Source organism: Halichoerus grypus, chromosome 3 (assembly GCF_964656455.1).
Source record: "Halichoerus grypus chromosome 3, mHalGry1.hap1.1, whole genome shotgun sequence".
Taxonomy (NCBI): domain Eukaryota; kingdom Metazoa; phylum Chordata; class Mammalia; order Carnivora; family Phocidae; genus Halichoerus; species Halichoerus grypus.
The window spans coordinates 87,995,314-88,132,881 of NC_135714.1; the positions used below are offsets into that span (position 1 = coordinate 87,995,314).

Below are 137,568 nucleotides of genomic sequence, written 5' to 3' on the forward strand. Positions count from 1 at the left end.
TTGGGGTCATGAAGCTAACAGGAGGAAGTCCAAGTCAGAAGCCGTCCACTTGAGATCAATGTCCAACCTGAGAGCAATGAACATCAAGTCTTTCTTCCCTCCTCTCTGGCAATCCCCTATGCAGCTTTGACATTTACCTTCACAAGCCTTCCAACACCCTAACTTCAGGTCTTTAACTGCAGTTATGATAGCAAGCGTCACTCTACACAAAAAGTCCCCTTGGCCAGCAGTGGGTTAAATCGTGTCTCTTGCAACTGTGTCCACTCTGAAATGATAAATTTATAATCTCTTTCTCTCTCTCTCTCTGAAAGCACTGGCCTCAAACCTGCATTCAAGTTCATGGAGACTTTAGCATTTATCCCTTTTCCTAGTCTCAGTCCTGAAGTCCATTCCTTCATTCACTGAACTAAATGTATTAGGTTTTTGCTTTGTTAGATATTGTTTTAGACCAATTGTTCTCATCCTTGCCTGTACACTGAATCATTCAGAGACCTTTAAAAAATACTGTGCCTGGGAGCCAACCAGAGATTCCAATTTAAGTGGTTCCTGGTGCAGTTTAGGCATCAGGGATTTTTTTTTTTTTTTAAGATTTTATTTATTTGACAGAAAGAGACACAGTGAGAGAGGGAACACAAGTAGGGGGAGTGGGAGAGGGAGAAGCAGGCTTCCTGCTGAGCAGGGAGCCCAATGCGGGACTCGATCCCAGAACCCCGGGATCATGACCTGGGCCGGAGGCAGACGCTTAACGACTGAGCCACCCAGGCGCCCCTAGGCATCAGAGATTTCTAACACTCTTCCGGAGATTCTAATCCACAGATAAGGTTAGAGACCACTGCTCCAGGCACCAGAGACCAAGAAAATAAGGCAAAGCAGCTATTCTAAGAAATTCAAATTCTATCCCTCCTCTTAACTACCCGCCGCCTTAATACTCTCACCAGTTTACCCTTCTATTAAGCTTGCTCGTCCAGGTCCTGGTCCTAGATAAAACCACCTAACTACCTCTCCTCAAGCACCCAGGTGTCCTGGCACAGCTGTGTGAAAGATATAATTCTGCTGATTAGCTTCATTATATATTTATGAGCTCCATCCTCAGCTTGGCTCTCAACATTGGCAAATTTTTACTCATCTTTTGCCAGCTTCCTTTCTCATTTCTGAAAGCAGCTATCTCAAATCTTTCTCCCTCTCTGAAAACGCTATATCAAGATCCTGCCTCTCTCACTCTCAGCCGTTAACTCAACCTCTTATTTAACAAAGAAAATAGTACAGTAGTACACTCCAGGTGAGAAGCTCTGCTTTGCTCTGGCAAAGGGCACCAGTGACCTCACTGACAAATGCAATATTTGCTTCCTGGTCCTCATCCGTTCTATAGCAGAGATTATTGATCATGACGATTCTTTATTTAAAATGACCACAGTCTGGTCGAGATAATGTGGAATTGGAGGCCAGGACATAGGTGGAGATGCGAAGAGCAGGCTACTTTCCTTTCACCGGCTCCTTGATGAGAGCCCAGTTGTTTCAGAGAACTCTGCTATCAACAGACAATGCCTGGGAATCCACGGTCAGATTACGTGGCCAAGAAAAGGTCATTTGCTACGGGCAAAAGGCCCTGGAGTCTTAACTGACCGAACAGCTGGCAAATCGTGACACTCAAGAATCATTTTGTGTATCACTGTGCCCTTAGAATATTTCCATGAATTAATTCTCATTAATTAAGATTCTGAGTATGGATTATCTGCAGACTTCTGAGGAAAAGCCATTTAGGGAATCTTCGACTTACAAACCTTAGGATGATTTTTGTTGTATGTGTGGTTTAACTGGGATTGTCCGGGGCATACCTGCATAACTGCTCACCTTATCTTCATGGTGGCTTCTTTTTTTCCTAGTCGGCCCTTATTATAAAGATAAGGTTAAACCTGACCAAAGAGCTTTTTCCCACCATAGTAACAGGGGATATAATGTTAACAACTTGGGCTACATTTAAACTGTATAGTAGTTGGTGTAGGGGAGGGGTTTGGGAGGGTGACTGGTTAAGCTAAACTCTGAGGTCATTGATTTCTTTTTTAAGATTTTATTTATTTGTCAGAGAGAGAGAGAGCACACAAGCAGGGGGAGCAGCAGGCAGAGGGAGAAGAGGCTCCTCCCCGCCAAGTAGGGAGCCCAATGCGGGACTCGATCCCAGGACCCTGGGATCATGACCTGAGCCGAAGGCAGATGCTTAACCGACTGAGCCCCAGGCGTCCTGTCATTGGTCTTTTTTAATTTGCCCTACTATGCCTATTCCCAACTGGGCTCTCCCAGTTGAGGATCTGGATGGAGTTCACCACCTTTAGAAATACCTTATCATAAACGGGCCTGTCATGGACTCCCAGAACTCTGTAGGGAGCTGTGACGGTTATTCTCCATTTGCCCTTCCAGATCCATTGTCACCCTTCTCCGCCGTGTTCCATAACCCTGGACCCTGAACTTTACTGACTGTACCATGTGGCCTTCCTCCCTCCAGGTCAGTCTCCGGCAGGAAATCCGAGGGCAGGGGGAGGGAGAGGTCAGGATCACTGTTCATCTCTCTCTCTGCAGTCTCAATGGCTACATTCCTCCCCTAAGGCCACAGTTTCTGTCTAGCAACCCCTTTTCCCGGTGCTAGCTCTTATGGCACTGGAGACATCTTTCCCTCCCTTCCTCTTCAGGCCCAGAGGTGATACTGACTTCCAGCGTCCCTGGGGGCCTCATCATTTCTTGTTTCCTCTTTGTACTGGCCGCTCTGGCTACATCCTTTATACATAGTCCCTTCATTAAACTCTTTTTAGTTAATCTCTTTGGGTATGCCAACTTTTTCCTGCCAAGACCCTGACTATATTGAGTACATGGATAGCCATACGCCTATGGTGCAGCATTTTGGTGAATATAATTACTACTATTATTCTATGTTTTCCACTTAGCTTATATACAACTTAAATTAACTGGCATGTGGCAAAGGGTGTTATCCTAGAGATGAAGGGGCAGGGGGAAGCCAGAAGCCAGAAGTGGTTGTCACTGGTAGACACAGTTAAAGTGGGGTCTAAGCAGGTTGTCATGCAGTCCATGAGTTGGGGCAAAAACCTTTGAAAACAAATGTGAAATAAATACATGAAGTTTTAAGTTACTTCTGGGTGAAATATCCCATTCTGATAAATGTAATTCTAATGTGTTCATCTTATTTTCCCAACTGTATTGAGAACACTTTGAAGATTTTTTTTTTAAGATTTTATTTATTTTTGACAGAGAGAGAGAGTGTACAAGCAGGGGAAGAAGCAGGCAGAAGGAGAGGGAGAAGCAGGCTCCCTGCCCTCAGCAGGGAGCCCGATGCGGGGCCCGATCCCAGGACCCTGGGATCATGACCCGAGCTGAAGGCAGATGCTTAACCGTCTGAGCCGCCCAGGCACCCCTGAAGATTTATTTAGAGAGACAGCAGACACTCATGGGGTGGGGAGGGGGCAGAGGGAGAGAGAGAATCTCCAGCAGACCAGCAGACTGAGCAAGGGCCCAACGAGGAGCTGATCTCACGACCCTGAGATCATGACCTGAGCTGAAATCAAGAGTCTGACCCTTAACCTACTGAGTCATCTGGATGTCCTGTATTGAGGACACTTTGAAACCAGGGATATATGCTACACCTTTGGTCTCCCTTGTAAAATTCAGCATGTAGTAGGTACTTGATAAATGTTTATGGGATAGAGGGACTCAAAATAGATGAAAAGTACAATTAATCAAATGTATTTATTGAGTAGCAGCAGGTTGCTAAATGGAGAAACCTAGAATACATATAATAAATAAGATAATTTTTTCCTTCAGATTTAATAAATATAATGAATGAAACCAGACCAAGGAATAGATGGTTAAAAGAAGGACAAGATTAATTTGTGAGAACTAGCTAAGGAAGGGCAAGGGCAGGAGAGAATGAAGAATGCCAGGTTAGGGGTGGGGGTGGGTGATACAATGTTAAGAAGTTAAATAGAAAACAACGGATTTTAAAAAGACACCCCCAAAAATAGGAAATGTTTTTAAAAATTATTACAGACAATCACTTTCTTCTGAATCTTAAAGCATTCATATTACATATTGAATGCAGACTAAGGAGCCATCAGAATTTAAGAGGATGTTGTAAAGATATAACGAATGAGTTAATGATATATGAAAGTATTCTGGCTTCCTTTCAGTGACAACATTAGTATAAAAGCAGGTGTTACTTCATGTCAAAATTATAAATTGTACATATGATATAATCTTTAGTGGCCACTGCCTGAAAACATACCAAAGATTAGAAGAGTTGAAAAAACTGAGAAGTCAAAGATTTTCATCTATTATTATTCACCTTCCACGTCTCTTTATTCCTGACTATATTTAGTTACTAGGAAGTTGTATATGATATATACATGATTGGTATAGGATTTATTACATAATTAAGGTCGTTGGCCGGATACTTTCACATAGAAAGCACAACACTACGCAGTTATTACCTCCCTTCATTGTAGAAAGGGCTTGGATAAACAGGTGGACTTTGTACTTTCACGTTAGATGGTTTGGTTTGAACTAACAGCTGGAACATCAGACCAGCATAAAGTTAGTGTGTCCTCCAGCAACATCATCCTCCTTCACGTTTTAAATTAGAAAAAAAAATCCCTTTTAATTTGCAATTCAAGTCCCATTCTTTTTAAGAAGGGCAAGTTGGGGTAAGGTGATATAATCATATGTAGTGCCCTAATGAACTGTGTGGAGGAGGATATATGTGCACATTCTAATTGGAATAGAACTAGGAGCAACAATTGGAGAAGCAGCCAATAGAGAGAGTACTTATGGCCTGGGAGGTGAGCAGGCTGTCCAGATGTGTCCTACAAGGGGTCACTTTCTTGGTGTGGGCACCAGCCTGTGAAGTCTGGTCTTTCGTTTGGTTGGCTTAAAATTCAACTTTGCTAGAACTCAAGGTGACTGGTTTACTAGAGACTGACTCATAAGAATTAGAGTCACAGAACACTCTAAACATTAGAATTTATCTATTAAGCTTGTTAGTAAATTCTCTTCCTGCCAACTAGTCTGGATCTGTGACTCACACAGAGAAGGAGGCTGGCAGAATGATGGAGGATGACCCCCCCTATTGAAAAGGAGCCTCAGTGTCCCTGGGGAAGCTGGTTAAAGTTGAAGTCACCTCCATCCTCCCTTCCCCCCTCCTTCTTCCCTGACTCCAGACTGCCTTGTGATTCTGATAGCCCCTTCCAAGATGGCATGATCCCAGATTGAGAATCATGGCTAGTATTTCTTTAGGAAGAGTGCAGTTTGCTAAACAATATAGGAAAAAAAGGTAGAGAATCATTGCCTTGGGCTGGAATTGTCCAATTTTTTCTTCAACATTAGAATCATCTCAGGCAGGGCGCCTGGGTGGTTCAGTCGGTTAAGCGTCTGCCTTCCACTCAGGTCATGATCCCAGAGCCCTGGGACCGAGTCCCGCATCATTGGGCTCCCTGCTCGGTGGGGAGCCTTCTCCCTCTGCCTCTGCCTCTCCTCCCCCACCCCCACTTGTGCTCTTTCCCTCTCTCTCTCTCTCTCCTCCACTCTCTCTCTCTAATAAATAAATAAAATCTTTAAAAAAAAAAAAGAATCATTTTAGGCACTGACTTAAAATGGTGTCTGGAATCCCTCCTGAAGATGCGTTAAGTCATGGTTGGGCTTCACATGATGATGATTCTTAGGAAACTGGCAAGTTTGGGCAATGCTGCTCCAGGCTAATCTATCTGGGAATTAATCATGGTCATTAATTTTTTTCCTACTGCTGCTGCATTTTCGAAGGCACTTATTCCCACTACCCTCCAAGAGACTCTCAGAACGATCTCTGCCATTTCTTTTTTTTTTTTTTTTTTTAAATTTTAATTTTTTTTAATTTTTTTAAAGATTTTATTTATTTATTTGAGAGAGAGAGGGAAATAGCATGAGAGGGGAGAGGGTCAGAGGGAGAAGCAGGCTCCCCGCTGAGCCGGGAGCCCGACGCGGGACTCGATCCCAGGACTCTGGGATCATGACCTGAGCCGAAGGCAGTCGCTTAACCAACTGAGCCACCCAGGCGCCCGATCTCTGCCATTTCTCATGTGGTCCCAACACTTACCCCTTTATGGTAGAAGTGTCATACAGTAAAAACAAAGCAATCTCCACATTAGCCAGTCAAGCATATGCACAGACCCCAAGGTTAGACCAGCCCTTACTTCTGGTTCAAGTACTATATTTCAACCAGATTCTCCGGAGTAGTACTGGGAAAGGATGCAGTACTGTTTTCTTCAGCCCAATCAATGTATTCCCTTTCCACTCCTGCTCCACCACAGCAGTGCCCTATGCTAATTGACTCCAAGGCATCCTATCTTGATCAGTAAAGCGTGGCCCCCCAACCTCCACCCCCACTGGATCTCTCTCTCTTCCCCAAAAGAGCTGCTCAGAACTTTTAAACCCATTTTCTCCTGTCTATTCCCAAAACATTGTCATGATTTGTCATTCATTGTCAAGTATATCTAAGTGCAGGTGGTTAGGGGCCAGTTAGTGGATTTTGGATCCTAAGGGAGGTAAAGGAGGGGAGCAGGGATCCTCATAGTAGTTTGTCCTCTGAATGGGACAGCCAATATGAAATGAAAACATTTGCATGGAGATTAATCTCGTCTTGATATATCTCCTGAACTCTATTATGCTAAATAGGTATGTCTCCTCTTCAGCTTTTAGTTATATTACACAAGACTACCTTTTACTGCCCTGGCTTTGGGAAAAGGTGAAGCTGTCAGCTCCAGAAAGGGTGGGGGGTGAGTTTAGGGAGAAAACCTCTCCCACCCCACTTACCTGCCTATTCCATCTGCGTGAATATTTCCATATGCTTATTTCTAAAATACTCTGTGATTTATTTCCCCTGATCTCCCCGACTCTACCCATGGCTCCCTAAACCCTTCTCCAATAACCTTTGAAATTCCTACTTTATGATCACAAATTCTCTTATCAGCTCAATTGTGTCTCTAAATATTCCTTGTATTTTTTGGCCTTAACTGCAATCTGGGGACATGCTTTCCCTGCAGCCTGTCAAAGATATCCAATGATCTCCTCACACTCTATGTACCTTGGAGTTGAAAAGTAGGTTCTGTGTCTCTTTGATTTCTAAAGATACTTCTGGACTGAGATTATGCCAGGCTTTCATAAAATGCCCTGCTCCTCTGAGGCATTCACATCTTCTATACTATCTTCTTCCTTTCCTCATTCCAACTCATTATTAATTGTTTGGCACCTGATTTACAGTCATCTTTTCTACCCCTTGTCTGGCCCTCATTCTGTGTAACTTCAGCATGCATGAGAATTGCTCTTCTAGCTCCCTGAACTCTTTCTCTTTTCCTTTCCTTCACCCCATCCATCCACTCAACAGCCACATTTCAGGCCCTGCCATTGCCCAAACTGCTCAGATAAGTAGTTCATAAATCTCACCACCCAATCCCCTGTGCTTCCAAACTCTTCTATCTCTTACCCCTGCTTCACATCTCTGCAATGTCTCCAGGATCTCTAGGTTACTGATCCTTTTACTTTTCCCTTATCCATCAGCCCCCTCCTCTTTTTGCTCCTCTCCCTGACCATCTTTTATTCCCTAACCCATTGCTTCATTGCCACTATCCTAGACTCCCTTCCTCCCTGTCTATCCCATCTACCAGCCCCATTCTCTGTGCCCATGCCCAGGTGTCTGAGCGCTGTTAGAGAAGGACACTCTTTACCTCTATGGGCCTGACTTCAGTCTTCAGTACCATCTGCCAAATTTATGTTTTTCTAGTCAGTTAATGTTCTTACTCTCCAGTGTGCCTACTTCAAACTGTTTTCATTCTTTCTAAAACCACCCACCGCACACACTTCCTTATTCTCAGTTGACGATGTCACCTTGTGGTGGGCAGAATGGGCCCCCAAAGATGTCCACACCCTAATTCTTGGAACCTGTGAATATGTTACATCACATGGCAGAAGGGACTTTGTAGGTGTAATTAAGATTATGGGCTTTACTATAGAAAGAGTATCTTGAATTATCCATGTGGGCCTAATTTAGTTACACAAGTCCTTTAAAAACAGGGAACTTTCTCCAGCTGAGGTGAAGAGATGTGGCAGAAGGAGAAGTCAGGAAGATTCCAAGCGTGAGAAGGGGTCAGGGCTCTGTTGCTGGCTCTGGGACAAATGCCTCTGGCTGCCAAGGGCGGCTCCCAGCTGACAGCCAGCAGGGCACCAGAGACCTTGCTCCTGAACTAGAGGGAACTAGAGTCTGCTAACAGCCTGCGTGAGTTGGGAAGCTCGCCAGAGCCTACTGATAAGAGCCCAGCTTGTCAACGCCTTGATTGCAGTCCTCCGTCAAACCGGGAGCTGAGAAACCAGCAGAGTCTGGAGGACTACTGACCTGCAGAATCGTGAGCTAATCCTTTGTGTTGTTTCAAGCTAGCAAGTCTGTGATTTGTTACAGCAGCAACTGAAAACTAATACACACCTCCGCACTCACAGAAAAATGGAAGCATGGAAGGCAAGGATTTCAACTTCCTAGAAGCAGTCTACAAACATGATTCCCATGCTTCTTTTTTTCCCTTTTCCCTCCTGTAGGAGAGGAGCTGTTCCTTCTCGTCTCCTGAAAGCCAGGTCAGCTTCAACTCCAGCTGGCCCCCTGCCAGCTTCAGCTCTCCCTCACTCCCAATCAGATTCCACTGCAGCTCGGCATAACCCACCCCCTACTCCCCACCCTGCTTAAAGCCAACAGAGACCTCCATGTCACCAACACTATGGACTTTTTCAGTCTTTATTTTACGTGCTCTCTCAGGAGCGTTTAATGTAGATGGCCATTCCATCTTTCTCAAATAGCCTTTTCCTCAGTTTCCTCAACACTACATCTCCTTGTTCTCTTCCTAGTTATTTGTTTTCAGGCCCATCTGCAGTGTTCCCCTTTACCCGCCCTCTAATGTTGGGCCTCTCTTGGACCACTTCTCTTCTTACTCCGGACGCTATTTCCAGGCCATCTCATTTTTTCCTGTGGCTTCCTTATTATCCACATGCTGACTATTCTAAAATTTATATCTCCAGTTCCTGCCTCTTTTCTGAGTTCCAGACTAACATAATCAGCTGCCCACTTGACCTCTCCATGTATACAAACCACATCTCAAACTCCTTTTTTTAAAATTCATTCTCTGCCTTCACAAACCTGTTCCTATCTTGGCATCCCTTGTCTTGGTAAAGGGCACCACCATCCACCCAAGTGCTGAAGCAAACAAAAATCTCAGGAAAATGATAATCTCTCTTATCTTTGGTTACCTACTATGAAGAGGAGGGCATTTTGAGTGCCTCAGATCATTGCTGAAAGGATTAAATGACATAATACAGCTAAAGCAATCTGCATTATCCCTGGCATATAAAAAGTACTCAATAAATGGTAGGTGTTTGGCCCTTGGATGGGCCTGGCACAAAGTGAATATCTAATTTCCAAATCCAGAAGGTGAACAGCCTTATTCTCTAGTAGTTTTGGGTGTTATTGTCTTTCCAATGAGACCATAAACCCTCTATGTCATGGACTTATATCACTGTCTTCTTAAGTTTTAATGTTGCTTGCATTGCTGTTTTTAATTTCAAAAAATAATACAGGTTCTTTGAATAATAGTCCAAAAATACAAGTTTCTCCTTCACACTCTGCCCTTCTATATCTCACTGTTAAGAGGGAATACAGTTTGGTTCTGGATTTTTTCATGGGAGTGGTGTTTGTTTCACAAAAATGGTGTGAGCGTGTGTGTTGTATTTTCCCTCTGCTTCCTTCACTGCTTATATTTGTCACTAACAAGGACAGTTTTCTTTTCTTTCTTCTCTTTTTTTTAAGATTTATTTCAGAGAGCGAGAGAGCAAGAGAGCATGCGCACAAGCGGGAGGGGCAGAGGGAGAGGGAGAGAGAAGCTTAAGCTGACTCTGTGCTGAGCCCAAAGCCCGACTCCAGGCTCGATCTCACAACCCTGAGATCAGACCTGAGCCGAAACCAAGAGTGGAATGCTTAGCCAATTGTGCCACCCAGGTACCCCAACAAGGACAGTTTTCTAAAGTCAGAGACAATGGGACTGTTTTATTATTTTATTGCCTACATAGTATCCCATAACATGGAGTCACTTCACTATTGGTTTGTTCTTAAAGGCTTGTTCATTTGTTCATTTGTTTATTTCACTCATTGAATATTACATGCCAGGCACTATGCTGGATCCTGGAAAAATTACAAATAATGCTGCAATAAACATTCTTATGCCAAAATTTTTAAAGAAAACTTTCCCATTGCTGAGACCGATGTTTAGAAGATGCACATGGTGATGCTTAGATAAACAGCATGGGCACAAAGTAGGAACTCAATTAACATTGTGGGTTGAGTCAATGATTTAGGTTATATCCAGAGTAGGAATTATTATAAGAGGAGATAACAACTACAAATGTTTCCCTAACTTAATCAGTATGTTTTATCATAACAAAGACATATCTATAAAACGGTATTTACAGTATGCACTGGTTTAGAAAAAATTGACAACACACTGGCCAGCCCTTTCCTTCCCTTAGAGCATTCAGCACTATAATTTTTGGAAGCTGACTAAATCAAGTACTTAGGAAACTTTGATACATTGTAAGAACAAAAAGTTAAAAAAAAAACACATCTCTGTGAGGACAAGTCACCATTTTTCAAAACTTAGAAATTAAGATGAATAATTTGCTTTCTCATATGTTAACAAGGAATAAAATGTAAAAACTTCATGCAACTCAATCAGAATTCTATTACATTTACTGGAGGATATTTAAGTGTATAATAAAATGACCTAATTATTTATTTCACAATATTTAAATTGAGCCACAGTAATAATCACAAATCCAGAACTATCCATTCAACTGCCTTCCATACAGACAGTGACCCCCCCTGATGGAGCTGCAGGATTTATATCATGGAGTAAGACAGCAGGATGGCAGGCTTTGTTCTGAGCTTTTTGACCTCATCCTTGTGCATAGTCCTGAAAGCCCACAACATCATTTTTTGAGACCCATAGAAAACCTTATTAATACTTATCTCCATAATGTCCAAATATTTGAACATTATGAAGTAGGGAGTCCGTGGGATATTCACCCAAACTTGCCTATGGCTATGCATTTGAATCTAGTCCCTCTGTGTTACCAGTGGACAGGACATTCAAGCTTCTGATTAGGTCTGTGATTCTTTACAGAAAATGTTGGTTTGAATTTCCATTTACTTTGACTGCATCCCAGCAAACCAATCTATTTGCTATTGTCTTCTGGGCAAAATGCCTGGGCTTTGTAAAATTGAATATGAACTCCTACTGAAAAGGAAAAATAAACCCGAGGAAAATAAACTTCAATTGTTGGTGTTCTCTTCTGGGTCCTTACCTTTCCGTAGCCTTTTTTTTTTTTTTTTAAGATGTATTTATTTATTAGAGAGAGAGAGAGCAGGGGATTGGCAGAGGGAGAGGGAGAGAGAGAATCTCAAGCCGACTTCCTGAGGAGCACAGAGCTGGGGGGGGGGTACTCCATCCCACAACCCCCAGACCATGACCTGAGCTGAAACCAAGAGTTGGAAGCTCAACTGAGTGAGCCACCCAGGTGCCCCTTACCTTCCTGTAGCTTTAAATGAGCGCATTTTTCACAACAGTGATGCTCAACCTTTGATTAATTTCAGGAGCATTTTCATTTGGGGGAAACTTCTGTAGTGGCCTCTTACAGCTGTGTGTTTGGGGGCTGCCCTGCATATATTTTTGTTATAGTAGTTTTTAATTACCATAGATAAATTATTGTTTACCTACATGATTTCTGCAATAGGCACCTAGAGATATCTCTGGATTATTTTTGTTTATTATATGGAATCACCCATAAGCCAGTGCAAATTCTAAAAATCATTACCCTGCCCAGAAGTAGAAATGAACATAAAATTTATCATTTAAATTCAATAAAGTTTTGGCCACATTCTAATTCATCCAAGTTAGAATCTGAGACTGCCATTGTTTACTTTGAAAACTGCCCAGCAGGTGTATGAATAGCAACTCCAAGAAACATAGAGCCTTGACCATTTTTTAGGAAGGCAACACCCTTCTAAAAACATAACTGCTGAGCTCATCAAAGAAACCACAGCCCCGGCGCCTTGTGCTCCAAAAGCTACGGAAGAGCGCAATGTTCACTTGAGCAAAGAACTAGTCTTTCACTGTTTATTTTGGTTACGGTCGCTTGTCCTTAAAGAGAAGCAAATCAATTAGCAGGACGAATGACACGGTAGTTAGTCACCGAAGGGAAAGTATTATTAGCCCATTAACTTGGAGCAGCCTTCCAGCGCACACCTAGAGTTAGCCACCGAGCGGACCTATGACGACCCCTGCCAGGCAACCTTGTGAGGTTTGGAAACCCACCTCTTCGACCTAGGCCTGGGCGACACCCTTTGAATAACCGCTGGTGTCCCCAAGCCCACTCACGCCGACATCAAGAAGCAGTTCCCGAATAAGGCAAGGTACGGGGTGGGGGATCCCTTCCCGGCCCCATCCTTAAAAGTTGCCGTGAGTGGCACCCGAAGAAGTTTCCCAGATTGACCTCGGTCACCGCTCAAGGAGGTCCGCTCTGGGCCCTCAGGCTTTCCGCCGGGAGCCAATCGGCCCTGCCTGCCAAGCCCCTCCTTCCCTGCACCTTTAATGGCTGAGAGAGGGGAGGGTCGGCTGGGGTTTTCTCCTTAAGAAGTCGCACCGGTTTTTCGAGCTCCGCTCTGCGCCTGGACAGCCACGGCAGCGGGAGCGGGCGCTGCCGCCACCGGGCCGCGGGTGAGTCACTGTTTGGAAATGGAGTGGGCGGGCGAGGGTGTGAGAGAATGAATGATGTCAGGAGCGCGCAGGGCGGCGGGCGGGGAGAGCGGGCCGCCGGGCCGCGGTAAACACCGAGCGCCGCGCCGCGCCGCGCCGCGGGCAGAGCGGGCGGGGAGACCCCGCCCTCGGCGCGCACGGAGCCGTCCTCGGCCGCCGAGCCCGGCCGGTGCTGCAGCGCCGCCGGGAGCGGCCTCGCGGGGCGGCGGCCGCGGGAGGGACCCGGAGAGCGGCTTCCCTGGCGGGGCCGCGGCGCACACGGCGAGACCCCGAGCAAACTTTCTAGCGGCTTCGGCCCGGGGGTGGCTGCGGCAGTGGGCTCCGTCCCCTAGCCGGTCCCCGCCCGGGTGCTGGTGCCTTCCGCTGGGAGCGTCGGGAGCCCCGGCCGAGAGCGGGTAAGGAGCGCTCGGAGGGGCCGGGGAGGAGATGGGGCTGAGAAGCCGCGCGTCGCGCGCCGCGCGGGGAGGGGGAAGGTGGCTGGCGACCGCGGACGTGGCTCTAATTCGGCCCCCGCGCGCCCCGCCCCAGGGCATCCTTCGCTGGTGTTGCCTGGTAGGGGGTGGATGTGTGGCTGAGGCTTCTTGCTCTGAGCGTTCGTCTCATTCATTTGCAACCATTTCGGGGAACTCGGTCCTGGCGTTGAAAGGACACAGATTAAACCATACATTGTCCAGAGCCACTCCGGAGGGCAGGACTGAAGTTCAGGAGGTGGAGGAGGGACTGTCTTTTTCTTCTCTGAGAGCCACTTACGATGTGTGAACAGCAATAGTCCAGCCCTGGGCTGCCCACCCTGAAACCTTGAAACGTTTGGCATTCCCCAGCCACTCTGCTTAAGGAAAGGGAGGGTTGGCTTCTCCGGGCAAACGGGTGGGAATGGACCCGTCCACCTCTCCGAGATACGGATAATCGTCAATAACCTGCAGCCACCTCTTGAAACAACTCAGATGTTCTGTCATCTTTTATATCTATTTTCAGTCTTTGCCATTCTTCTGTTTCATCTCGTCTGCTCTGATAGGACCTCAAAACATTTTGACGTGTATGGTAAATTTTGAAGAGATTCCACTGTTCAGTGACTCTAGGTTGGGCGTGGATTTTGAATTTAAACTTAACTTTGCAAATCCTTGGTGTCACTCGTACTCTCATCTATTAACGGTGGGTTCTCAGTCACATTAAACACTCTGACTCGGTAAAATGGGACTGTAACTACAGATGATAGTAACGAGGGTTTTAGAGCGAGAAAGACCTAGCATAATGTCTGGCACAAAGCAGACCCCAACCGATTGTAACTGTTTATGTATAAATCATGGTGTATTCCAGAGCTGGCATGAGTGAGAACCAATTAGTTTCCACAAAATTTGCTGTTATAAATTTGGTGGGCTGGGGTTTCGGGTGGGAAATCCTTTGGCAAGTTCCTTGGGTCTTCAGAAGGAAGTTAAGCGTTTCACTGTGGATACCCGAAAGGGTTTTGATTGCCCCCCCCATTTCAGTGGAACTGCCCTTCACTGTTTTAAACAGATTCAGAGCAACCCCCCAAAGTGAAAAACCTGGGATTTGGAGGAAGACTGGACAGGTGGAAAACTCTAACCTTACCTTTTTTTTTTTTCTTCAAAATAGGCAGTGCAGAATTTCCTTTTTATAGTCCTTTCCTTGGTTTGTTGCTAGTCTTAACTCACTGTAGTCTTCGGTTGAAGTGTTGTTTTACGAGTTAATATTTAATTTGGTTTCTTTAGTTTTCATTTTTAAGTAAAGCGGGTTGACTTAGGAACCTGGAGGGAAATACTGGAAACCATTGGGTTGCTGCCTCCTGGCCTCAGTTTCTCTTCTCCTGGGATTTTATAAAAGCCCAAGGAAATATTTGGAAGGATAGGAAGTATTTGCTCGGGCATTATTGGAAACATTTGTTCTTAACCATATCTACAACAGCTTTAAGGGTCAAAGGTCACTGGGAATTTTTGACACCACATGATGTGGAAAGGTCTTGGGCTTTGGAATCCAGAAGACCTGAGGCTATCTGGATGGTTAACTTACTTGCCATATATGAGCAAGTGACTTAAACTCTTGGGTTTGGGAGGGACTTTAAACAAAATATAGGGCAAAATAGAAATAATCTTACATCTATTAAAATAGACAATGGAATACAAATGGGAACTTTTTTAAAGAAGTGATACTTTGAAGTGAGTTTGGGGGGGCAGTGACAATTACTGAGAATTCTAGACAGTTTTGGACTAGAGTAGCCTACCCACCTTTACCTAGTCTCTTATGGAGTAATTGACTCCTCTAACCTGAACTATCAGACATTTATTCACTTCATTCCATTGTTAAACATTTAGTGAGCAGCTACTATATTCTAGCCACTATGCTAGGTACTGGTGATGCTAACATGAAGGAGATTTTGTAAATGTCCTTGAAGCTTACAGTCCAGTAGAGAGCGCCCCTTGCCTTTGATGATGGGGGGTGGGGGGAAGGAGCCAAAAAGGAGGAGAGGATGGGGAATTGGGAGGAAACCAGAAGTGAGTAGGCTCCCATAGGCTGCCTCCCACTGGTAATGCAAGATCCAGTGGCTTTACAATGAGTCCTGAATTGGGGCTCATAAATTCTTAGGGGGATGAACAATGCAAATATGCCTTGCTTTGTCCAATAAAAATATTAGAGACAAGTTAGGCCGTTAAGTTAAAATAATTTCAAATGAACCCCAGAGCAAACTTGTTTAAATGAAATCTGAAGGGTAAATTCAGCTAAACCAAGATTTATTGACTGTGAGCAAAGCACTATGGTAGCTTTTTAAGAAGATAATACTGTGTGAGAATATTCCAATTTGTTAAATTTTCCCTATATAATAAGTAGTATATTACTTAACAGAAGTTTAGAAGTACAGATTAAACAAACCAGCGATCACCCAGAAAAATCACTTAATGTTATATCCTCAAATTCTTTTTCACCCCTGTGTGGTCATATAACACAAAGAGCTAACGTGTTGAGAACACTGATTTAGAGAAATTAAATAACTTGCCTGAGGTTGCACCTGCTAGAAAGTCATTCTCTACGAAACTGAGTTTATTCCCTACACATGGTTTTCTAATTGCTTTTTTCATCCAAATATGGACATCTTTATCACTAAAATACTCTTATACAGCAGCTTTTATAGTTTTCTATTCTCTGGCTGCATCCCCAGCTGAACCAATCCCCTATTTTGGGACAGTTAGTTTCCAGTTTTACTATTTTAAGCAACTCTGCACTAAGTATCCTTCTAGCTATATCTAAGTGTCTATCCATGATGATTTTGGTCATTTTGCGTTTTAAAAAGGGAATAATAATGTTTAATGTAGCTGCTTTTTTTTTTTTTTTTTTTACCATATTCAGAATTAGAAAACTTTCTCTTTAAAATTTAGGAGTTTGAATTTCTGTGTTCCTTTAGTGTTTCTCATAAGATTTCAGCAATAGGATCAACATTCTCTGTGGAGCTGCACAATAGGTCAGTAGCTCATTACGCAAGGGATTTATCTGATGAAAACAGAACACACAGGCTTTCTTAAAGAGATATTTGGGCTTGTATTTTGTTATTAGCCATAAAGCTAAACTTTTGTGGGCAAATAGAGCAGAATGGAGCAGTGCTAATTTTGCCAGGTAGCTCTCTACAAGAAATTCTACTTCCACAATTTGCCTCCTTAGCACCCAGAAAGATGGACAAGTTAAAAATTTCAGACATTGCCTTTAGCAGATTTATCACTACACTAGGTTTAGACCAAGCTCCATCACTTTTAAATAGGTCACCTTTTTAAAAACCTTCTGCATTTGTTGTTTGATCTCTTGAAAAGCGTATCATTGGTAAGACATTTTAGGGTTGATTTAATGAAAGTGCAATAAATTTCCATTTGCTAATTTTCATTATAGATATAAAGCATTTCTTCATTTAAGCATTCTCAGGTTTTATGATAATATCATACCCTCTTTGCTACCCTGAGTCAGAATTTAAATTTTGCTTTGGGTTTATTTTTACATTTCCAGTGCTAGTTACTTTATCCTCACGGTTTTGATAAAGGATGTTGGATTATGAGTAGTGGTCAATTCAGCTTCTTCATACAGAAACTCAGATCAGTTCTATTTATTAATTTCTAACAACAAGTTGCAATTCAAAGCAGAATGTAAAGAAACAGGTAATAGAATAAAAAGCATAAAAAGGGGGGCGCTTGGGTGGCTCAGTCGGTTAAGCGTCTGCTTTAGGCTCAGGTCCTGATCCCGGGGTCCTGGGATCCAGCCCCTCATCAGGCTCCCTGCTTAGCGGACGCTCTGCTTCTCCCTCTCCTTCAGCCCCTCCCCCTGCTCGTGTTTTCTCTCTCTCTCTCAAATAAATAAAATCTTTAAAAAAAAAAAAGGATAAAAAGGGTAAGCTGTTATTTGCTGATTGGTTTTCTCTGCTACCAAACCTAATTTGATGATTTGCTTACAGTTTAAGATTCAGTTTTACAATTTTGTGTGTTAGTTTGATCATGTCACTTAAAATTTTCAAACCAAACTTGGCACGTTCTTAGATTTTTTTTTTTAAAGCAGCATTAAGTGGATTGATTGTTGTGTATGTACGTCTTTCAATATATCCCTTCGTACTGTTAAAAAAAGAATAAAACCACATATTAAAATTGTTAAAGAGGAGGGGGTGAAAGGAAATAAAGGTATCAAATTCAAAACCGAACTGTCAGAAAAGACAGCCAGCTGCTAAAAGTCAAATCAGGTGAAAGACTCTGGAAGGGCCCCTTCAGGTAAATGTCACTTCTTTGCCTGGTAGTGCCTGTGCCGAGGTTCTTTTATCGTGATACATTTCACCTGTGGGAAGAAAGATGCCCAGTTGTCAGCGCTAGTCTCAGGCAGAATTGGGAAGGAGCTGAGATACCCACCTTCGGGCATCCTTGACTCTTTTAAGTTTGCCTGGCAGTACTCGCTTCACCTAGAAAGTCTCCATGAGTATCTGAATAAAGGCAAATTGCTCCCCAACTGAAACAATGGAACTGGGGGCATCATATTTATGGAGAATTGGGGGGATGCGTGTCTACCCCTGGAACTTAATTACCTCTTTTTATTAGGATGATTAGAAATGCAAAATATGTGATAAGAATTAAACTCTTGAAACGCTTTTCCGTGAATGGGAAGGAACTGAAGGGAGGAGGGGCTCTGGAGGTGGAGAGACCGCTGCAGAAACAAGGATGGGAATGTGCCAGAGGCAATTCTGTGTCCCCTGGGAGGCCTGCTGGGAATTGGCTCCTCCTCTTGGAACTGGGGTCCTGGGGCATCCTGGAGGGGCTGGCCTGGCAGGGGTGCAAACGTATGTCACAGGCCTCCTTGGCCCGTTCCGCTCATGAGACTCATCCTGGGAAGGCACCTCTTAACACCCACTCCACTGAACACTCCACTGGAAGGGGTTAAAAATTACTTTAGGCAATACGATCTAGCATCTAGAGAAAACGTGAAGGAATGAGTTTTCATTTAGGGGTAAGGAAGTGGGTCAAAGAAAGAATACGTGGTTTGGGATCATGGACCACTTAGCTAATTGAGATGCCCTGGAGGCGAACTTTTAGATGGCAGTCCGTCTCCAAAGAGGAGCAGAGATCTCTCAGGAAAATACTTGCGTGGAGGTAGCTGAACGTGAAGCCAAGCCTTTGAAACAGAGCTGGCCCTCCAGGCTTGTCACACCCAGGAGCTGGAGCAAAGCCGGTAAAATAGTAATGGTTAAATAATGGGAGAGACTGGAGATAGCATTTTTAAATCTACATTAGAACCTCTCTTCATCTTCAGACTGACCTGCAAAATAGAAACTGTGCGCTCTCCACTGTGGAGGTAGGGAAACAATTTTTAGAAAGGTTAGCGTACTCAAGGCTGCAGAGCTGGTAGGAAGTAGAGCAAGGGCTTGAAGTGAGGGCCAGCTGATTCTAATGCCCTGCACTGCCCAATATCCCTCAAGGCTTTCTGTAAGCTTTCCACTCGCTTTGGAGATATGGCAGTTTGGGGGGGGGGGTAATATATTTTGATACGGGATTGTGTGTTTACCATGGGATGCTTTTCTGGTCTGTGCTGATTTAAGGTCATGGAGGAATGCCAGGGAGGTGAACACACACAGGCTTAGGCCCACCTGGACAAATGCACATCTCAGAAAACAGGAGCAGCTGTGTGAAATACGAGGTCTCAGGGCCTCCTAAAGAAAGACGCACTCACTGGGGAGGACAGTGGGGTGTTGTGAGACCCAACACCACTGCTCACCACTAGGTGACCTTGGGCACCTTCCTCAGATGAACCTCCATTTCCTGGCTGTAAAAAGGGAATAAAATATTTACTTCAGAAGGTGACCATATGACGTATAAAACTTTGTGAGTAAAGCATTGAGGGTAATGCTTGGTTCATATAAATACTCAGTGGCTTAGCGTCCATTGTTTTTTCGCATGCAAGCTGCATCTCAGACTTTTAAGGACAAAGTGTTCAATCCTATTACCTCAAAAATCAAGTTATCTCTTATTTCTTTTGTAATAGAAGAGCCGTTTGTCACATCCTGCGTGTATTGGTAGGGTCTGGGTCCTGTCGTTCACCCTTCCGCTCGTCCTTCTCGTGGGGGTGAGAATAAAATCATGGCAGTTGTTTGTACAGTGCCATCGAATTCAAGAACTTTCATAAGAAGTAGATCTCATCAGCTGTGAATGCTGCAAAGCTTTCAAAGCAGCAATCACCATATGCCGGGCCTCTCAGCAGATGCCAGGAGGCTTCATGTCGCCTCACAGCCACCACTGTGCCCTACAGAGCTCAGCCTTCTGAGGAGTATTGTACCATGAACCCCACTGTCCCAGAAGATGCCCGGGGCCATTAAGAATCACAGACCCCACTGTCCTCCCCGATGCTGTGCGTCTTTCTTTAGGAGGCCCTGAGACCGTTTATTTCACACAGCTGCTCCTGTTTTCTGAGATTCGCATTTGTTCTGCAAGTTGTTTAACGTCCAGTTATGACCCCGCCCCCAGTAGCTACCAACTTTAATAGCAACAGAGGGCATTGTTTTTGTTAAGTTAAATATATATGGGGGTGTGTGTGTGTGATATATCCTCTATGATGAATTGGTTAGTGCTGAGAAGTACACTCCCTTGGAATACAGTTTGATTGGCAAGTTATAAGCAGTAGGCAGGAACATTTCAAATTGTATTTACCAGATACTGAAAGCACTCACTATTTGTCAGGATTTTTTTCTGAGCACTTAGAACTTATTTACATCTCCCCAAATACTCTGAGGCGCATATTATCATCCCCATTTTAAGGATCCGCATTTGAGACAAAGGTTAAGTCGCTTGCCTAAGGTCACACAGCTGGTAGGCAGAGTTAGGTTTTGAAAGCAGACAGTTTGGCTGCAGAGTTGAACCACCACACTGGTGATTATAGAACCTAGCATGTATCTCACAATTTGGGTCCCCTCTGTGTCCTTGCACATGTAGTTTTACTGAAGGAAACCTCACACCTGTCCAAACATGAGATCCCTGTGACTTACCATGTGGAGGGTTAAACTAGGTCCTATATTTCAGTATCAGTATTGAAAGATGGCAATATTTAATTTTCAATACGGTATTGTCAAACATTTTTTTTTTAAGATTTGTATTTATTTGAGAGAGAGCATGAGCCACGGGAGGGGCAGAGAAGCAGACTGCCCGCTGAGCGGGGAGCCAGACATGGGGCTTGATCCTAGGACTCTGGGATCACTACCTGAGCCGAAGGCAGACGCTTAACTGATGGAGCCACCCAGGTGCCCTGTCAAACATAGTTTTAAAGATTGTATTTGAGAGAGAGAGAGCACGAGTGGGACGGGGGGGCAGAGAGAGAGAGGGAGAAGCAGACTCCCTGCTGAGTCTGCGGGGCTCGATTCCCGGATCCTGGGATCATGACCTGAGCCGAAGGCAGACGCTTAACCAACTGAACTATGCTGGTGCCCCTCAAACATTTTTCTCTAAAAGTTTCTGAGTGTTCAGTCAGGCTTGGTGTTGAGTCTGGGAAAGAAGTACATTCTTCCATTCCCCTGAAGGGTACATTCGACTCAGCAAGAAGATCTGCAATCTTATGCCTGCTACTCTAATGATACTTATTTTTTTAAGTTTTAGGGCTTTCACCTATTATAGTTGAAAGTCCTATTGGAGGAGAGTAGCTTGTGCATGTGAGGTTTCATTGACTGTTTTCTAATTAGTATTGAAGATGGTGGTAGGCAGAGTAATGGCCCCCCCAAAGGTTTCACATCCTGATCCCCAGAATCTGTGTATCCCTTATGTTATATGGTAAGAGGGAATTAAGGTTGCAAATCAGCTGATGTTACCATATGCAGATTAGCCTGGATTATCTGGTTGGACCCAGTGGAAAAGAGAAGGCCAAGAGTCAGAACCAGAGAGTCAGAACTAATAGAGCTTTGAGTTTAAAAAAGTCAAAGGACCATTGCTGGCTTTGAAGATGGAAGGGGGCCACGAGCCAAGGAATGTATGCAGTTTCTAGAAGCTGGAAAAGGCAGGGAACTAGATTCTTCCTTAGGGCCTCCGGAAAGGAATGCGGCCCTGCTGACACTTGGATTCTAGCCCAGTGCAACCCGTTTTGTACTTTGACCTACAGAACTGTAGAAAATAAATGTGTGTTGTTTAAGCCACTGAATTTGCAGTAACTTGTTACAGCAGCAAAGGGAAACTAATAGAGTTACCAGAACAATCTGCGTTTGGTTCTGTTCCTTAGGCCAGCCCCGGGAAAGCTGCTTAATCTCATGATTTATGGTTATGGGCACATCAGGTGTAGCAAGTGTTTGCATTTTGGGGGCTATCCTATTTTACGTGCAAAAATAATGACTTTGGGGGTGGAGGGAATTAACTTGATAATTCTATACATTTTCACACTTAGCAAATGTTTAAAATGCCAGTACCAAGGTTTTAGCAAAAAAAAGTATGGGTTTTGGAGAGTTGCTGGACAGCAATGTGACTGCACCCCACGGAGTGGTGGTCACCACCCTGCATTTGTTTGGGGGTAAGATGATAATCCAAGTGTGGTAGAGCTGATCATTTGAGTTTTGACTCCAGATTCCCTTTAATTTTTTAAAATTTGCTCTTTGCTTATCTAGCAATGTTAATATGCATTCTCTGAGAGCAAGGATACATCTATGCAAGGGCTTCCCAAACTATAACGAATTAAATAAAAGATGGTATAGTTCATTGGATCATCTATAGTAAGTATCCAAAGGGTTATAGGCCCCCTGAGTAGGTGATATCTTGGAATTGAAGCATCAATTATTGATATTAAAAATAACAATTTTAATGGATGGGTTTTTTTTTGAAGGAATCCTCCCATAACTAATCTTACATTGTGATTTGGAAACAACTTCTATTAATTAAGGAATTAATTACTTTGTTACAATGTAGAAATAGCAGTGTAGGGAATAAAATCTTGGGAATTTTCCCGTATAAAAAATGAAATAAGGGCTAATGGAAGATTTTTAAAAACAATTTTAAAGAAGTGTGGGTGGAAAATTAGCTGAATGGCATAAATATATATATATATATACATATATATATATATAACAGTTTCTGGGGGGAGAGACTGCCTTGTATAGAAATATTTTAGGGGCGCCTGGGTGGCTCAGTCATTAAGTGTCTGCCTTCGGCTCAGGTCATGATCCCAGGGTCCTGGGATGGAGCCCTGCATCGGGCTCCCTGCTCGGCAGGAAGCCTGCTTCTCCGTCTCCCACTCCCACTGCTTGTGTTCCCTCTCTCGCTGTTCCTCTCTCTGTCAAATAAATAAATAAAATCTTTAAAAATATATATTTTAAATATTGGAAACTCTTAAAACCAAGAGTTAGGACATTTTCTTATTTGCATTTCCTTTAAATATACCCTTTTTAGATTTGGAGTCACTGTGTTAGTTTAGGGGGGAAATTATAGACGTATAAAAAAAAGTAGGATTGATTTCCTCTTATAAATGTGAAGGTTTGGAAAAAACTCAAAACGATGTGGAGGAAAGAAAGTTTTGGTCTGTGTTCTAAAATGCTTTGGGCGGAGATTTTTCTAGGCTCTCGCTTCTCTAGTCTAGAAACTTCCTGAGCCTCGGCTACGGGGGTGCAGTGACCCTATACGACTCTTGACTCATTTGCTTGCACTTTATCCCCATCAAGTAATTCTTGGTGAATGGTTCGCTTTTCCCTGCCAATAGCTCCATAGCAGAATGAGGATGTCTAGGTTATGTAGGAGGCCTGGTAGCCTTCACTCGTACCAGGAGGTACCTATCCCATCTCCTAGCCTTCATTGATAAGTTAATAGACTGATGTTTTCTGTTGCCTCTTTCATTAGTATGAATCAGCTCCCGAGCTTCTCTCTCCTGGGTGAACTGATGAAAGAGTTTCTGGGCAAAGACGAGACCTGGGACCAATGTGCTGCCCTGTCCTCCCCCCAGGAGGTAACCATCCACTAAGAACCCAGGGTTGTCCAGTAGAAATATATATGAGCCACACATGTTAGTAACATACATAATTTGAGTTTTCTGCCAGCCACATTTTTTTAAATAAAAAGTTAAAAAAGTGAAATTAATTTTAAGAACATATTTTAACTCAATATATCAAAATGTTATTTCCTATTATCCATTATGATCAATCTAAAAATTCTTGACCTGTTTATACATTTTTTTCCTAAATCTTTGAAATCCGGCATGTATTCTGCTCTCACAGCACATCTCTACGTGGATTGACCACGTCCCACGTGCTTAGTCACCACGTGTGGCTAGCAGCTACGCTACTGCGCAGTGCATCTCTGACCAGCTTTATCCTTAAGCAGTAATACCCTCTGTGAATCTGGAGAGAATTCTTTAATAGTTGCCATCCAGTGATTCTGGTAGGTTGTATAAAAACTGAATGATGTCATGGAGTCGCCTTGGTGAGCTCCAGAGAAAGCTGGTTCTGGTGCCTTTTGCTAGAACGAGTGAACAACAGGCTGAACAGTACAGTGGAACATGTCTCTAAGGTTGTCGGTAACGTAAATGTGTGAATTTCAATGTCAGGAGGTGTGCCTGGGCCTAGAAAAGAATTATTTAGATAATTAGGCTCGTGCTTACAGAAAAGATGACTGTTCACATGCATTTGTGAGCTGTGATACCCTGGGATGTGTGCGGCGTCTGGCCTGGCCCCAGCCCCCGGGCTTCAGGGCATTTAACTCCTCTCGTTTCTCACCTCACTGTTCGACCTGTTTATCTGCCACTGTCTTCATCCTGTCCTTGCCCTGTTTATATGTATAATGCTGCTCACTAGTTACACCCTTGCTCAGTTGCTTATTGTAACAATTTGAGAAGCAAGACTCCTGTAAAACCTAGATGACAGAAACCATCGCTTGATATCAAATATCCGTCTGCCAGGAACTTTAAGATTAGAGTATAAGAAGGCCTAGGCATGGAGTGAGAGGGAGAGAAGGAAGGGAAGGGTGCAGGTCTGTGTGGGAAAATAACTAAAAGCAGAGGGTTTCAGAGCAAAAAATTCCCCAGCTCCTGGGCAAGCCACTGTTGTCACGAAATTCCAAGATAGGTTGCTTTGGGTTTCATAAGTGTATTGACTGATGCAAACACTCCACGACACAGACAGTTGAGACATAGTCCCAAGCCCTTCTCAGTTTCTTCTGAAATTGATTAACACGCTAAACACAGTGTTTTGAGCATTTGCTATGTGCTAGACTTTATTCTTGATTCTAGTGAGTCAGTGAACAGGAGTCGAGGTTTCTACCCTCATGGAGATTTTTGGAGTTGATGTGTTGAGAGAAGAAAAGATGCTGCAAAGAAAGGTTGAGCCATGTAAACAAGTAAGACCAATACCTAAACAAGGTCAAGTTCAAGTTGGATCTGTTCTTTAGAGGCAGCATGGTCACCTGGTGACCAGAGTGACTGGGAAAGCCTGCTCCAGCCCGGTCAGGAGAGGCTCTTTGGAAGCCGCGGGACTCGCACTGAGGTATAAAGCATGAAGGGAAGGGCGTGTGCTTGGTCACACAAGAAGCGGGTGGGGGAAGTGGTGAGACTGGCGGGATCCGGCAGGGTGGGGCTTTGCAGACTTGGGCGGGAGGATGAGCCTTCTTGCAAATGCCATGAGAAGGTGTCTCGAAGTGGTCTAAAAGGGAGCAGGCATGATTTACATTGGTGACAGACTCTGGGGGCTGGGCAGAGAAGGAAGCAAGAGGGGCCGAGAGTAGAAGCAGGATCAGTTGTGAGGCCACTGCCCGAGGAGGGATGCGGCCGGCAGCAAGGGGGCAGGGTTGGAGAGGGAGAGCCCTGGACAGATTGCAGAGGGATGGAAGTAGGACTGACAAGATTTATGGGGAGGCTTGGATGAGTGACGCAAGCGAGTAGAAGTCAAGCAGGACTCCGGGGTGAGAGAGTTGCAGGGAATGGAGTTCTCTTCTGGCCACCGGTTAGTTTGAGTTGCCTGTTAGCCCTTCCTAAAGGAGACAGATGTCAGCCAGTCGTGACCAAGGGACCCGCACTTGGGGGTGAAGTCGGGGTCTGAGCTGTTTGGGGAATCTGCCGTCACCTAGGGGGATTTCACAGGCAGAGAAGAGAGCCAGAGATCAGGCTCCAAGCAATGGCAGGAGTTGAGAGATGGAGTAGGAGACCATGGAGGAACCAGTGAGGCAGGAGGAGGACCAGAAGAGATGCCGACAGAATCCGGTGTCTAGAGCAGGATGGGGTAATCAGTGCTGTTGTAAGTTCTTGAGAAGTTGAGTAAGAGAACACAGTATTTGCTGGGTTTACCAATATGGAGGATTCCTTTAGGTGGTGATCTTGTTTTTTAGAGAAGTGATTTAAGGCACAAATGATTTGATCTCCAGCGTCCCCTGCAGTGGACTTTCCTCACTCTCTCCCTTCTCCACATCATCCCTGTGGCCTAGGTGTTCTCTCTTTGTTCCAGAAGTACTGAGGCCTTTCTCTGTCCCTGGACTACCATATCGGAACATGATTTTAGGTTCTTTCGGACTGAGCTCCTTAACAGCAAAATTTATAGGGTGGTTGTTGTTTTGTTTTGTTTTGTTTGTACATCCTAGCATGATGCAGACACTCAATACACGTTTTCTCAATCAATGTGTTGAGTATTTTTGAATACTGTGTTTTTGCTTGTGTTATTTACCCCTGTGTTGTGGCAGGCAGAGGCCAAGGAAGAGCACAGAAGTTTTCAGATTCTCAGTCTGCTGCCCTCTGCCTTCTACAGCCGTGGTCTTGCTGGGCTGAGGTTAGCTTTTGCTCAGGTTTGGCCCCTTCCCCCCTCCCCCCCATCCCCTCTTCCCCCCGCACCACTTACCAGAGGCTGCTTTGGAAGCCTTCCTTAGCTCTGGGCTTCCCTCAGTCCTCTCTTCTTAGCCCTTTCATGCATAACTTGTACCTTCTTGGGAGCCACATGTGAGCAGCTGTGGAGATCACTTCCCTATTTCAGAAACCGCTTCTTGTCCCCACCTTCAAATTCTTTGGGTGAAGTCATCTGCAATTACTCCATACAATTTACCTACCACTTTTACCCCATTGCATACTTAACGCGTCTTAAAGGCCTTGAAGCAACTGATTATAGCAACCTCAAGAGGGTTCTTTTTAGCAAGTTTTTCATTCTTTTCTTCTTCCGTGTGTGTGTGTGTGTGTGTGTGTGTGTGTGTGTCTGTGTGTGTGTGGTTATTTTCCCACCAGGGCTGTGTGGGGAGAATTTTTTTCTTCTACACTATTTCTATCACTTTGTTTTCTACTTCATCATCCTCCCGTTGCAACACCGCAATTATCCTAGTTGCTGTGGAGATATTAAGTGCATTGCTAATAATGGAGGATTATTCCTTTAGGTGGAAGAGTAGAAGCAAGAGGAGAATATAAATCTTTTTGTGCAAATGTTTCCTAGTAACCATAACTAAGTGGTACTAAAGACTGTGGTGCAGAAATGTCTATATGGGGTTGGCTTATGTTTTTAGAAAGGATTGGCTTTCTTAATTAAAGAAAATATTAATTTAAGCTTCTGGTCCTCTTAGAGATTAATTCCCTAGTTTAATACTTTACTATTCATTCTTTAGTTTATATTCTTTGTCTAGTAGGACGTTGTCCCATATAGACCAAATTTTTTGTGGACTTCATCTTTTAAAATTTATTTCTTAAAACCTTTTTTTTAAATAAGAAACCTTTAAAAAAACTTTACTGAAGGATACACATTTTAATATTGTTCATCTGATATTTATCTCATGAGATCTTGCAGTTTTCCGTGGACTTTTTTTTTTTTTAAGATTTATTTATTTTAGGGGCACCTGGGTGGCTCAGTCGGTTAAGCGTCTGCCTACGGCTCAGGTCATGATCTCAGGGTCCTGGGATCAAGTCCCGCATCGGGCTCCCTGCTCAGCAGGGAGCCTGCTTCTCCCTCTGCCCCTTCCCCCTGCTCATGCTCTTGCTTGCTCTCTCTCTCTCTCTCTCTCTCAAATGAATAAATACAAAATCTTTAAAAAAAAAAAAAGATTTATTTATTTTAGAGAGAGAGCACGTGCAAGCGTGGGGAGGGGCATAAGGAGAGGGAGAGAGAAACATTTAGCAGACTCCTTGCTGAGCTGAGCTCTGAGCCTGATGTGGGCTTGATCTGACGACCCTGAGATCATGATCTGAGCAGAAACCAAGAGTTGGATGCTTAACTAACTGTGCCATCCAGGGGCCCCTCCATGGACTTTATTATGATTAAAGTGATCATGTGTCCTGGTTTGCCCTGGACAGCCCCAGTGTATAACTGTTGTCCTGGTGTGATTACTAGTAAGGCTATCTTGCACTCTCAGAACTGGCCTGGTTAGGATGTTGAATTATATGGTCACCCTAATTAAAGACCACATTTATTTTTTTAATTTTTTAATTTTAAAAGATTTATTTGAGAGAGAGAGCAGGGGCGTGGGGCAGAGGAAGAGGGAGAGAATCCTCAAGCAGACTCCTCACTGAGCTCGGAGCCTGACTCAGGGCTCCATCCCAGGACCCTGAGATCATGACCTGAGCTGAAACCGAGAGCCTGACGCTTAACTGACTGAGCCACCCAGGTGCCCCTAAATACCACATTTAATAGAAAACTAAGGGAATGAAGTATTTTATATATTTTTGTTTTAATCCAGATAACGTATGTACATATTTTTAGATATAGATGGATATACATATGTGGATTATATACACCCGTGTATCTATATACATACACACACACACATACATATATGTATATATATTGTTTTCTTTTATTTCCTCCAACTAACGGTTTGGAACTTGCCGAATGTCTTGATGCTAAAAAAATTTTTTTAAAAATGTCTTGATGCTATAGAAAGACACATATATACTTATACAAATATGTATAAACATACACACACACACATGAATTTCTCATCTTCATGATTCCCTTATGTTATATTTTCACTAAAACTCATTTTACTGTAATAATGCCTGACTTGGCTCCTCCTAAATGGACAGGAGCTATATTCAGGGATTAATGTCCAAATAGCTATTCTGATTTGAAATGATTTCTCATATCTCGTTTGATTTCCCTCTGTCCAATACAAATGCTCACCTGCTCACCTGTTGTTCACATTAGATTTTTTCCCCTGCATGTGGTAGAATTGGGTGTATATCCTAGACTATTCCATTGTATTGTCTATTAGCGGCTCAGTTATTGGACAACAGCCCAAAGATAGGACAACAGCCACTAGAATAAGAAAAGAAAGGTCTTTTAAAATCTTGGATATCTTGAAGAGTAAAAAGTACCATTTTGATATTCAAACTTGCATTTAAAAATATGCACATTCCTTCCCTAACCTATCCCCCCTTAGTGTCAAGTTTATTATTGTAAAATCTCTGAAAGTCATATTAAAATTTTTATAATTGATCAAAGATCCTTGGGAAAATTTCTGGGAGTTTATGTTCTGGGGCCAAGGGGATCTTGAAGTGGCTTGAAAAGAAAGTTTTAGTGAATTGCTCTCAGGGTTAATCTCTAGAGAAGGGTGCTGGCACATCCTTCAGTATGTCGGGGGAATACAAGTTGGTTGAAGGAGGGAGGGCTTGGCAAGAAGCAGAGAGCGCCATTTTGTGCCAGGCTGGGTGTGCTGTTGTAAACAGACAGACAAGGTCCCTTCCCTCTTGGAGCCTACCACCTAGTGTGGGAGCCATCCAATTAAAACAAGGAAACAAGTATATAATCACCAATTGTGAAAGTGGATCAGTAGTGCTGAGAGAGAACAAGAGGGGAGACCTTCTCTAGGTCAGGAAGGCACCCCTTGAGGAAAGAAGATTCAAGTTGAGAAGCGAAGGCTGAGGAGTGCTAGCCGTTTGTAGTTGTTAGTGCGAGCAAACAACCTATGATGGTGTTGCTGTATCGAGGTGGGACTCAGGTTAAATAATTTGTTCTGGATCATTTAGTCAGTTCGTAGCAAATAAGGTGCCCTCTGGGTTCCTCTGTCAGTGTTTCTCAACCTTTTTTTTTTTTTCATTATTGCCTTTTTTAGATAGTTTTTTCCTAACTATTCCCTTCCCCCTGTGAAATTTTAATGCCCTTTGGAGGATCACAAACCATTTCTTCCACCCTTAGAGCACCAATTTTCAACAATGAGAATGCACACTCTATGAGTTATTGTCTGTGGGGTGCATTTTAGGGCAGTCAGGAATAGGCTTTTATTGAGTTAACATAGCATCCTTGGATCTCCATCTGGATTTGAATTTCTTGAGGCAGAGACTGTCTCCAGTAGGGACAAGAGTAATAATGGGTGCCACTTACTCTGACTTTTTTTTTTTAATCTTTCATGAGTTTAGGAAGAGTAAAGTAAAAGCATCTGAAGCAGAGTATGAAAAACCCTAAATGGTCTAGTTCATCTAATTTTCTATTTAGATGAAGAAACAAAGATTACTAGGAAGGCTGGGATTAATCAATCTCTTTAATCCACTTCGGCGCCATTTCCAGGACACTCTTGGTAAGGAGCAGATTCAGGAATATGGTAATCGTCAGGAGCAGTCCAGGTTTTATTGTACAGCCTGAAGATTTGCATGTGTGCAAAGTTGCAGTCCCACCTAGGGAGATTAAGTTGGCAGATTCTTCAAATACTTTTCTAAAACATGATAAAGATCATGAGAAGGGTGCTGTGTAGAGGGGTGAAAAGGAAAATCTGATTAGTGATCACTTCTGTGTTTCTAAGGCAGCACATCTGTCGAAAAGGCAGTTCTACAAGAACTTAGGAGAAAAGCGAACTAAAGATATAGGATACCAGTAAGCTTTTTAAGAGAAGGAAATTAAGGGGGTGATGTAACTATTCTTTACCACTCAGATTCTTTTGTCATTAAGGTTGGGATTATACACGTCTATAGGACATGGGTTTATCGAGATACTTCATGTAATATATAAGGTTGGGAGAAATGCAGGGAATATATCTGAAATTAGGTGATGGAACCTCTACTCTGGCTCTTTCTCTGTATCACGTATGTGAGAGAGAGAAATTTAGATCAGGCTTGTTCTAGTTAATCTGGCCAACAGTCGTGGAAACTGGAGAAAGGTGTACCCGTTTTAATGACCGGTCTTGTAATTTCCTCCTGTGCCTCAGTGAATTTTGGAGATAGGCTCAGTGGATGACACAGACTTCTAAATTTTGCAGTGATTACTTCCTTTTACTGTATCTTCATCCACCACCAGTCACATACAGATTTTAATTTTTTTTCAAGATCTCTATTCAGTGGTGTAATCCAAGTCTACTCCTCCCCCCAACCCTTTCTAATCTTGCCTTTTAGTTGTTTTGTTTACCTTCTCGACAAGCCCATCACCTTTAGTAGGTGAGCAAGAAGTAGGAAAATTATGAAACTACAGCCAGATGGATGTAATTTATAAAATCTTTCCAAAGGGTAAAGCGGAAAAGATGAAAAGTAGAGGTAATGTATGGTTTCAGTCCCTAAACCTCGTTTCTGTTCTTTTTACCCCATTTGCACAAGCAGTGGAGTCCTGGCCTTACTCAGCCATCATTAAGAAAATGAAGCTCAATTTGCTTGTTTGTTTTAAATGATGAACTTGCACCGTGCTTCTGAAATGCCATTTGTGAAACAATCAGGGTTGGATACATACTTTTTTATCCAAGTAATTAATTACCTATTTTTGAATTCTAAGAATCCTTTGATTCCTTCCGACATGAAACAAACAAAAGAACTGTTGACAAAATGCCTTTTTTAATCATTTGTCTTCAAAAACATTTTTATTCATTCAAGTGAGATTTGATTATCTTCTACAAAGAATTTGGATTGAGTCTTTAAACCCAGCCAGAATTTAGCAAATATAGCTGTCTGATGAGCCACCTTTATTATTAAATATTTGTTTATAAACCATACATGTTACTAATAGTTTCTAAATATTATGTCTGGAAACGGAAGTAGTGGAAGTGATGTGGTGTCAGCTGTGAATTGCCGTGGACACGGTTGTCAGTGAGAAGCGGAATGAGCTGAGGGTGTGTCAACTACAGGACATTGGAAACGGAAGTCTGAGGCCCGGACTCCTTAGAGTCAGCCTTCATCCCAAGGCTGCTTTCACAGGAAGAGGTTCCAAGGTCCCACACCCTTTGGGTTAGGACTAAAGAGTAAAATCATCGTGCAGTAGGGTTCTACTTTACAAAAGGCATTCAGGGTAACCAGGTTCCATGTGCAGTTGTGAACTGACAATGTAATTCATAGAAGCCTTAAGAAGGCTTGATTGAAATTGACATGTTTAATTTAAGATCACAGTATACAACTTACATGGAATTTTGCAAATGGCAGAAAAATATCTTTTGGACCTGGCCACTATTTCAGTAGTCACATTTCCGTCTTATTGGCAGATATGCTTCATGTCAGCCACATCGTAACTGATGGAAGGTTCTTGGTGGAAGGTTGCTGGAGGCAAACGCAGCTTGGGAATTCTTCCGTTAGGGGGCTCCATTAACATGAGTGTTTGGCTACGAGAATGTTCTTGAGGGATGTCTTAGATGTCCTGTTGGAAGCAAAACAAGTCTTCTCTTAGGTGTGGTTTCATCTGGGAACAGTTTTGCAAGTGACACATTATGGATTTGTGCTAAGCGCCTCCCTCTGTGTGCATAGGCTGCACTGAATGAGGCCTTTAATTTCAGCAGGGATGAGATATGCCCTGCCATTTGGTGTACAGAGCATAGCCTTCGTGTTGGTTGGGATGGATATGTAGGTGGAATATGAAAACCTGTGGGGGCAGTGATGGAGTTACAGATCTAAACATGTTCTACCACAAAATGGAGCGCTGCCCTGACCACAGAGGTTGCTTCGTCAACATTAAGTAGTGTTTAGAACGCTCTCTACATTTAGAAGGCTTAAGGGCTTTTGAATTATAAGGCACATTTAGATCAGCGGTGTGTTTGAGCAAATTGTCTTTGTCCTTGAAGGACATAACCAGGACTGTTTTTGCCATTAATGTTGGAATATTGCTTTGCAGCTTAAATCATAATACTTGGATTTTTTTTATTTTTGAAAAAATTATCCATGTCTTAAATGTGAATGAGTTTATAAGTAAATTTGAGAAGTACTTTTTTTTAATTAATAGGCTTTATTTTTTGGAGCAGTTTTAGGTTTACAGAAAAAGTGAGCAGAAATTGCAGAGTTCCCATATGCTGGGCCCCCTCCCTGCCAGTTTTCCCTATCATTAACATCTTGCTTCAGTGTCATACATTTGTTTTCATTGATGAGCCGATATTGACACGTTATTATTAACTAAAATCCATAGTTTACATTAGAGTTCACTCTTTGTGCTATGTATTCTATGGATTTTGAAAAATGTGTAATGACATGTATCCACCATTACAGTGTCATACAAAATAGTTACACTGCCCTAAAAATTCCCAGTACTTGACCTTTTCATTCCCCTGCCCTAACTCCTGGCACTCACTGAGTTTTTTTTTTTTTAAGACTTATTTATTTTAGAGAAAGGGTGTACAAGCTGTGGGGGGGGGGGAGGAGGGGCAGAGTGAGAGGGGGTGAAGGAATCCCAAGCAGACTCCACGCTGAACACAGAGCCCGACATGGGACTCAATTTCACAACCCTGAGATCATGACCTGAGCAGAAATCAAGAGTCGGATGCTTAACCAACTGAGCCACCCAGGCAACCATTTGTAGATATTCTTTATCAGGTTGAGGAAGTTTCCCTCTATTCTTAACTGAGAGTTTTTATCAGGAATGAATGCTGGATTTTGTCAAATACTCTTTCTGCGTCTATTGATATGATCATGAGATTTTTCTTCTTTAGCCTCTTGACGTGATAGATTACATTATTGATTTTTTAATGCTTAATTAGCTTTGCATGCCTGGTATAAATCATAGTTATGGTGTGTAATTGTCTTTTTACATTGTTGGATTAAATTTGCTAATATTTTGTTGAGGATTCTTTTCATCTTTGTTCGTGATGAGAGATATTGGTGGTCTGTAGTTTTAATGTCTTTGTCTGGTTTTGGTGTTACAGTAATGCTGGCGTCATAGAGTGAGTTACAAAGTACTCCCTTTGCTTCTGTCTTCCAAAAGAGATTGTAGAGGATCGGTATAGTTTCTTCCTTAAATGTTTGGTAGAATTTACCCATGATGCCATCCCGGCCAGGTGCTTTGTATTTTGGAATGTTATTGATTCAATTTCTTTAATAGATATAGGCTTATTCAGATGGTCTGTTTCTTGTGTGAGTTTTCTCAGATTGTATCTTTCAAGTAATTGGTCCAGTTCACTTAGGGTATCAAATTTGAGGGCATAGAATTGTTCATAGTATTACATTATTTTCCCTTTAAAATCTGTAGTGATGTCCTCTTTAATTTCTGATATTAGTAATTTGTGTTGTCCCTTTTTTTGCTTAGCCTGCCTAGGGACTAACTAAGTTTAGTAATCTTTTCAAAGAACCAGCTTTTGGTTCCATTGATTTTTCTCTAGTAATTTCTTCTCAAGTGCATTGATTTATGCTGTCATTTTTATTATTTTCTTTTACTTTGGATTTAATTTGTTCTTCTTTTGCTAGTTTCTTAAGGTATAAGCTTAGCTTATTGATTTATATCTTCTTTTCTAAAATATGTATTTGCTACTATAGATTTCCCTCTAAGTACTGCTTTTGTTGCATCCTGCAAATTTTAACAAGTTGTGATTTTATTTTGATTTAGTTCAAAATATTTTAAAATTTCTCTTCTTCATTGATCCGTGTGTTAATTAGAAGTATGTTGTTTAATCTCCTAACTATTTTGGGATTTTCCAGCTCTTTGTTATTGATTTCTAGTTGAATTCCACTGTGGTCTGAGAAAGGAGACACCGTTTGATTTCTTTTAGATTTATTAAGGTGTGTCTTATGGCCTGATATGGTCTATCTCGGTGAATGTTCATGTGAGCTTGAGAAGAATGTGTATTCTGCTGTTTTTGATGAAGTCCTCTACATATGTCAATTGATCTAGTTGATTGATTTTTTTGTTTTGTTTTGAGAGAGACAGAGCACGCACATGTGTGCGCACATGTGCAGGCAGGAAGAAGGGGGCAGAGGGAGAGAGAGAATCTTGAGGATGATACGGGGCTCGATCTCATGACCCTGAGATCATGATCTGAGCCAAAATCAGGAGTCGGATGCTTAACCAACTGAGTCTCCCAGGTGCCCCCCAGTTGACTGATTTTTATTGTTGGGTTCAACTATGTCCTTACTGATTTTCTGCCTGCTGGACCTGTTAAAGTGACTTTTTAAAGATCACAATTAGCAATATCAGAATCCAGATTAAAGCCAGATCTCCTAATTGTAATGAAATATTTTTTACCCATGATGTTTCCCCTAGGAAGCCCCTTTGCTTCTTATTTTCATCATATTTCCTACTGCTGACAATTAGAGAGTGGCTCACCCACTAATACACTATTACAGTTTAACCAAAGTACTGTGAAAAGTGAATGGGTATATCCTGACTGGAGAGAGTACACATGTGTGCATTTCTTGTATACATTTTGTTTGTTTAGAGATGTGATGGAAAACTTTATTATATGCTATCCGTAAACCTTTCTGCAAGGATAAGTTAAGAATTATTCTTTACTTTTCCCTGTAGCAAGCTTTAGACACTGTAGGGAGATGGGAGCAGGTGAATCTGGAGTTCTTTTTCCATGCGCTGAACCTCATCCTTTTTTGAAGGTGGCATATGCTAAGGTCAAGGTGGCATCCAAGGTGTCCAAGCCCATAGATAGTACTCTGAAAGCAAGAGAGAGAGAAGCATGGTCACTAATGACGACATTCATGTTTACTCCTTCAACTTTTACTTTTTGTACCTGAGGTGTAACCTCTGACCGTGCATGACTTAGAAGCTCAAGGTAAAAGCATGTGGCTGACTTACTTATTTGGTCAGCATCACCATCCCATTTGGTGGCAGCTCATTAGAGCCTGGGTGGTGCCTCAGCTTCCACCACCGGGACTTCTGGTTTACATCTAGATGCTCAGCTCTGGCCGCTACTCCCAAAATGTGTTCATCATCCCAGATCTCTGGGTGATTTGCTTCATCTTCCTTTACCTTGCTCAAGATTCAGTTACAAAAAGTTCTATTAGCCAGCCCCTCATTTCACTTCCTTCTTTCTTCTTCCTCTTTTCCAGTTATTCCTGGTACTTTAGTTGTTCTATTTGGACACAAAATAACTCTTTGGAGTCCTGAGAGTTTATTTTCTTGACTCTCCTTTTGTTCTCTGAACATCATCCTTCATCTGATACTTAAAAGAAGATCTCGGGGCGCCTGGGTGACTCAGTTGGTTAAGTGTCCTTAAGTGTCTGACTCTTGGTTTCAGCTCAGGTCAGGATCCTGGGATGGAGCCCTGCCTCAGGTTCTGAGCTCAGCACGGAGTCAGCTTGCGATTCTCCCTCTCTCCCTGGTCTCCCTGCTCTCTCTCCCTCAAAATAAATAAACGAAGACCTTAAAAGATGTCGGCTGTGTGAAATAAGGCTTATGTAAATATGCCGGTCTGTAATTTGCCCTGGCATTGTTTGGAAGGAATGTTGGAAGCCTGTTGGATGAGACTGAGAGATGGGCAATGATGCACAAAGTAAACCAGGTAAACTCTTTATAAATGAGTTGAAGGAAGTATAAGTTATTCATTTTTTTTTAATTTTTTTTTATTGTTATGTTAATCCCCATACATTACATCATTAGTTTTAGATATAGTGTTCCATGATTCATTGTTTGTGCATAACACCCAGTGCTCCATGCAGAACGTGCCCTCCTCAATACCCATCACCAGGCTAACCCATCCTCCCACCCCCCTCCCCTCTAGAACCCTCAGTTTGTTTTTCAGAGTCCATCGTCTCTCATGGTTCTTCTCCCCCTCCGATTTCCCCCCTTCATTCTTCCCCTCCTGCTACATTCTCCTTCTTCTTTTTTTCTTTCTTAACATATATTGCATTATTTGTTTCAGAGGTACAGATCTGAGATTCAACAGTCTTGCACAATTCCCAGCGCTTACCAGAACACATACCCTCCCCAGTGTCCATCACCCAGTCACCCCATCCCTCCCACCCCACCCCCCACTCCAGCAACCCTCAGTTTGTTTCCTGAGATTAAGAATTCCTCATATCAGTGAGGTCATATGATACATGTCTTTCTCTGTTTGACTTATTTCGCTCAGCATAATACCCTCCAGTTCCATCCACGTCGTTGCAAATGGCAAGATCTCATTCCTTTTGATGGTTGAAAATAGAGCTACCATATGATCCAGCAATTGCACTCCTGGGTATTTACCCCAAAGATACAAAAGTAGGGACCCGAAAGGGTACGTGCACCCCGATGTTTATAGCAGCAATGTCCACAATAGCCAAACTGTGGAAAGAGCCAAGATGTCCATCAACAGATGAATGGATAAAGAAGATGTGGTATAAGTTATTCATTTTTAAAACCAAGTTTCTCACAAGAGAAGCAAACTGCTGATAACTAGTGAGGAAGCTAGAGTGAACCACCTCTTAGAAATCTTAAGAGCAAGGACAACAGGGGCGCCTGGGTGGCTCAGTCATTAAGCTTCTGCCTTCGGCTCAGGTCATGATCCCAGGGTCCTGGGATCGAGCCCCACGTCGGACTCCCTGCTCTGCAGGAAGCCTGCTTCTCCATCTTCCACTCCCCCTGCTTGTGTTCCCTCTCTCGCTGTCTCTCTCTCTGTCAGATAAATAAAATCTTAAAAAAAAAAAAAAGAGCAAGGACAACAAAAGAATAGGAGAGAAAAATAAAAACTGGAGGAAATGGTCCGAGATCCAAGAGACTGGAATGGCTGGGAATCTGAAGGAGATTCCTGAGCAAGAGATGGAGGGTTTACACAGTTTAATGCTGGATAAACGACTCAGGTGTAGCTAGTGGGCTCGTTCTGTTAAGCTACTCAGGTATGTACAGGACACTGTTGGAGCCTGGTGGTTTTGATTATAATACTTACGTGTCTCCTGAGGAGCTACTCTGCCTCCACCAAATGTACTCTCTCCCTGACCAGAGGTGAACTCTCTCTGGCAGCCTCTTACTAATAACAACCCCCTCCCAAATTTGTTTCCATCTTAGTTCATATTTATTCATGTCTCGTTTCATTTTTACTTCTAGCTTCATTTTTATTTTAAAAGACAAGATTTTGAGCCAGAGTAATCATAGTACATTTTGCTTTATGTACTATGTACATATGTACATTTTGCTTTAATTTTATGAACTGTAATTATGCCATATTTAACCCGAGACGCTGACCTCTTTGCTACTGGGTGGTACATTACCACAAATGGCATCTTGCTAAAAAGAAAACTTTTAAGTTTCCAGGACAGAGTGTTTTTATTTGCTTACCACACACAGTGACCAAAATGAAAAATAGGGTTTATTATTTTTATCCTTAGTACATAATGATATTAAACAGACTTTGTGCTTATGGTAAATGTTTTTTTAGAGATTGTTAATATGGTAACTGACATTTGGAAATTTGTGTTGGGATTTTAGCCTCATCTTTTCTCTAACTTTTTAATTATGACAACTCGTGTTTATTTTAGAAACATTTAAACCTGGATAAGAAGGAAAGTTTAAGTCACATATAAATCTGTCACCTGTTACTATTTTGCATTATCTTTCCAGCATTGTGTTTACACATGCAACTTTACAGGATAAATAGGGTCATACACATATTGCTGGTTTGTACTCTTGAATGTATCATGAACCTCTTGTCACTCCCCACTAAACACAGTAAGGAAGTATTTCGTATTCCATTGTGTCCATCCACCACAGTGTATTTAAGCAATCCTCTGTTGTTGGACACTTTGTTATTTCCAGCTTCTTACTATTGTCAACAATGTTAGAGGCTCAGAGCTGAATCTTTGTTCACATTCTTAGGTTGTTTGTAAAATATAAGAAATGTTTTACAGTAGTCCTGGAGAGGAGTTTGATGATTTGGTTTGTTTTTTAGCCAACTTAATATGTGAAAACATGACATCTCACTTTGATTTGGGTTTCTTTGCTTACCAGTAAGGTTAAACACTTTCTCACTTTCAGTATTAAAGTACAAAAGGGTTATTTTCTTTTGTTGCAGAGGATTGGAAAGCATTTTGTAAAGTTAAATAATTAAGTTTCACTGTTGTATCTTGTCATTTCTTATGACTTTTAAGTTGTTGAGGAGTTTGGCTAGAACAGTAATACCTTTGTGTCATGAAGGAAAGGACTAGATTGCCAGATTTGTGGACTAGATTTGTGGAAGACCTGACAGAAAAACTACAGAAAGCAGAGGTTGCAAGACACAGGGCTTTTTAATCCATTGTTCAACCTTTCCCTCTAGCTTTAAAAAAAAAAAAAATTTACTCCTATTTCTGGGATATTTTGAATGCAGTCTGTATTAGGCAGAGGGAAGTACAGAGTGACCTTTCAAGATATTTTAAATTTAAGAGTCTATAATTAGAAAACACTATTTGAGTTCTCATAACATAATTTTACTCTTAAAGTACCCATTTAAACTGGTGGGTCATTCCTATTCCTCCTTTTCTCCTTCCCTCTCTCATTCATATCTGCCATATGTACATACAAAGACTCTGCTTCTGAAAATACTCAAGGCATCAAATTTGTCAGTTTTATAATATTACAATGCTTTCCCTCTCCCCCGCCCTCTATAGGATTACTTCAGTGACTTCCTTATCTGACTTGCAAAGAGCTTACATGGGACTCTTTAGGAACACAGCTGACTGTCTTATAAAGAGGGAGTTAGGCCGTGAACAAATACCCATTGACTTGTGTGCCAGGGAGACAGCAGAAAACCTGACAGATATGGTCCCTTCCCTCATGGAGTGTACAGAAAAGAGACAAGTAAATCTTTCCTAACAATTAACTACATAATTATACTTACCAAACTGTTATGATGGAGAAAGCGGATAATGTGGCTTTGGTGAAGGGGACCCTAATGCAGCCTGGAGGAATGAAGAAAGCCTTCTCTAAGGAAATGATGCCTGTCCAAGCATACCTAGGGATTAGTTAATACATGCTGTCCCTGGCTCTCCCTTGCCGGTGAACTGCACGTGAGTTCATCTATTTCTGCTTTCTTTGGTGGCTTAACAATACCTCACAAGTATTAACGTGAAAATATACTGCTATAGTTGATTAACAATTTGAAGATGAACACTGAAGAAAAATTCTTAAATAATTAGCCTTAAGAACAACATACTTTGCCTGCTGGAATGAAAAAGGTTGACAAATCACGGGGACGCCATCTTCTTCGTAGGACTTGTGGAATAACCATGGAAGTTCAGTGGTACCACGTCTTCTATGTAGAGGACGGGAGTATCTGGAGCAACAAAGGTCCTTTTCTAGCTAAGATTTGCTCTCTAATAAAATAAAAATTCACCTCTTTTCCAACTTATATTCTACATTCCAACTTACAATAAAATGCGTCTTAACCACAGTGGCTTTTGTCATTTGGAAACTCTCCATGTTTTACTGCTAGGTAGAGCCTGAGATGAATATGACAAAAGCAATATTCTTTTAAATTGTTTAATCCCCCAAGACGATTTTATGGCTGTTCTTTGCCAAACAACAACTCTCAAGTCCATTAGACTTAAAAAACAGATGCTTCTGGGGAAAGTTGCTTTCAATGCATCAGGTTACTTAGGTTTTTTTATGTGGCGGCATTTCGTCCATCTCCTGATGTTGGAGAATTTGTTCTACAAATCTGGAGCCGTCTTCTCCTTAGCTCTTATCAGAAGCATGATTGAAGGAAATGCAAGTGCAGGAGGAATTTCTGGTGCAGTTGAATCCCTGAAATGAGCCAGACCGTCAAAGCTGCTTATTTGTATCACGTTGCCTTGGCTTCCTACCAGAGAAACTCGAGAGAGTTATGCTTCGGAATGTATTGAAGGACACCCTGAAAAACCATCGGATGACGTCATACGATGGTCTGCCTGGTCTGGGTTGTTGCTTACGGCCCGCCTCCTGTGTACAGAACCCTTGCGAGCATATTTCTTGAGCTGTGTCCTTGGGGAACAAAACCAAGTTCCCCACTCCTCTTTCTCCCAAATCCGGGTATGGAGATACATACACTTTCTCTCTCTGAGCTTAGGAAATGTTGTTTCTTCTTTTGCTTTACCCTGTACGAAGGAAATGAGCCAACTATGTAGCCAGCTCAGTGCCGGTTTTTGTCACATTGTAAGACTTAGTACATTCTATTACCCTTTGTCTTTCTCTATTTTAGTTACTCAACAATAGTGCACAATATGCCAGGTGCTATTTCTGAACGCATTATAAATATTAATCTCGTCAGTCCTCTTGAGGACCCCGCGGAGTTTGTACTGTTGTTATTCCCATTTATAGATGAGGAACCTGAGGCACAAAGAGATTAAGTACCATTCCTGGAGTCACACAGGTGCTGAATGTGGAGTTAGGTTTTCAGAGCCCTTGTTCATTAACCATCCCCACTTCCCAGCTGTGCTACCTGAGCAGTGATTCCGTACCCGGAGCAGGTGGGACAATCTTCAGTCACAGGTGGGACCCCTCCCTCTTCCACTGTAGCTTGTGACCGAGAACCCCTGGTCTGTATTCACCTGGCTCTGGTTCTACATTACTCTTCTTAGAGTAGCATTTTATTCCATATGTTATATCATTTACTCGATTCCTTTATGAAGTTATGCATGGTACCTATATTTCAAATTAAAATAAATCATGACCTTCTGTGATATTTTTTGAAATGGGTCCTTTCTTACCATGACACGACATTAGGATGTGTACTTAAGAGTTTTTGGCGTAGTAAGCATGAATTTGCATTCTAACCACCCACCCCCTCTTACCCATTCTTTTTGACAAGGGGACACATTCTAAGTTTGACTAGATGAAAGGCACCATGTTAGCCATGTAATTGAAAAAAAAATCTGTAAGCTGAATATATTATTACTATCATTAATACCAAGTTATAAACAGTTAAAGTCTTTTTAAAAAACTCCATGAGAAGATTGCAGCAGCTGTATTTCAGAGAGAATCTTCCAGCATTGTCTTAGGAAGTGACAGAGCGGACACCTCATAGCAGCCTGGGCTTCCGGGATGCTGATCTCTGCTGTGTGTGTGGGCAGTCCATCCACCTGACCTGAAGAGCCCTCAGCATCCGGGCCTTTGCCCCCGGCCCTCACTACTCCTCTGATCACAATCTTCACCAATGCCTGCCTTTCCATTCTTCAAACCTGCCTGGCTCCTTCCTGCCTCAGGGCTTTTGAACCAGCTGCTCCTTTGGCCTAGAGTGCTCTTCTTCCCTGGCTGCCCCCTCCTCCACTCCCCCACCGTTATTGTCCTAAGTAGCCTCCCCTCAGCATCCCTGACCACTTGCCCTGCATGAGCCGCACCAGCCTTGCTCTGATGCTGATTGACCTCTCTCGGTGGCATTTATCGCAGTCTTCTTGTTTATCTACTTGGTGGTTTCCACATTAGAATGTGAGCATCGTGAGGGACGGGAATCCGCCCACCTTCACTGCTCCACCTCCGAATAGGGTCTGGTGTGTATTAAGTCAGTGGCAGCCAAATGAACGGCCAGGTTACTTTTGTCCTCCTCAAATGCCGGTACCTGGTAGAGTTCGTGTTTTCCTCGTGACGCTTCCAAGAGGACAGGATTAGCTCTTCATTTCACCTCCATCTCCAGAAAACCAACAAAACATGTAAGAACAAAACATCTTTCTTATTGAACCTCTCACTTTCTCCATCTTTTAGAGCTGTCATGCTTGGCCCCATACCACTCTTCGCAGAAAGGGTCTGCTACAAGACAGGGGGTGTTGACTGGTAGGAGAACCAAGGTGGGATTCGGTGTGTTCCCATCTGCACCCACAAGGTTCGGTGCTTCCTGCTGCTAGGTCATGAGTGTGATCTGCATCAGCTAAAGGTTGGTCACCTACCAGTTGTCCCGCAACTTCTCTGCTATCTTCCCTTTCCAGTTAAGACATTCCATTAATTCCTTAACTGAGAATTTCCTCAGGAGAGTCTTAGATTTCATGCTGATCCAGGTGAGTGGATGTTTCCTCACTCATTGGATTGTTGCCTTAAATGACAATAAGAGAACTAGAGGTAACACCAAAACCTCCTAACCCCTCTGTGGTACTGACAAAAAACAGCCCTCAGGAACTGACTCACCCATGCCTTAAGAAAAGTTTGTGGCATTAAAATCTTCAAAGAAAGATCTGTCAGCTGTGCACCTATTTGGCCACATTACTAAAATTATTACTAGCAAAGTTATTTGTTTTTTGTAGTTATTTAAAAACCAAGGTTTAAAAGGTATGGTAGTTATACCCATTCTGTGCCCACTGAGGAGGAAGTTTCCTCTTTTAGGATGGACATTGTGCAATTCTTTTCACTATCTAGACTAATTTGAATTTAATTTGAAGGATAATTTTATTCTTAAATAAAAAGAGCAGTTACATTTTTAAAAAATATTTATTCACTTATTTTAGAGAGAGAGAGAGAGCGCGAGTGGGGGGAGGAACAGAGGGAGAGAGAAACTTAAGCAGACTCCGTGCTGAGTGTGGAACCCCATGTGGGGCTCAGTCTCACGATCTTGAGATCAGGACCTGAGCCAAAACTGAGAGTCTGAGACCTAACCGACCTCACCAGCCAGGCGCCCCCGCAGTTACATTTTTAATGCAAAATATTTTCTCTTCTGTACAGCTTATGGGCACCTTATGACTGGGGGCTCATTTGACTCTTCTAAAAGCCATTCTTTTTTGATCATTACTAATTAGTGTGGTGTTCCCCTAAAAAGATTTAAGCCCTAAGATGGACTCCAGGGTCTTGTAATCCGAAGTTAATTAAAAATAAATGTTTATGAATATTTAAGAGTCATTGTTCAGCACAGCATTCTATAGGCTTATTTGTTTGTCTTCTGTAAAATTCAAAATAATTCTAGGAATGTTGCTCGGATTAGAACGCCTATATAGAGCCGATACTAGGAATGACAGCAATTTCTGAATATTTGACCCAAATGATATCTCCCTCTTTGTCTGGTAGTGTCTGTACCATTGAAGCTGGATGAAGAAAAGAACTCATTTATTCAACAAATACTTACTGAGCAATTTCTGTGTGCCAGGCGCTCTGTTCAGTGTTGCGAATAAGGCAGTGAACAAAACAAAATCCCTGCTTTCAGAAATGGAGCTTTTAAGGATCTCCCAAATTTCCCCAGCAGGCAAATGGGCAAAGGGAGGCACAGAGAACTTTATTCACTGTCAGGTGTCCTGGGGAAACCCCCTTCCAGCTGACAGGCAGACTCGTGGAAAAGGAAGAGAGTGGAAACCCGATCTGGAAAGTAAGATAAAGTGATCTTATGCTCTCGTTTAACCACGCAGAAATACAGAAGCCTAGTAAAATGATCCACACATCAAAAAGGTGCCGGCTTAATATAACCTGGCCTTAGAAAAGAAAGAAGCATCACCTGTCCAGTATGTCCTTTTAATATATTTTTTTAGGTTCACAGATAATGCCCAAATTCTGCCTCCACTACCCTCTCCCAGCCTCTCTTATCTGTGTCTGATGCATCCTTCCAGAGTTTCTCTATACACAATTTATATTCACATTTGCTCTTTTCATAAGGTAAAAGATAGTAAACTGTACTTCTGTGCCATGTATGTTTTTCTCTGAATATATGTAGGACGGTTTAACAAATCAGTACTAAGAGAGCTTCCTCATTCCTTTTTTTTTTTTTCCTCAACAGTTACAGAGTAGTCCATTGTATGGATGTACCACAATTTAAATAGTGACCTATTGATGGACATTTGGGTTGTGGCCAGTCCTTTGCTCTTAAACAATGCCACAATAAATAACTTTGTACATAGGTTATTCTGCATGTACACAATTATATGTGTATACGTTTGCAGAGCAGAATTGCAGGTCATAAGGTATATGTATAATTTTGATAAGATACCTTGTCAAATTGCTTCCCAGAAGGAGTTTTTCTTATTCCATTCCTGCTAGAAACTTGTGAGGGTAGCTGTTATCTGGGCCTGAATTTTATCGCCAATCTGGCTAAATGGTTTCTGAGAGTAGTTTCAGTTTAGGAACACTGTTTGTTCAGAATTTTCAGTGGTATTTTATAAAAGAAGATGCTCAGAAAAGTAAATAGGACTAGAAGGCAGCTTTTTTTTTTTTTTACTGTACAAAAAAAATCTTAAATCTTCTATTATGTAATTTAAGACCGTGGTTGTCCACATTAAAAATGCTACATTTTAAATACTGAAAATATATAGGATAAGAGTGCTTCTTAGGCTCATGATGTACCTGGGTGACCTGCTAAAAGTAAGACTTTTCTCTTTAATTTGGTCTTATATTGCTAATTGAAATAGGACAGTATGCAAATATGAGTTAACACAGCGGGTCTGAGACTGCTCTTTTTGAAAGGCCTGCTTGCAGCCTTGGCTGGTGGCTGGCATCTGGGAACTTAGGTTTGGGGACGGTTCCCTCGTTAGTGTGGCTCACTGTGCCTCCGCTGTGCAAACAAGACAGTTTCTGTTGAATACCTGCTTGCATTCCAGGAGTATGGAATTTGGGTACATGCCCAATGGCAGGTTTCTGTGTGACCAGCCCCAAAGAAACCCCAGATGCTGAGTCACTAATGAGCTTCCCGGGAAGACCGTATTTCACAGGTACTGTCACAACTCAGTGCTGGGAAATTAAGCACAACCTGTGTGATTCCCCTGGGACAGGACCCTTGGAAGCTTGCTCCTGATTGCCTCTGGACTTTATCCCATGGGGGGCCTTTTCCCCTTGCTGATTTGTATCCTCTTGCTGTAACAAATCCTAGCCATGAGTAGGACTATAGGCAGGGTCCTGGGAGTTCTCCTCGTGAATCATTGAACTGGGAGTGGTCTTGGAACCCCGACTCAATCAGCTCTGCAAAGATTTTAATATCCTGTCTGTCTGCAGTATTAGTGGTGAGTGACACAAATATTTTTAGTTAATTTTTTTTTTTAAGATTTTATTTATTTATTTGACAGAGAGAGACACAGCGAGAGAGGGAACACAAGCAGGGGGAGTGGGAGACGGAGAAGCAGGCTTCCTGCTGAGCAGGGAGCCCGATGCGGGGCTCGATCTCAGGACCCTGGGATCATGACCTGAGCCGAAGGCAGACGCTTAATGACTGAGCCACCCAGGTGCCCCTTTTTAGTTAATTTTAATTAATCTTTGGCATTATATCTTGACTTGTAGTCTGCGTTCTCTTGTAAAATGTATAATTCCTCAGATTTCTGGACAGGGACTTAGCATTTACATCTAACAAATAGAGCAGCAAGGAGGCTGCTGAATAGAGGAGGGTTTTACATTTCATGGTGAATCCACGACTGGTTCTTTGGTCCTCTCCATGTCTGTATTTAGGCCTAAATGCTTTTTGTTTGAATTTTCTATAATCTGATTATTAGATACATGGATTTATTCAAATTCCTTTAGACTCATGGCCATAGAAGTTTAGTTAGGCAGTCTTGATTTCTAACTACGCTCTGATTCTGAAGCTTACCTGCAAATAGTCCTAGAAACTTCACTTAGGACAGCAGATCTTTGTCTGAATAGGACATAAGGCCCCAAGATTGAAATAAAGCTTATTTTTAAATACTTGTATTATCTTAACATCCCATTTTCAATGTTAAAATATTCAAATGGACAACTGGTAAGTGTTAAAGACAAAGATTTATTTGTGTAAGCTACTTTTCCTAAAGAAATTAGATGGCTTCTAAAGAAAAAGTGTTTATATGGCTTGAAAACATTAAATGTAGTCCAGAGCAGTGGTTCTTAATGCTTGCGGTGGGCTGACTGGCATACTTGGGATGATAATGACTAAGACTGAATAGCATCATGGTAGCTGCCGTCTCACTGGCTCACATAGAGGGCTTCATTTGTGCAGCAGCCTTACGAGGTAACTACTGTTATGTCCACTTTGAGATGTAGAGGGTTTCGGGACTTGCCCAAAGTTAAAAGTGTTGGGTAGAACACGATAGAGCTAGAGTTTGAATTTGAGTCATCTGTCTTCTTTGCAGGCTGAGCGCGTAGCCCCTCTGCTTTCCTGGGTCACATGGTAACATCTCACTGGTGCTACAGGAAATAGGTTGCATGAAGAACCTTGTACCTTTACCCTTGGGTATAGAGGTGACCTGATCATTTTCTGCTGAGTGTAAGAAATGCTCATTTCCTTGGTCTCTAAGTGTCAGGAATCCTCAGTGGGATCCTTACAAAATACAAAACTGAGCCCGGCACTTCCTGATCCCATTATCCTGGGGGCAAAATCCAAATATCATAAAAAGGCCTTATCAGGTTCTTCAAGAGCCTACCTCGCCATTTCAGCCAAGCTGACTTTCCTTCTGCTCCTATGCATACAGACCACATTCTTCTTTGTTGCTTAAGGCCTCTGCGGGCACATACTATTTCTCTGCCTTAAGTAACCCCACCCCACCTTGCCGGACTCCTTCACTTTTCAGATCTGACTTGAGAGGCCCTTTCTCCTAGGAAGCCTTACCTGACCTTCCCGAACTAAGGGGTATGCCTTTGCAGTGTGTTCCTAGAATCTTGATTTTAATTCTCCAAACCTTTATCTGCCGGTATTATAGTTATTTGTTTCCCCAACTAGACCGCAGGCTCTGTGAGGACAGGGACAAAGGTCTGTCTTGTTCTCCTGACAATAACGAATGTTCTTTTGTGACTGAAAGTTGCACGAAGCAGATGGTCAGCAACAAATTCATGAACTTAAATCCTAAGCTTTCTGCTGCCAGTTTCATTCCCAATAATAACTCTATTTTGGGAATCTGAGGAACAGAGCTTACTATCCCAGTTATATGCACAAGCCCAAACATGTTATAGTGCTCAGCAGGTTCATTTATCAACTATGAACCCCGAATTGGGAGAACCTACTTCGGGCAGGGTTACGGACTTAAAAAATGCTTTGGAGAGCAGTTCACCCCCATATTGCTTGCCAGTAGTAATTGTAACCAGTTATCCAGTGCCAGATAATGAGAGCACCTTTTTCTTAAGAAGTCTGCTGTGGAGTTTGTCTGGCAGACTTCAAGAAGTTTTTAGACTTGGAAAGATTTTTTTCCCCCTAAAATATGCCCTTCAAAAAAAAAAAAATGTTGGAGAAAATTAAGTTTTAACATATGTTTAAGATGAAAATCTTTGCTAAGTATACTTACATACTCCTTTTATAGCTGTCAAGAACAAAGTAAAATTTATATCATGTATTAGACTTTTAATAGTACTTATAGATAACAGGCATACTGGAACCCATCTGTAAGGATGAATTTTATTTGATGTAGGGAAGAAAAAAGACAACTTCCTAGATTACATTTGTATCCTTCAGTCCATAAGCATTAAATAAATTTAGGATTCAGGATTTTCTCACCAAGATTAGGGGTACCATTTAGGCACATTCTTGGGCCTTACTTTCTGTGTCTTGAGCAGGCATGACTGAAAAGGACAAAAAAAAACCCCAAAAACAAAAAACCCCACTCTCTGGTATGTGTGTATTTCTGTGCCTGTTTCAAAATCACTTTTTCTCCTTTGAATATTTAAAGAATAGACATCACTAGGAAAAATGGTGGGTCTCTAAAATATTAGGGGAATAATAATAACTGTTGGAGATTTACATGAAGTACAAGTCCAGAGTGTTTTATTCTAGAATGTTTTGGCTTCTGGAGTGACATAGGCACACATGCTAACTTAAATTTGAAGACAGAAATCAGTGAGGTGACCTCAGGCCCACTCTGACATCTCTCTCTAGTCATGTTGGTATTTGAGAATGAATCCCTACTATTCTGAATCCATTTATATTTGGTCATCAATTCTTTCAGGTAAAAAGCCGGGTATGTGTGTAGGTGTAAAGGTTTTCTGGCCAAGGGTATGGCCCGCCAAATGAGTCAACCCTGTTTGCCTGAAGAAAATTCTTAAGTATGAGGTCCAAATAAGTGACTCAGTGCTGTTTAGGAATATGTTATATTCACGGAAATCATGAGCTAATTCTCAGAGGGATGGAAAGTAACTTCCATGACAGCCTATAATTTCAATTCACTTTTATATGTAAGAATTTTGTAATTACTTTTGTCTTGAAGTTTTTCTTCAGAACTCAGTAGGGAATAATGTAGCCTGTATTTCAGCCATGGGGGATTTGTTGATGCTCTGCACAGCGTACTGTATTTTGAATTCCCTGACTTGGAAAGAACTGAAGGAGCCTCTACTAACAGTGACATGTGGAAGAACAGTGTCACGGTTAAACATGAAATCCACAGCCTAGCTGGGAGGAGGTCGTGCTTACTAAATATCTGCCCTGTGTCTGAGTGTACCTGTGTCTGAGTCACCGTCCTCCTGCCAAACACAAACCGGTTGCTAGGCAACAGGAGTGATTCAGACGCTCTGAACACCTCACCACAGTGACATGTCCATCCACAATATTTCCAGGAAATGTCCCTCTCATAAGTCACTGGGGAGGGGGATAAACATTCACGGAAGCACTGAAGGCATCAGATGACCCAGGGCAAGTAACTGTGTGTTAGAAGGTGGGGCTGGCTAATATTTGCAAGGAAGTCACCTCATAGGGCAAACAGACTGCCACCTGCATGGTAACTGGGAAGGGAGGGTGGAGGAGGGAAAGATGAACTCTCTCCCCAGAAGGATTCATGAGGAAGGAAATCCAGTTCTCTTTGGGAAAAAATAGCGCATTCCTAATTGTAAAAATAGACCAAGATCTCAGAGAATCACAACATAGCATAGTGGCTAAGAGCATGAACCCTGGAGCCGATTGCCTGGGTTCATAGCCTCTGCCCACTTGCTAGATTTCTAGGTTTCACTTCCTCATGCCTCAGACGGAGGTGATCATGGTACCTCCCCCACAAAGTGGTTGTGCATATTAACATGTTAATATTTGGGGAGCGCCAATGTCTATTATCACAAGCTCTGGGGAATAGTACCATGCCTCCTGCCTTCCAGACATCTCCCTAAGTGGTAGGGGCAGAAATGGGAAGGAATGAAGGAAAACCGAAAGAGGAGAACTTTTAAGGATTCGTTGATTCTTTTATCATCTTGAGAACTGCAGTTAATAGAAATTATAATTATAGCATCCTTAAGAAACTTCTCCTAGGGTTTTCAGCATTATGTACTTTTGAAAGTTATTTATATATTGAGAAATGACATTAGGATTATGTAGAGGGAGGGGGATATAATCACAGAGGTTGCTTGTGGGCTTCTGAGGCATCCATAATGTTCTGAAGCAACATACGCGTTTTTGCTTTACTTTCGTATGCCTTATGCTACATCCCCCTTCTTAAATAAGATACATTATAATAAAGAATGCAGTCACACTAAGTAAAGCATCCTAAATCGGGTAAAATTTGGGGGGCTTTGTAGCACATCTGCAAATCCTAATTATGCAGCTACGTTATTGACTCCTTTTGACAAGGAAAGGTACCTGAGGTTCTTTGGAGAAGGATGAGGTAGATCTGGTATCTTTGAGTGTGTGAGCTGACACATTCATTCAGGGCCACCCCAGTGCTCTAGAAGCCAGGCGCTTGGCTGGCGGCCAGCAACATTGACCCGAGTCCTATGCGGACTGCCCTTGCACCTCCCACCCCAGCAGAGGAGATAGCCCACATAGGCTGCAAACTGCACACCCTCCGAGCTGGACTGAAGAAATGGGAGGAGCTTAGGTAAGGGGGGGAAGCCATAGCACTAATTCCAATTTGATCTTTTAAGACTTCTAACTTCCCTTGAATTTATTTCTTGAAGGAAAAGCAGAATGTTACCGGACTGCGTTGAGAGTACGTTACTGCCCTTTTGGGCTAGTGGGACAGCCGTGCCTGGATGGTGTTCGATGTTCTGTAGTGATTCAGCAGTGCTGTGAGATTAGGAACCTTTCTTCTCCCTGAACTTGGAGAGAGTCTCTCTCTGGTTCTATCAGGTGGGAGTGTTTCCCAAGGAAGGATCTGCTATAAAATCAACAGGAAGAAAGGGATTAGGGGAGTGGCTCTCAAGATTATCTCAAAAGCTAACAACATTCGTTCATGCAAAATTATTTAGAAAAGTAAATAAATGGGGCACCTGGGTGGCTCAGTCGTTGGGCATCTGCCTTCGGCTCAGGTCATGATCCCAGGGTCCTGGGGTCGAGCCCCGCATCGCATCGGGCTCCCTGCTCCGCGGGAAGCCTGCTTCTCCCTCTCCTGCTCCCCTTGCTTGTGTTCCCTCTCTCGCTGTGTCTCTCTCTGTCAAATAAATAAATAAAATCTTTAAAAAAAAAAAAAAAGAAAAGTAAAGTAAATAAATAAAATAAAATAATTTGGAAGCCTGGGTTAGTGGCAAAATCTAAGCAACTGACACCATTTTATTCAGCTGCCATAAGGTTGTATTACCAAAATAATAGCCTAGTGACTCAGGTTAACTTTTGGATCTCTATAAAATATAAGGAGAAAGCTTATTTAACTCTAAAATTTTCTGACTTTTCTTGAAGCCACAGTAGTGCTCACTGAATTTCGCATTGAAGGTAGAATCCCTGTTTTATATGCAGTCTCATACCTTGAATAATTTTGAGAGTAGAATGTTGATTTGAGGAAATGCTTTTAAGCTTGGCTTTATAAAGAACCTAGAGTCTTTCTATTAATTTAGATTTTCAGTCTTTCATCAGAAATCTTTGTTACTTGATGGAAAACTGTGTTAATCATTCCTAAAAGGTTACTGAACGTAATAGAACTTATTTTCAAAAACAGAAGAAGCCATAAATAATACTTCAGATGGTTCAAATAAACTTTGATGGAGTTCACTTAGCTCTGTTTATTCTAAAAATTTGAGGGAGAAATTGGTTATTTTAATTAACAAGCTTTAATACTTGATCCTCTGCTTTTCCAAAGTTATTTGGCTGTGTGTGTGTGTGTGTGTGTGTGTGTGTGTGTATGTGCGCCCATGCACACGACTGTGTTTCTGTCTGTGTCTGTGTGTATGAAGGTTGGGGTGGTGGTATGATGTCCAAGGTTAAAACTGGAATAGTCTGCTACCCAGAAGAAAAAAAAAATCGAATCTAGGGTTGCTGATCCATTACCAGAGAAATCTAATCTTTTTTGATACTGTAAATTGTCTGCCTTTAAACATTAATGCTAATAGAATAGAAGTTACGCTCTTGAAATCAAGTTATACGATTTCAAGTTACTTGGGATATTTTTGCTTCTTACTTTTAAGTGTTTTAGAAAAGTCCTTTTTTTGTGGGCGCCTGGGTGGCTCAGTCGTTAAGCGTCTGCCTTCGGCTCAGGTCGTGATCCCAGAGTCCTGGGATCGAGCCCCGCATCGGGCTCCCTGCTCTGCGGGAAGCCTGCTTCTCCCTCCCCCACTCCCTCTGCTTGTGTTCCCTCTCTCGCTGTGTCTCTCTCTGTCAAATAAATAAATAAAATCTTAAAAAAAAAAAAAAGAAAAGTCCTTTTTTTAAACACTACTTTAAATATAGTTTATACTGACTTATATTACATTATTTCTTAATTTTGGATCTGCATCCATTTAATGGTCAATTAGTATAATAAAGCATAATATTTGATTCTTTGTATCTTTTGGTATTGGCCTCTGAGCTCACCCAATAGTTTTTTGTTGTTTACCTTGCATCTAAATTAACCATCACTGTTCTAGGTGATGTGACCTTTCACTTCAACCTTATAAAATTATTTTCTTTAGTTCTAATGTCTTATTTATTCTTTAATTAGACTGAGATCAGCAGCTCTTTGTTAGCCTCTTATTTAATTGGCTTCAGTCCTGGTATGGAAAGGGTTCTGCATTAGCCGCCCGCCCCCCGTAGTCTCCCTACTCCATTTAGACGGCTGAATAGTGACTAGAACCTAATGGATGATTCTTCCATGAATTTATTTCCCTTTTCATGTGGCATATTTTGACAAATGTGATTTCTGACCGTAAGAAACAAAGATATAAGGTAAACCCTATTTTTTATTGTACTGTGCTAGTGGCTGATCGTCTGACATAGTCCCTTATTTGAGAATGTGAGAGAGAGAGAGGTGAGGCCAAAGGATCTGCGGACCAAAGAGATGGCTTCACTTCTTATCAAGGGGTGGTTTTAAATTTCTAAGATACTATCATGTAGGTTCAAGGACATGTAGGGGCTGTGGTTGCTGAGTAAACTTTTGTCATTTGTGATCTTAATAAACCCCTATCGACCTGTTACCCATAAATTATCTACATCAAGCTAAATTAAAATACCAGACACTTTTATATCTTTGACAGAATCAATTTCTCACCCATAGGACCAAACTCACGGGGGTTCTGACCTCTAAGAGGAAATACCTAGAGCATGGGTGGTTAATTCATTCTTCAGTAATAAGTTACCTTACCCTCTTTCTCAATGTGAGAAATGGGATTTTTGTTTGCCTTTTTTAGCTGTCTTGGTTGAGATCACTAATGCATCTTTACTTTCTTTTTATAGGATGATTTTTTTTTTTAAAGATTTTATTTATTTGATAGAGAGAGACACAGCTAGAGAAGAAACACAAGCAGGGGCAGAGGGAGAAGGAGAAGCAGGCTTCCTGCTGAGCAGGGAGCCCGATGCGGGGCTCGATCCCAGGACCCTGGGAACATGACCTGAGCCGAAGGCAGACGCTTAACGTCTGAGCCACCCAGGCGCCCCAGGATGATATATTTTTTAAATATGGCAAAGGGTCTTAGAAATAAAATAATGGGGTTGTAGTAAATGAAACTGAAGCCCAAGGTTCGTAAATTATGTACCCAGGATTAGTCATGGCTTATTTGTGGCCAAATACAGAGATAAAGATTCTGGTCCAGGGGCACCTGGGTGGCTCAGTCGTTAAGCGTCTGCCTTCGGCTCAGGTCATGATCCCAGGGTCCTGGGATCGAGCCCCACATCGGGCTCCCTGCTCGACGGGAAGCCTGCTTCTCCCTCTCCCACTCCCCCTGCTTGTGTTCCTGCTGTCCCTATCTCTCTGTGAAATAAATAAATAAAATCTTTAAAAAAAAAGAAAAAAGAATTCTGGTCTGTTCTGATCCAGGGCCTTGGCATGTCACCATTACATTACTGTCTAAACTTTTAGCCACGGAACCCAGATTTTAGATGAGGTTTTGGGTAACCCATTCAAAACAGAAAGAAAAGCAGAGCTCCATTAGTTTAAGATGGGGGCCTGGAGACACGTCTGCATAGTCTCCCTGAGACTCTGTCCTGGAATGTACTTCTTTCTTCTCAGTATGGTTCACAGCACAGATAGAACGCATGGCCCCTCTCTCGTTCCCAAGCACGTCCTTAGCACAACAAACTAAACCTGGTCTGGTTCTACTTTCCTGGAGCATTTCCATCCCCTGTATCAGAAAGAGGATATAAATGGAAAAGTTAGGGGAGGCGAGTTGACCCAGCCAGGGAGTCACAGCCATAAAGGAAATGTCAGGTTTTCCCTGTCGACTCTGGAACATTCTCACTCTGTGTCAGGAGGAAGCAGCACAGGAGATCTGCCTATGAGAATCTCCTGAGCTCCTGAGGTTGGCTCCTCAGATGCAGGAGTGAGGGATGGGTGCCATCACATTTCCTTTAATTTGCTGCAAGAATTCATCCTGAAGCTGCGTGCTCATTTGTAGATGTTTTTTTCCTCAAAAAGTGGCAAAATGACATACTGAATTAGAACTACCAAAGTACCAAATGCTGGCTCCTCTACTTAGTAGCTGGGAACTTTGGGCAATTCACTTCACTTCTCTGTGCTCATTTGTAAAATATGGGTAATAAAAATATCTGTCTCATAGTTGTGAAGATTAAATAAGTAAAGCATTTAGAATAGTGTTTGGGCGGTAGTAAATACTTGTATGAGTGTTAGTTACAGCTCTTATTCTTAAGTCTAGGTCATATAAATTTAAATCATTAATGGGATACAAATTCAAAAAATTTTAAACACTTAAATATTCCAACGTAGTGTTAGCTAAAATATTAATTAATTAATTGTATTGGCACAGAGAATCAAGCACAATAGTGGTAAATCCCAGCTAGCTTTGCATGATCGTAATGTTGTTAACATAGTTTAAAGTGTGTATTTGTAAAACTTTTCCCAAAAAAAGCTTTCTTATTTTGTTTTTTTTATTATTTTTTTAAAGCTTCTTAAAATAATACAAAGCCATAAACATAAGGTGAATTAGATTTGCTAAGACCCTAGAGAAATATTCACTTTTACCTAGTCATTATGTATGATCTTATTTTCATAGGGAAGAAAAGCTGCACAAAGTGGTCAACCAACATTTCCTAGAAAACTCTTTAACAATCGATAATCAAATACAGTTTTCTGCTTGCACTTTGGTGAAAATCTCCGCAGAGAAAGTCTGTTTACTTAGGCAGTTATCTGCTGAAGAACAGTAATGTCCTTGATAAGTACATTTTTGTTTTTAGGAGTTGGTGCCACTTTCAGAATAAAGTGGAGCAGTTTTCAGCTCCTGTAATAGTTCAGAGCCTTTTCTTTAGAGTTAGGGTGTTCTTTTTCCACTAGCACTTTTGTCCCTGTCTTTATTACACCCAGGTATTTGCTAAATATGTAATTCACATTTGAAAGGCTTTATGATTATTAAATATAATGTTTAATTAAAATGCTGTGGATTTTCTTACCATTGACAAACTTTGAACTAAAATCTGATTTGCAACTATAGAACACCATTTATAAGAGGTTTGCATAATAATTGTGCATGAATACATAGGTCAGAAGCCCTATGTGAAGAATGCTGGGCATACCATGAAAATGTTGGACACAAAGGACCCCCAGAGAGGTTAATTTCTAACAAGCCAGAAGTTATAAATTGGCAATTTTTTTTTTTTTTTTTGGCATTTGTTTTTAAATAGGGACTTGGCCGGGGGGGGGGGGGGCGCCTGGGTGGCTCAGTCGGTTAAGCGTCTGCCTTCCACTCAGGTCATGATCTGCTCAGGTCATGATCTCTGTGTCCTGGGATCGAGCCCTGTGTCGGGCTCCCTGCTCAGCGGGGAGTCTGCTTCTTCCTCTCCCTCTGCCGCTTGCCCTGCCTCTGCTCTCTCTGTCTCTCTGTGGCAAATAAATAAATTTTAAAAAACCGTAAAAAAAAAAAAAACTGGGGACTTGGGGAGAGGGGAGACTGGGCTTGGTAACCTCACTGGGCCAGGAGTGCTGTCTGACAGTTCATTTCTGGGTCCAGGAATTGTAGCAGGAGAGGTTTCTTGGACGAAATGACATTGGCATGTGAGAGGCAGGTATGTAAGCAAGGGGGTAGAAGTGAGAGGAGGATTAGACAGCTAAAAAAAAAAAAAAAAACTATATGTAAAGGCCTGATGAGAGGGAATATTGCATGTGAAGGGAACAGAAGTTAAGTAAATGTCACTGGAAGCACAAGATTTAGGGACAGGAAAAAAACTCATCTCAAAAACTGAGCCTGTAAAGGAAGGCAGAGGCCAGATTATAAAGGTCCTTGCAAGCACTGGCAAATGTCAGGAGGAGGCAACACTCTGAGAATAGTCTGGAGAAAAAAAATAAGACGACTGGGGAAAGGTCACCTGACTGGGTATTTATCATTATGGTAATTTTGTTTAGCGGAAACAATGGCAGTAAGGTGTTTTGTTGGTTTGTTTTAAAGAGAAGCTTTATCTTAAAGAGGCAGACTGAAATATGTACGGATGAGATGAAGAGATATCTGGGATTGCTTCAAAAAAATCCTGGGCGGGGGATGATGAAAAAGATTTCCTGTGACAGTTGTTGTGGCCGATAAGGTTCGCTACACTGTTCTCTCCACTTTCGGTAGAACATGTTTGAAAGGTTCTGTTGTCAGTTTGTTTTTAAAGTCAAAATAAGCAATGGATTTGGGCCATGGAGAGCCATTTAAGGGCTTGAAAGAAGCCAGGAAAGTAGGAAATGGACCGGGAACCAAACCAGAGAGGGACGGAGGAAGGGAGGGCTGCCCCAAAAGCCGGTATGGTCAGTCCTTCCCCTACAGATACAGTGGCCCTTCGCTTTCTCCTTGGGCGGGATTGTTCATGACTTTCCATCTTCTTAGCGAGCTGCTCTCGCGCTATTTTCGCTTCGTGCTCTCATGGTACAAAACACTAGTGGTGCTTGATACTCCTAGAACTATATCGGCTTTCTTTTTATTTAAAAAATGATTTTTTATGTATCTTTTTTGGTGGATGGATTTAATCCATTTAAAATTTGTTGTGGCTATGGATATCCTGCCCTCTGTAAGGAAGGATGTTTGGGACCTGAACTAAGCTGGAGAGAGCAGTTAAGTAGATCGATGGAGGATTAAAATGCATAGGACCTGGAGTGATTGTCAGCGAGCAGAGGAGGGAGTTGGAAGCTGAGATGATAGCTGAGATTTTATTTATCCGGTAAACCCCCCCAGATGGAATTCAGTCTTCCTTCAAATGTTCCTCATCAACCTGTAATCCTTTTTGACATTCTTAAAATGTGCCTCTGAAGTATAGATACATATTAACCAGAATGTAATTTTTGGTCTCGTTCAGTATAAGCTTCGGAAGTGGGCTCCTAATCGCCTAAGATTGCTGCAGATTATGCTACAGGAGATGTTAGAAGCAAAGAAAAAAAAGGCCAAAGTGGGGGGGGAACCACTTTTCTAGCCTGTTACTTTGTTTCAGTTTTTTTTAAAAAAAGGTTTTTGATAGCATAAGTATATTTTTTAAAAAAAGAATTTCAGGTAATTATTTATAGTCAAATACTTTTATTTATGTAGGGTCATCACTGAAAATTAGATTCAGTGGAAATAAGATTAAGTATGGAATTACATCTTTCAGCTTCCCGATGCTAGATGCTAATTGAACGTTGAGTTTATAGTGTTTCCTGGCTACCTCGTGGCATCATGTTCAGGTTTAGAGACAGTGCTTTTGATCATCCTGTGTTTTTCTAAATCTGCTTCACTCTCTAGAAAATAATTCTGACCATAGTTTACTTCCAATGATAGACCAGTGCTAAACTGAGTAGGATAACTACTTCACTGATTTTCTATTCACTACTGATTTGTAGAGCTTGGCATTTTTATTTTTTAGAAATATTTAAATTCCAGTTAGTTAACATACAGTGTAATATTAGTTTCAGGTGTACAATATAATGATTCAACACTTCCATACAACACCCAGTAGAGCTTGGCATTTTTAGAGGCTACTAAAAAAATTTTTTTTTTACTTTTTAAAAACTTTCTCAGTTTTTATCTATTTATCTAGACTTTTAAAATTCCTGTTACATTATATTTTAATATTCGTCTATATCTATCTCTCCAGTCTTTCCCTCCTCCCCCATTTTATGTTTATTATTTGAATTTTCTTTTCATTTTTACTTGTCTGGTGTATGGTTTTACAAAACTTCAAATGTTATTTCAGGCTCTAATCTAATTTATAAAAGTTGTTTTTATTGCTCTTTGGTCTTTTTTAAGTCACTTCTGGTTGGAGAGATTGGGGGGAGTTACTTAACCAAAAAATCCCGTGAGAATAGGAGCCAGCCTTCTCTTCTACCTTCCTTTGCATTTCGAGCCAAATTCTGCACAGAACGGAAGGCCAGAAATAATTCTGTCTTCTGTGTTAGCCATCCATGTGTTTGCCTTACCTTCCAGGCTTTCAACAGTGAGTGTAGCAGTTACTACATATTTAACCCTTGAGGATTGCTTATCTTGAGTTTGGTCACTCTGTGTCATTAACCTTGGGGTACGGTTTTTGAAATTTTCTACATCCGTAGTTTCTATCCTACCTATTAGGATTCAATGATAAAATTTCTGCACTGTAAGTCTAATTGAATTCTAAATCTTCATTAGGTATTTGCTACCTTCAACCTTTCTGTTCCCACATAATGCCTTTGTTTTTATTCTTCCTGTGATTATAAAATTGCATCTTTAACCTTTCCTTCAAAGTCTCATGTGGGTTAAACATTTCTTAGAAGACAGCACTGGGGTGAGCAGTTAAAAGTCCATTATGATGATGAATATAATTAGAATATTAAACACGTATTATTTTGGTCTGTTAAAAATGGAAAAGAACTCAAAGGCAAAAATCCATAATTGAGTAATTATTGGAGCATTTCCAGTGGAATCCCTTTTTAAAAGTTTTAAAAATTTGTACTTGTATAGGTTTATAGAAGCTATTTACATGAATTGGGTTTCAGCAGGTTGGAACATAGATACACTTTTTTTTTAAAGATTTTATTTATTTATTTGACAGAGAGAGACACAGCGAGAGGGAACACAAGCAGGGGGAGTGGGACAGGGAGAAGCAGGCTTCCCGCTGAGGAGGGAGCCCGATGCGGGGCTCAATCCCAGGACCCTGGGATCATGACCTGAGCTGAAGGCAGACGCCCAACGACTGAGCCACCCAGGCGCCCCGGAACATAGATATTCTTGATATACCTTTGACTGGATGATATACTGTTTTGTTTTGTTTTTTTAAGATTTTATTTATTTATTTGACACAAAGAGATAGCAAGAGAGAGACAGAGAGAGAGAGTGTACAAGCAGGGGGAGCAGAGAGGGAGAGGGAGAAGTAGGCTTCCTGTATGAGCAGGGAGCCCAACGCGGGGCTCGATTCCAGGACTCTGGAATCATGACCTGAGCTAAAGGCAGCGGTTTAACCGACTGAGCCACCCAGGCGCCTCTTGTTTTGTTTTGTTTTTTTTCTGATGAAGAGTATTCATGTAAAATGTTTAAATGGACTGTTACCTCATTAGCCCAAAGATCCAGTTTGAATATCCCTCCTGTTACTCTCTTTCCCCATCCTGTTTTATTTTTTTCACAATAATTTAAATCTTTTTGTTGTTGTTGTTGTTGTACATAGTTAGCAGAATGGAAGCTCTGAGAGGGAAGTGACTTTTTTTAAACTGTGGTAGCCCTACAGTATTTCCTAGAATAGACGCTGACTACCCTTGAGTGAGTAATTATCTTTGTCTTTTTAGGCAGTAAAATCAAAACATGCTGCTTATTTATTTTGTCAGTACAAAAAGGTAAAGTGTTCCATGTAATATCACCTTTCCAGTAACCAGGTTATTTATGTACACATAGTTTATTTACGTATGCAGCACAGTTTTTCCCCCACAATAAAGAATCATGCTGTATATGTACACCATTTTGCAACTTACTTTCTTCACCTAACATGGTATGATGGTATGATAGTATTTTATTGTACAAATAAAACATATTTACAATGTAACTAGCCCCATCTTTTTTTTTTCAAAGATTTTATTTATTTATTTGACAGAGTGAGAGAGACACACAGCAAGAGAAGGAACACAAGCCGGGGGAGTGGGAGAGGGAGAAGCAGGCTTCCCGCCGAGCAGGGAGCCCGATGAGGGGCTTGATCCCAGGATCCTGGGACCATGACCTGAGCCGAAGGCAGATGCCCAACGACTGAGCCACCCAGGCGCCCCAACTAGTCCCATCTTGATGGACAGTGTGGTTTCAGTCTTACAGGTCCAGAATCACTTATCTATTAAATTTCCAAAAACTAAAGGTCCTCCCCTCTTGTCTGTTCCTCCTCCCCTCCTCCCCCTCTCCTATTTCCTCTACCTCCCCTCCTTCCCTCAGTAACCCTTGGGGTCTGAACACTTCTTGAACTCACCAAAAGCTCTTCATAGTCTTTATTTACCCAGCTTGGTGTGAATATTTTCATATGTCTCATTCAGATGTATCAAGGTTTGAGTATCTGGTGTTTCCCAGGTCCAGCAAGGGGGTAGTGGTGAGCTGTGAGACCTAATATATGCTGTAACTACATACGGTTTTTCTGAAAGTCAAAGCTCTGAATTTTAAAATGCATCTGTTGCCCCAAAATTCTGATGAGTAGATTTGGAAAACCGTTCTTCTCATTTATCTTCAGACAAATTCCTAGAAGTGATTCCAAAGTGTGTAATATATGGCTTTTGGAATTAGGGGAGAAAGCACTAATATAATTAAAAAAAAAAAAAAAAAGATATGAAATTAGAATTTTGTAGTACTTGGGATTGTTAGTAATATTTATGGATTTTTACAAACTGGTTTAAGTGACTATTCCCAATCATTCTTTTAATTTTTATTTTTTTAAATTTTTTTAAAGATTTATCTATTTATTTTAGTGGGGTGGGGGAGGGTCTGAGGGAGAGGGAGAGAGAAACCCAAGCAGACTCTGCACTGAGCATGGAGCCTGTCACGGGTCTCAGTCTCACGACCCTGAGATCAGATCTGAGCCAAAATCAACTTCACCAACTGCGCCACCCAGGCGCCCCCAATCATTCTTTCAATTTTTAAAAATAACTTTTTTATATGGAATAGAGACTGCTTTGAAAACCACAATTTATTTAACTGATCATCAGGCAATTTCAGGTTATTTCTGAAGTTTTACTGCCACATAGAACAGAGGACAAAAACTATGAATTGATAATGAGTACAATAAAGCAAAAATCCACCAAATATCAGGAAAAAAGGTTTTTAAAATGCTTAAGGGGTGCCTGGGTGGCTCAGTCGTTAAGCGTCTGCCTTCGGCTCAGGTCGTGGTCCCAGGGTCCTGGGATCGAGCCCCGCATCGGGCTCCCTGCTCCGCGGGAAGCCTGCTTCTCCCTCTCCCACTCCCCCTGCTTGTGTTCCCTCTCTCACTGTGTCTCTGTCAAATAAATAAAATCTTTAAAAAATAAATAAATAAAATAAAATGCTTAAGTACACAAGCTTATAAAGCATCCACAGTGCACGAAAACTACCAATATTTGAAAAGAGGGCTTGGGGATTTGCATTTTTGACTGAATTGTCTCCTATCAAATCTGGTTTGACTTGATTCTCCGCTATTCGGCCCCTGGTTTTATTCAGGGGAAACAATACAGAATTAGTGACTGGTTTTGCTTTGTGAAATATTGAGTGACATCCATTATATGGAAATGTATAAGGCAGCCCTCACCCCTTTATTGCAAATAAACCCTGCAGAAGATACCACACTGCGGTACAGTTAAGTCTCTTTTTGAAAGCTGATCCTAAGACTAATTTAATTGTATGTGTATGTCACGTTGGGGCTGTAACACTTCAAACAGCTGTTAGTTTACGGGCTCTCCCCAGCAGCAGCAACAATGCCGATGCTTCTAAAAATGCAACATTGTGGACTTGTATTTTTTATTGCACTTAATTGAGGCTGAGGGAAGCCAGGAAATAAAGAGATTTCCGTTGATAAGTACCTCCCTGAAAGCAACAGCAACAGCTATGCATGGTTTGAGATACTTTTAGCTATAGAATAATACATTTATAATGAAAACATTTTTAAATGTGGACTGTACACAAATGTAGGAAGGAAAAAAATCTCATACTCCTACCACTTGCAACCATTAATATTTTAGCGTTTGTGCTGACTCTTCTATACATGCATTTTTTGCATACTTGAAATTGTACAACACAAAATACCTTTTTAAAAACTAGCACATTCTCCCTTTTAACTCTGTCAGTACTATTGTAGTTAAAAATAGCCATCAGCATTTCCTTGATTATAATAAGAATGATTAATGTGGAAAATTAGAAAATATAACGTGGAGTAAGGACAAAATTAAAATCATCTTAAATTCATCAAGCAGTATTAATATTTGGTCTATTTTCTTCAGATTTTTTTCTATATCTATGTAATGTACATCTTTACATTGCTGAAATCATACTGCATTTCCTCATCATTAAAATCATAAGCATAATCTTCAGAGAACTCTTTGAAAATAGTTTTTCAAATATGTGGGTGACTACTTTTATCACAGAAGATTTGGAGAAAATAAGAAAGTACAGAAGAAAATAAAAATAATTGGTAAATCTCACCACCAGCATTTACAGCTGACATTCTTTTGGTGTATTTATTATCTTGGTTTTTAAAAATTCATACATTTACATTTTTATGAAAATAATATGGTGCTTTTTTTAAAATTTATTTATTTTAGGAAGAGAGAGAAAGAGTGCAGGGGGAGGGGCAGAGGGAGAGAATCTCAAGCAGACTCCCTGTTGAGTGCAGAGGTTGACCTGGGGCTCCGGCTCACGACCCCAAGATCATGACCTGAGCCAAAACAAGAGTCGGAGGCTTAACTGACTGAGCCATCCAGGTGCCCCAGGTGCTGTTTTTTAAACAATAAATTGAATCTATTTCGTGGATGCTTCAAAATGTCTACTACAGATATTTAGATGTATTTAATGTATTATATATGTTTTAATGTACTTCACAGATGCTTCTAAATGTCTCCTGTAGACATTTAGATTGTTGTTTCACTGAATATATTTTTGGATACTGTTTTTTCTGAATTCTTTAAGACATGTTCTAAAATAAATTCTCAGTAGTAGAGTTACTATGTCAAAAGGTATCAGCATTTCTAGAGTTCTTGTCATGTTTAAAAAGAGACAGAATTTCAAAAGAATTATACCAATTTCTGATCCTACCAGCAATTCATTGCAGGTTCTTTGTTTTTGTTTTGTTTTTAGAGAGAGAGCATGTGAGAGGCAGGGTGGGGGGGTCGGGGTGGAGAGAATCCAAGTAGGCTCCTTGCTCAGTGCGGGGCCCTACACAGGGCTCAATCCCACGACCCTGAGATCATGACCCAAGGCCAAAATCAAGAGTTGGACGCCTGACTGAGCCACCCAGGCGCCCCCCCATTGCAGTTTTTATGCTCCTTTTCAATTATAGCTTAAATTATAATTTACTGGACTTTGTTTCAAGGTCACTTTCTAGTGTTCTTATCCAGCCATGACAATAGGGTAGAAGTTGGTGTGTTAATCTGTCAATGAGACATTCTGTAGGAAGTTTTTGTTATTAGTAATTGGGAGATACTTGGTCACAGGAACTCTTTTGCCTAGGATATGTCAGAGGAGGTGTGGGGGAAATCAGCTCCAAATAGGAAGTAAGGAAATGAGTTCTGGCTATGAGACAGGCCGTAGCAATTTTATCCCTTCCTTGTGTTTCCTTTCCGGCCCATTTTCCACTTGCCCTGTGGATAGCCCAGCCAAAGTGATTCTCTGTTCCCAAACTGTCTCTTTCCATGCTCTCCCTGTTGCATTTAAGGGTGGACTTTCCCGGTGGGGGTCCTGAAATCACCTGGCTTTAACGTAAAGAATGTGAGAATGAAAAGCTGACTTCATGCACAAAGAAAGTGGAGAGCCAAGGCCCCATGTGGAAGCCTGGATTAAAGAATCATAATTATATTTTCTATATTCTTTATATAGAATTTGTGTATATTTATGTGATAATTATATATTTGTTTACATGTAATAGTTTGAGCTAAATGAATATCTGACCTTTTTCACATGCTAAGTTTTCGTTGTGATTATGTTTCTGTTGTTATGGTAGAAATGTTCCAGCCTAGGTAGTCCCCAGACTTCCAGCACTGGGTTGCTGGGTCACCACGCCTACCCCCAGTGCCTACAGTTTGGTTCCCCATCCAAATACTCAGGGCTGTCCTGCTTTTGATAACAAGGATCAGTGCTCCCCTCCAGTGCCTCTTTGCACTCCCCAAGCTATAAACTGCCCTTACACAGATCAAAATTTACTTTGGGTCCCTAAGAGCCATTTAAGTGCAGCCCTGATGTCTATGCTTTTCCATATTTTTTTTTTCTCTTTTAAGGCTTCATTGTAAAAACTCTTACTCTTTTTCTTTTTTTTTTTTAAAGATTTTATTTATTTGTCAGAGAGAGAGAAAGAACAAGCAGGGGAAGCAGTAGGCAGAGGGAGAATCAGGCTCCCCGCTGAGCAGGGAGTCCGACGCGGGGTTCGATCCCAAGACCCTGGGATCATGACCTGAGCCGAACGAAGGCAGATGCTTAACAGACTGAGCCACCCAGGCATCCCTCTTACTCTTTTTCTGCTATCACTTTTTTCCACCCCCCCAAACTCTTCCCTCTTTTTCTAATTATCTCCTGGAGGGACAGCTTAGGTATGTTGGAACTAAGTGTCTCATGTTATGGTATACGTAAAAGAAATACAAAATAAGAGCTGTGTATCCTGTTCTAGATTTTTGCTGAAGGGAAACAGGCAATTGGCTAAGGATCACTACGTAATCAGTGGTGTATATACATCCACTCCACGATCCTTACTATACCAGCAACCCCTAGGCTTTGTGGTGGAGTGCTCAAGCTCCATTCAGGGGGTCTTTAGCAGAGTAGACAAAAGTCTGGAGTGAGCTGTGTCCTGTTTTGAGAGAGAAGTGTGTCCATCTGTGTAAGGGCAGTTTATAGCTTGGGGAGTGCAAAGAGGCACTGGAGGGGAGCACTAAACCTTGTGATCACAACGTTTTGATGCAGCTGAAGATTGCTTGATCATTTGCTCTTGCTGAACACGTTGGATTTAGTTCTAAAGAACCTCCTTTTCCCTAGCAGACCATGTCCGGTGGCAGTCATTTTGAGTATTCAGATACTTAGCCACTAGTATTTACTAAGACAATATTTAAATCTAATGGTGTATAAACCAGATTTCTTTATTTCCTCCCAATGAAAAATTTTTAATATGCCAGCTTTCTGGTAATAATTATGGAAATGTACACTTTGTGACAGTTTCTTTTTCATTCATTAGGATAAATGAAAATTCAATAGGTAGATATTTTATAGATATATTTCAGGCACCAATATAACACTGAAATTGTTGCATTCCTTGAAATTGTTAAAATGGCATTGTTAGACTCGGGTTTTTAATCTTTTAAGTTACTTTTTTTGCTGCCTTTCCCCCAAAGTGTGCTAATCCTTGTGTTGGATTGGGTTTGGAAATCTGGGTCCCTCTTCAAGGACCCAAAATTGGGAAACATGAATCATCATTATTAGGTTTTTTGCAGGAATAAAATCCTAGATTAGGAGCATTGGTCAAGTAAGTGCTTTTGAGAAACAAATAATGTATTTAAATACAACATGGCAGCTTAAATTCTGAGAGAAACTAGAGCCAAATATAGTGACCTTAATGACTTTGGAGAAGGTATTGCTTTTTATAGCCTCAGACCAGAAAGCAGGGGCTTGTTCGGCCAGTCATGCAAAAGAACATTGTTGTGGTTGGCATAAGAAAATGAGAAATGTAGGCTTTATACAGACCTTTCTGGGTCTTCCCTGGTCTCTTTCCTTCCCTATTTTTTCCTTGCCTTATAGTGAAAACCTTGCTCTGCCTTGAGGAACCCAGGTGGGCTGGAGCACAGGACTTTAAAACACAAAGACATGCCTTGCCTTCATGCTCCCCACGCACCTTTGCCCTCTACCGAGGCCTATATAACGCCACACCTAAATCGCAAGAAGCAGATGGGGCAAACCTGCTGGAGGTGCAGATTCTAGAAGCTTCCTTCTCTTTAATTTTTCAGCGGTTAATTCTTGCTACAAGGAAGTGCCCGTACCCCTAAATCTCTCAGATTGTACGTATTAAGCTGTTTCTTGAACTCCTTTGTTGGCGCAGCACTAACCAGAAATACAATAACCATTGTATTTTAAATACATATCAAAACTAGACTTTAGACCTCTTCAAGGAAATTGTATTGGAGTGTGTCTGGGTGTCGTTTCTACAACAGCACTGGGCATTGAGTAAGCCTCCCGTTCTTCGGCATCTGCCCTCTGCTGTAACCACAGGATGTCCTAACTGCAAGTTCCTGGTTAAATGCTTCTCCGAAAGCTTCACCTTTGCCTCCACTCTATAGCAAGATCAGTTGACTCCCTTCTGGCGTTCTTGCTTGCAGGTGATTTCACTCAAGTCTCAAAGCGGTAATATTCTAGTAAACAGCGAGCTAGTTGAAACAGCAAGCAAAGTTTCAAGATGTTGTTTTTAAATACCCATTTAAATAGGCTATGAAATTTTATAAAATATCCCCACAGTTTGGTCACCATGTGGTAGAGGGAGAAATCAATAGGTGTATTTCTTTTTCTTTTTCTTTTTTTTTTTTTTTAAGATTTTACTTATTTATTTGAGAGAGAGCGAAAGCAAGAGAGCTCACAGAGGGAGAGGGAGAAGCAGACTCGCCACTGAGCAGAGAGCCTGACTCGGGACTCGATCCCAGGACCCTGATATCATGACCTGAGCTGAAGGCAGATGCTTAACTATCTGAGCCACCCAGAAACCTCGATAGGTGTATTTCTAAGTAATCTGAAGGACATGGAATAAAGGAGCTTTATTAGAGAATTATAAAATTATTTTTAAGGAACTGTTCTTTTTTTCCTTCTCATTTTTTATCATGGTTTTGCAGTAATCAGATATGCTTCCAAATCTAAAAACATTTTTGTTTTTGTGATGAGGAAATATACTGTTGACTGTGATCTATTTACTTAATTAGAAGTAGGTCTTCTAATACCACTAGAATATGTTGTGTGTTTTGGAGAGTATGTGAAACTGTTCAACCAAGCTTCTGCTTTTCTTTTAGACCTGCCACCGGTTCTTAGGAGAAAATATAAGCTCCAATATCAGACTTAAATATATTTTTAAAATATTAAATGGAGTTTTTGCGGCTTCCAGAAAAGTCCTCATTTCAATAGGTCATCTGTGCTCCTAGTCCAGAGTAATAAGTACTAAAACCCAAGGGCATCAGTTTCTAAGTATATTAATCTTTGGGGTATATAAGCAAGAATAGGAATGTAGAAGCAGATCATTATCACTGTTGTTTCGTTACGCTGTAGATTTAACCTTTCTGATAAAGCCCCCAGGGTGTTGATACTAACCAAGTTCTGGCTGTTTTTGTTTGACCATTAAACAGGGAGCAGGTACTGCTGGTTGGAGGGGGGTAGGGGCAGCGGGAATGATGCTAGTGACCAAACATCTATTCTAATTATGGCATAATTACAGTTCAGATTATCAAGAGCACACATGGCTGTTTAAACAAGAGGGGCCTTCTTTTGCTCACGCGCTAAAGTAGATAAGCATTTTTGACACAAAGGCAAGACTTCAACCCAGCTTATTCTCCGAGACCTTGGGTATATCATACTTCACTGGCAGTGAGTTCAGAAAAGACGAGTGGGAAGTAGAAAATTCTAGCCTCGTGTACAGAATACCGAAAACTACAGATAAAGGAAGAAGACAAGATCAAGGGAGTCCCTCTATCCCCACCCTCGAGAAACTCTCTAAGCTTTCCTAGATGTATCTAGAATGGAGGTGAGGAAAGGGGCTTAGGGCAAGCACAAGCCAGCCTTTGGGCAAAGTGCTTGATGTGTCCCCAACTCTACCCCTTAACTCTAGAATGTCTGATTTAGAGTATATCTAAAGGAAGTTAAAGAGGTATTTTAAATATTCCCTAGTCTGTGACCTCGTTTTATAGTCCTTTTCTATCTGCAGGTTCCCGGTCAGTCAATCTATCTGTGTACCTATGTATCTAGTGTGTCTGTCTAACCTGTCTACACCCTCATTCACTTATTCATTTATTTGCCTCACCACATGTTCCACATTGTACCATGGATGGTCACCTTGTCTTTCCCTGTGACTCCAGCTGAGTCCCCTCCTCCTATTGGAGAACCTCAGTCCCCAATCCCAGGGTGGCGGTTTTGTCTTTCCAAAAGACACTGGAATCAGATCTGATCATCAGAATTCTGCAGCCGTTGCAATAAAAAGAATAGCAGCTTGGGGGCACGTAGGTGGCTCAGTTAAGCGTCCCACTCTTGGCTTCAGCTCAGGTCTTGATCTCAGGGACATGAGATCGAGCCCCACATCAGGCTCTGAACTCAGTGCCGAGTATGTTGAGATTCTCTCTGCCCCTCTCCCAGTGCTTGCTTGCACTCTCTCTCCCTCTCTCTCAAATAAATAAATAAATAAATCTTAAAAAAAAAAAAAAAAAAAAAGAATAGCAGTTAGAAAATAGAAGCCAGATTTTTAAAACATGCTGTGGAACATTTTGCAAGTCAGATCTTAGGGAAGGTACTTTATTGTATCAAACTTAAGTCAGAAACAATACAGGCTGAGTACTACCCCCCTCTCATGCTGCATTATGGCCTGGAGATTATCCCTTCTTGTGAAATACTCCCAGTCCCACGATTTATTGTTTTCCAATTTACACAGCTAATATTTGCTCTGTGTAAATAAGTATTCCTCTCAACAAGTATTAAATTGTCTACCTCACCACTTAAAGTGACCTTTTTTATGTGTGTGTGAGAAAGAAACGGACCATCTGGTGTTTTCTTTGAATACAACTCAGTAAATTTTGATTATGTTAGAGAAAATCCATCTTTTTTGGTCACTTCATATTATTTAGTTACAAGGGTTTTTTTTGAGCATAGTTTACACAAATTTTCTTAAGCGGTTTGATTTTCATTGGTTGGTTCTTGATGTTGTCTGTAGAAAACTGAGAAATGTGTATTGCAGAATCACTGCTAAAGAAGTGCTCAGCTGATGAGTACTGTACTTGACAGGGATACATGAGCATGGAATATATAACAGAGTGTGGACTAGCCCTTGGTTTTCTGGTTCCTTAGAAACAACTTACCTCGAGGCTGTATTTTTTTTTTTTTTTAAGAAGCTTAATGGAGTTATTACTCACATAGTATAAAATTCATTTAAAGGCACAATTAAATGATTTTTAGTAAATTTACAGAATTGTGAACCATCATCCCTGTCTAATTTAGGACCTTTCCATCCGCCCAAAAGAAACTTCCAGCCCATTGGCAGTCACTCTGCATTCCCACCAGCATTCCCAGGCAACCACTGCTGTAGGCTGGAGCTTTCTCTTATAACAACTGGATACGGGACTAATGTCCAACCTTCCCTAATAAGGGATAGTAAATCAGTACCAGAAATCAAAACATCTGTCCTCTACCCAAGCATCTCTCTCCCAAAATTCAGAAGTTCGGTTTTATCTTTTAAATTAAAAAAATTCTTTTTCCAATCCATTCCCAGAGTGTTGTCACCCTACAAAGCCTGCCCATTTCCCTAGTTTGAAGTCTTCATCATGCCTATACAGATGTGAGATCTAGTGGCGGAATAAAAACTTATTACAAAGGTCTGACAAGCACTCGTGTTACTTTTGTTGGGAAAGTCTTTCACAAAAATACATGATAATTTGTTAGTAAGCTATAGACTTTTTTCAGTTTTCAAGAACTCGTTAATAAAAATATTTAGCAAATTTTGTGAGTGCTTGAAATAGAACCCCATGACTGATAATGATGCCCTCGTTATCTGCAAGCATATTATTACTTACTCATTTTAGGTGAGGAGTTTTATAAGAAAGCTAAGCTCTAAGATTGTTAATTAAGAAGATTGTTAATTAGATAAGTATTTTTTTCTGAGAACTATGCATGGCTGTTTTATTCTACAACTTTTTAATGGCTTTGTGGTGTCATCTGAGTTTTTTTTAAGTTTGAGAAAGCTTTTATGTCTGTTAAGAAACTTATCAGGTGTTTGTTTCCATTGCTTTTCAATTCAATAAACTTGTTTCAAGACCTAGTTTTTCCTAAGCCTTTAAGCTCCATGTATAAATTTCTTTTATTCATAATTCCAACTTGTAAATGTTAAACACATTTTCTTTCGTTGATGTCTAACTTCTTTCTTCAAAAGATACCTCTTTATAAACATTAAAATCCATATTTAAACTTAGATAAATTTCCTTAATTTTTAAACTATATTTACATATTTAATATGTCTTCTGAACCACTCCAGTGCACAACGAGGCTGGCATTCAGCAAGCAGAGCATTTCTGAGCCCTCCAACGGGAGCTCGTGTCTATACTCAGTCTCCGTCCAGGATGCCGTCAGCGAGCTTTGGGTCAGGACTGCCCAGGAGATGCGTGCGTCATGAGTTTCACACTTGTACCTTTTCTGATAGCCTTGACTATCTGTCATGTGGCCCCTTTCCCATTTTTTAAAAACCATAACCTCTGACGTGAATTATTGAGATTCCTCATCTATTCAGATCTAAGTTTGTATTTAATTGGATAATGCATCCTTCTTATGTAGTATTTATATACTTGTCTCATACTTTTATAGTTACTATATCAAAACACAGTATTTTATAATGTTACGATAACCATGATTCATTTAACTAATTCCCTGTTGTTGAATATTAGATCATTTTCACTTTTCTCTTATAAATGACTGTTGAAAACATACTTGTAGAAATATTTTGTGTACATTCGTATTTCCTTTGGATGAACTCAGAATAACTGGGTGCTATTACCCATTATTACTTAATGTAATATAGCCTAATACCTACCAGTGTGAACCTTGGAATCATTTTGTCAAATTACAGGTAAAATCCTATTGAGATTATTAAGGAGAAATGACTAATGTATGTATGAACATGGTGATATCAAACCCTTTACGAAATAGAGGTGATGGAAACAAAACAGCAGCTAATAGTGTGTTTTCTTGTATTTTGACAAAAAAGATTCTAAAGTTCATTTAGGGATAGAAAGAAAGAGGAGTAACAGTGGAAGACTTTTTCCACTAGATATTGGTACACATATGACGTGCGACTGGTATTGAAGAATGTGACTCTATTTAGGTACTTCTGTTCCCTTTATTGAATACTTTCTCCCCCCAAAACCAAGTGGATATTGATCTGTATCAAATTCCTTTTTGACCTCACTCAAGATAATCATCTTTTCTATTTACATATGTTTGTGTTTTATTACAGCCCTTTGCTAATTGGAAACCTTCCTTGCATTTCTGGACTACATCATCCTTTGCCCCCCCCCCAAACCTAACAATATCAGTGTATTAACAGTTTCAGAGTTTTTGCACTTGCCTTCAAAGGAAGATTAGACTATAGAGGTCTTTAACTTTTAAAATATTCTCTAGGTTAGCTTCTGATATTTTGCAATGTAAGAGGACTTGGAAAGCTTTTCATCTGCCTTGTGCTCTGGCATTAGTACCTTAAACAAATGAACTAATGGGATTGCTATCCATCGAGAGAAACTATTGTGGCTGTTGTCACTTTCCCAGATACTTACTGGTAGGAAAGGATCACCACAGGAATGAATATGTTGTAATCGTCATCTTGATGACAAGCGTTGTATCCCAAGATTGGTGGACACAGGATAGTGTGCTTTGTATATTCAGTCTTCTTAATGAAATCCCAAGGAAAATATCAATCTTGCTACTAATGACGATAAATGGGCACTCATAAAGTGCTCTTACTCCCAGGAGCACAAAGCTCTTTGTGATTAATTATTTCAGTCATCCTCACAGTTGTCCCATGAGGTGGGTAGCTGAGTGCTTCCTCTTAGGGAAAAAGAAACAAACAAACAAACAACAACCAAACAGGTAACTAATTGGATTTTCTTCTGTTCTACATTCTGTGTTCTAGAACTGGATAGCTACCTTATAAAAACTGTCAGTATGTCCCCCAGTGGACCTGGGCTTCAAAAATCTCAAGCTTCTTTCACATACGGACACCAGGCTAGGAGCAGATGTGGAGTAGTAAAGTTGGAGGGAATTTTGATGCATTTGGTAAGATGCTATGTGTGGATTAGTCTAGACTTGGGGAAGAGAGGCAGTGGCCGAGTTAGTGTTTTGGCATCTCTGTTAGAAGTGGTAATCCATGATGTCAAAGGTTTGTTTTTGCAAATATCTTACTGACGCACCTCTTCTCTATACTTACTCTTCCCACAACATTGTGCGAGGGTCCTACAAAGAGTATCTGTCAATCCTGGTTTCCCGAGAGGGGCACTGGTCCTTTCTCATCCTGCTCTAGTGTATTCGTGTCTGTGGCTTTTCACAGGGACCAGAGAAAGGTGCAATGTCTGCTTCTCAGTGATACCTCTTAGCCCGTCTCCATCCTCCAGTGACCCTCCATTTCTCTCCAGGCCAACTTTCCTCATGCTTTCTCTTCCCCAGAAAAGGACAGTACGTCTCTGTAGACACATCTTGTTAGGGGAGCAGGGATACAACTAAAAGTACACTTGTTTTGTTTTGTTTTGTTTCACTAAAAGATTTATTTGAGAGAGAGAGGGAAAAAATGAGCAGGAGGGGCAGAGGGAGGGAGAGAGAATCGTAAGCAGATTCCACACTGAGTGAGGACCTGACTCGGGGCTCGATCTCAGGATCCTGAGATCACAACCTGAAGCAAAATCAAGAGTCAGATGCTTAACCGACTGCACCCCCCCCCCAGGTGCCCCTAAAACTACATTTTTATCTAGTGATCATTCCCCAGTAGATTTTTGTCACTTGAGTTCTGTCTCTTCAGTTAGACTGCAAGCTCTTTGGATGAATGCTCAGGTCAGCCGTGTTTTTTAAATTCCCTTTAATTGCCTCCCCATTGCTCCCTCAGCGCTGGGGTGTTCAGGTGCACAAGAAACACTTATGGTCGCTCTCTTTGCCATACATACTCTCAACAAATATTGCCTGTACTTACTGACTCTGCCATTTTAACTTTTCCCCCTTTTCTTTCGTTAAATAAAGGCTTCCTTTCCCCCTTTTTCTTTCATTAAATAAAAGCTTGCTTTGAATTCCCCCCCCCCCCATTTTTTCTTGAAGTTCCCCTGAAAGGGAGGCCTTTAAAATGTGAAGAATTATGCTTTAAGTTGTGCAGTGTACTCAGGGCGGGGACTAATTATGAGGTTTGAAAACTCCTTCAGGTGGCTGGGTTCTGCAGCACGACTAAAATACTGCTTTCCTAAATTGAGAACAGCTGGGGCCGTGTTGCTAACCAGTATAAAAGAGTTGGTGCTTGGTGCTCTGTGTTGCGAAGAAGTCTTGGCTCTCCGGAGCTTGTGGAGCTTAAGCCAAAGGCACCCTTTCCTCATCCGTGTCGTGGTGGTGAGTGCCGGGAGCTGGTCCTCTGGGTGTCAGTTTCTACTGCCTGGTAGATCTTGCAGTGCTTGTCTCAAAATGTTGTTCCGTACTAATTTACCATGCCAATTGTAGGATTTTACCTTTTGAGTAACAAGTAGAATGCGTTCCCTCAACGTGACGTAGCTAAGGCTTTGTGTGTCTTTTCACCATATTATTTTGAAGGCTGTCAGCTTTCCTGGTGTAGGGTGTGCATCTCTACATATCGAAGGATAAACTGAGGCGGTGCCGATTTTAAGTATCTTGAATGTGTGGTTCTTGAATCTGTCCTGGAAAGTGGTCACTTAAAAAGACTCCAGTTTTTTAAGGAGGAAATAAAAAATGGACTCATCGACAAATGGAGAGAGTAACAGTTACTCAGTGCATGTGAGCAACTCATCCCAGTTTTGTGTTCTTGCAGGTTCATAGAAAAGCTGCAGCCCTAGGAAAGAGTGATGTGAGCTCTGGAGAGGTTCTAAGTTATTATGACTTCATGGTTGGCAACAAGTAATAGTGTCTGATGAGGGGTTTGCAAAGTTGGGTCCTGACTTTTATTTAAAGAAATTTTAAAGGAATTGATTATTAAAATGGTCCTATTTATACTAACATCGGCTCAAAAGGAGACAAGAATCCCAAGATAAAACAACTCCATATTTTGCAAATAAACTCCATCTCAACAGCATTAACCATGTTCTGACGATATATTTCTAAAGCAAACGGCTTTGGTATTTGCTTCCTTATTTTGATAATGTTTTTGTTTTGGATGGTTGACAATTGGACAAGCACAGCGTCTGAACATAGTTTTTGTTTCCTTTTTGCAGGTGGGATAGTAACACCTCTGGGAGAAAGAAAATTGGCTCCCTCTCTTGAAAGTGGCGAGTGTACCCCAGGCGCCTGCATGGGGGGAACAGTACTCAGATGGCTACCTTCTACGTTTTGTGCTAGGAAACAAAATCAGTTATAGGAATCCATGTTGATCTTGGAAATAGAAGGCTTTAAAAAAGTTAAGTTTGCACAAAAAACACGAACTTTGCCATCTCCCTTTTGATCTGAAGACTGGGGGACAATGGATATTATAGAGACAGCAAAACTTGAAGAACATATGGAAAATCAAACCAATGATCCTGCAAATACTTACACGAGACCTGCCGAGCCTGTCGAAGAAGAAAACAAAAATGGCAACAGTAAACCTAAGAGCTTATCCAATGGGTTGCGAAAGGGCACCAAAAAGTACCCGGACTATATCCAGATTGCTATGCCCACTGAATCCAGGAACAAATTTCCCCTGGAGTGGTGGAAAACAGGCATTGCCTTCGTGTACGCCCTTTTCAACCTCGTCCTAACCACCGTCATGATCACAGTTGTACACGAAAGGGTGCCTCCCAAGGAGCTCAGCCCCCCACTACCAGACAAGTTTTTTGATTACATTGATCGGGTAAAATGGGCATTTTCTGTATCAGAAATAAATGGGATTATATTGGTTGGATTATGGATCACCCAGTGGCTGTTTCTGAGATACAAGTAAGTAGGTCTGCTCATGGGGGGTGTGTGGGGGGGTGGGCTTGCCCTGAGTTTGTGTTTATGCGGGTTGATGTGTAATTGAAACGGTCTTCCTCGGTTTTGTCTGATGAATTTAGTCCGATCCAGGCATTTGATGACAGGAAGCAACAGAAGGATCGACGGTGTTGAATAAACATTTATTGAGCAACTGTGTATGAGAGGTAACTGTGAGGACTCTACAGATGTACTGTGGTTGGTGATTCAGAGTTGATGAATTTAAGGTGCAGTTCCTGATTTCAAGCAACTTGGTGCTATGGTATCTGCATGATAAATCAAGAGGCTTAGAAAGGAATAACATTCACCTCATCATGCTTTTGTTGTTTTAGGCTTTTAACAGGTGGGGAATGGCGTCGCCGGGGAACTTTTTCTGTTGCTCATAGCGTGATGACTGTATTGGTCTAGAGTCCATAGCATTCTTTGAGGTTTGCTTCTATTCAGGAGTTCGCAAATTTTACATTTCTTTTTCTGTTGCCTGTTGGCAATGGAGTCACAGGAGTTTAAGAAACGGCATTTAGGCGTGGGTCCGTGCAGTTTGGGTTTTAGGTTTCTCAAGTAACCGTGCTGTCCGGTTTCCCCGTGGCACCACAAGGGAGCCCTTAGTTCATTCAGTCTCCCTGTTCTGGAATGGGGGCAGTCAGGAAGTAGTAAAGCCACGTACTTTTGCTCTAAAGACACTTAAAAATAGGACATAGCTCTGAAGTGGTTATTTTTGCTTCCCTGTGAAATCTGACTGCTAGTCCATAAAAACAGGGCCCCGGCAATTCCCTTTTCATCTCATGTCTCCTTCAGATGTTTTGTTCTCTACTAAGATTCTAGCAATTAAATCACTAAAATAGAAGTTGGATCAAAACCTTGCCCATAAACGGAGGCTTTTGAAAATGTAATGTGTACTAACTTAGTCGATACTGTTCAAAAATTCACAAATGGGATTTCTGCATTAATGCCACAAGATCATGTTTAGAAGAGAGAATTTACGCTATACTGTTCTTTCATTTGCTTGTTGCTTTGAGAGGAGAATTCAATCTCTCTTTGCTCAAGAGTTCCCCCAAATTCCAAGTTTGTAGTTTTGAAAGCTTGTTCCACAAACTGAAGTCATTCCTAAACATTTTCCTTGGTATGTGTAAGTAAAGGGCAGCTAGCAACGGTCTTTTACTAGAACTGTTTGCTGCCCAAGCTGTTAAGTTACGGTATGCTTTATGCCAAAAGCAAACAATAGGTTTGTTGAACTTTAGCATTGCTCTTTTGGGTGTCTACAATTGACACTGAAAATAAAAGAGCCTGCTTAGGCCAAAGGTGTTTGCTTTCTCCCTTAATTTAGACCAACGTTTTATTCATATATACGTGAAAAGAGACCTTTTCCAGGGTCTGGTAAATAGCTGGCATCTACCGTGCTGCTTAAGCACAGTCTCCATTTATTTGCATCTTTATCTAGAGAGTTGTTATGAACTGCCACTCCATGAGCACCTTAGGCTTTACCATGTCGAAACTCCTGGGGGTGCCTGGTGGCTCAGTCAGTTAAGCAGCCAGCTCTTGATTTCAGCTCAGGTCATGATTCCAGGGTCATGAGATCGAGCCCAAGTCGGGCTCTGCGCCGGGCATGGAGCCTGCTTGAGATTCTCTCTCTCCCTCTGCCCCTCCCCCCCAAACAAACAAACTTGTGGGCACATAGCTGGCCACACATTTTAATGATAATCTACTGTTTTGTTTTTTTTTTAAAGATTTTGTTTATTTATTTGACAGAGAGAGATACACAGCGAGAGAGAGAACACAAGCAGGGGGAGTGGGAGAGGGAGAAGCAGGCTTCCTGCAGAGCAGAGAGCCCGATGTGGCGCTCGATCCCAGGACCCTGGGATCATGACCTGAGCCGAAGGCAGACACTTAACGACTGAGCCACCCAGGCGCCACCAGATAATCTACTGTTTTGATCACAACTCATCATCAGAAACTTGTTGGGGAAATCATACTTTTTTTTTTTTTTACTTTTGAGGTAGAATTGTATCATTTTAGTAACTGGTAGAATAATTTTTACAACCTGTTTTGAACATCCTAGCTGAATAAGAAATCCTACTTGCTCTCTCTTGTAAAAGCACCTTCAAAGCTGTGGGAAAAAAATCATTAGCAGTAGTTATTTTTCTAAATAAGGTTGCAGAGTGCACATTTTACCTTCTAAGTTAATTTTCAGTTCTGAGTACAGCTGAACTCAGAATGCTGGAATGAATATAATTGACTCATAATTCCTGCTTATTACTTCACCTTGTCGAACAGCATGGAGCACCCAGTTCAACACACTTTTTGGGTCTGAGGTTGAAGCAAAGGGTGAATTGTTTTTCACTTAACCAAATGGAGAGACTCAGCACTGATTATCACCCTTTCCTTTTCAGTACTAGAAAAGACAGAGTTAATATAGCAGACCTTTGAAAGAAATGGCCTTGCACTAAATAAATACTTTCATCTAGTTGTCTATTTTTTTTTTTAAGATTTTATTTATTTGAGAGAGAGCGAGTGCACGCAAGAGCAGGGGGGAGCAGCAGGGGGAGAGGGAGAAGCAGACTCCCCACTGAGCAGGGAGATCAACATGGGGCTCGACCCCAGGACCCTGGGATCATGACCTGAGCTGAAGGCAGACACTTAACTGATCCACCCAGGCACCCCTCATTTAATAGTCTAGGTAGCTTTCTACTCTATATTTTGATCCCAGAAGCTCTGGAATATTCTTAAAATAGTTACTGGAAATGGGCAACTAAAATTATATTCGTACATAATTCTGTAAATTAGAAGTCCCAGCAGTTACCTGAATTAGACTTTGATCCACGTCAGACCACAGTCTTGGAGAAAACTAAAAATATGCCACATGCCTGAAACTGCCTAGTTTTCCAGAAGTCTTTGATCGGTATTAGTTTTGAACGTTTGAGAGCTCTGAAAATGAGGGACCTGTAGGAATATAGTTTATGTGTGAGGGAGGTTACAACTAGCAATTCCAGCGGCTTTATGGGCCCCACCCCCTCTGACTCCCCAGAACCCAGAGTTTATAGACCCAGCCCTAATTACACAGCAGAAAACAAGTTGTCATTTTCGCTGGACATCAGGACGCTCAGAACCCTCGAAGCCCATTCAGATAACCCATGAGGCAGCGGCGCAAACAGGCAGAGCCTTTCCCATTGGAGGACAGTGTGCATAAAGTCAAACCTCTGGGAACCACTGCGCTGGAGTGAGGACTCGGGGGTACAGGACAGGTCTCCACCAAGTAATATGAAGTATAAAAGTACTTGTGGGATTTTTTTTTTTTTGCCTTTTATTTTTTGATCAAGGTTGAATAAAATAAGGGTAAACTAATCAGTTTAGAGCTTCACCCTTAAATGTCCATAAAGGCACAAGGGTACTTTGGACATTTTCAAAATCTAGTTCTCTGAAAATCTGTATAGTCATAGATAGAATAGTTCGTGCCCAAGTTGTGAAAACACTGTTGGATGGTCTCCAAATAAGCCTTGCTTATATAACTCCGGTTAAATCAGTTGCCCCATTTCCCTCTGTGCCCAATTATGTAATATCACCTTAGCTCATTAGTTAATTCCTCTGCGACCGTGGCTCGTTTATACCTTTGATATGTTCTCAAGGGAAGGTTTTATTAATGTAGTGTGTTGACTAGAAACATAGAGCAGTTCATTGAATTCTCTGGCAAAGAGCGCCTTTTTTTAGGAGAGGTTGTTGTCTAGAGCCCTTAGTCTGCTATAACTTCTCCACTCCCCACAGACATTCCTTTTGGGTCCTAACCCTCCTAGATTTATTACAAAAGGTGAACCTTCACTTCTGGAATGTAGGGGTGGGCCGTTCACACGTAAGCCTGTGTGTGAGCCGTGAAACTGGTCTGTTAATGCCACTCTGTATTAATCATTCTTTATTCTGTTAAACATTGGTCTGTATTGCATTGGGAGCAGAAACAACGAGTCAACTAGTTTCTTCCTACCCCCGTTTTTCCTTTAGGTCAATAGTAGGACGCAGATTCTTTTTCATCATTGGAACTTTATACCTGTACCGCTGTATTACGATGTACGTCACCACTCTCCCTGTGCCTGGCATGCATTTCCAGTGCGCCCCGAAGGTAAGCGCCTCTGAGTTCGCAGGTAGAGGAGATGAAAAAAGCACTTCGGGAACACCTGCTCGCTGTACGGCAGGTTCTTCAGACACTCTCAGAGCTGTTAACTGCAGTCTGCTATATTTTTTGTTTCTCTGGATTTGGAGAGAAGACGTTCCAGTATGTTTTCATAAAACGTGTATCTTTGCGCATCAGAAATTGATTTTCTGCTAACCAAAAGTTATAGCGGGGTGTTCAACTCTTCTTTTTTGCCTTCTTTTTTACTTGTCCATGCATTCATTCATCCTACAAGTGTTAAAGCTGCTGTTATGTACCAGGCCGGGCACTATGGCAACAGCAATGACCAAAGCAAAGTTGTTGTTCTTCAAGAATTTATGTTCTATTGAGGGATGACAGCCGAAAACTAAATGCATCACTTGTAACATGATGATAAGTCAGGTCACTATCAGATGAAGAACAGAAAAGCTGAGTAAGGGTAACGGGGACACTGAGGGTAGGTACGACTTCAGAGAGAGAGCAGAGAGGCTTCTGTGGTAGGAAAGCATTGGGGCAAGATAGAGCATGAGGACGTGAGCTGTGTGGATGGGCCACGGAAGTAGCTTAGTCACAGTGGGTTCAAGGGATGGCAGGAGGCCCATGTGGCTGAGTAGAGATGGCACAGGTCATGGGTGCCCCGGGCCCTTTGTGGCCCACTGGAGTGAGGAGAAGTCATTCGATTCAGGATGCGTTCTGAAGGTAAGGCCAACAGGATGTGCTCGTAAGAGAAAGAAGCCAAGGATGACCCCAGAGTTTCTAGCAAATGGAAAGCCAGACTGGCCTTTTGTCGGGATACATTGTGGGAATGAACTCGGAAACGGTCCTAAGCAGGATTTACAGTCTCTCCAGGTAGAGTCATTTCTTGAGAGAGCTGTTAATCATCTTAGACCCCAGTATGCCCTGGTTTATAAAAAAAAAAAAAAAAAAGGAAACTTACAAATCATGTGCTTTCTGGACGAGGGAATGAAGTCTAACATCATGTTTTACTGAACACTAAGCAGATGTCCAAGGTGGAAGGAAAAATAGAGTGGTTCTGAGGAAGTCAGCAGTCTCCCTCACCAAATATAGGTGTGGTTTGGAGAAGCCTTAATTTTCCAAAGCCATCAAAGCAGAAAGTATCTGTAATTAAAACAGTGTACATATTGAATTTAAACATTGGCCGATTTTTAGTGAAACTAATTTAAGGCATGGGAAAAGTTCAGAAAAGTAATAAACGCTTCTAAGGGGGTTATTGCTATGTGTTAAATGAAGAAGTGGGCACAGAAAAGCAGGCAAGCCCATCCCAGTAATGGATGAGGTTTGCGGAGATGAATTGCTATGATTATAGAAAGACAGTAAATTAAAGATCCTCCTCCCTGGAAGAGCTGCAATTTTCAGAAGCCACATCAGTAAACATACCACCGGCCAACCAAGCTACAAGTCTTCACAACGGGGCTCTGGCGGCTCCTCACTAATCCGCCCCCATGTCAGCTGTCAGGACCTATTCCTGCCGCATAAGCAGGCTGGCTGTGGGTGCCTGAGTAAGGGTTCAGTAAGATAAACACACAGATCACTTTAACTGGAGGTGATGTGGTGCTCTAGAACAGGAGTCAGAACGGAGTTCTCAGTGGGGTCCAGCCACGGGCTTTGAGTGCTCCTTAGATTGTTTGTGGTTACGAGGCCGTTAGGTAATCTACCGGCCTCCTCTGTCGTTGGCTCGGTGGAATACCCTCTGAGGCTGTGAACAAGGACGGGACCGTGTAATCCTGAAGTCACTCACAGCGGGGGGGTGTCAAACACAGCCCTCGCTGCCTAACACAGCTTGCTCCTCAGCGGATACCGTCCCCACACGTGATTTCACAAGAGTGGGGAAACCCTTGGCCTTTGGTTTCCCAGCTGCCTTCTCCCTTGTCTGTTCCTGGAGCTCACTTTGGGTCTTTTGCTTACAGTTTGCGTCAGCCCACCCATCCGAGTTTTGGTTTGCAGCCACAAAATCTTGTGTTCAGAGAAGTGTGTTTAAATACATTTTGGGGGGCGCCTGGGTGGCTCAGTTGGTTAAGTGACTGCCTTCGGCTCAGGTCATGATCCTGGAGTCCCTGGATCGAGTCCCGCATCAGGCTCCCTGCTCGGCGGGGAGCCTGCTTCTCCCTCTGACCCTCCCCCCTCTCATGTGCTCTCTCATTCTCTCTCTCTCAAATAAATAAATAAAATCTTTAAAAAAAAAATAAAAAAAATAAATAAATAAATACATTTTGGCCCGGTTATTAGGACTTGGATGAAATGATTTAGCTTTTCAAACCCATTTGGCCATGTGCAAGAATGTCTAGTCCCTTCCCTGAGAAAGCTTTCCTGGCCATGAGTGCCCAAAGGACCCTTCTTCTGAACTGAAGGGACAGTGTGCAGGGTGAGTTTTTTGTTTTGTCATCAGCCGTGTTGGGCTGTCTTGTACTTTCTTGGTGTGGGACGTGGTATGCGGTGGTAACAGCTCCAGGAACCCTTAGAACACGGAGCACCCGTCTGGTGTGGCGCTTGTGATCAATGCCTCTCCTCTTAGTCGTCCACGTCTTCTGTTCCGTACCGAGTCATGGTGTGGAACGGTGTCTGAAAAAATGAGGAAATTAATAGGAACTAGAGTCTTAAGTGGTGAGTGATGGAGGGTCCCAGTGAACCAAAACAGAATTAGGGAAAAAACCCCATTAATCCCAACTCTCACTTAGCCTCCCCTACCCTCCCCAGTTTTCTTTCTACCCTCTTTTTTCCCCCCCTTTCTTGAGGTGCTCTTTAGCATTTATACTGAGCATGAATTGACATCTAGGATAGCAATGACAGGATCAAGGAATTAAGAACTGTGGAAAGACAGAGCAAGAAGAGAGCGTGCTTCCTCTGTTCTGTAAAGGCATAATGAATCCAGGGCTATCAGAAATCTCCATTCACCCTCGCTGCTGAAAGGAAGAGGGGAGAAGACAATGTGTGGCAATAGTTCAGCTCCTGGTCTGCTTAGACCTTTGGGTCCATCTAATCCTGGGTCAAGGGACTGATGACTTTAAGGGTTTCTGCCGTTAGGAAATTAGAGTACTGAGTTGGGACAGGTGAACAGATAAAAAATAAAAAATAATGTTAGGGTTTTGAAATGAAGAATAACGTGTCCTTTTAAACTGGAAACACAGTGGTTGGGCAGCATGTGTACTTTTTAATTTGATCTCAGTGTTAACAGTTGTTTGTGCCAGCCATGTGATAAGAAGTTCCTGAAGGACTGTGATTGATCTGATAAAGCACACGGCTAGAGTCTATCTTCCACATCAAGGGCGTATCACATTATTTCATGTAGTTTGCAATACACCGTTCCTGAGGTGTGCCTGAAATGAGTCCTGCAACTCTGTCAACGGTACTTAACCTTCCCCAGGTATGGATCCTTTGCTGCCTTCTAGATCCTGTCTTTTCAAGGCAAGGTCACCTGTTACTTGGCATGTTGGTTTAAGGACTATTGAGTCTTTTTTTTTTTTTTTTTTTGAAGGTTTTATTTATTCATTTGAGAGAGAGAGAGCCAGAGCAGACGGGAACAGCAGAGGGAGAGGGAGAAGCAGACTCCCCACTGATCAGGGAGCCGGATACGGGACTCGATCCCAGGACCCTGAGATCACAACCTGAGCCGAAGGCAAACGCTTAACCGTTTGAGCCACCCAGGTGCCCCAAGGACTACCAAGTCTTGATAAAATATTTGTGTTCTGGTTTTGCCACCTGGGCTCGCCCTAAGCAAACTTTTGAAGAAAGTTACTTCTCACCTTGCCCTCTAATCCCGGTTTACGGCATTTTCTCTTGTAGAGCCTTATTCTCAACTATCAACCAATCATGGTGTGTTTCCTTTTTACATGGGTCATCTGAATACCAGAAAACTTTCTAGATCCTTATGAATTCTTTTTTTAGTGAGGAAGGTTCTAAGGTCCCCAATAGTGATGTTTTAGGCCAGGAATCCTGCCCGGATTCCTATTGTACTGGATAGGATGGTTTTCTACTTGCTTTAGAGGCTAGCTGAATTTCTCTACTCCCAGACCGTCCTCCCATCTGCCTGTACGCATCCTACCCTCCTTTTCCCCCTTGTATCCACTTGGGCAGGATACTGCCTGTCTTCATTACCTATTTAACCATCATCAAGGCTAGACTGGCCATGCTTCAGGGCCTAGTTGCCCGAAAGGATCATCATTGAGTACAAAAGGCAGCATGTCCTAGACCTGGCCCCCTAGGTCCCAAATGACTAGTCATTAGTGGTCTTTCTGTATTTCTCTTCTCATGTGTACTATTACCTGAATATATTTCTGAGGATCATTCTTTGATTTTTCTAAGCCTGTTCACCTGATACTAGATTGTTCTGAAACTCTCTATCTGGCTCCTGAGCATTTCAGTATTCCAATTTTCCATGCCTACCATTTTGACCCACTCAGTCTACTACTCTTGCCTATTTGCTTCAGTTTTAATGGGATATAAACTTTTGACTATTGGGTCAAACTCCTGTCCTAGCCCATCATTGTTTCCTTTGTCATCATGGTGGCTTCTAAGGACTTCTACACCATTGTCCAAGGGAGCACTCTTGCCCTCTGCAACAGCACACAGATTATTTCCTTGGAGGATGTTTTTCCTGATCAGAGCTACTCATTTTTAAAAGCTGTCAATACATCTCTAATCCATCATTTGCAAACCTATTTAAATTATGTAATGTGTTGCAGCTCCCTTCTTAACTGTAAATGTCTTGATCAGATATTAACACAGCTCTATGCACACTTTAGGCTGCCCACTTAACACAAAGTCCCCGAATACACTTTAGAATATTAGTAATGTGGTATTCAGCTGAATCAAATATTAACCATCCAAAACCCTGACTTCCCCCTACAAAGAGGAAAGAAAGTAGCTTTGATCTTTTTAGTGCATAGCTGTGGTGAAGTCATTGGTTATTAATATTTTTTAAAAGCTTTGCCCAAGGACACACCACCACCAAAACATATTATTAGTAACATACTGAATAATTTAAAACGTGTCACTAAAACTCGCCAGTTCAACGAATAAAACCTAATTGGAGGAGCTTCCACCCTTGGCTTCTTTTTGGCTTTTTAAGTTAAAAGGAAAAAAGCACAACCTGGTAAGCTTTCTAAGTATCACACAAATTAGGCTGAAGTGTGATTTTATCGGCTTGTAAATTTTCTTCCTGATCTTGTGTCTTTCAGCTCAATGGAGACTCTCAGGCAAAAATACAACGGATTCTGCGATTGATTTCCGGTGGTGGATTGTCCATAACTGGATCCCATATCTTGTGTGGAGACTTCCTCTTCAGCGGTCACACCGTTGTGCTGACACTTACTTATTTGTTCATCAAAGAATGTGAGTATAACTCCTTCCCACTCTGTTGACTACTGTGGTGGGAGGGGGATCCCTAAGGCCAGAAATTGATGGGAACCCTTATTCCATTGGGATTGATAGCTATGAAAGAGACAGAGAGGTGTGTGTGTGTGTGTGTGTGTGTGTGTGTGTTTAAGTCATTTCAACTAGTCCTATGTGATTTGGACACTGGAGGCTTAAAACTTGACCCTGGATTCTCTAACATTTAGCATGCCTGCACAATGTCTGTCTCCCTCCTCTTCTCTAGGTATGAAAAGCTATTTTAGTGTTGCAACTAAGAAGAACACAGTGTTAAGTTTATTGCAAACAGAATCAGTGCACTGGAAAGCCAAATGTAAATGACTTATGAGTGAAACTTCCATTGTATGGAACTTCCATTCCATCATTCCAAATAATTTAATGTTTTCCCCTTTTTTAGATGTTTTCTTGTCCCATTCCAATTTCACCATTTTCTAGCCGACTTCTATGATTCAATAGGCATCTTCAAGGAACATTTTGCCAGTATTGATCATTTCTTTGTACAAAACAACATGGAGGCAAGAATGTGAAGTATCTTTCCATATTTATACACTTAATTCCCATTATACAAAATCCTTGTGTATCCTGTCAGCTTTCATGGCTGGTATAATGTCTCCTTCATTGTGGGATCTGTATTTTAGTTGCCTGGCAGATCCCCTTCTTGTAGATTTCTGAGGTTTGATTTAATTAGGCACATCATCTCAACGTCCTTTCAAAGCGAGTGATACTTTCTCCTTCATTGTTGCAACGCTGGTCAGGTTAACCTTCCCCTTTAGTTCCAGAACACTCCACAGTGTTTCTTAGAGCCTTATCTCAACTTTCTTCACTTACTCGGCATTGTAAAGAGGTCTTTTAGCAAAGACCAGCAGAAGGACGCCTCCCCCTCTGATGTCCTGCTTCTTCCACCCTCTCTTGGCCTGTCATTAATCCAAACAGGTTTAGCCTCGCCAGATGGCAGTGTGGACGTCAGAGTTTATCTGTCAGGGGTGCATAAGTGAGTTCTTGTCCCTTGGGTTTCCTGGGGTTTTAGGTTTAAGTTCTGCTTTCAGAGTATTATGACAAAGAGTTGAGGTTCTTTACAGTAGATGAACTGAAGTCTTTTTTTTGGTAAGAATTGTGTAGCTTCTGAATTGTTTCCTTTGTAAATGCCACACACACACACACACACACACACACACACACACACACACGGTACAGAGAGTAGCGTGTTAAGTGCACAGACTTCATCATACCTGACTTTTACGGCAGAGGGCGTTCTGGACCTTTCCCCTTATTTCTGCCCTCAGCCTCACACTGTGGGAGGTGGTAATGGGAAGAAAACCTGAGTCTGTTTCTGCACCAATATCAGGGGGTTATCTCTTCCTTAAATGTCAGTCACTACATTTCCAATACCTAGTTATTGGTTCTGATGAGCCAATAGAGTGATCTGTGCTGTTTATGATTCTAACTCTAACTTTTGTTGGAAAAAGTTCCACCTGTGTGTAAGATCAATTATTTTCCAGTCCAGAGGTGTACTTGAGTTGTAGGAGCTTCTCTCTAATCTGAAAATCATAAGAAATTTATAGAAAAACATGAGGAGGAGGTTGGGGAGGCGTTGCATGTTGGAGCAAAGCCATTGTGGATTCAAAGTAATGAAGAGAATCACCCCAGGAAACTGAAGGTCAATTTTACAAAATAACCGAAGACCAAGGGTTGTTAGCAGCAGTAGCAAAAAGTCATAATACTCTGTGCCAGGCACTGTTCTAAGCCATTGATGCAAAATAGCTCATTTAATCCTGCAGCCACCCCAAGAGAGAAGCACTGTTTTCCCCATTTTTCAGAGAGGAAACTTAGAGAGAATGACTTCCCACGGTCCCCAGTTGGTAATTGCAGGATGGGGTATTCACACTCAAGCAGGCTGACTCCAGAGGTTATGCTATTAATTTCTTGGCTCTGTTTAGAATATTTGGGAACCCAAGTTGTCTGATCTTATAAAATTGCTAAGGAACAGTCTGGGTCTATTGCTCATTATTGTTCTTTCTTTTACTTCAGAGCAATAGCAAGGCAACTTGTGATTATTTTTATGCTTTAATGAAGGCTCTGCAGTATGTAGAGAGATTTGCTTCCCACGGCATGATTTTGGCTTGAAGTTTTTAAAACTGTATTAAGTTTACATACAGCAGGGAAAGAATTATATTCTGCTTTCTCTAATTTTTGGTGAGAAATGAAATGGCAAATCTGTAATGCTTAATACAGACCCTGCTCTAGAGTCAGTTCTGTACATAAACAGAGCATTCCATGTTTGTGCTCGTTTCCTGTGCAATTAGGAAAAACCATCACCTTCTAAATGACACCACGTGTTACTGTTCTGAGGAAGCGGTGCTTCCAATGGCTTCTTTGAGCAGTTTGCTTCTAGAATTAGATGCATTTTCCTATATTTTTTGTTTTCCTGCCTTTTGATCTGTTTGCTCTCTTTCCTTGTTTGCTTGGTTGTCATGAGTAGATTTGAATGTTGTCAAGAGAACAGATGAAAACATGGGACCAGGACCGTTTTTGTGGGCTTTCCACTACTGTACAAATTTTATCACTGGGGCCTAGGTTCCTTATAAAATTAGCCCGAGGAGGTCAGCCTAGCTTTAGAACCAAATGTCTTGCTAGGAGAGGGGGAAATTTTTCTTTCTTTCTTTTCTTTTCTTTCTTTTTTAACCTTGTTACCACAGAAAGTCCATTGTATGACTATTCAATGGCAACTAGGGCTAGGAGCCCACACGGACAAGTGGAGTGGATTAATATTTGTATCGTTATCTTTTAGCTCGATGTTCTCCCTGTGGTAGGACGGGAAAGCAGGAAGGGGTTACCATTTTCCCATTTCTGTTTCAAAATAATTGCTATTAAATCTTTGCTTTGGGTCAGCCACTGTGCTCAGTTAGGGTGCAGTGGTCCCAATGTGGTAGCATACCTGGGAATACATTTTTGTGGAAGAGCAGTGTTAGAATTTCCAGCCATTCCTAAAACTTCATTTTCAGTTCCACAAGTAGTAAAATGACCATTCGGCCCGCCTCTTTACTCCTTGTCTGCTTCAGCTTTGCTTCTTGTGGATAAACAAATACAAAATGGTTCTGGTTTGCCCAAACAGTTTTAACTCATCTAAGGTAATAAATACCAGGGGACCTATCAGAGGTAGCTGGGTCGGTGTGAGACTTCGGGGAAGGGTGGAGTCTGTGGTTCTGCAGAATGCATATTTAGTGAACTCTCCAGATTTCTAAATGTTGGCTCAATTTTGAGTATTCTCCGCCTAACAGAATAGTTGTGGGGCCTGGATCTGGCCACCCAACCTGTAAAGGGTAAGGCCTCTTCCAGCTTTAAAATTCTAGGAGTCCGTCACTTATCTGCTAGAACTTAGTGGCAGGGTGAGCCAGCTGAGAAGGAACAAGGAGCACATTCAAAATGGAAAAGTCAGACTTCCAAATGCAAATGCAGGCTTAGTATCTTACTGTTCCACTTGGGACCAAAAGAGCAACAGCTATTTCACCAAAAACTCTTTTTCATTTGAGTGATACCTGATTTGGTGTTTCCTCTAAACTTCTGGAAATGGATCCTTTTGCTCTTCTACCATGGTTCTGCACTTAGAAATAAATATCACTATGAAGATAAACACAGACAAATAGGAAATAAATCGGTTTGTGAGAGTATTAACTTTGTGAGCTAATAAGTCTTTAAAATAGAAAAAAAGGAAACAGCTATTAAAGAAAAAGAAAAGAGGAAGCTGTTGGTGATGAACCAGAGGGTGCATCTGTGCCTCTGTCCTCAGCACTTGGGTGGGCAAGCTGTGGGGTGCACGGTCCTGCTTCACCTGATGAGCGCTGTCGTTCTCTCTTACAGCCGATCAGTATGATGACCTTCTTAGCGGACTCACTAGGAAGGCTAAAATCCACAAGTGAATGAGCCAGAATCCTAAGCTTTATATAGGGAGCATTTATAGTTGCCATTAGCAATAACAGCATGAAATTGCCGAGAAGCAAAATATTGCTAGCCGCAAGGCTGTTTTTCTCCCCCTGGAGAAATCAGAGTAAGTTTATGTAAGACCTGAAATGAGTCTTGCTTTCTCATTTCCCCCCACATTTTCCTTGACAACTACCCTTGCTTTTGACCCCTACCGCTTTTCTTTCCGATGGGATCCCTTCTGTGAGCTAATATGAGCCAATTCCAACCAACCTAATAAACAATTCTGTTCTCTTCCTTACTGAGTGGCTTAGCAGTGGGCAAGGTCTAGGATGTCTAGAGAATGACTATTCCCCAGGGAATGACTATTAGACCTGCTATCAGTGGTCCTCTTCCTGCTCCCTTCCTATGGAGCAGATCCTAGGCGACTGACGGTGACTCATTGGGGGTTAATCTGTTTTCTTCTTCCGGTGACTTCCTGATCTTAGATTATTCTACTTAAGGTCGTTAGTGTAGACTGTAATCACTGAATTCATCCCTGGGAATCTTATTAACTCTATACTTTTTCTGCTGTCTAGATTCGCCTCGTCACTTCTGGTGGTATCATTTAATCTGCTGGCTGCTGAGTGCCGCCGGGATCATCTGCATTCTTGTAGCGCACGAACACTATACTGTTGATGTGATCATTGCTTATTATATTACAACACGACTGTTTTGGTGGTACCATTCAATGGCCAATGAAAAGGTGAGAACAGTGAAGCCATCCCTGGATAATTTCTTTTCTTTCAATGCAGTGGCCCTTTTTTCATACAGCGGGGTTTCAGAAAGCTTTAGTGGGAATGCCCACTGTCTGCACTCACGTGTGGGGTCTGGGTCAGTTCACTGAAACATATCCCCGCGACTGCCTCTTCAACTAAATAGTGTCACAAATATAGATGACATTTAAGGATAAAAGGGCGGTGTAATCATGGAGCGTGGTGTTTTCCTAATTTGACTAATCGATACCAGAGTTGAAGAAGTATAAATGCTAACTTAAAATAAGGGAACCTTCTCTGTAGAAGCATTGTGGCGCAGCTCGGTAAGACCTGCTCCCTGCCCTCAGAGAACCTAATTTTGAGGAGAAGACGGCAATTATTGTTAAACTTCAGGCAAAATAAGTAGTCCGTGGATTCCTGGATTTGGTACATCTTTTTGTGATACTGTGCTCTCTGGCTTCCCTTCTTATACTTCCTTATTTGTTACTGCTGCCTTCTGTCCCCAGACAACCTTTTCTTTGCTTCTGCTGCTCATGTGGAAAGAGCTAACTCAAAGGCCACATCTTCTGGGAAGCCTTCCTAGCTCCTGCTATCTTCCTGTCATCCCAAGATGGGATGGTTCCTCCCCTTCTCTGTGTTTTCCTAGTCTAGGTGTGTGTGCCTGGTGTCAGAGTGAGTCCGTGTAGCAGGATTTCTCTTTGGGTGGTCCCGCCATATTGTCCGATGCATATAATTTGTGAGCAAATGTCATTCCCAAAGGGTCTAAATCCAACTCTCGTTTAGTGCTATCCACTGATAGATGCCTTTTCTACGGGTTATTTTGTGTCTGTAGCTCTCCTTCCCATTTTGTAGACTCCCATTTCCACCTGCCTTCCTTCTTACACTTCCATCTGGGTATCTCTTGACACCATCAACCCAAAACCTTCACCTCTCACCTTAAATCTGTTCCGCCCTGTGAGTTCACCTTCCACTCTTCCATCTTCCTGGGCCTAGATCCATCTGCTCATGCATCCTGAGAACTGTCCCTCCTGGCCAACTCACACATCCACTCCTGAGTCTCTTACTGGGATTGCAGGCAGAAGAATTTGCATGAGATGGGAAGGGGGAAGGAGCCTGGGACCAGAAATATGTCAGGATCAGGGAAAAGGCACAAAGACAATTACTGCCTGGGTGGCTCAGTCGGTTAAGCATCTGCCTTCGGCTCAGGTCATGATCCCAGGGTCCTGGGATCGAGCCCCGCATCGGGCTCCCTGCTCGGCGGGGAGTCTGCTTCCTCCTCTGCCTACCGCTCCCCCTGCTTGTGCGCTCTCTCTCTCTCTCTGACAAATAAAATCTTTAAAAAAACAAAGACAATTATTGCCTTGTGATCCTGATTCTGCTGCTTTCTCTGTTATGGTACAATGAATGATAATTAAGAAAAAAAATAGGATGCAAATCATGAAAAATAGGTCTCATTTTCCTTTTTATTTTTCTACTTTTTACAGAACTTGAAGGTCTCTTCACAGACGAATTTCTTGTCTCGAGCATGGTGGTTCCCCATCTTTTATTTTTTTGAGAAAAACGTACAAGGCTCAATTCCTTGCTGCTTCTCCTGGCCACTCTCCTGGCCCCCTGGCTGCTTTAAATCTTCATGCAAAAAGTATTCACGGGTTCAGAAGATCGGTGAAGATAATGAGAAATCTACCTGAGGAGTAAAACAAAGGCATCAGCTCTTATACCAAAAGAGTTAACGCTGTAACCAAAGGTATAGTTTTGGGTTTTTATTTTAGAAGAACTGACTGGTAAATGAAGAAGTGGACCAAATTTCGTGTAAATGATTAGAAAGATGAAGTATTACCCTTTGACTGTTTTTTAATTCATCCTGAGAAAGGTATATTCTCCTGCAGCTCTTCATTCATTGGTGACAAGCCCCCAAACTGGGATTTTACTAATGAGCTTGTTAAAGAGGTGCCAAAGAACATACTATTCCTTCTCCTTATTCTTTATTCACTAAAGCCCTCTACAGAATTTTTTCAGGATTTTTTTTTTCCTCCAACGTCAGAAGAATTTGTTAATGTTTTAAATAAAATATCTGGATATATGCAGCTACTGTGTAAATAGAATAACCTAATGTTGAGAGCGGTTTTAGCATTAGGCTTATTAATGAGGGGGAGATCTATCGGTTGTGAGTAAACTTGAGGTGAACTTTGTTTCCACCTTGTCACGGGGAAGGTCAGGGTCAGGTCTGGGCATGTGCACCTGCTGCTACCACCCACTGCACTATGTATCACTTTTACTTTTTTTTTTTTAAACCGATAATTTTCTTAAAAAAAAAAAAAAAAAGAAAGGTGATCCAGTATGGAAGTATTTGACACATCTCACAGATTTTATGCGTGTGTAAATATTTCACTTTAAAATCTCTAGGACAGATACACAGGAAACATGGAGCTATTTCTGTTAAACAAGTGGTCCTGTGTGCACATTTATCTGCTCTCTGCCTGGTAAATTTGCATCTGTGCCGCCCCCCCCCCCGACCCCCTAGGGCAGGTAGCTGCTCCAGCACAGGCTGAAAACACGCATGTATGTGAACGGATGCTCGTGCCACTTGGGGGACAAGCCTGCGTTTCTCTCCCGTCCTACCCTGTGTGAGATCTGTCTTAGAGCGGCTAATCGGCTAATCGGAACTCAGAAATGCAGTTGGTCATGTTTCGCTGGAAACTCTTTCTTCCTAGTTACATTGTACTTTATGGAAAAAGCAAGATGGAGTCTAAAAGTGTAATGTATCCTTGCCTTTTAGCAAGAGACTCAGCTTCTTATAAATGGGTCCTAAGGACATACGCCACAACTAATTTTACTTTGATCCTGAAATTACACCACGGTGCTGCATTATCCTCTCCTGTTGGAATCAGTCTGTTGGACAGTGACAGCGACCCAGTGAAGGGGGGAGCATCGTTTCTAAAGTTCTTTGAGGTGATGCAAAAAGAAGATGGATTTTTAAAAATCAGATCAGATTAATGCTGTCAGGGTTGGTTAATTTCTTGAGCCTTCTAGTAATTCTAAAACGAGATTTATGGTTACAGAATCATCAACCCTAGGTCAGAAGACAGGCCCATGAGGTGGAAGGGGGCAGTTACATTTATATTGAAGGGGAAAAAGTTGAAAATTTCCCTGCACTTAAGAATGAAAAATACCCCTAAATTTGTCATTATAAACTAGTTTGCCTTGATTTGGTACGCAAAATTGACCTTCAGATTGCTTGAGAGAAGCACAATACAAATCTTTTCAGAAGGGTCATTATTTTTGGTGCTAAAATTCTGTGTCTGTATTCAGAATGGCTCTTTCTCTGAGTAACAGAAGAATCACTAAAGGAAAGGTAGTTGAATTCAAAGGCAGGAAAAAAGACATTCTTCATCCAGTTATTTAAAATGAGAATGGAAATCCTGAATATCCTTGGCAGACTTTGAAACGCAAGTAGTTTTCTGGTATTTGTTATTAAGTAAACCAATAAGAGATAGATCTATAGTTTACCGGATGTGCTTAAGCCAGAACTTTGTCTTTCATTTGCTAAATATTGACACTTGTGGTATTTAAGGTGTCGTGCTTGAAAACACTTGAGTTTCAATTCCTGCTGTCCGATTATGAGGAAAAGCATCTGACATGGAAGCCTGGGTTTTGTGCTCCTGACGTTGGTATATTCCTTGAGCATCTAATTCATAACCTGATAGACCTGAGAGCCTTATTCAGCAGTGTCTTGGATAACCTAATTTTCTTCAACTTAAATAAGGAAAAGTATTTAAGATTTAAAAATCATGGTGTGTTGATTGTTGGAGACCCTTGAAACAGTAAACCTTGCATTTTAGTCAAGTGATGCAGTTTTTTAAAAAATACCATCACCTTTTAAAGAACTTTAAAAACCTCTCTGACCTCACGTGTGGAGACACTATTACTGCTCACGTGTTCCTTACATGTACGTGTCACAGGTGTCTGATAGACACACAGGAAGCATGTGATTTGAAAAGGAGGGAAAACACCAAAGTTTCAAGATGGGAAAATAAAAGAAATAGAGAAACTCATTTACATTTAGCAAAGCAAACTTGAAGCTTAACCTAACATGCCCCTTTGGGATAGAAAACTTAAACAATTATGATCTTGCCTTTGAAACAGTGAATTTTGGGAGCTCCTTTTCCTTGCTAATTACAATACGAGATCTTCTCCATTATCCTTTTTTTTTTGTAAACCAGTGCTCCCGTTTGAAGCTTTTCTTGGAATTGAGTTCTGTGCAATATCTATAACAGGATTCCCATAAATTAGGCATATTTTTTCTAAATTCTTTCAAATGGAAATGGGTTCCTCTCAGATTCTATTTTTTGAGCTCCTCCACAGCTCTGAAAATAAAGCATTGCTCCTGATTCCACCCAGAGTGATTTTAAATTTGTTATTTAATTTACTGGCATCTTGGGAAACAAGTTGTGCTGAGGAAGGAAGGCTGTTTTGAGCGAGCCCGGGCCCCCGGTCTGGGGTAATGAGGACCTTGCCTAAGGTTCTTTGCTGTATAGCAGTGCCCCCTAGTGGAATTATGTTATATGACTTGGAACGCAAACTTGCCACTTTTTAAAGTATATTTTCAAGTTTTTAAAAGGCATTGGTTTGGTTGTTGTTTTTTTGTTTTGTTTTGTTTTTGCCAATAATCTGAAAGCATCATGCAAAAGGGATTATTTTAAAGGTCTTTTAAACCTTTCCCAAAGGGAAAATGTGCTTAGATCCCAGGGAGTTACAATTCTAATCCTTTGTCCATTTGATCAAAGAAAATTTGCAGACCATTTTACCTCTCATTATCACAATCATTAATGTCTCCCTTTATAACTACCTATAGTTTGTTTACTTTGAAACACCAGGTTGGCAGTCTTTCTTATTTTGTATTTGTATTTTTTTTTTTTACATGCTAAAGCTCATGCAGCTTCTTTTTTAATTAAAAGTTCACATCTTGTTTCTTCAATATTTTAAGCATTTCCTTTTTATTTGTCATTTTTGTTTTGCACTGTAAAACTTTTTAAAAATTTAAGCCGGTCTTAACATATTCACTTCTGTACTGCAAGGAAGTGTGAGAAGGAATTTCTTGATAAATGAGTTTACAAGTTTTAAATCGAGCATATTTTAAGTAATATGCCATGTGTTGAAGGCTTTTCTATTTGTATGTATAAAGGTTTCTGGTATTTTTTTTAAATGTCATTGTGTTGCAATAATTTAACTCCTTTGACTTACTTGCTAAAAATATTTCTTCTATTAAGAAGTGCTCTTGACTTCAATACCTAAACACTGAAAATCATGTCAGAGGTACCCAAAGATAAGTTTTTATACAGATACACACCTTTTAAGTTCTGATTTATTACTCATTAATCTAACTATGCTGTGTTCTAAATGAATCATGAATGAGAATAGTTCTTTATTATGGAATTATTTAAAACTGTCCTTTAAAAGAAAAAAAAAAAAAGAAACTGTAAACATAAGCTAATCTAGTTGCCAAGTTGGAATTCATTATTTAATTTACCTCCTATGCAATGATTAATGCTGCAAAATGTATGGTTATGTTACAGTATATTCATAAAAGAAACATCATTACAAGGTGAGAGGTAGCCTGTTGCATTCTTTCGGAAATTTACTGTACTGTTTCAATGTGTTAAGTGCCTTGTTGTAAAGTAAAATTTTAAGTCTAGAATTCATTATTTTCCTGACATATTTTTCATTATAATATATACTGTATGCTATTGTAATAGTTTTATTAAATGCTTATATTTTAATCAAACATGTAAATTTCAGAAGCTCTTTTCTCCTTCCCCTAATACCTTAGTCATTGGTCTCTCATATGGGATTTGTGTTCAGGTTTGTTGTTGTTTTTTAAAGAGGAAATTATCTTTGTTTAGAAATGTTTTCCGTGCTTGTGCTTTTGTGTTCGTAAAAACATTTCAGGAGGTATTTAGGAGTGGAACTGTAGTTTATACTTCTAAAAATGCCATTTTACATTTACATTTTAAGTGCCTAATTGTTAAAAACTAATTTATGTTTCTACTCTAAAGAGCATATGTGTGCTTGGTTTCTAATCTCCTTGGCTTTGCTTTAAAAAAAAAATAGCAAAAAAAAAAAAACAAAAAACAAAGAGCCTATACTTTGTATTTACCAATAAACCACAGTGACATCAACAGTCTTTTCAAAATTAGTAATACTGTTTCTATTTTAAAAAATGTGTTTTCTTTAAAGGTTTTAAATTTTTGTTTGGTTTTAAGTACTTCTTAAAACCACAAGAGGATTATTTTCTCCAAGCACTATTTTAAAAATAAGGTGATAACCTTCAATTGATAGAACCATAAGTAAACTGGAATGTGTTATTTTTCCCACCCTCGGACTTAAGGTGAAAAATAATTCAGAGCAGTGTAAGGTCATTCGTGGAGAAGTAAAAAAATCAGCTACACGCTCCATAATTCTGATTTCCACTGTTTGCAAAAGGACAAAATCATTAATTCTTCAAGGCAAGCAGAGTCCTTTCTGTTCCTCAGTTCTCCCGACCCTCCTGAAAGAAATGTCCTCCTCATGCCTTCCCTAATGGGGCACTGGGGTGATGTCTTCTCGTAGACTTGTAACCATCACTGCCTCCCTAGATGGCAGCAAGTTGCTTTTGGAGCCTTGAGGGAAGATGAAGGCTGGACCCACCGAGGGCAGATTTAGTAAAAGCAGTTCAGTGGGGCAAGGGGAGTAAGATCATACGGTTCAAAGGTTAAGGTGTGGGATAGAGTTCCGGTTTTTTCTTTAGATGATCTGGCCACGATAGAGTACAGATTGGAATAGTCTTTCTGCCACCCGCACCCGAGCCTTGGATGGAAAGCTCATTTCACTGATGATCCCGTTCTCCTGCGTGAAACATTGGCCTGCGGGTTCCGTTGGCCATAGGCTTGAAGACTGTCCTCATCTAGAAGGCATTACACAAGGAACTGAGGCCATGCTCTGTAAACCTTGACATCTAACATTTCCTTTTCTTCTAATAGATGAGACTACCAGAAGCAGAGTAACGGATTACTCACTAATGTTAGTTAGAATAGGAATGGATTATGGAGTACTATGTGTTATACAGTTATTTTATGCTTGACATACATTCTTTAATCTTCACAAAACCCTGTGAAGTAGGTAAGGAAAGGAGCGGTGACCCCATTTTGTGAGATGAAAGAGTTCTTAAGCAAGCTGGAACTTGAGTTTTGTTGTCTCTCTTTTGTTGCCTTCCTGTCCTAATTACTATGGCCCCCATCATCATTCGTTAGAGGTGTGTGTGTGTGTGTGTGTTTTGAGGGGGAGTTTAGTCCCTTATCAGCCAGTTAGTTTATTAAGAGGGAAACTGGTCCTTGGAACAGTTTTTTTGTCAAATGCTACTACTTTATCTTATACTTGCAATTTACTGCATATCGGAGGGGAGAAAAGTCAGCACTAAATGCCTTGAATGCAAAAGAATCCCCAAGTGTTTGAGCTCACAGATTTGCTGGACAAAAGCAAACTCACTGCGAGAATCACTTACAGGATAGCACATTATCATGCGCTTTTGTCTTAAACAGGTTAACGCAGGGCGCCTGGGTGGCTCAGTTGGTTAGGTGACTGCCTTCGGCTCAGGTCATGATCCTGGAGTCCCAGGATCGAGTCCCGCATCGGGCTCCCTGCTCAGTAGGGAGTCTGCTTCTCCCTCTGACCCTCCCCCCTCTCATGCTCTCTCCCTCCATCTCATTCTCTCTCTCAAATAAATAAAAACTTAAAAAAAAAACAGGTTAACGCAGGGGACAAGGGCTTTATCTCTAACTGCGACGCTCTCGGGATTATTCCTGAAGGAAGGTCAAAAGGAAAGATGGGATGACCCATGTTCAGAGGACAACAACAGTCTGAGGAAATGGAACGGGGGTCTTGGGAGTCATTGTAGTCCGCGTTGATTCTAGACTCACCGAGGACCAAAGTGAATCCATAGGAATTTTTGGTCCTGCCGTGAACTAGTGAGTTCTCGGTTCTAAAAATCAGCCCAAGGCACCATGTGTGCTGCTTCTGGACAGGTTTCTGGGTGCATGACTTCAGTGCTTAAATCCAAGCACTTATCTTTTTCTTTCAAAGTTCCCTAAATGTTGTATTTCTTTGGGTAAAGAGAAGAGAAGCTCGTTTTGAGTTAGCCACCGTGTGTCAGGCGCCGCTCAGTTGCTTTACTGGTATTTAGCGCTCACAGCACGCCCGCCGCCCCGGGGGGGTCTGCTCACACTCCCTCTCTAACTGAGGGAACTCCAAGGTAAACGGGGGGGGGGGGGGGGGGGCAAGGAGCACAGCGATACCAAGCCCAGGAATGCCAAAACCCGTAATTTTCCTGTTGCTCCAAAGTAACAGTCATGCGTGAGTGAGGAATTCCGGAAAAGAAGAAAAGCCTCTTCCAGCAATCTTTTGACAACCAGGTTTTGTGTTGTTGGACCAGAGTTGAGGAGTGCTCGAGAGTGAGCCATGTAAGCATCTTTGACCCACATTTTGACCATTGATGTGGTGAATGGGGCAAAACCTTGTTGCCCCCATCCCCCTCGTTCCATCGCACACCTGCTCGAGGCCAACGGCAGAGGGGCTCTGGGCCTGTAAGGAGACCCCCCCCAGAGCACACCCAAGACCCCCAGGCATGCAGCTCTTTGCTGGGAGGAGACGGCACTTTTGAACGTATTTTGTATTACATCCGGTTTCCCAGCCCGTGTTTGAAGGGAATGTTTGACATTGGACACTGGGAAAAAGACATTTCCCTGGTATCTTAGTCCATTTGGGCTGCTCTAACAGAATACCATAAACCAGGTGCCTTCAACAACTGACATCTGTTTCTCACAGTTCTGGAGGTTGGGAAGCATAAGATCAGGGTGCTGGCGTGGTCGGGTTATGGTGAGGACTTTCTTCTGGTTTCCTCACATGTTTGGGGTGGGAGGTGGGTGAGGAGAGAAAGCTTTCTGCTACCTCTTCTTTCAACAACACTAATCCCATCGTGGGGCCCCTCCCCTCCTGACTTCGTCTAAACCAAATGACTTACCAGAGATCTCGCCTTCTAGTACCATCCTATTGGGGTTAGGGTTTCAACATATAGATTTTATTGTAAATATGAGGGTTCTTTAAATTGTAAGAACTTAAAAATGAAACATTTTCTTCATACAAGATACAAATCCTTGTCATGTTATGCAAGCTTTTGGGTTTCAGTTGAGAACATGCCAGTGTTTAAGCTTATTTCCAAAGGGCTCTGCCTGCCTTCCCCACATTTTGTACACTAATCAGACACATGAATTGTTTCTATCTCTCCAGAAACATCCAGAAAAAATGAGTGGTGAATTGCTAGTGTGGAATTATTTTTTATTAGAAAAAAATAATTATTTTTCTTATTTTCTAATAAAAAGAATTCATTCAGTAAAATAATCCATGGCTCACGCTGGCTCTACTGCCCCAACCATGAAATTAAGAGTGATCATTTTATCTCAGTCACGTGAAGCTACAGCTAGTTCATCACAGTGAGATCAACATTGTGCTGCCAACAAAGTTCCTAGATTCCACCAGTAACTAATCTAGTGAGCTGACTTCTACATGACCTGTGTATGTATTGGGGGGAACACCAGAATCCAGGCAATTCCCAAACAGCCTTGAGATTAAGTTATATTAAAGAGAGTTAAACTCAAAAGCAGAAAAAGTCATTAAAGGCTGTTTTGCGATCAACAACCTTCCCAGGAGATATAAGAAATCCACTGCTGGAGCTATTTAACATGACATTGCTCAAACATAAAAATGCACAACATGGAAACCAACCAAGACATTCTTAACCAATGGGTCAAAGAAGAAATCACAAGGGAAATTTGAAAATACCTTGAAACAAATGACAACGAAAACACAGCATACCAAAATTTACAGGATACAGTGAAAGTGGGAAATTTATAGCTGTAAATGCATGCATTATAAAAGAAAGATCTTAAATCAATAACCTAACTGTAGACCTTAAAGAACTAGAAGAAGAAGAGCAAACTCAACTCAAAGCTAGCAGGTGGAAGGAAATAAAGAGTGGAGCAGAGATAGGAATAGAAAAACAACAGAGAACTCAATGGAACCAAAAGTGGGTTCATTGAAAAGAGCAATAGAATTGATAAACGTTTCACGGGAATGACTGAAAAAGAGTGAGAAGGCTTAAATTACTAAGAATGAAAGTGGGAACATTACTAGTGATTTTATAGAAATAAAGTTTTTAACAGTACTATGAGTAATTGCAAATTGGTAACCTATATGAAACAGATAAATTTCTAGAAACATAAAACCAACCAGTGCTGAATCATGAAGACAAAGTATCTGAATAGACCTATAACTAATAAGGAGACTGAATCAGTAATCAAAAACCTCCCAACAAAGAAAAGCCCTGGACCAGATGGCTTCCCTGGTGAATTCCGCCAGTAATTTAAAGAATTAGCACGAGGAGTGCCTGGGTGGTTCAGTCGGTTAAGCATCTGACTCTTGATTTCGGTTCAGGTCATGATCTCAGGGTTGTGAGATTGAGCCCCACATTGGGGCTGGTATTCTCTCTCTCTCTCTCCCTTTGCCCCTTCCCCCTTTCTCCCTGTCTTAAAAAAAAAAAAAAATAACACCAATCTTTCTCAAGCTCTTCCAGCAAATTGAAGAGAACACTTCCTAATTTATTCTATGAGGCCAGAATGACTGTGACACCAAATCCAGGCAAAAACACTACAGGAAAAGAAAACTTCAGACCAACATCCCTTATGAATACTGATACAAAAATCCCCAACAAAATAGTAGCAAACTGAATTTAGCAGCATATTAAAAGGATTATATACCATAACCAAGAGGGACTTAGTCCTGGAATGCAAGAGTGATTTAACATGAAAATCAACATACTACATTAACAGAAAGAAGGAGGGGGGAAAAAATTATTTCGATTGAGGCAGAAAAAGCATTTGACAAAATTCAACACCCTTTCATAATAAAAACACTCAACAAACTAAGAATGAAAGGAAACTACCTTGACATAATGAAGTCTATATATGAAAACCCCACAGCTAACACCATATGCGGTGTTTTTCCTCTAAGATCAGAAGAAGAGATGCCCAGTCTTGCCACTTCTACTCAATAACAGTGTTGAAAATTCTAGCCAGAACAGTTAGGCAAGAAAAAGAAAAAGCATCCAAATTGGAAAGGAAGAAGTAAAATTAATTCTGTTTACAAGTAATATGGCCTTATATGTAGAAAACTAAAGATTACACACACACACAACACACACAAAGACTATTAGTTCAACAAATGGTATTGGGAAAACTGGACAGCAACATGAAAAAGAAGCTAGACCACTTTCTTATACCATACACAGAAATAAATTCAAAATGGATTAAAGACCTAAATGTGAGACCTGAAACCATAAAAATCTTAGAACACAGGCAGTAACCTTTTTGACATTGGTTGTAGCAACTTTTTTCTAGATATGTCTCCTGAGGCAAGGGGAACAAAAGCAAAAATAAACTATTGGGACTTCATCAAAATAGAAAGCTTCTGGGCGCCTGGGTGGCTCAGTCGTTAAGCGGCTGCCTTCGGCTCAGGTCACGATCCTAGAGTCCTGGGATCGAGTCCCACGTTGGGCTCCCTGCTCAGCGGGAGCTTCTCCCTCTCCCACTCCCCCTGCTTGTGTTCCTGCTCTCGCTGTCTCTGTCTCTGTCAAATAAATAAATAAAATCTTAAAAAAAAAAAAGATTTAAAAAAAATAGAAAGCTTCTGCGCAGCAAAGGGAACAATCAACAAAACTAAAAGTCAACCTGCAGAATGGGAGAAGATATTTGCAAATGACATACCCTATAAAGAGTGTGTATGTGTGTGTGTGTGTGTGTGTGTGTGTGTGTGTAAAATACATAACTATTAAAGAATTTAATTCCATACTAAAACCCAAATAATCCAATTTAAAAAATGAGCAAAAGACATCCAGATGGCCAACAGACACATGAAAAAATGTTCATCACTTACCATCGGGGAAATGCAAATCAAAACTACAAGGAAATATCTCACACCTGTCTGAATGGCTAAAATCAACAACACAAGAAACAACAGGTGTTGGCAAGTATGTGGAGAAAAAGGAAGCCTAGTGCACTGTTGGTGGGAATGCAAACTGGTGCAGCCACTGTGGAAAACAGTATGGAGATTCCTCAAAAATTTAAAAATAGAACTATCCTATGATCCAGCAATTGCTCTACTGGATATTTACCCAGAGAATACAAGAACACTAATTCAAAAGGGATACATACACCCATATATTTATAGTAGCATTATTTACAATAGCCAAATTATGGAAGCAGCCCAAGTGTCCATGATGAATGTATTCTAAAGAAGATGTGATACACACACATGCACACACACACACACACAATGGAATAAAAAAGAATGAAATCTTGCCATTTGTAATGACATAAATGGACCTAGAGAGTATAATGCTAAGCCAAATAAGTCAGAGAAAAACAAATACCATATGATTTCACTCACGTGGAATTTAAGAAACAAAACAAGCAAACGGAAAAGAGACAAACCAAGAAAAAGACTCTTATGTATAGAAGTCAAACTCACGATTCCCAGAGGGGGTGGGGTGGGGGATGGGTTAATTAGGTGATGGGGATTAAGGAATGCACTTGTGACGAGCACTGGGTGATGTATGGAATTGTTGAATCACTATATTGCACACCTGAAACTAATATAACACTGTTAACTAACTGGAATTAAAAAATTAACAAGTCTGGGAATTTTTTAAAAATGCAATCATCAACCAAAAGAGGGATTTGTCCTTTACATATTTAATTCTGAGCTTGGACTAGGAATGATTATTTTCCTTCATCTCCGTTATCCTGGAACTGTAAGACCCATACACAGCTCCAGTGGGGAGAAAACTGGATGGAACCATTTGACTGAAAGCCCATGTCCAAGGTAAGAGGAAAAAGCCAGGACACTGCAGAAGGGTCAGGCATAAATAGAAGGTGAAGACAGAAGGACACCAGAGAGAAGGGACTCATTATAGACTTGATAGAGACTCAAGAAGGAAAATGAGTTTTGCAACAACTTCTAGGCTTCGTGCATAGACCTGTCTAAAAAGATATATAAATTATATATATTACTAGGCATTTACCTATTTAGGAGAGACCAATTCATACAAATGTCAATACTTAGAAGACATACAGGAGTGGAATAAATAGCTATTTAGGAACAAAGATTCTGGGGCACCTGTGTGGCTCAGTTGCTTAAGCATCCAATTCTTGATTTCAGCTCAGGTCATGATCTCAGGGTTATGAGACTGAGCCCCACATTGGGTTCCATGCTGGGCATGGGGCCTGCTTACAATTCTCTCTCTCCCTCTCCCTCTGCCCGTAAGCCCCCTCTCAAAAGAAAGATTCTGTTGCATTTTGTATTGTCTTACACATATTATAGAGCTTGGAGAGGAGAAAATAGCCTTCTCTTAGAAACTTTTTTTTCAGAGATGCAGGGATTGCCTAGAAATGGACCTCAGCTCCTTACTGAGCCCCCTTGTTTGAAATGCTAAACGAGTCGTTCCCATGTTACTAGAACCAGCCATCTAGTTTAGCTTATTATTGTCTCCTGTCTTGAATTGACTGATAAAATAAACATTTTTTGAAAAGACTATCAGATCTAATAAATGACTTCAAAGTTGCAGGATACAAAATAAACACAAAAATCAGTCACATTTCTGTATTTTAAAAACAATCTGAAAAGGAAATTAAAACAATTTCATTTACAGTAGCATCAAAAAGAATAAAATAGGAATAAATTTAACCAGGGGGATGAAAGACTTCTATACTAAAAGTACTGAATAAATGGGAAGACATCCCATGTTCATGGATCGGAAGACTTATTTTGTTAAGATGAGAATACTACCCAAAGCAATCTACAAATCCAATGCAATCTTTATAAAATCTCCATGGTGCTTTTTATAGAAATAGAAAAACTCATCCAAAAGTCCATATGGAATTTCAAAGGATAAGAGCAAATTTCAAGGGATAAGAGCAAAATTGCCAATGTAGCCAAATTTGCCAAAATAGCCAAAATAATCTTGAAAAAGGAAATAGTTGGAGATCTCACACTTCTTGATTTCAAAACTTACTATAAAGGTACAGTAGAAGGGCGTCTGGGTGGCTGAGTTGGTTGTCTGCCTTCAGCTCAGGTCATGATCCCAGAGTCCTGGGATTGAGTCCTGCATTGGGCTCTCTGCTCAGTGAGAAGTCTGCTTCTCCCTCTACCCCTCCCCCCTGCTTGTGATCTCTCTCTCTCTCTCTCTCAAATAAATAAAATCTTAAAAAAAAAAAGTTACAGTAGTCTAAATAGTATGGTACTGGGGTGCCTGGGCGGGTCAGTTGGTTAAGCATCCGACTCTTGGTTTCAGTTCAGCTCATGATCTCAGGGTCATGGGATTGAGCCTCGCATCAGGCTCTGCACTCAGCAGGGAGTCTGCTTGGGATTCTCTCCCTCTACCTCTGCCCCTCCCCCTGCTCCCTCTCTCTCTCTCTCTAAAATAAACAAATCTTTTTTATTTTATTTTATTTTATTTATTTGTTTGAGAGAGAGAGAGCATGAGCAGGGAGGAGGGGTAGAGGGAGAGGGAGATGCAGGCTCCCTGCTGAGCTGGGAGCCTGATGCAGGACTTGATCCCAGGACCCTGGGATCATGACCTGAGCCAAGGCAGCCACTTAACCGACTGAACCACCCAGGCACCCAATAAATAAATCTTTAAAAACAAAACAAAACAAAAAAACAGTATGGTACTGGCATAAGGTTGGACATATAGGCCAACTGATAGAATAGAATAAAGAACCCAGAAATAAAACCTTACATAATGGTCAACTGATTTTCAACAAAGGTGCCAATACCATTCAGTGGGGAAAGGACAGTGTTTTCAACAAATAGTGGTGGGAAAGTTGGATATTCACATGCAAAAGAATGAAGTTGATACTTTACATAAAAAAATTAATCTAAATTTAAGAGCTAAAACTAAAACACTCTCAGAGGAAAATGTGTAAATCTTCATGACCCTGGATTAGGCAATTTTTTTTTAAAGATTTTATTTATTTATTTGAGAGAGCACAAGCAGGGGGAGCAGCAGAGGGAGAGGGAGAAGCAGACTCCCCACTGAGCAGGGAGCTTGACACGGGGCTCGATACCAGGACCCTGAGATTATGACCCGAGCTGAAGGCAGACATTTAATGGACTGAGCCACCCAGGCACCTCTAGGCAATCATTTCTTAAGCATGACACCAAAAGCACAGGAAAGAAAAAAAATAGATAAACTGGACTTAATCAAATTAAAAACCTTGCACAAAGGACAATCACAAAATGGGAGAGGGGCGCCTGGGTGGCTCAGTCGGTTAAGCGTCTGCCTTCCGCTCAGGTCATGATCCTGGGGTCCTGGGATCGAGTCCCACATTGGGCTCCCTGCTGAGCAGGGAGCCTGCTTCTCCCTCTGCCTGCCACCCCTCCCCCACTTGTGTTCTCTCTCTGTCAAATAAATAAAATCTTTAAAAAAAACCTTAAAATGTGAGAAAATATTTGCAAATCATATACCTGATAAGAGATTAATATCCAGAATATATAAAGAACTACAACTCAACAATAAACAGCCTGATTCACAAGTAGGCAAAGGACTTGAATAGATATTTCTCTACAGAATATATACAAATGGCCCATAAGAACACAAAAAGAGGCTCAGCATTATCAGTCATTAGAAAAATGTAAATCAAAAGCACAAGGTACCACTTTATACACATTAGAGTGGCTACTATGGAAAAAAGATGGCTATTAAGAAAAGAAAACAAAAGAAAATAACAATTATTGGTGAGGATATAGAGAAATTGGAACCCTTGTCACTGGTATCGTAGGGATGTAAAATGGTGCAGCCACTGTGAAAAACAGTTTGATGATTCCTCAAAAAGTTGAATATAAACTTGCTATATGATTCAGCAATTCCACCCCTAGATATATACCCAAAATAACTGAAAGCAGGTTCTCAACAGATATTTGTACACCCATGTTCATAGCAGCATTATTGCCAATAGTGCAAAGTGGAAACAATCCAAATGTCCATCGATGGATGAACAGATAGAGAAAATGTAGTATATACATACAATGGAATATTATTCAGCCCTAAAAAGGATTGGCATTTTGACATATAACATGGATGAACCATGAAAACATTATGAAAATTTATAGTGAGATAAGCCAGGCACAAAAGGACAAATATTGTATGATTCTACTTATATGAGTTACCTAGAACAGGCGATTCAGAAGGACAGAAAGTAGAGAAGTTACCAGGGGCTAGGGGAGATGAGGAGTTATTATTTAATGGTACAGGGTTTCCATTTGGAATGATGAAGTTCTGGAAATAGATAGCAGTGGTAGTTACAGAACTGTGACTGTTATTGTGAGTGTACTTACTGCCACTTAAAAATCATTAAAATGGTAAATTTTATGGAAATTTTACCACAATAAATAAAAAACTCTAATGTTTATTCCAGCACTGTTTTTAATAGAAAGATCCTGGAAATAACCTAGATGTTTATTAACAAAGGATTTGGCCAATAAAGTGTGTGACATGCCAGATTGATTTCCTAATGGTCTTGGTTTCGCCTCTGGCCCTTTACAGAGCAGCCAAAGGGACTTTATTAAAACCTAAGCCAGGCGCGTGGCTCAGTGAGTTGTGTCCAGCTCTTGATTTTGGCTTAGGTCGTGATCTCAGTGTGGTGGGATGGAGCCCCACGTCAGGCTCCGCACTCAGCACAGAGTTGCTTATCCCTCTCCTTCTCCTCCCCTCCCCCCCACCCCACAACATGCTCTCTCTCTCTCTCAAATAAATAAGTATAATCTTAACCAAAAAAAAAAAAAAAAATACCCTAAGCCAGATGATGGTATTCCTTCTCAAAAGCACTTCACTGGTTGACCATCTTACTCAGAATAAAAGCCAAAGTCTCTACAATGCCCTACAAGTCTACCTCTTTGATGTCATCTCTTTGTACCCTCCCCCTTACCTCCTTCACTCCAGCCATATGGCCTCCTTGTTCCTGGAAACTCCCAGCATACTTTACCTTCAGGGCCTTTGCACTTGCTGCTTCCTCTGTCTGGCATGCTCTTTCCCCAAGTACCTACAAACCTTTCATCAGGTGACCAGTTGTCCATGCAAAAGAGATTTCCCTGAATCCCTCATATGAGATAACAACCCTCTCCCCATGCACACACACACACAAAGATAGCAATCCCAATGTGCTTTATCTCCTCCATGGTATTTGTCACCAACGGACACTATACATTTGTTCATCTTTCATCTGTCTTCTTCCACTAGAAAGTAAGCTCCTTGCAGGGCAAGCACTTTGTTTTGTTCACACAATATTCTCAGTGCTGAGAACAATGTATGACACTCATGAGAGAACAAATCCATTTAATAACATACCAAACAGCTGTTTAAAACGATGAGATAAATCAATACTCACTGATATGGCAAGATCCTCAAAATACACTGTCATGTGAAAAGGGCAGGTTAGTGAACCCGAAGCACAGTGTGATGACACTGATGGGGGAGGGGGAGTCTAAGCAGGTAAAAAGTCTGAAAGGATATATTTTACACTTAACAGAGGTTATCTCTGAGAGTAGAAAGGCAAAGTGTATGCGTCAGCAATTCAGTAATGTGGCAGGATACAAAATCAATGCACAGAAATCAGTTGCTTTCCTATACACTAATAATGTAACTGTAGAAAGAGAAATTAGGGAATTGAGTCCATTTACAATAGCACCAAAAACCACAAGATACCTTGGAATAAACCTAACCAAAGAGTTGAAGGATCTATACTCTAGAAATTACAGAACGCTTATGAAAGAAATTGAAGAAGACACAAAAAGATGGAAAAACTTTCCATGCTCATGGATCGGAAGAATAAACATTGTTAAAATATCTATGCTGCCCAGAGCAATCTATACTTTCAACACCATCCTGATCAAAATACCAATGCATTTTTCTTTCTTTCTTTTTTTTTTTTAAAGATTTTATTTATTTGACAGAGAGACACAGCGAGAGAGGGAACACAAGCAGGGGGAGTGGGAGAGGGAGAAGCAGGCTTCCTGCTGAGCAGGGAGCCTGATGCAGGGCTCGATCCCAGGACCCTGGGATCATGACCTGAGCCGAAGGCAGACGCTTAACGACTGAGCCACCCAGGCGCCCACCAATGCATTTTTCAAAGTGCTGGAACAAACAATCCTAAAATTTGTATGGAACCAGAAAAGACCCCGAATCGCCAAGGATATGTTGAAAAAGAAAAACAAAGTTGGGGGCATCACGTTGCCTGATTTCAAGCTATATTACAAAGTTGTGATCACCAAGACAGCATGGTACTGGCACAAAAACAGACACATAGATCAATGGAAGAGAATAGAGAGGCCAGATATGGACCCTCAACTCTATGGTCAACTAATCTTCGACAAAGCAGGAAAAAATATCCAGTGGAAAAAAAGACAGTCTCTTCAATAAATGGTGCTGGGAAAATTGGACAGCTATATACAGAAGAATGAAACTCGACCAGTCTCTTACACCATACACAAAATGGATGAAAGTCCTCAATGTGAGACAGGAATCCAACAAAATCCTAGAGGAGAACATAGGCAGTAACCTCTTCGACATCGGCCGCAGCAACTTCTTTCAAGACACGTCTCCAAAGGCAAGGGAAACAAAAGTGAAAATGAACTTTTGGGACTTCATCAAGATAAAAGCTTCTGCACAGCAAAGGAAACAGTCAACAAAACAAAGAGGCATCCCACGGAATGGGAGAAGATATTTGCAAATGACACTACAGACAAAGGGCTGGTATCCAACATCTATAAAGAACTTCTCAAACTCAACACCCAAAAAAAAATAGTCAAGTCAAAAAATGGGCAGAAGACATGAACAGACACTTCTCAAATGAAGACATACAAATGGCTAACAGACACATGAAAAAATGTTCACCATCATTAGCCATCAGGGAAATTCAAATCAAAACCACATTGAGATACCACCTTATACCAGTTAGAATGGCAAAAATTGACAAGGCAAAAAACAACAAATGTTGGAGAGGTTGTGGAGAAAGGGAAACCATCTTACACTGTTGGTGGGAATGCAAGTTGGTACAGCCACTTTGGAAAACAGTGTGGAGGTTCCTCAAAAAATTAAAAATAGAGCTACCTATGACCCAGCAATTACACTACTGGGCATTTATTCCAAAGATACATATGTAGTGAAAAGAAGGGCCATATGCACCCCAATGTTCATAGCAGCAATGTCCACAATAGCCAAACTGTGGAAAGAGCCGAGATGCCCTTCAACAGATGAATGGATAAAGAAGATGTGGTCCATATATACAATGGAATATTACTCAGCCATCAGAAAGGATGACTACCCACCATTTGCATCAACATGGATGGGACTGGAGGAGATTATGCTAAGTGAAATAAGTCAAGCAGAGAAAGTCAATTATCATATGGTTTCACTTATTTGTGGAACATAAGGAATAGCATGGAGGACATTAGGAGAAGGAAGGGAAAAATGAAGGGGGAGAATCAGTGGGGGAGACGAACCATGAGAGACTACGGACTCTGGGAAACAAACTGAGGGTTTTAGAAGGGAGGGGGGGTTGAGGGGATGGGTATTAAGGAGGGCACGTGTTGCAATGAGGACTTGGTGTTATACGTAAACAATGAATCATGGAACACTACATCAAAGATGTACTGTGTGGTGACTAACATAACATAATAAAAACAAAGTGCGTGTGTGTGTGTGTGTGTGTGTGTGTGTGTATTTTGTTTTCTGTAGCAATGGCCTTAGTAAACAGTTCTATTTCTCGGTATTTATCCTACTGAAATAAAGATGTATATATCAGTTTTGTTCACAACGGCAAACAAAACAAAACAAAACAAACACTGACATAGCTTATGTGTTGACAACAGGGTGTTGGTCAGATAAATTTCAAGATATTCCTAAACGATGGATTTTTTTTTTAATCTAGAGATCAGCAAATAATGGCCTGCAGGTTAAGTCCAGCTGCTGTGTGTTTTTTTTAATAAGTAAAGTGTTATTGAAATATAGCCATGCCCGCCCCCCCCCCCACATATTGTCTACAGCTGCTTTCCCACTCCCAGGGCAGAGTCGTGCAGTTGTCACAGAGACCATGTGGCTTGCAAAACCCCAAATATTTACTATTTGGCCCTTTATAGGAAAATGTTGCTGACCCCCTGGACTAGAATATAGTAATTAAAAATTATTTGTGGGAAAACAACATGGAAATGTTAATGATATATATTTGTTCATATGTGTATTAAATATGTAGATACTACAAATAGAAATATTAATAAAGATTTAAAATATTGTAGCTACATGGGGGGGAGGGAAAGACTGGAAATATACACACAGAAATGTTACAAATTACCTAAGTGGAAAAAATTAAAATGTGATTATTTCCTCTTTTATGGTTTCCTGCATTTTCAAATTTTCTAAAAATACTTATGTATTACTCTTTTTAAAATCAGAATAAAAGACTGACTTTCAAATATCTGGTTTGCTGTGAGTATGTTCTTGACTAAAGGAAGGAATAGGTAACTTTTTTTTTTAAGCCTGTTTAAGTAACCTCTACACCCAATGTGGAGCTCAAACTCATGACCCCAAGATCAAGAGTTGCACGCTCTTCTGACTGAGCCAGCCAGGCACCCTGGAAGGAGTAGATAACTTTCAGTGTCCTTCCTAAAACGTGATTCTTCAAGAGCCTTAGAAATGAGGCTTCATTATCAGGAAAAGGGCCAAGCACGCCACCTACAGCAGGAAGTCATAATCCTTTGTTTTGTTAGGCAGCCAGCTTATACTTTACCGTAAATACACTTTATTTTTTCAGATTTTATTGACTTATCGTGTCATTATTAACCAGGGCCAAGTTCAAGGTTCTGACAATCTGATTGAAAGTCACATTTCAACTACTTTAAAATCATTTGTGAACTTAAGTAGGGTGTATGGGAAGATGTTAGCGGCTACTATTTTAGAGAGCAAGAGTACAAAGAGAATCAGGACATGTTGAAGATCATATCTACAAGCAAGTAGTTTAATTTTTAGTAATTCTCTAAATTCAAAAAAATCAGAAAACTAACAATGGGTAATTATAGAGCATATGAGGTGTGTTTTTTGTTGCTGTTGTTAAATTTAAAATAACTTATGAAGAGCATGACAAAAATAGTATTCGAACAGAGTGGACTTGAAATTTAGCATATTTTGCTGACATCACTTGCCTATAGAAAAATTAGAATGGATCACAGAATGAATAGAAAGGACTCACTACGCTTTGGTCACATTTTTATAAGTACAGTGTGGTGTTCAAACTTTTAGTGTGGGGGGAATAATTAAAAGGATCTGAAATTGGGAAAAGAACAGATTGTTCGTTATGATCAATTAAATTGAGTCGTAAGAAACTGACCTTTCAGTAGATAAAAAGTTATCTGATATCAACAATTCTAGTGTCAACTTAACATTAAAGAGAAATCAGAGGATTTAACTTATAGGAGAAGGAAGGGAAAGCTCCTAGGAGCCGTTATCACGGAAGATTAAAGGACTTTGTCTTAAACTCATTATACAATTCATAATATCTCCATCTCAGCATTTCGAGTTTGGTCTCATACCAATAATAATATTGTCATCTCTCTTCCCCCGATTAATTTTCTTTTTATATTATTAGCTACTTTAATCTTCCAAGTCTATTCTTTTTTATCTATTCCGGGTTTAGGCTTGCTGCTTTACCCAGGCTACATGCTGAAATAAACGCTGAGCTTTCACTCTCCGCATAAAGTTTTCCTGCCAGTGGCAGGTTCTGAGAATTTTACTCCCCCGCCTCCCCCTACCCCACCCCCACCCATCCTTCCCGCAGCCTTAAGCCTCCTGCACCTGCAAATTCTGCACTTTGCTCTCCCATCGTCCTCCTGTCTCTGAGTGGAGGAAACGGTCCCTTCTTCCTCTGAATCCCGGTTTATTTATTTTTTTATTTTTTTATGTTTTTAATTTTGAATCCCGGTTTAGATAAAGCAGCAACCCCGTCTTTTTGCTACCGAGGTGGGCGCGGGGACCCTTAGGTAGAGGTGCTGCTGTTGAGGCTGAGTCATGTCGGCGGCCTGTTCATCAGGCACAGTTTATACATCCAAATGACACACGGGTAACACGAGGAAATCCGACAGCCAATCGGAACGCAAGCATCTTTGTGTCAGGGGCAGTAACTGCCGTGCCCAACCCGGAGGAGAGGCGCAACAGGACTTTGGGGTCAAGCTTTCAGATCGCGCGCCCCGCCTACCAGAGGACCGCTTCTGCCACCGGGTGAGCGCGTCCCCGTTTCTGCTCGGGCGTAGCTGATTGGAGGCGGAGGGGGGGGAGAATGCGGTGGGCGCAGCCAATCCGGGACGCCCTCCGCCGCTCTTCTGCCCGCCCTCCGCCTTGCTGCGCAGTTAGCAGGGGGCGTGCGGGGAGCCGGCCCCGCAGTCAGCTCGCTGTCTCCAAGAGTTCGCCGGAGGAAGCTGAGGCTGCGGACGCCGGCGCACAGGCCATGGCTTCCTCCGGGCTGCCAGAGCCCCCCGCCGAGGGCTCGCCCTGGCCTCTGCGCCTGCTGCACGCCCCTCCCGGGCTGCTGCGGCTGGACCCCACCGGCGGCGCGCTGTTGCTGCTCAGCCTCGCGGCGCTGCTCGCCTGGAGCTGGCGGTGGCGGCACCGGGCGCGGGGCATCCCCCCTGGGCCCATGCCCTGGCCCGTAGTGGGCAACTTCGGCTTCGGGCTGCTGCCTCGGTTCCTCCGACGGAAGAGTTGGCTGCACCGCCAGGCGAGGGCCGCAGGAATGGAGCCCTCGGCCCTGAACCCGCAGATGTTCCTGGCCGACCTGGCCCGCGTGTACGGCAACGTCTTCAGCTTCTTCGTCGGCCACTACCTGGTGGTGGTCCTCAACGACTTCCACAGCGTGCGCGAGGCGCTGGTGCAGCAGGCCGAGATCTTTAGCGACCGCCCGCGGGTGCCGCTCGTCTCCCTCGTAACCAAGGAGAAGGGTGAGCCGGAGCCTTGGGGATCGCGGGCCGCGTGAACGCGCGATGCGGCGCCTCCTGCGTCCTTTCCAGCCGGCGCACCTAGCCCACCTGCATCCCGCCCCGAAGTGGGAGGGCGGCGGCGACGCGTCCCTTTAACGGGGCCTTTAAGATCGTATCGAGCTGCTGGATGGGTGACTCGTTAATAGTCCAAGATCACAAGTAGGAAACCCACAGGAAAGTTGAGGAAGGGTAATGGGGACAGGGGTGGGGGTGGGAGACAATGTGTGAAAGCCAGGCTCTACCTTTCCAGGCATATTCTGTCCTTCCCAGAACAAGGCCTCGTTCTCAAGGCTGTGTCTCCAGGGGGACACTTCGGCCGTGTTAGAAGGAGGCAGGGGTATTCTTTACACCTTCTGGGTTCTGAGTGAGAGTTTAAGAAGATATTTTCCATAAGATAAAAAAAGGTCCAGAAAACACATTAGGAGTCTATGGGCAAACCTCTTTTACGGGGTTTATAGCCTCTGATTTCTGGTTCTGGAAATCCAAGTTGGGCAGTTTTGAAGGTTGGGAAATATATTATCCACTACAATAAAAGATCACATTTACCCTTTCCCTAACTCCACCCCCCCTCCCCTTTGTTTATCAGTCTTACTCTATGTCTTACTGGCTGGTATAGATCCTAGACTTTTTTGTCTGAGTTAGATGTTAATTTAATTGCCTTTTCATCAATCAGGTGTGCTGATCAATCAGGAAGCTTTTTCTTACTTCCTCTCCAACTTAGGCTCCCTTTTGGAACCAATTTCTATGCACAATTGCTTTTCCTTTACTGCACTTAACAAAACTGGGGCTGGATAATTTTGTAACTGGATATGGGTCTTCATCACTAGACTGACATCTAGGAGAATGTGGAATGTGGCATAAAGAGATCCAGGCTTTTTAGAATCTCATTAAGCCAGAATTTTGCATCGGGATTTTAAATGAATAGTAATGATGATCATAATGTTTTAAATGTCCCACAGAAAAACAAATGTCACCGTTCATAATTCACCATTTCCCTGCCTTCACACATCGCTGCTGCTTCTATCTAGAATTTTCTTCCTATCTCATGGCTGCCTGGAGAACTGCTGTTTGCTTTTCTTTTCTTTTCTCTCCCTTTTTTTTTTTTTTAAGATTTTATTTATTTGACAGAGAGAGACACAGGGAGAGAACACAAGCAGGGGGAGTGGGGGAGGGAGAAGCAGGTTCCCCGCGGAGCAGGGAGCCCCATGTGGGGCTGGATCCCAGGACCCTGGGACCATGACCTGAGCCGAAGGCAGACGCCCAGTGACTGAGCCACCCAGGCGCCCCTCTTTTCTCTCCCTTTTCATTAAAAAAAAAATTGTGGTGAGATACACATAACATAAAATTTGCCAACTTAACCATTTTTAAGTTGAGTGACATTAAGTCATTCACATTGTTGTGAAACCATTACAACCATCTGCAGAACACTTTTCATCTTGGAAAACTGAAACGTTGTACCCATTAACCAAACATTAAAAAAAACTCCCTCCTTGGGGCACATGGCTGGCTCAGTTGGTAGAGCATTCAACTCAAAATCTTGGCGTGGGGCGCCTGGGTGGCTCGGTCGTTAAGCGTCTGCCTTCGGCTCAGGTCATGATCCCAGGGTCCTGGGATCGAGCCCCGCATCGGGCTCCCTGCTCTGTGGGAAGCCTGTTTCTCCCTCTCCCACTCCCTCTGCTTGTGTTCCCTCTTTCGCTGTGTCTCTGTCAAATAAATAAATAAAATCTTTAAAAAAAAAAAAAAATCTTGGCGTAATGAGTTCAGGCCCCATGTTGGGGGTAGAGATTACTTAAAATTAAACAAAAACAAACAAAATCCCCTCCTTCCTCTCTCTACCCCCTGGCAACCACTGTTCTATTTTCTGCCTCTACAAATGTGACTATTCTAGGTACTTAATATAAGTGGTATACAATATTTGTCCTTTTGTGACTGACATTTCACTTAGCATCATGTTTTAAGGTTCTTCCATGTTATAGCTTGTGTGAGAATTGCCTTTCTTTTTAAGTCTGAATACTACTCTGTTGAATGTCTATAATACATTTTGTTTATCCTTTTGTCCCCTGATGGAACTTGGGTACTAATACCTTATAGCTATTGTGAAAAATGCTTCTAGGAACATGGCACACATCCATTCAAGTCCCTCCTTTCAGTTCTTTTGGGTAAAAACCCAGAAATGGAATTGCTTGATCATATGGCAATTCTCTATTTAATTTTTTGGGTAACTGCCCTACTGTTTTCCATGGTGGCTGCGCCATTTTACATTCCCTGGTGGCAGTGAACAAGGTTCCAATCTGCCCTCATCCTCACCCACACTTGTTATTTTCTGTTTTTTCATACCTGCTTGAATGTCACCTCTTTAAGAATGTGTTCCCTGACCTACTTCTCTACTCCACCAAAGAGAGGTGAGCTACCCTTTCTCCATGATAGCACTGTTTCATTTTAAACTCCGTTCCACTCCCAACCCCTGCCAATCAGCACCTCTTCACTTCCTCCTGCAGATCTGCAGTTCTGCATCCGTCTACTTTTTTCCATCTCCATTGTCAGCACCCTCAATCAGTACCATCATTTTTCATCTGATACTTGAAGCCTCTTAACTAGCCTGCTTGCTTCCACTCTAGTTTTTTATCCACACAGCAACCAGAGGGATCTCTTTTTTTTTAATTTTTTAAGATTTTATTTATTTATTTGATAGAGAGAGGGGACAAAAGCAGAGGGAGTGGGAGAGGGAGAAGCAGGCCTCCTGCTGAGCAGGGAGCCAGATGCGGGGCTCAATCCCAGGACCCTGGGATCATGACCTGAGCTGAAGGCAGACGCTTAACGACTGAGCCACGCAGGTGCCCCAGGGATCTCTTTTTAAAAACCATGAATCAAACAGTGTTGCTCCCCAGCTGAAATCAGTTTTCTCCAACTCCATCCTTGACTGACTGTGCCCTGAACGACCTGGTTCCTGCCTGCCTTTCTGACTTTAGCTCTTTTCATTCTGCCTTTACTTGTACATTTCAACCTGCTCTAGACAAATTAAGCAGATTCCTGCCAAACTTGTGACTGTTTCAGTCTGCTGGGTTTGTTGTCCTTGGACATGGAATAACTTTTCACTTGACTGACTCCTTATCCTCTCTCAGGCCAATTGTCACCTTTGAGTCCTATTTTAGACACTGCACAATATCACAACTTATTTTATCTCATTCATATTTCACTCATTAAACACCTTGAAAATATTTAGGTTACTACCAGCCCCACCTACTAATGGAATATAAACTCTGCGAGGGCTAAGATTTGGTTCATCATGTGAACCACTGTTTCCCCACTTATTGGTACAAGTAGGTATCAAGAAATGAGTGAATATGTGCATAACAAGCATCTGTTGATGCACTTACCACATTATATTGTAAATTTTTTTGCATGTCTTTTCCTTTGGATTTTTTTTTTAAGGTATGAGTTAGATTTTCTTCTTTGAGGTCCTTCTTGGTGGGTTTGTGGTTTGCTCAAAAATCTGTAATAAATAGTTTCTAAGTATTAGTTGGGTCACAACTTATTATTAGGTCCTTTATGTAGGAAAGGACTGGGAACTGGGGGTAACTTGGTGTTTCAGCATCTCAAAACATTCATTCCCCCAGAAGACAGTTAGGATTTTTTAGGTGATACTGCTCTGGTATTCTAATGGATGTGTGTTGGGTCATGTGCTATGAATTGAGAAAAATACTGTGGCTGGTGAAGGTGATTGACAAGAGGAGAAGGAAGAACCATAGGCTACAAAGGAAATGCTTGTGGGGTTAACTTAGAGTAGAGAACAGATCATCTGAATAGGAAAATGTAGATAGCTGAGGAATTTTTTTAATGGAAACTTTTCAAGGGTGAAGAATAAAAGGGGAGAATGTGAGTTTATTTCAAGATGTCCCTCAAAGGATGAAGGACCAGACAAATTCTGAGCAGACTTTATAGATCAAGAAATGGATAGCCTGAAGTTATCAGCCTGAAGAAGAGAAGCCATGGGAGCTAAAGGCTGAGCTCAGCAAGATTTGAGGAGTGCCCCAGCTACCTTTGGCCACTGTTCCCAATGGCAGAATTGTAAAACGTGAAATTGCCTAGGAAACAGATGTGTAGAGTATAGGAGAAAGAGAAATGGTATTAGGAATTAGAAGTCAATAATATTATTTATTACAAGATAATTTTGGAGAACGTTGCTGCTGAAGTTGGCGAGACTAGCAGAGAAGTGAATGTTTCATAAACAGTGATGTGCATGGGCAGGCTTGAAATAGTTGACAACACATTGCCAGAAAGTTCTAGAATGTGGGAGGTTGTTTATTTTGTTTATTATATTTGAATTTTTCCCAAAATCTCATGCTTAGACAAGTTGATGTTCTTTTTAAGCCCATAAAAACTATAGTAAGCTGGATATCCCATAAAGATACTTCACATTAGCCATGGCCATCACACTCATTACTCTATCTGATTCTTTTCCTGAGCAGGAATAGAAAATAAAGTTACAAAGGCAGAGCCAAGGCTACCAAAAGAGTGCTTTACTCCAAGTGTGGTCTATTTCTTCTAAAAGGTTTGTGCACATCACATTTTTATTATAAAATATTTCAAATATGAAGTTCAGAGAGCAATATAAATTCATTTATCTACCACTCAGATTTGCTTCAGATTCATAAACAATACATAGCTTCATTTGGTATGTTTTTAAAAACTTACATATGTTATTTATTTGTTTGTTTGTTTGCCTGAGAGAGTGCTCTCGAGATCGGGGGTGGGGGCGTGGGGGGGGAGAGAGGGAAGAATCTTTTTTTTTTAAATTAATTAATTTATTCTTTTGATGTAGTGTTCCATGATTCATTGTTTGCGTATAACACCCAGTGCTCCATGCAGAACGTGCCCTCTTTAATACCCATCACCAGGCTAACCCATCCCCCCACACCCCTCCCCTCTAGAACCCTCAGTTTCTCAGAGTCTATAGTCTCTCATGGTTCGTCTCCCCCTCTGATTTCCCCCCCTTCATTTTTCCCTTCCTGCTATCGTCTTTTTTTTTTTTTTTTTAACATATAATGCATTATTTGTTTCCGAGGTACAGGTCTGTGATTCATCAGTCTTACACAGTTCACAGCGCTCCCCATAGGAGAGGGAAGAATCTTAAGAAGGCTCCACACCTGGCATGGAGCCATGTGTGGGGCTGGATCTCACAACCCTGAGATCATGACCTGAGCTGAAATCAAGAGTCGGATACTTAATCGACTGAGCCACCCAGGTGCCTCAAATGTATCTTTCCACTTCCGGTTTTTGTTAATTGATTTATCTATTTCCTTGTTGACAGAAATTAGATCCTTTCTAATTTTAAAAGATTGCTAGAGGCTTCGAACAACAGTGAAAGCAAGCTGCAGGGCCATAAAAATGGAAAGTAAAATGGAAATTGGAAGAAGTTTAAAAGTAGGATATAGACCAGTCAGTATTACCTACTTCAAAGGGGAAAAAGATGCAAAATGAAATTAGGAAATGAAGGTAGAAAATGAAAATTCATCTGGGGAATTTAAAAATGAATGAGGAGGGGCGCCTGGGTGGCTCAGTCAGTTAAGCGGCTGCCTTCGGCTCAGATCATGATTCCGGGATCCTGGGATGGAGTCGCGCATCGAGCTCCTTGCTCAGCAGGGAGCCTGCTTCTCCCCTGCCTGCCATTCCCCCTGCTTGTGCTTGCTCTCTGTCTCTGTCTCTCGCTGTGTCAAATAAATAAATAAAATCTTTAAAAAAAATAAAATAAAAATGAATGAGGAAAGCAGGATAACCAAATTTTGTAGTAAGTGCAGTAAAATAGGTATTTGAAATAGTCATGTACTCATATCAAGAAGGCCTGAATTCCCACTAAGAGGAACACTTCTATGTCCCTGTGGAAAGAAAGGACAAATATAATCAGTAGATGGATAGCACCTTCTCTGCTTCAGGAGGAAGAAAATGTATGTGTGATAACTGTAAATCGCATCAAATTTAATGTATTTTAAGTATTTTTACTTTAGTGTATATTCATTACTGTAAAACATAAAACATGGAAAAGGAAAAAAGAATTCCTTTCCATTTTTTTCAAAAAGAATTGAAAATCATCTGTGATCACTGTTATTTTGAGATAGCCATTACGGACATTTTTATGTATTGCCTTTATCTTAGCCTATTTGAGCTGCTTTAACAGAGTACCATAGGCTGGGTGGCTTATAAACAGCAATTTATTTCTTACAGTTCTGGAGGCTGGGAAATGAAAGATCAAGGCCCCAGCAGACTCCGTGTCTTGTGGGGGCCCGCTTCCTAGTTCCCAGATGGCCATGTGTAACCTCACATGGTGGGAGGGGGGCAAGGGAGCTCTCTGGGGCCTCTTTTATAAGGGCACTGATCTCATTCATGAGGGTTCCACCTTCATGACCTAAATCACCTCCCAAAGACCTCACTTCAGATACCACCACATTGGGCATTAGGATTTAACATATGAATTTGGAGGGGACACAAGCATTCAGCCTGTGGCAACCTTCCAGTATTTTTTCTATTTGTACATGTATTTTTTTTTTCTCTTTTAAAACTGTAGATTCAATTAGCCAACATATAGTACATCATTAGTTTCAGGTGTAGTGTGCAGTAATTCATCAGTTGCGTATAACACCCAGTGCTCATCACATTGTACATGTATTTTAAAAAAAAATATTTGCTTCTTTAAAATGGAATCATATTCACACTCTTTAAAATTGTTTTTATCACTTAAATTTTCTGACTATATTTCCATATTATTCTATATTCTCCTGCAAAGCCCATAAGAGCCGTACAACATCTGTTTGTGAGAATGTATCACGGTCAATTTAGCCTATCCTGTGTTTGGTTTGAAGTGGATTTTTGTTTCAACTGTCCACCACCTGTTCCTCTGAAAAGTACTCCCCTTTGAGGAACTCCTTGTCTTCACCACCCTTTGTACCCACTAACTGGTTGGAACATGAGATGTCCTATCTTTATATGAACTCCCCTCTCTGGCCACAGTGATTGGTCAAGGGATAGACCGTGATCAGAGATGACCTGATCAGAATATCTTGCCTCTCTGTATCCGTGGCTAGTCTGTAGGCTGGGCACAGAACTCAAGAATATATTCACAGCATAGTCCGGAAACCTCAAGTGACAAAATAAACTTGAGGCGTTCCAAATTGGTATCACCATGGAATACCTGCCTGAAGCATTTGAATCCTCCTCCAGCATTTTCCGCCTTGGATCTGGCCTTTTCTCTCTGGTGGGGAAAACGGGAGATTCGGAATCCCAAGATCAGGAATCCCTGATGCTTGAAAGAGCTGGTTTGCAGTAGGAAAAAATGAAGCCAGACAGAAAGTAGTGAAAAATAGGTGAGTTGTGTGGCCTTTAGTCTTCTTTGAGCTGATAACACCTAGCTCTTCCTGGGTTTGGTTCCACAGCCTAATGGGCCCTTTTGCCAAACCTACTTAAAGATATATTTTTGTCATTCCGCCCAACAAGAAGAGTCCGGATTTTTGCTTTGGAGCCATTTTTAGGTTTTAGTGTTATTAGCCGCCTCGAAATGAAGCCCTTATATATATCCGTGAATACCATTGCTTTTCAGGGCTAGGAATGGAGAGGTCAACAACTGTCAGATGAGCCTGAACCTCTTTCAGACATTCCCAAGACCTTAAGGCATTCTGGCTCCAAAACATGAGTGTTTTGTGAAGTTTGGAACCTTGAGGCCATTAATTCTGTCCATGCCTCTCATCCTAGCATTCTCAGGCATGGTCACTTTGGTCACCTCTTTTGTCTTGCACTTCATACCTGTCAACTTGTCAGATGTCCCAATCCTCAAATATTAGCCACTTCTGAGAAGGTCCTCTCCATCTCCTTGCCTTATCTAAACCTGATTTCCCTCTAAAGATGATTTAGCCCTTCTTGAAACATCCTCTTTAACTTTGCTCAAGTTATATTTCTAAAATGTGCCTTCATACACCTTTATTTACAAATGCAGCATCCGCTCACGTGTCCTCACTTGTTTTTTTTTCTTTTTCTTTTTTTTAAAGATTTTATTTATTTATCTGACAGAGAGAGGGAGAGAGCACAAGCAGGGGGAGTGGCAGGCAGAGGGAGAAGCAGGCTTCCCGCTGAGCAGGAAGCCCGACGCGGGGCTCGATTCCAGGACCCTGAGATCATGACCTGAGCTGAATGCAGATGCTTAACCGACTGAGCCACCCAGGCGCCCCACATGTCCTCTCTTCTGAGAAGTGCTTCCTTCCCTCAGCTGACATGGTGCTCCTTCCTTTGTCTGCATTACAGCTTCAATACACCTCTGACATACAGCATTCAATCAATACATCCTAACAGTGCAACATTCAATACAGTCCAACATAAAACATTCAATACTGTACACTCCAACTGTGCAACCTCAGTACAGTCCAACATAAACATTCAATACAACATATCCCAACAATGCTGCATTCAATAAATATATTCCAACTCTGCAACTTCAGGACACTCTAACATACAGCATTCAAAACAGTATGTAACTTCAATACAGTCTAACATACAACAGTGTATTTGGATTGTTGGTTGATCTAGTTCTTCAAAACACTAACATCTTAAAAAATGGGAATGTGTCTTTTTAATCTATATGTCCTTAGTAACTGGCACATAGGGGACTCTAAATAAATATTGGAAAAACTGTTAGAAAAGAGGCATTTTACTAGAGAAAATATTTCTAAAATACAAATGCATAGTTGAAAGATTGTAGATGATACAGACTGAGGACCTAATAAAAGAAAAAGTTTCTTGAGAAATAGGACAAAGCAAAGATGTCATATGTGATACCTTAAATTAGATGGCAGTTAAAAGTAGTGTCGGGGTGGGGTGGGAGGGATGGGGTGACTGGGTGATAGACATTGGAGAGGATGTGTGCTATGGTGAGCGGTGTGAATTGTGCAAGACTGTTGAATCACAGATCTGTACCTCTGAAACAAATAATGCAATATATGTTAAGGAAAAAAAAAGAAGAAGAAGATAGCAGGAGGGGAAGAATGAAGGGGGGAAATCGGAGGGGTAGACGAACCATGAGAGACGATGGACTCTGAAAAACAAACTGAGGGTTCTAGAGGGGAGGGGGGTGGGAGGATGGGTTAGCCTGGTGATGGGTATTGAGGAGGGCACGTTCTGCATGGAGCAGTGGGTGTTATGCACAAACAATGAATCATGGAACACTACATCTAAAACTAATGATGTAATGTATGGGGATTAACATAACAATAAAAAAATTAAAAAAAAAAAGTAGTGTCAGATCCTGAAGTTAGGAAAAAGAAGGCGGCCCAACAACACTTAGCGTCTGAATGCTGAACGCAGCAAGACTTGGCCATGGTTAAATGCAGGAAGAGTGACTAAGCTCTGGTTGCCTAGGAAATAGTTTATGGGGCTTTATTGAATAAAGGGAGAGTTCTAGTTTCATTTCCATTTCTTCTCTGTCTTGATAATCACACACCAAACCAGAGGGACTTTTAACAGAAGCACACACGCTGTCCATGGTGAAATGAATCTATAATCCTGTACCACAGTATTTGAAGACAAAAAGTAGACCTAGGACTGGCCAGTGACTTCATAGAGTGGAGGATGACCACTCCTAAGTGTCCACATGGGGCCGGGGTGTACGAGTGGAATGTGAGACAGTTTACCCTGTGGAACCCCAGAAAGTCTCAGGAATTGGAGGTACCAGTGATTACAGGAGTCAGGGATGAGCCACTGAGTTTGAAATGCATATAAAATATAGTTAGACCAGTTCCTTATCACCACACCCACTCCCTCAGAAAACAGAAAGTAGATGCTCTGGACACTCTTGGGTTTTAGTGACCTCTTGCACATGGATGTGGAGTGGGTGGAGTGAGGGCAGAGAGATACGAGCTTGTATCACACAAGATGAAAAGCTGCCTCTAGATAAAGAGAGGACTCTTGAAGAGCTTCACTTTGAGTGAAAGATTGAATTTGACAAGGAACACCCAACAAACCTACCAGTAACAAAAGAAAACAAGGAAATTTTTCTGTCTTGGCTTGGACCCTGGCAGAGAAAAGGTTCTCTCCTACCTCCAATCCCTGCTGCAACCATCCTGCCATTTTAGCACCAAAGCAGCCACAGACTATATGTAAATGAATTACAGTGGCTTACTAACTGGCTGTGTTCTAGTAACCTTTATTTATAAACCCTAAAATTTGAATTCCATATTTTTTGTATATCATGACATATTGTTTTGATTTTTTCCAACCATTTAAAAATACAAAAACTAATCTTTGCTGACTGACCGTATAAAAAGAGGCAGCAGGCTGGATTTGACCTGTGGACTGAAGTTTGCTGATCGTTAATCTAGACTTTAAGTAAATGTGTTAAAAATTTAGGGTGAGGATTCAGTCTGTTTCTCTAATGCAAAAAAAGGCAAGAAAGGAAAGGGAAAAAAGAATAGATACAGTAGGACAAAGTTCAAAATAATATATTGGAAATAAATTAGTAATTGTATTAAATGTAAATGGAATAAATTGGCTAAAAGATTGCTAGAATGGATTTTTTTTGTTAGAATGGATTTTTTAAAAATCCAAATGTATGTTAATTAATTAATTTTTAAAAAGGTTATTTATTTGAGAGAGAACACATACAAGCATGCATGCAGGGGGAGGAGCAGAGGGAGAGAATCCTTAAGCAGACTCCCACTGAGCATGGAGCCCGACGCTGCTGATCTCAGTGACCCATGAGATCACAACCTGAGCCAAAGCCGAGCCGAAACTGACTGAGCCATCCAGGCACCCCCAAAGGTATGTTATTTTAAAAGAGACATACCCTTCCCCAAAAAAGAGACATACCCCAAACATAAAGGTACATTAAAATTCAGAATAAAAGAAAGGAAAATGTTCTATTAAGACAATACTTTAAAAAGAAAAGCTGTTGTTTTCTTTTTTAAAGATTTTATTTATTTATTTCACAGAGAGATAGTGAGAGCAGGAACACAAGCAAGGGGAGTGGGAGAGGGAGAAGCAGGCTTCCTGTGGAGCAGGGAGCCCGATGCAGGGCTGGATCCCAGGACCCTGGGATCATGACCTGAGCCGAAGGCAGACGCTTAACGACTGAGCCACCCAGGCGCCCCAAGCTGGTATCTTTTTGACAACGTATACTTTAAGTCAAACTTCATTGTTAAGAAGTAGTGAATTAAATGATGATAAAGGAAGCTTTTTATTAAACTAGGAAGATACAATAATTTTAAACTTGTGTGTACCTAAGTATATATGTACCTAAGAGCAATGATAGATACATAGATATAAACAGCTATATAGCAAAATAATGTAGCAAAACTTGCAGAACTGCAAAGAGAAGTTGATAAATGTACCGTTGTACTAAAATATTTTAACATAAGTATTTGAATAATTGAGAGAGCAGGAAGATAAAAATTTGCTAAGGGTACAAAAGATTTGATTCCAATATTTATCGGCTTTTTCTATTGGACATATAGAGAACCCTGTATCCAACAACTGATTTAGATAAAAATTCTTCTCAATTTTATTGGAAATTTTATTAAAATTGATCACGTACTAGGCTAAAAAGTAAGCCTCATTCGTGTCAAAAATCAGTATAAGACAAATTAGGTAGCAAAAAAATCATAACAAAAAATTTTAAACAAGATTATAATGAAAATACATGCAAACAGTACTTGTGGACTGTAGCTCATGTGGTACTCAGAAGCAAATGTAGAATCTTAAGTTATTTATTAGGATAAAGGTCTGAAAACTAGTGAGTTAGATGACCAACTTTATATATCTGGAAAATAAAAAAGCATAAAAGAAAAAAAAGGAACATATCATTATAATTTTAGACAAATTCTTCCAGAGAGAAAGAATATACCCTGGCTTATTTTAAGAGGTCAGTATATTCAGACAAGTATATTATGAGAGTGGAAATTTATTGGCCATTTTCACTTATGATTATGAATTTAAAAATATATTGGGGGGGGACGCCTGGGTGGCTCAGATGGCTAAGCGTCTGCCTTCGGCTCAGGTCATGATCCCAGGATCCCACATTGGGCTCCCTCCTCAGTGGAGAGCCTGCTTCTCCCTCTCCCTCTGTCATTCCCTCTGCTTGTGCTCTCTGGCTCTATCTCTCTGTCAAATAAATAAAATCTCTAAAAAAAAAAAAAATATTGGGGGGGGTGCCTGGGTGGCACAGTCGGTTAAGTGTCTGACTCTTGGTTTCAGCTCAGGTTGTGATCTCAGGGTTGTGAGATCCAGCCCTGCGTTGGGCTCCACACTCAGCTCAGAGTCTGCTTTGGATTCTCTCTCCCTTGCCCTCTGCTCCTACCACTCTTGCTCTCTCTCTCTAAAATAAATAAATAAATCTTTAAAAAATATATTAGGAAACCAAATCCAACAATTAAAACCATAAAAACACTATAACCAAAATTGGATTTATTCTTGCATTGCAAGCAGGTTCAATTATCAGAAAGAAGGTTATTTTCAAATCTATAAATTAAATGCAATTCTAGTGAAAATCCCAAAAGTTTTTTGTTGGTAGAACTTGACAAGCTGACTTTAAAGTTTTATAAAAGAGTGAGGAGCCAAGAATAATAATAATAATAATAAAATAATTTTGAAAGAGAAGAAGGAGGGGGGACTCCCTATTAGATGTTAAGACTTACTATGAAGTCTTATTTATATCTTAAAAAGCAACAGTGATCGGGCGCCTGGGTGGCTCAGTCATTATGCGTCTGCCTTCGGCTCAGGTCATGATCCCAGGGTCCTGGGATCCAGCCCCACATCAGGATCCCTGCTCAGCGGGGAGCCTGCTTCTCCCTCTAAGCCTCCTCACTGCTGTGCTCTCTCTCTCTCTCATGCTCTCTCTCACTCTCAAATAAATAAATAAAATTTAAAAAAAAAAGTAACAGTGATTAAGACAATGTGCTTTAAGCACTTCATAGCATAACTTGGCAAGTCTTCTGTACATTGAAGATGTACATTTTTATGACTCATCAATCCACTCTTAGCAATGTCCTCAAAATTCTGAGGAAGTAAAAAAGGTAGAATAAATATATTTTCTAAAAAATCTTTAGAAATTTGCCTCCCATGCATTTTTGCTTTAGCAAAATCAGGGAAGGAAACTAGAAAGAGGAAGAAGTAAAATCCAGGAAATGGGTTCAACACAGGAGAGTTTAAGAAAATTCTTAATAATGCCACACAGAAGTCACCAAACACCTGAACAGAAGATCTGGAAAGGCAGCCATTGCAGATCTGAGCAGATGTGTGGCAGAGTCCAAGGAGAAAAGCCAAGCTGATAGATTGTCTGATTCGTTTGACCACATGGATGTGTGTATTGAAGGACACTTTATGGAGGTATTAAAGATTATGAGAAGATTTAACCACAGAGAAGGGTCTGTATTTACACATCTCGGTGCCCAGCACACAGTCGGCATTCAGAAATATTTGTTAAATACGTGAAGCATGTCCTCAAAAGCAGCAGAAATGAAGTCAATTAAAAATGGGAAAGGAGGACCAGCTGGGACAATAAAGGGCACCATGGAAAATAAGAGGGTGAAATAGGTGATGGGAAACAAGGGATATTTGAAAACAATTTGATATAACATCTCAGAACAACTCTGTTGCGTTTTGGTGATGGGGGATGTATAACATAAGTGAGGATCAAATAAGGTAGAGTTGTGGAGACCTTGAGTTCAGATGTTTTTAAATTAGGGTTGTTGCTAGCAACAGACAATTTAGAGTACCTGCCAGTTATTCGGTTCCAAACTGATAGCCAGGGTTATAATCCAGTTGGGCTGTTGATTTATTCAGTTAATATTTAACAAGCTCCTCCTGCATCCCCAGAATGATGCCAGAAGCTGGGATCTTAATGGTCAGCACAATCCGATAACATCCCTGCCCTCCTTCTATTCCGAATGCTGAGAATGTGGGGATATCCAGCCTGAAGCATTAAAAAATGCTTTAAAAAGCCTGGACTTACTCTTACGAAGCCCAAGATTTGGAAATTTACGCTGACTCTAGAAATTGAAAATCATTGCTTTTCATTTCACCAGCAGTTCCTACCTATCATAATAAGCTTTATCGGGTATGATTTTTGTTATTAGGAACTTATACTATCATGATAATACGACTTTGCTACTCATTCTTCTTGGCTGGTAATCTCTACCTGTAGCTGAATTTTGCACAAGGGATTTGACAAACACAGAACACACCTCATCGTAGGTCCTGCTCAGTAGGGTCAGGCATTGCTCTCCCTCACCTTCTTTTCTCGCGGTCCTTTTGCAGGGATTGTATTCGCACATTACGGTCCTGTCTGGAGACAACAGAGGAAGTTCTCGCATTCAACTCTTCGTCATTTTGGCTTGGGAAAGCTGAGCTTGGAGCCCAAGATTATTGAAGAGTTTAAATATGTGAAGGAGGAAATGCAGAAGCATGGAGAAGACCCCTTCAACCCTTTCCCCATTATCAACAATGCCGTCTCTAACATCATTTGCTCCCTGTGCTTTGGCCAGCGCTTTGACTACACCAATAGTGAGTTTAAGAAAATGCTCAGTCTTATGTCACGAGCCTTAGAAATCTGTCTGAACACCCAGCTCCTCCTGGTCAACATATGCCCCTGGCTTTATTATCTTCCCTTTGGACCATTTAAGGAATTCAGACAAATCGAAAAGGATATTACCACTTTCCTTAAAAAAATCATCAGAGACCATCGAGAGTCTCTGGATGTAGAGAACCCTCAGGACTTCATAGACATGTACCTTCTCCACGTGGAGGAGGAGAGAAAAAATAACAGCAATAGTAGCTTTAATGAAGATTACTTATTTTATATCATTGGTGATCTCTTCATTGCTGGAACTGATACCACAACTAACTCCTTGCTTTGGTGCCTTCTGTATGTGTCACTGAACCCCGACATACAAGGTAATTAACAGATATTTCCTTCATTCAGGCAAAGCCAGATGATTTAAATCAGTATCAGCAACTTGGGCGATCCTGGCTCCTAGCACTAAGCAGTGTCTTCAGGCCAGAAAACAAAGTGGACACACTTGAATCCCACAGGGAGTTGGGAAGGTGTTAACAACGAAACTCCCAAGTTTCTAGACAGTAGGACTAATGTCATACCTTCTTGCCCCTGCTTTAAATCTCTACAGGTCTGATTCTGTGTGAAATGTATGCTAGAGGAAGACTTTTTAGAAAAGAAGGACAATTTAGAGCTAACAGGAGTTACAATGATTATCTGAACCCAGTCATCTTATTTTGAAAATGGAGAACAGAGATCTAGAGAAGTTATGTGACTTTCCCGAGATCACAGAGCTGCTTCCACCATGTCGATACCGATAGGTGGTGTCTGGCAGTTCACAGTGGAAGACGACAGAAGAGGACAATGTATTGCTTTTCTATTGCTCCTATAACAGATCACCACAAACTTAGTGACTTAAATCAACACAAATTTGTTATCTTGAAGGTCCGTGTCTCATTGGGCTAAAATCAAAATGCTGGCAAGGTGGCATTCCTTTCTGGAGGCTCTAGAGGAGGATCCATTTCCAGCTCCCTTGGCTCCTGGCCCCTTTCTTCCATCTTCAAAGCCAAGGATATTGCAGCTCTTCTCACCATTTTCTTTGACTCAAATCTCCCTCTGACACTAAACTGGGAAAAGTTCTTCAGTTTGAAAACCCATGTAATTCATGCACACCCAGAAAATCCAGGGTCATCTCCCCATCTCACAGCCCTTAATCAAATCACACCTGCAGGGTCTTTTTTTTTTTTTTTTAAGATTTTTATTTTTATTTATTTGACAGAGAGAAACACACCGAGAGAGGGAACACAAGCAGGGGGAGTGGAAGAGGGAGAAGCAGGCCTCCTGCTGAGCAGGGAGCCCGATGCGGGGCTCGATCCCAGGACCCCGGGATCATGACCTGAGCTGAAGGCAGACGCTTAACGACTGAGCCACCCAGGCGCCCCACACCTGCAGGGTCTTTTTTTGCCTCATAAAGTAGCATATTCATAGGTTCTGGTGGGTTGGGGTGTGGACATCGCTGAGGGGCCGTTTTCTGTCTGTTATAAATGAGATTATGCTTCCCGCATTAGTTAACTCTTGATGAGTACCAAATTATCCCCAAATTTCGCAGCTTAAAACAACCAGCATTTACTATCTCACAGAGTTTCTGGGGATCAGGAATCCAAGAGCAGCTTCGCCCAGTTGGTCTGGCTTAGGATTTCTCGGGAAGTTGTCGTCAAGATGTTGGCTGGAGCTTCAGCCATCTGCAGACCTGACTGGGACTGAAGGGTCCACTTCTAAGATGGCTTGTCCCCTTGGCTGTTGGCTGCAGGCCTTACCATTTGGACTTTTCCATAAGGCTGCCTGACTTGGCAGCTGCCTTCCCTCAAGATGAGTGACCCAAGAGAGAGCGAGCACCCAGACAGGAGCCACAGTGTTTCTTATGACCCAAGCCCAGAACTGACACGGCATCACTTCTCCTTTATTCTGTTGGTCACACAGACCATCGTGGTACCTGGTGGGAGGGGACTGTACAAGGATGTGAACACTGAGAGGCAGGGATCCCTGGGGGCCACGCTGGCTGCCTCACGTTGTCTGACTGAGAGAGTCAGTCTCCTGTTCCTATGAGAGAATGATCAAGAGGACTCCCTAATTCCAGAATGCTTTCTCCTTTACCCGTCTATCTGTTCTGCTGGCCACTTTCCGAGTCACAAGGTGGTACCGGGTCCCTGGGACCAGCTGCCTCTACTTGGATATGTGACCAGTGCTCCACTTCTCCGAGGCTGAGTCAGGTCTGAACTGTCCGCTTAGCGGTTGTGGGTATGATGTGATGGCAAGTACGCATAGGATGGCAGTCTCAATTCTCCTGCCTTATCTTCTGGTTTACTATTTGTTATTTTTTCCTTTTTTTTTTTTTTTTTTTGTAATAGAAAAGGTTCAGGAAGAAATTGAAAGGGTCATTGGTGCTGACAGAGTCCCCTCCCTCACTGACAAGGCCCAGATGCCCTACACGGAAGCCACCATCATGGAGGTCCAGAGGCTGACGGCAGTGGTGCCGCTTGCCATTCCTCACATGACCTCGGAGAAAACAGGCAAGTCTGGGATCTCTCTCCTTTGAGTGCCCTTGAGGGAAGCCCTGCCCTTAATCCAAAGGAGTTGAAGTGATGGTGTGCTGACCATTCTGAGGGTTTAACACCATGTCGTGGATAATCAAACATCCAGGGAACATTTCGGCCCTCGGTTGTCTATTATTGATGTACTGGCATTCCCGCCTGGCTTGTTTTCTAAATAGCTCTCTGGACTTCAGAGCATGCGCACTTACACTGTCAAGCAAATTCTACCATTTAAGATGGCTATATTGGCAGGAAAAATGCCGGAATTAACAAAGGCACCTCTCTGTCTTCTTGGAAGGTCAGAAGAGCTCGTCTAAATATGAAATTAAGTATTTTAACTGGGAATTACCCTACTTCACCTTTTACAGTTCTACAACTGAAGCACAAATATGACTTGGAAGAGCCCTTCTGATTCCAAGGGCACCTGTTTCAACTTCCCACCTACACGGAGATGTGTCCATTGTGTCATGTCTTTGACACGTAAGCAGCCAGACTCTATGTAAAATCCCTCATAAGAAGGAACTTACCTCCTCTGGAGACAGCCCATGATGTAACAGGCTTAAATATAGTTATGAGACAGTTGTAGGAAGCAATAACTTATAAATGACATTGGATCACTTCATGTTTTCTTCTGTCCAAGTTAGATGCACTGTGTGTGCTGTGTCTTTTGGGCACTGTTTAAAGTGCATATGAACTTGTCAGCTGCTGAGAGCCTGTTGACTTCCCTGTACAGTTGACCCTTGGACAACACAGGGGTGAACATCGTGGGTCCACTTACATGCAGATTTTTCTTAATAAAAACATTGGAAAATTTGGGGGAGATTTGTGACAATTTGAAAAAATTCACAGATGAACTGTGTAGCCTAGAAATACCGAAGAAATTAAGAAAACAGTATACCATGAATGCATAAAATACAGATGTAGATATAATTTATTTTATCAATTACTACCATACAATACAGTTGACTCTTGAACAACATGAATTTGAACCATGTGGGTCCTCCTATGTGCAAATTTTTTACACTACAGTATTGTAAATATATTCTCTCTTAACGATTTTTTTTTAATATCACAAAATTTGTAATTCTTCGGAAAGTTTACCTGGAATGTCCTATGATTTCTGTTTCAGTGTTTTCTCTTAATTGTAATGTTTTTCTGGTTTGATTTAATTAATTAATTCAACATCTGTTAAAGCAAATCCTGTGCCTTATCTCAGGCTGGGTCCTGGGAGCACGTAGAGAGCATGCCAGTTGATAAGGTCTGGCCCCCACCCTCCAGCACCTCAATGTTTAGTCTCCACAAATTAAGTAGCTAGGTATGTAACTAGATTTCTTTTTCAGATAGTGATGTTTAGGGAAAACTATTAGTAAGAACATGTTTAATGACACTGGGTTCTTTTGTTTGTTTGTTTTAGTGCTCCAAGGATATAGTATTCCTAAAGGCACAGTGATACTACCCAACTTGTGGTCAGTACACAGAGACCCAGCCACTTGGGAGAAACCAGATGATTTCTACCCTAATCGATTTCTGGATGATCAAGGACAACTTATTAAAAAAGAAACATTTATTCCTTTTGGGATAGGTCAGTTAAACTTTTATTTTCTTAATGGCATAATTAAAGAGGTAGAGCTAAAAGAATCTTTTATTATTTCATGGTATTGTTTTAAAAATATATCTTTCTTGGGGAGCCTGGGTGGCTCAGTCAGTTAAGCATCCGACTCTTGATTTCGGCTCAGGTCATGATCTCAGGGTTGTGAGATAGAGCCCCACATGGGGCTCTGAGCTCAGTGCAGAGTCTGCTGGAGATTCTCTCTCTCCCTCTCCCCCCGGGCTCATGCTCTCTATCTCTCTAAAATAAATAAATAAATAAAATCTTTAAAAATATTTCTTTCTTAGCAAGCAAATGTAAGAGAAGAGGTAAATAATCAAGATAATACAGCCCCACTATATTCATTTCAGATTTTAAAAACAAAATGAAAGCATTGGTTTTAAATCCTTTAATATGACTAGAAATCTCCCTTTCTGAGCTGCACAAGTGATTATTTGAGTCTCAGGAAACTGTTGGCATTAAGAGCAACTTGTAATCTTTTGCTGGGCTGGTGGCTGAGAGGCTGGGTTCTCCAACTTCACCAGTCCCTCTTTTAGACACCTGGATGAGCACATGTAGGATTCTTTCTATAAAAAAGGAATGCTCCAGAGATTCTCATTTGACTCATTTTCTCTTTGATCTTCCAGGTAAGAGCAAAGGAAAGAGATAAGTAGGTATGGAGGAGACAGAGTAGCCTGGATCTGTCTCTAGTTCCAGTCTAGAATGAGGATAGGTTTTCGTGAGTAGGAGTTAAAATGTGAATTTAGTACGTAAAAATTCTGATCAGCATATTCTTTAGGAAGCCATGAGGTATATGTGGCCATTTTATTTTAAAATTCTCTAGAGGTGCCTAGGTGGCTCAGTCATTAAGCATCTGCCTTTGGCTCAGGTCATGATCCCAGGGTCCTGGGATCGAGTGCCGCATTGGATTCCCTGCTCAGTGGGGAGCCTGTTTCCCCCTCTGCCTTCCACTCTCCCTGCTTGTGCTCTCTCTCTAATAAATAAATAAAATCTTAAAAAAAAAAAACCCACCTCTCTGTATCTTCATTTAAAACACTTAATTGAGATATTTCATATAAAATTGCTCTGATCTCGAGATAGGAAGAGTGGTGGTATTATAATCCCAACTTTCTCTTCTGATCTCATTTTTAGGGAAGCGGGTGTGTATGGGAGAACAACTGGCCAAGATGGAATTATTTCTGATGTTTGTGAGCCTAATGCAGAGTTTCACATTTGCTTTACCCAAGAATTCTAAGAAGCCCATCCTGACTGGAAGATATGGTTTAACTCTAGCCCCACACCCATTTAATATAATCATTTCAAAGAGATAAAGAACACGTCCAAGAAGAGAATGTAAATACATTTCCTCCTCAGCAGATTCTTCCTTCTGCAGTTGACGGCAGACCCAGCAACGCAGTGGCCCCAGGTTAGGTTCAGATGAGAGGGAGACCAGAATGTGGACGGAGCTTGCATCTTGGAAGATTCCTCAGCAGGACACTTCTGTCACTTTAGTGACGCCCGTCAGTGACTTAGAGGATGGGGACCCGAGTGCCGGCTCGGGAAGCAGGAGATCTGGATTTTATCCCCCGTGACTTCCACCAGTGAACATTCCTCCTCATCACTCAGTGCCTCAGTCATTCCATGTGTCAAATGAGTTTAAGAAAACGTGCCTTCTCTCCTCTCTCAGCACTAAGGAAGGTCAAATGCTGCATGTCTTTCCTGACATCACCAAAACACTGTTAAGTACTGAAGAAGCTGAAGGAGGACCCATAAGCTCAAGACCTATGACAGCACGAAAGTGGGGTTCCGACTTGAACACTTTGCCAAAGACGTGGGTTTCAGTCATGACGAGTTAGAGCTTTTCTCTGCACAGATCCTATGTTGGTCTTGGGAGGGGGGAGGCTTGTTCTGTAGCTGTTATCTTTTCGTTTGTGATGTAGTTTTTTACATTTTGTAGACACAGACTCAAGTGCCCTTGTCGGGTACGGAGAGGGGAGCCTGTTGTTTGAGTGTGTATGTCTGCCTTCTGTTCCCACCGCAGCCGCAGTGAGGCTTGGCTGAAGAGGCTTCGTGGCTCCGAGTCCCTCTCTGCTGAGCTGCTTGCAGACGTACAGCTCTGCCTTTCCACTTGAGCCCTGAACCGTGCACTTGGGAATTCTGATACTGGGATTCCTCGGGAAGGATTCAGACTATGGTTCTCTCTCTCTCTCTTGCACGGGCTCCGTATGTCTCTCGCCTTAGTACCTCTCAGAGACACAGAGGCATTCTTAATCTTGTTAAGAGACCCACATCATTCCTTAATAAAGAGGGTCCCTTCAGAAGAGCAGTTCTCAAAAAAGACACTGACCCCTTTCAGGGGGTATTTGGAAATGTGTAAGTGCATCTTTGGTTATCACAACGATGATGGAGCTATTGGCCTTTTGCTGCGTGCGGCCAGGATGCTGTGTCTGAGCAGACCTGTACCCAGAGGAATAATCCTGCCTACTACTCTGCCAGTATTTCCCCCAATGAGGGCATGCTCCGAAGAATGACCAGCCCTCTCCTGGATTCTCCCATAGTGCTCCTGATAGAGAAGTAACCACGATAATAAGATGTGCACCCACAGTGTGGAGCCTTCCCTCCTGCGGGCACCATACTTAGTGCTTGCCTTGTATGCCTATATCATTCTTACAGAAACTCTATTAAGAAGACATTATTTGTAGCTGACAGAGCTGAGCATCAGAGAAGTGAAGGTACCCAGTTAGAAGGTCCCGTTGTTCATTTCAGACCTACCAGTCCTCGTGACTGGAGAGTTCTCTCCTTGCCACTGCCCTGTATTGCTGTCACCTGATCCCAGGGGAGTCTACTGGGCATTTTCAGTGCAGATGGATGAGGTACAGGCAGATCTCTAGGTGCCTTGAGGACTTTTGTCAACTAAAAAAAAAAAACAAAAAACCAAACCAAATAAACTAACTGCCCAGGAATTGTGAGCAAATGGAGTGGTTGTCTAGATTTGTGATGAGATGATGGTGTGTGGTTACACTGTACCTTGAGCAGGACAGTTTGTTCCTCAGCTGGAATTTTATATGTTTTTGCATTGCCCTAATAATTTGGCATTAGCAAGTTTATTACTCCTTAATTTATACATACATTTTCAACATTCCTAACCAAGCAGTTTGTAGCTTACTTGAAAAAAACAAACCTGTGAGATTCTGTTGAAATCAGATGTTCATTAAACTCTTAAATATAATGCCTCAGACTGTAGCACTTTAAAAACATCTTTATATGGTAAATCACTGAAAGGACTGTTAATGCCGTCCTTGTATATGTTGGCATTTTATGATTTTTGTACCTTATGATTTATTTGAAGTGTAAAAATAATAATACTTTGTTTTATATATCTTCCTAATGCCTAATTTTTAATCCTCATCTTTAGCATAATTTTTGGTGCTTTTATTAAACTTTCAGTTTTAACTGAAATAGTATCGTCTGGTTTTTTGTTTCTTGTTTTAACTGCTAAACAAAAATTTTTTTTAAACTACAAGCCGAGTTAGGAAATGGAGGAGGGAGCAGACCTCCAAAGAGAGAGACGGTCACAATGTAACAGAAACATGGCTTTAAACTGGAGGATAATTCTTTTAAAATATCCCCTCAGAGCACAGTTACTCTCAGGACCGTCCCAGCTCAGGTTTCTGATTTTCCACGCCCCAATCCAGCGTTATTTGAGGGAGCGTTATTTGAATCTACATGAGCCCATTTTGGCAAAGTATTGAGTACTCTCTGATGCTGCATGTCTTTCCATTTCTCAGCTCTGGGAGAGGAGTTTGTTAAATACCTCAACCTGTGGATTTTGCCTACAGATGAGCCCCCTGCCGGCTTTTTCCTTGTCCCACTCTTCCTCCTGCTTCCTCATAGCTCAGAGGTCACCTCCTATCTAAAGTGGCCTTTCTGCAGAACTCCCTGCTATGGACTAAATGTTTGTGTCCCCCCTAAATTCTCATATTCAAACCTAATCCTGATGTGATGGTGTTTGGAGTGGGACCTCGAGATGGTGACTAGGTCATGATGGTGGAGCCCTCGTGAAGGGATTAGTGTCCTTACGAAAGAGGCTCCTGAGAGCTCCCTTGCCCCTCCCCCATGTGAGGAGCAACATGAAGACAGCCAACCGAGAGCCAGGAAGTAGGCTCTCAGCAGATCCCGAATCTGCCCTGATTTTGGACTTCCAGCCTCCAGAACTGTAAGAAATACATTTCTGTTACTTATAGGACAGCCAGTCTGGTATTTCGGTTCTAGCAGCCCTCACGACGCTCCCTAATCTCATCACCCAGTTCCTCCAAGCCCTCCTCATTATTTATGGTTACTCCGTTAATTTAAACGGCTCCTACAATCTGCTCCACCTCCTGCCAGTTTAAAACACTTGATGCACAAGTTTTTAATTTTGATGAAGTCCAATGTGTCTATTTTTTCTTTTGTTGCCCGTACCTTTCGTGTCCTATCAAGAAATAGTTGTCATATCCAATGTCACAAAACTTTCCCCGTTTTCTTCTAAGAATGTTAGAGTTTCAGCTTTTTTGTTTAGGTCTTCGATCCATTTTGAGCCGATTTTCGTATGTGGTGTAAGATAAGGTCTAACTTCATTTTTTTGCATGTGGTTACGGTTTCCCCAGCACTGTTTGTTGAAGAGACTATCTTTTCCCTGTCGAATGATCTTGGTACCCTTGTCGAAAATTATTTGACCACATAGATGAGCTTTTTATTTCTGGGTCAATACTATCTTTAAAATAATGAATTACTAGGGGCACCTGGGTGGCTCAGTTGGTTAAGGGTCTAACTTCGACTCAGGTCAAGATCCCAGGGTCCTGGGATTGAGTCCCGCGTCGGGTTCCCTGCTCAGCGGGGAGCCTGCTTCTCTTTCTGCCTGCTGCCCCCCCTGCTTGTGCTCACTCCCTGGCCCCTCAAATAAATTAATAAATTCTTTTTAAAAAATGAGAACAGCTCAAAGGAGGCTGATAACATAAAAATTTAAAAAAAAAAACAAACACATTTTCTCTCTTTTCATATACCCAAATCTAAGAGTTAGGTCTAAAAAATAGAAATAATATTGTATGTATGTATATTCTATGTATGTAACTATCTATCTATGAAACATTTGATACGGGAATGGGAGCTACTTTTCTAAGCATAAAAGATACATTCAATCACAAATATAAAGCAGAGTAGATTTGATGACATAAAAACAGAAAACTCCCGTGTTCTAAAATGACGGTTGGCAAATCATGAAAAATAATTATATCAGTCTTGACAAAAATTTAATATTCCTAATATAGAGAGTGCTTATAATTCAGTGAGTGGAATACCCAGTTTTAAAAATAGGGAGGGACTTCCTGGCTGGGTTGGTGGATAGAGCATGGGACTCTTGATCTCAGGGTTAGGAGTTCAAGCCCCACATTGGGCATGGAGCCTACTAAAAAAATAAATAAAAATAGGTGAAAGATACACAGAATTTTGAAAATACAAATGGCCAATACATGAAAGAATGTTTAAATTCATTGAAAATGCAACTAAAATAGTAAGATACCATTTTTTACCCATCAAATTTTAAAGATACATCTTAAAAGGAAAATACCAAATATTGATAAGAGAGAAGCATTCATATACTGCTGTTGGCAATTAGACTGAAGCTACATTTCTGGAGAAAATTTAATATGCATGAAAGTTTTTAAAGTATTTGTTCCTAAATGCAGAGTAGTATCCTACATTGGATTCTGGAATAGAATACCACATTAACGGATAAACCTGAGAATCCCAGTGAAGTCTGGAGTTTAGTTCATAGCATTGTCTTCAGTGTTAATGTCCTCATTTTTGACAAGTGTACCATGGTTATGCAAGATGTCAACACTAGGGGAAGCTGGATGAAGGGAATGCATGAACTCTCTGCACTATCTTTGCAACTCTTCTGTAAATCAAAACTCATTCCTCCCAGAAGTTTTCTTAAGTAAATGTTCATCCCATTTGGCTCAATCAGTTCTACTTCTAAGATATAACTATGGGTAATATTGAGAGATAAAAACAGTTTTGGATAAGTTATTCATTATTCATTGCAGTGATATACTTGATAGCAAAAGAGAAAAGGAAAGAAAAGACAAGCAATCCAAATGCTCAACACTATGGGCAATGTAAGAGCCATACTCATTCACACATGAAATAATTATGAGACCCCTTCTAGATGTTGGGGCATAGAAGCAACCAAAACGAAGATCTCTGACATGAAAGAGCTTAATTTCCAAAAGAGGAAAATATGACAGTGAATAAGATATATAAAATGTGTAGCGTATTAGTCATAAATGTTAAAGACCAAAATAAAACCAGGGAAGGGAGGCAAAAAACCAAGGGGAGGTTGCATTTTTAGGTACAGAGGACAGAGAAAGCTTCACTGGGAAGCTGATGTATTTTTTTTAAAAAGATTTTTATTTATTTATTTATTTGAGAGAGAATGAGAAAGAGAGAGCACATGAGAGGGAGGAGGGTCAGAGGGAGAAGCAGACTCCCCGCCGAGCAGGGAGCCCGATGCGGGACTCAATCCAGGGACTCCAGGATCATGACCTGAGCCGAAGGCAGTTGCTTAACCAACTGAGCCACCCAGGCGCCCCTGGGAAGCTGATATTTGAGTTAAGACCCAGGGGAAGCAAAGAGCAAACATCTAGGCAGACATCTAGGCAGAAGGAACAGCAAGTCCACAGGCCTCATTGCAGGGATGTGTCTGAAATGTTGGAGGAACAGAACATCTGGAGTAGAGTGAACAAGAAAGAATGGTAGTAGGAGACGAAATCATAAAGTTGGAAGAGAGGACAGATGACAGAGACGATGGCTCAATCTGAGTGAGATGGAAGCCATAGAGGGTTTTGAATGGAGAAGGAACATGATGTGACTTTCAGTTGAATGGATTCTCTCCAGCTACTATGTTAAGAATAATCAGAATAGGGCAAGGGTGGAATAATGGAGTGTTATCT

General features: G+C 41.5%; 2 protein-coding genes across 9 annotated transcripts; both read left to right on the forward strand.

Annotated features, from left to right (window-relative positions):
- Positions 1-12,095: 12,095 nt before the first annotated feature.
- Positions 12,096-94,894, forward strand: SGMS2 (sphingomyelin synthase 2). Of its 4 annotated transcripts, none has more exons than XM_078069054.1 (6): positions 12,096-12,839; positions 73,785-74,484; positions 78,505-78,622; positions 83,848-84,001; positions 88,537-88,703; positions 90,198-94,894. In XM_078069054.1, exons 2-6 carry the CDS (start codon positions 74,030-74,032, stop codon positions 90,399-90,401), a joined length of 1,098 nt encoding a protein of 365 aa, XP_077925180.1. In that variant the 5' UTR covers positions 12,096-12,839; positions 73,785-74,029; the 3' UTR covers positions 90,402-94,894. The 4 variants fall into 4 exon arrangements, with proteins under 4 accessions (XP_077925180.1, XP_077925181.1, XP_077925182.1 ...); XM_078069055.1 differs by having other exon boundaries at positions 12,096-12,535; XM_036119915.2 differs by lacking the exon at positions 12,096-12,839 and adding an exon at positions 12,928-13,273.
- A 16,310-nt stretch (positions 94,895-111,204) lies between these two features.
- CYP2U1 (cytochrome P450 family 2 subfamily U member 1) lies at positions 111,205-134,038 on the forward strand. Of its 5 annotated transcripts, none has more exons than XR_004925795.2 (5): positions 111,205-111,837; positions 126,166-126,801; positions 128,809-128,970; positions 129,360-130,306; positions 130,406-130,538. XR_004925795.2 is itself a non-coding variant. In XM_036119918.2 (5 exons), exons 1-5 carry the CDS (start codon positions 111,348-111,350, stop codon positions 131,908-131,910), a joined length of 1,635 nt encoding a protein of 544 aa, XP_035975811.2. In that variant the 5' UTR covers positions 111,208-111,347; the 3' UTR covers positions 131,911-134,038. The 5 variants fall into 5 exon arrangements, 3 of the variants coding, with proteins under 3 accessions (XP_035975813.2, XP_035975812.2, XP_035975811.2); XR_004925796.2 differs by having other exon boundaries at positions 129,360-129,471; positions 130,406-130,505; XM_036119918.2 differs by lacking the exon at positions 129,360-130,306 and adding an exon at positions 131,732-134,038 and having other exon boundaries at positions 111,208-111,837; positions 130,406-130,573.
- Positions 134,039-137,568: the final 3,530 nt, after the last annotated feature.

What these genes read in the sequence shown, in the direction of transcription:
- SGMS2 (XM_078069054.1), top strand. Translation starts at nt 74,030, where the DNA reads ATGGATATTATAGAGACAGCAAAACTTGAAGAACATATGGAAAATCAA. An exon ending in TGGCTGTTTCTGAGATACAA is followed by an intron (nt 74,485 to 78,504) that starts GTAAGTAGGTCT and finishes TTTTTCCTTTAG; the next exon opens with GTCAATAGTAGGACGCAGAT. An exon ending in ATTTCCAGTGCGCCCCGAAG is followed by an intron (nt 78,623 to 83,847) that starts GTAAGCGCCTCT and finishes TGTGTCTTTCAG; the next exon opens with CTCAATGGAGACTCTCAGGC.
- CYP2U1 (XM_036119918.2), top strand. Translation starts at nt 111,348, where the DNA reads ATGGCTTCCTCCGGGCTGCCAGAGCCCCCCGCCGAGGGCTCGCCCTGG. An exon ending in CCTCGTAACCAAGGAGAAGG is followed by an intron (nt 111,838 to 126,165) that starts GTGAGCCGGAGC and finishes GTCCTTTTGCAG; the next exon opens with GGATTGTATTCGCACATTAC. An exon ending in ACTGAACCCCGACATACAAG is followed by an intron (nt 126,802 to 128,808) that starts GTAATTAACAGA and finishes TTTTTGTAATAG; the next exon opens with AAAAGGTTCAGGAAGAAATT.